This window comes from Amia ocellicauda, chromosome 5 (assembly GCF_036373705.1).
Source record: "Amia ocellicauda isolate fAmiCal2 chromosome 5, fAmiCal2.hap1, whole genome shotgun sequence".
NCBI lineage: Eukaryota > Metazoa > Chordata > Actinopteri > Amiiformes > Amiidae > Amia > Amia ocellicauda.
Genome location: NC_089854.1, coordinates 34,305,171 through 34,428,592, shown reverse-complemented (window position 1 = coordinate 34,428,592; position 123,422 = coordinate 34,305,171). Strand labels below are relative to the sequence as shown.

General features: G+C 39.8%; 3 protein-coding genes across 5 annotated transcripts; 2 read left to right on the top strand and 1 right to left on the bottom strand.

Annotated features, from left to right (window-relative positions):
• The first annotated feature begins 10,756 nt into the window (after positions 1 to 10,756).
• Positions 10,757 to 18,135, top strand: cybc1 (cytochrome b-245 chaperone 1). The gene is made up of 7 exons (XM_066704880.1): positions 10,757 to 10,905; positions 12,018 to 12,105; positions 13,085 to 13,126; positions 14,844 to 14,917; positions 15,249 to 15,345; positions 16,127 to 16,271; positions 16,502 to 18,135. Exons 2-7 carry the CDS (start codon positions 12,018 to 12,020, stop codon positions 16,632 to 16,634), a joined length of 579 nt encoding a protein of 192 aa, XP_066560977.1. The 5' UTR covers positions 10,757 to 10,905; the 3' UTR covers positions 16,635 to 18,135.
• Positions 18,136 to 18,683: 548 nt separating this feature from the next.
• hexd (hexosaminidase d) lies at positions 18,684 to 28,317 on the bottom strand. Of its 2 annotated transcripts, none has more exons than XM_066704875.1 (13): positions 28,242 to 28,317; positions 27,510 to 27,631; positions 26,561 to 26,670; positions 25,855 to 25,942; positions 25,548 to 25,712; positions 25,229 to 25,412; positions 24,478 to 24,549; positions 23,458 to 23,659; positions 22,969 to 23,051; positions 22,639 to 22,717; positions 21,978 to 22,079; positions 20,072 to 20,161; positions 18,684 to 19,195 (listed from the first exon to the last, which is right to left on the bottom strand). In XM_066704875.1, the coding sequence occupies exons 2-13, from the start codon at positions 27,588 to 27,590 to the stop codon at positions 19,027 to 19,029; spliced, it is 1,425 nt and encodes a 474-aa protein (XP_066560972.1). In that variant the 5' UTR covers positions 27,591 to 27,631; positions 28,242 to 28,317; the 3' UTR covers positions 18,684 to 19,026. The 2 variants fall into 2 exon arrangements, with proteins under 2 accessions (XP_066560972.1, XP_066560973.1); XM_066704876.1 differs by lacking the exon at positions 28,242 to 28,317 and adding an exon at positions 27,035 to 27,123.
• Positions 28,318 to 28,337: 20 nt separating this feature from the next.
• ogfod3 (2-oxoglutarate and iron dependent oxygenase domain containing 3) lies at positions 28,338 to 89,242 on the top strand. 2 transcript variants are annotated; one of them, XM_066704879.1, is made up of 10 exons: positions 28,338 to 28,522; positions 29,931 to 30,148; positions 35,743 to 35,818; positions 36,076 to 36,118; positions 40,443 to 40,507; positions 43,062 to 43,118; positions 53,648 to 53,801; positions 57,503 to 57,626; positions 87,281 to 87,333; positions 87,801 to 89,242. In XM_066704879.1, the coding sequence occupies exons 1-10, from the start codon at positions 28,455 to 28,457 to the stop codon at positions 87,879 to 87,881; spliced, it is 939 nt and encodes a 312-aa protein (XP_066560976.1). In that variant the 5' UTR covers positions 28,338 to 28,454; the 3' UTR covers positions 87,882 to 89,242. The 2 variants fall into 2 exon arrangements, with proteins under 2 accessions (XP_066560976.1, XP_066560975.1); XM_066704878.1 differs by having other exon boundaries at positions 28,339 to 28,522; positions 87,281 to 89,242.
• Positions 89,243 to 123,422: the final 34,180 nt, after the last annotated feature.

The window sequence follows — 123,422 nt, the reverse complement described above, 5'->3', positions numbered from 1 at the left end:
TGTCCTGTCACTGTGTTCTCAAAACATGTAACTATCTCTAGTCTGACACTAGTGGGAGAGGGTTATGAATCAGACTACACAAACAAGATTCCTGTTGTATCTATCAGTTGCCTACAAGGTTATAGCAGTTTTACCAAACAGGCACAGTGACAAATCTGTTTTATATTTTGTGGAAACTCACGTTGTCCCAGATGACAACATACCTGGGCTGCTCTGGTCCACCCCTCTGCTCGGCTGGAATGAGGATGCCATGTAGTGTGTCCAGGACAGTGATGAGAAGGCGGTGTTGTAGGGACCAAGGCTGGCATGGTGATGGAGGTTGCCTGTGCACATGGTGATATTCCCTCCACACTGTCCAGGGACATTCACAGTGGCACGGTGGCCAATATTGGTCCATCCCTGTCCCCTTCTTTTGACTAGGTTGAAGCCAGCCTCATCAATGTAAATATAAACATGCTGAACTGCAGCGGCATCCAGCTCCAAAACTCTCTGAAACAGACAAGACAATATGTGAAGAAGACCTAGAGCAGTCAATATGGTGAGACACAATACACTGGATTACAGTACTGTAATGTGTCTATACAGTGCTCATATGATAGTAAATTCATAGTATAGTACTTACTTGCACATATTCATAGCAGTGATCTTTAACCCTCTCTTAGTTTCGCTCAAATGGCACCCTGTAGACCTGTTTCATACGGATTCAGTTGCTCCGTAATACACAGTCCAATGTAGACAAGCCCACCTGGTGAATGTTATTGAATACTGTGTTGTCTGCAATTATGTGGTTCTGGATTTCTCATAGTCTAATGGTATTGTTTGCCACCACCATGTTCACAATAGCGGTCTCCTGTTCTGCTGTGAATAGCCTGTGTCTTCCACCATGGCCTGGCCATCTCTCAGTTCTGCAGAAGATCCACAAATGTGATATGATTGGTTACAGTAAGCTAAAATAATCTACTTTCTTTCAGTATGAAATTACATTACTGTAACATTGGCCAACGATCACTGAGTAACATAGGCCTACTGATATGATGGACTGCAGTATACTACAGCATACATTCATAAAGAGCATAGTGTAGATGGTAGGCAACCTACCCGTTCTCATTTCTGAATGTACGGATGATAGATGCAACTGTGTAGCGGCTGAGGTTGGGCTGAACTCTCTGCCCAGCCTCCCTCATACTCAATCCATGGTTGAGCACATGGTCAACCAATGTGGCCCTGATCTCATCTGAGACAACTGTCCTTCCTTGTCCTCCTCTTCCTCCTCTTACTCTCACTCCTTGACCTCTTGCTCTTGCTTCACCATTGACTTCCATTTTCCTCCAAAACAGGAGAGCTCATCTGAGGCCTTTTCTAGTGCTAAAGCTCTGATTTCTAAGTGAACAATTCAGCAACTAGTGTTTACACCTGTGAGGAGTGGGTGTTGCCAATTGGTGTATAGAGCTTGGCATTGTGATTGGCGTTGCTTTCCAAAGGGACTACAGACATTTTAATTTTGAATGTTGTGCCTAATGTAGAGAACTGTGTGTAGTGTTTTCAAAAAGTGTGATATATAATTGGAAACTGAGTGTAAAGTAGGAATTGTGCTTGCAATTTTGCAGACTTGGTTTAGGGAGTTGGTACATGAGTTTCAGGTTTTGATGATTGCGCTTGGAGGATAATATCTTCACATCTGTCTTCCATGCTGAGTAGTATCGATTTATTTCTTTATTTGTGTAACTTCTGATTCAGATGTATCGGGTCATTTAACGACTGGTGCATTTGATAATCTGGACAATGTTGTCAAATTCTGTTTCATTTAAACACACCTAGAAAGCAATGTGACTTTGGGATAAGAAACCCAAAGGGAAGGGAGAATTAATCTGACAGTCATCTCCCAGCTCATAAATTACCTAGTATATGCACATAGAAATATTAAACCCGTTATGGCCGTGTCAAAAATAAATACTGGAGGCTACAATGCCTAATAGTGACTTTTCTCTTGTGTGTCAACAGTGTCCAACGTGAGTCCAGGCAAATGGATCAATCATGTGTCTGAATGGGGCTCCTATAAAGGCACTTGTGAAGCCCACAGCAGTGGTATATCTGTGGAGGCTTCATGTCAAACAGTCTTTTAATACATTTTCTTTTTTTCATATTTTCCCCCGGCACACATTATACAAATGTGCATGTAGGGTTGTGTGGATGTTTGCATGGTGAATTGCAGCCGTCTTTCTTCTGTGATTGTTGTGTCTCCACCCTCTTGTACAATGAAAATGTACTCGACTAGGCTGGGAGGACAGTTTAGACTGATATTGCCATGCAAGTGGATTTCATTTTCATTTGTGTGTAAAGGCAGTTATTGTTTGTTATGGCGTCTATATGTAAAACTGTGACATAAAAGTGCCAGAGCCTGTGAACCACGGCTGCAGCACGCATGCTTCTCCTTTACACGAGTATTGGCAATATCCGCTTAGGCTGTCATTGGCGGAGGTTGCATGTGTAGGAATATGATAGGAATATAGGTTTAATAGTGTAATTTGTACTAGCTAGGGCTTGATGCAACCCTGGCGTTACTATTAGCAGGAGGCATTTAAAATGTGTTTTTACACACTTTATGAAATTCCAAATATAAAATCAACTTGATTGAAGAAAACATGTACATATTTATTTACATTTCATTTAACATTTATAATTTGTTATTCATTATATTAATGAGTATATCACCTTGATTTGCATGGGTTAACGACTTCACCAATTAGTTGACTGGTTTAATTGGTAACATAACCTGTTTGTGTTTGCTTTACTTACCTGTCTTTTTCTATTGTATTCTGCAGAAGAATTGTAAAGAATTAGATGATGACAGGAATGAACCCTACTGGACAAGGTACTGTGGACCCGATATTCAAAGTGTTTGCACGCCACGCAGAGGGGTCTACAGCGCATTGCATATGGCTATCACGCATTAATGCCATTATTTCCCATATGTTAAACCCTGCCGTTCACCCATTAATTGTATGCAAGGGAGTGCTCCTAATCTCAGCTCGTTACCTGTATAAAAGACACCTGGGAGCCAGAAATCTTGCTGATTGATAGGGGATCAAATACTTATTTCCCTCATTAACATGCAAATCAATTTATAACTTTTTTGAAATGCGTTTTTCTGGATTTTTTTGTTGTTATTCTGTGTCTCACTGTTAAAATACACCTACCATTAAAATGATAGACTGATCATTTCTTTGTCAGTGGGCAAACGTACAAAATCAGCAGGGGATCAAATACTTTTTTCCCTCACTGTATATACAGACACACACTCAGTATACATACAAACAAGATGAATGGCTCCTACACTGATAACAAAGAAGAAAGTAATTGAAAAGGAACACAAGTTGCATAGAAAGAATGCCGGCCATTAAAAGTTACTGTTAGAGAATTTCAGGGTCATAGAGGCAGAAAAGGATTTATTTTTCCTCCACACTCTTACACTTGATTTGGGCCGCAGCTCACTACTAATATATCTTTTCCTACTGTATTGATGTGTAGACCACATATACAAACACTTCCATATTGTGTACAATGTTCTAAATATAGAGATTGCATTATAATTGCTGTAAACACAAAAGTTGCCTTATTACTTCCCACACATGACTAAATCTTGTGTTTTGACAAGTAAGGGTTTTGCGATCCGGGGTTAAGGTGGATGAATAAAAGCAGTTCAGAAGCTCAGCATATTAAGTGCACTGAAAGTTTTTATTATAAACAGTGCACAGTCCACACAGGGAAATGAGCAATCACAGCAAAACAAAATGTCAACAAAATGCAGTTCCTCTGAACAGAGATTTAAAAATTTTAATATCCAAATACAGCTCTGGAAAAAAATTAATAGACCACTTAACATTGATTTCTGAACTTGGAGTGGTCTTTTAATTTTTTATAAAGTGTCCCTGGGCTTATTTCTGCTGTCCAAGATTAAATCTTTAGGGAGAGATTTCAGCAGAAATAGAAATAAAACCAACATCTCAGGAACAGACAGAAACTAGACTGACACGACTGATATACGACTGACTTCGCATATGGCTTTATAAAACATTCTGCACTGTGAAATCTTCACTTTAAAATAGGCAGCAAGTGAACATCTTGTCCTCAAAGTTGATGTGTTAGAAGCAGGAAAAATTGGCCAGCGTAATGCTCATTGATGCACGTGGGGAGCGAAGGCTGGCCCGTGTGGTCTGATCCAACAGACGAGCTACTATAGCTCAAATTGCTAAAAAAGTGAATGCTGGTTCAGATAGAAAGGTGTCAGAACACACAGTGCATCGCAGTTTGTTGCGTATGGGGCTGCATAGCCGCAGATCAGTCAGGGTGCCCATGCTGACCCCTGTCCACTGCCGAAAGCACCTACAATGGGCACGTGAGCATCAGAACTGGACCAAGGAGCAATGGAGGAAGGTGGCCTGGTCTGATGAATCACGAGTTCAGGGTGGTGACTTGGCCTCCAAATTCCCCAGATCTCAATCCAATTGAGCATCTGTGGGATGTGCTGGACAAACAAGTCCGATCCATGGAGGCTCCACCTCGCAACTTACAGGACTTAAAGGATCTGCTGCTAAGGTCTTGGTGCCAGATACCACAGCACACCTTCAGAGGTCTAGTGGAGTCCATGCCTCGACGGGTCAGGGCTGTTTTGGCACCAAAAGGCGGACCTACACAATATTAGGCTGATCAGTGTATATTATAGTGTCTGTAATACTCCATTAACAATCCGAATCATGTCCATTATGAACACAATCCCCTCATATAAGCACCGCAGTAGAATAACCCCAACGGAGCCAGTCTCAATAATGGGCCTGTGTGTACCTTTTGATAACATGTTCAGTAGGAGGATATTGGCCATATATATGCCTGTTTGATGACATTATGAAGCGGGATGAGCTGACGTTGGACCAGGTTATATTTAAATGTGTTTTCAAACTATACCATTACACTGATAAAAATGTGGACAGTATTGTGTAGGAGGGGCTGTTTAGGACATCATTTAAACTTTTTGTGCACACACACATGAAACACACACATATGAAATTGAATACTCACTCACAGTCACACACACACACACACACACACACACATAGGGTCCCCAAACTGACCTGCACCCTCCATACACACTTTTACAACCCCCCCACTGCCCTACTGGCACACACACACAGAGCCTACCCACAGACACCCACCAGGATCGCTACAATAAATAAATAAATAATCCTGCAAGAGGACAGGACTGTGTGTGTCGTCAGATGCAGATTAAAGTGTTGAGAGCTGAGAGGATGAGGGAAATATACACACATACAAACTACACTGCGTCTGTCATCGCGTGCTGACTAAAGAGTTTTGAGAGAGGAGATGGAGAGGGAGATATATACACTGATACATACACTGATACACACACTGACAATAATACACACACATTAACACTGACATTAACACTGACACACACACACTAACAATGATAGACAAACACACTAACATTGAAATACACACACACTAACACGCCCACTAACAATGATACACACTAACATTGACACACACACACACACACACACACACACACACACACATTGATTTACAAGCAGGTCTCACAAATGAAATTCTTTGGACATTGTATGGTTTGTTGAAAGGCATCTCCATGATACCACTTCCTGCATTGACAACAAAGAACCATGCCCTTTCTCATATGATTGGTTCATTTACTTTCAAAACTAAACAAACCATATCTACAACAAACAAATGCACAATACTTGTACATATTTGATTTCATAAAACCTTTAATATTAAAATTGAATAAAATAGAAATTACGTATTGAATGTCAATTACTGTGAAGAAAAGGATTAACAAAATTATTTTCTGAAGTATGCAAAGCAAATAAAAAGAGAGTTAATCAGTTAATTATCATAATGCTGATGTCTTTATTGCTGTTAATTGCTTATTAATATTATTTATTATTAATATTTCTATGCAGACACTTTACTTTAGATTTACAATTGTTTCAAGATATCACATTATTTTACATACAGTTGCCCATTTACACAGTTTATTTTTTCAGATAAGGTTGATCTTGCAGTGTACAAGAATGTAGATGACAGACTGATATATATGCAGTCAAACCTATTTGTGCTATGTTTTCAGTGTATTTTTGATATTCCAGGGCTGTCATTCCACTTTTATGTTTAATATGAGGTTATTTTAAAGAAATTCAGTTGTCAGGATTCCTGTGTGGGATTTGGAGATGTAGACCATCTTTCTGTTTTCCCCATTGTAGTCAGTGGGTATTCCGTTTTGTCATTAGTTTTAGTCTTTCCCCAAATGCGGCCCCCTGTCCTGACTAGTGATGTCCCCCACAATAAACTAACAATAAAGTTATATCAACATTTATTTGTGTTCTAGGTAAATTGGTATTGTGATTTTATTTGTATTTATGTATTTAAATATCAGCTACAGTCATTTAGAAATAATAATAATAATAATAATAATAATAATAATAATAATAATAATAATAATAATAATAATAACACAAACTTTTAAATCAATAGAACCGTTACACATCTCTGCAAAAAAACAAACAAAAAAAACAAAACAAAAAAAAAATTCTGTTCAATTTCTCATTAATGCAATTATCTAACCAACCGATCACATGGCAGTTGCTTCAATGCATTTAGGGGTGTGGTCCTGGTCAAGACAATCTCCTGAACTCCAAACTGAATGTCTGAATGGGAAAGAAAGGTGATTTAAGTAATTTTGAGCGTGGCATGGTTGTTGGTGCCAGACGGGCCGGTCTGAGTATTTCACAATCTGCTCAGTTACTGGGATTTTCACGCACAACCATTTCTAGGGTTTACAAAGAATGGTGTGAAAAGGGAAAAACATCCAGTATGCGGCAGTCCTGTGGGCGAAAATGCCTTGTTGATGCTAGAGGTCAGAGGAGAATGGGCCGACTGATTCAAGCTGATAGAAGAGCAACTTTGACTGAAATAACCACTCATTACAACCGAGGTATGTAGCAAAGCATTTGTGAAGCCACAACACGTACAACCTTGAGGCGGATGGGCTACAACAGCAGAAGACCCCACCGGGTACCACTCATCTCCACTACAAATAGGAAAAAGAGGCTACAATTTGCACAAGCTCACCAAAATTGGACAGTTGAAGACTGGAAAAATGTTGCCTGGTCTGATGAGTCTCGATTTCTGTTGAGACATTCAGATGGTAGAGTCAGAATTTGGCGTAAACAGAATGAGAACATGGATCCATCATGCCTTGTTACCACTGTGCAGGCTGGTGGTGGTGGTGTAATGGTGTGGGGGATGTTTTCTTGGCACACTTTAGGCCCCTTAGTGCCAATTGGGCATCGTTTAAATGCCACGGCCTACCTGAGCATTGTTTCTGACCATGTCCATCCCTTTATGACCACCATGTACCCATCCTCTGATGGCTACTTCCAGCAGGATAATGCACCATGTCCCAAAGGTCGAATCATTTCAAATTGGTTTCTTGAACATGACAATGAGTTCACTGTACTAAACAGTGGCCCCCACAGTCACCAGATCTCAACCCAATAGAGCATCTTTGGGATGTGGTGGAACGGGAGCTTCGTGCCCTGGATGTGCATCCCACAAATCTCCATCAACTGCAAGATGCTATCCTATCAATATGGGCCAACATTTCTAAAGCATATAGCATATATGTAGTGCTAGTGTTTGCTTGGAGATCATACCAGTACTTTTACTTCTACTTGAGTAAAATTTCATCAAAGTAACAGTACTTCTACTTGAGTAGGATTTTTCAGTACTCTTTCCACCTCTGGCAGCGGGTGGTCCCCCTAGATCTCCAGCACTCCGGGCAGTGCATGGCTGGCTGGGAGTAGGGCACTTTGACCCCTCTAAGACCCTCTAGTGACTCTGAGTCTACTTTTACTGGGGATGTGTCGCACTGCCGCACTCGTGGGATCCCCCGCCGTTCTACAGGGCGCTCCGAGCCTTTGCGCTCGAAGTAGGCCTCCATAAAGTCGTGCTGGCCTCCTGGGATTATAAGACCATCTGTAGTCAGATGAGATCTACCCAGGAGACCAGCCGGATAGAAGATTTCCCTCCCGAAACCTGCCGGTTTATCTGGGCTAACGCTACGCACGTTTGCCTCACGAATACACAGAAAGATGTTTCCTGGATGTCTGTGAGTCGGTGTCTCCCCACCCGAGTGTTCATGCACAGAAGGGGGATAGCTCCTTATGACACCTGCCCCTATAAAGGTTGCCTGGGGAAGGAGACGGAGGCTCACATCTTTAGGGATTGCCCCTCCGCCTGCAGGGTCTGGCTCCTGTTTTTCCCGTTCCTCCGCAGGTTTGCCGTTCCTGTGCGGACGACCGCCCAGCGGATCCTTTATGGCCCTGCCAAAGGAATAACATCTCCCTCCCTGAGGTGCTGGTGGCGTGTCATCTGCACAGTGAAACAGGCCCTGTGGGAGGGACGGAACATCTGCCTTTTTAATAAGCAGGAGCTGGACCCGATTGTCACCGCGCGGAGGGGCATGGTACTCAGTCGTGAGTATGTCAATCTGGAGGTCCATCAGAGGGGCAAGGAGGAAGCCTACAAGATCTGGCACATAAAAGATCTGGGGGAGCTTAGGATCCCTTGATGGGACCCACCTCCGGGGACGACCATCTCCCCCTGCTGGAGCCCGAGCCAAGATCTTTTAATTCTTTTATGAAAGATTATATTTTAAAATGAATTTTAAAGATGAATTTTAATTGTTTTTAAGGATTTAGTTGTTTTTAAAAACACTAGTTTGATTGTTTTTTTGGGTTGTTTTTGTTATATTTCTTTGTCAAATGCATTGGCCGTTTAATTTTAAATGAATTGGACTGTTTTGGTTTGTTTTTTATTTTTCTTGTTTTATTTTTTTTTTTTATTTGTCCGATTCATTTTCAGTTATTTTCAATGTATTTGACATTTTTTGTTGGTTAGCAGGTTTGCTTTTAGCACATTTGTTTTTCTTTTTATGCACATGTTCAGTTATTTTGAATTTAATCACTTTGAGATTTTAAAACATTTTAAGTGATTTTAGTAATTGATTTAATTTTTTTTTATCACAAGTATTAAAATTTTGAATGTTTTTGTTTGTAAAATGTAAAATACTTTCACTTAATAAACAGTATTTTACTGGGGATGTGTTGCATTTTTGCTGAACCTGTGATGTATAAATGGCACAGAAGGGCCCCTTGGATCAGTCCTGGGCTCACCTACATCCCCAGAATGACGGGTTAGTAAAGAGGATTAACAGGACTCTCTCCAACCAGGTATGCACTCTGGTGCTATCCCACCAGTGGGACTGGGTTCACCACCCGCTTCTGGGACTTTGGACCTACTGGACTGTGGTCCAGGTCCAGTTGGGGTGGTCTGCTACCGGGGGGCACGTGGTGTTGCTGCACCAGGACTGGTTAGCTCCCTACCGACCTGGAATGGCACATCCCCAGGCCTGGCGAGCCAGCAGAGCCACAGGAGTCAGGCAGTGAAGAGGAGGGGACAGCAGGCCAGGTGTCCTCCCGAGATGGGACGTCTGTCTCCTGGGGTGGGGGAAGTGTAGCACTGTCTCCTGGCCAAACAGTGTTGCACTGAGAAGGTGGCTGTTGCTACCATTAACTTAGTGGGACAGAGGCATGCTGGGAGTAGCCTTCTGCAGGGAAATGGACCTTGGTGGACAGAACTGGGGTTGGATTGGTCAACTTGTAAATGGTTATGTGATGTTATTACATATTGTGAGTTGTTCTGTGAGTCCCTTACCCCTCTTGTGTGCACCTTTCTGTCTCACCCTGGCTGTGTCAGAAGGAGTCTTTCCCCTCTGTCTGTGTCTCTCTCAGTATACAGTTCACTGTGTTGTTGTAAGAACATTTCAGCAGTCACTGCAATAAGAGGGCTGTTTGAGTCCTAAGTCAGAGTGTTCTTTTGCTTGGAACTTGTGCACAGTAAGTTCTAGAACATTTTAATGATTTGCTGAACACTAATTCAGGATAGAGAAATGCTTGAAGTTTCTGGTTTAGTTGAGCGTCTTTCATTTGATTTGTATGGAGATTGAGTCAAAAGTTAACACTCCCTGTCTTTATATATATGATTCCAAAAATAAGTATTTCCCTACAGAGCTCTATTAACTCTTCTGTCATCCCATTTCTATCTCACTTCGAAGAGCATTATCCAGAAAGTGGAGATATGCATTAGACAGGGTAAAGTAATATGCATACTAATTACACATGTTTTCTTACAATTATATTGCATTGAATGAAAAACTGGTCCCCCTAGATCTCCGGCGCTCCAGGCAGTCTTAAACAAATTACAATTTCGTAATTGAAGATAATAATAATAATAATTGTTATTATGATTAATTATTATAATAAATAAGAAAACAAATAAAAAGAAGATTTTTGTGCGGTCTGCTTTTAGCAGATAGGTGAATCTTCTCTGGACCTGGACATTATAATTTTGAGAGGTTGACGTATCAGCTACAATTAATTAAATACATATTTAGATCAGAAGGTTCAAATCCAAACGTGTTTCATGATTCACGGTGGAAACGAAGAAAAACAACTTCCCACATGCAAATACAGAGAAAAACGAAAAATTAAAGAGGATTTTTACCCATTATTTCATTGGGTTAGAGAACCACGGGGGAGGGAGCTCTTGGCGTGCAGTGATTTCATTGGATCAGACCAATGCGTCCAATGAAAGTCGTAGCTGATGTTCCAGGAAGGAAGCAGAAGCGGCCTCGTTTACACAGCTCCGTCTCCAACTTCCCCATTCATAAAAAAACTACTATCATTGGTATACAGGACGGCGTAATCTCTAACGTGTTGGTGCAAGTTACAATCCTCATCCCGCGAAAAGGTAAATCTAGATTCATTAGTGCTTGTTACGGTGTAGCCGATACTGTCTGATTCGTTGCCTTCTGACACTTTGGCAGTTACTTTTCTTTGAAGCATTGTAGCTACAATATGTTACTTTGTATACAAGGGCGCTTTTAATGTTTGCTTGTCAGGAAATAGTATGTATAATGTTAACCGGATAACAATACTGCTTTAAACTTAATATAACTTAGTTCTTTTACGACACAGAGCGTTACAGATGAGTTGTTTCTCGGTTTATGTAGCTACAGATCGAAGTGGAAAAGAAATAAACAAGGAAGGAAGTTTGCTAAAAATGTCAGTCTTTCTACATCGGTGAATTTCTAAAAGCATGACGTCGCAGTCTGTATCACTTAATTCCTTAACTGTCAATTGTACAGATATTAAAGATTAAATATCTCCGTCAGATCAGGACTGAAGCGAGTTATAGATTTTAAAAATATAGATTATTATTTATGATTTATTATTATTAATAATTATTATAATAACTGTTAGACTACCAGCATCATACTTAATTTCAACATTTCTATAACACGCCTTCTTGAAGTAGTTATATTTTAAGAACCATTGTGTTTAAGAAGAACTGCGTTATCAAAAGGAATTTAAGAATATAAAAAGCGAAAGCAATTGAGTGAAATTAGACGAATAATTTCCCATAGTTTATGACAGTAGGTGATCCAGTACGTCATGATCCATGATAATGATTTCGAAATAATTTAGAAAGACATTATCAAATGATTTCTGGCAGGGCATTACATATCTCCTGAAAAGCCTTTTGGTAAACAAAGCTACATTTTAAGTCCCACATCTGTGTGACAAAGAGGTCTCTGTGTGAACTTTCTTTTCAGGAATTTAAATACCACAATCAAATGTCATGAGCCAATGAAATCTTAACTTTAAAATGCTGTAAATCAGTATACTTAAAATCTTCCTTTATAGTGGGAATTTCTCAATACAGACATTGACAGCTGTTCTTCAAGTTTGGCACTCGCCTCACTCCAAAATCCGAGTAGCTGAATAATTGTTCTTATTTTCGTGGAGTGGATGTTAAAGTGGTACATATGTGTTGCATTAATTGCCATGTTTCTTTGACAGATGGGGTATATGACAGTGGAGCTGCACACACCGAGTCTTCTCCACCTGAAGAGGCTGCCTGGCATTCGCTCTTGGTCTTTACTTGTTGGTAAGTCATGCCTTCCCTGGATCTTGCCACTAATGCAGATGCTCGATTTATTTTATTAGTAGGGTTTTGCATTTTTTTTAAATATTTCAGTACTCCAGCTCCATTTACACTCATCCCACTGTAGTACCTTAATCTTATCAGTTAGTCATTGTATTAGCACAAATTATGCACATTAGCACATAGATATATTGCTACCGCCACTTATTTAATCATGCATCCATTTTCATGAATATTATTATAGATGTCAATACCTTACAATGTGCAACAGTTTTGCATTTTTATTTTTTAAGATGAAAAATACTGAAATTAGATAATGAATGAAGTAATGCATATAAATACAGTGTATAAATAGGAAATGTTCACAACATGACAGTGTACTGTATTTTGCTATTGAATTTAAACTATGTCATTTGGTTGACCTAGTCTTCTTTCAGGAAGTGTGTGAAAACTTGATTTGAAAATATCTTTCATGTTAAATAAGCACTGTGCAGTAGTGGTTAGGGCTCTGGACTCATGACTGGAAAGTTGTGGGTTCAAATCCTGGGTGGGGCAGTGCTGTTGTACCCTTGAGCAAGGTGCTTCACTTAGATTGCTCCAGTAAAAATGGCTGTATTAATGGGTACAAATGTAAGTCTCCCTGGATAAGAGCGTCAGCTAAATGATAAAAATAATAACAATAAAAAGTGTTGGAAGAGAAATATTATTTTCTGGAATGTAGTTTTAGTAGAGGAAAATGTATTCAGTTGGCAGGAGAAACATTTGGAGTACAATCTGTATTGGGCTACAGTTGCTTTAAGTGCCTATCATATTCTTGATGAGGGGGGTGGTTGTTACTGCCGGTAAGTGCTGTGATTGCTGTCCCATCAATACATCTCTTAGCTCATAATCAAATCCCCCTCAATTTAAACTGTCTTGAGTGGTTCTAATCAATATAAATGTGTAATTTGTTTTCTTTCTCCTTTCTTCTCTCTTACTTCAGGAATAGCCTCAGTAGGGCTGGCAGCAGCTTACTACAGCTCGGGTAAATACACTTTTTTTTTTTTTTTTTTTATTCTGTGCCTTGCTCCACAGAAGCAAGACTGTTTGGGCTGTTAAGTCTCTTAAACACAAATGGCCTATACATTCTCAAGAACAACTCACTTAACATAAATGAATAATAGTTAAGTGAATAATTAGATCAGTTAACTAATTAAGAGCTCAGGTAGCGTGAAAACAAGAAATGCTCTGGGGGTCATTTCCCAATAATGATAGTACTGGAGGTTTCAAGATCATTCTCACAATTAACTGCAGCCAACTTCAATCGATCCACCCGCGTGTTTCCCAAACCCCCTCGTGTCTGCAGCTGAAGAATGATCTTGAAAATCGCAGAAAGTGATGTTCAAGTAAAGGTGCTGAAAAGGATGGGGAGTCAATGGCAAAATTATCAATTTGTACAATAAATTCCCTGTGATTTTAATACATAAGTTTTAAAATGAGTGGCAGCGAAAGTTCATAGTGTTCCACTGAGTAAAGCAATAGATAATTTAATCTAATCATGCTATAAAAAAGAAAAAAAGATTTTGTCCCCATAAAATAATCATCCAAACAGCTGTCAATATCAAACAAGAACAATATATTTAACTGTCATTCATCACTGTATATTAATTACAATGACACAATCATCAGAGATGAACCTGTCAAAAGTAGTTATTTATTTGTTGTGGGATAGATGAGGGGTCTGACTGTTTAAAGAAATTGAAAATGGAAGGGGATGTTTGTGTTGTTTTATTGTGCTGTTTTCTGTCTCTTCAAATAAAAACACTTAAAGTGACCCACACTGGCTATTCTACCTGCTGTTCTTTGCATAGCTAGTAGCCTACAATGTGATATGTAGTCCCATTCAGAGCACTAGTAATCTTGAAAAGTTTTTATCTGGATCGGTGTGATCCAATCCAATGTTGCTTTGAAAAACCGGGACAAAAGTAAGATAGATCACCTGATCCTGGGTAGCAAAACATGGGATTTCCAAATCCGGATCTTTCTGATCCAGATTAACTTTTGAACAACTGGGCCCAGAAGATCATGTATTTTTAATCAGCAAAACACTTATTTATTTATTTTTATTCTGGATCAATTTTGTGGAAGGGAAGTGGCTACTGAATGCTTCTACTCCTTTAACCGTGTGATAATTGATCAATTCATGCATTAGCAATCATCATTTTACAGAACAGTGCCTGTGTGCCTGGGAGAGTTTATTATGGGTTAATGGACCCATCCAGTCATCTGTATATTTATTAGTTTTTAACAAATTCAACTTACAGGAATTAATACGATTGCATTTTACATATTTATGAACTCGCAAGTGACGTTAAAAAATATAGCATAGTACAATCTTGCGTAGTGACAACAGGAAATCCACTGCAACAGGAAATCGAACGTGCAAATCCATTGGAAGTATTTTTAACCACAGCAGGTGGCTAGGTGCAAAACAAAGCAAGTGTGATGCAGTGCAAAACCAGACGAGCATAGAATCCAATCTTCAGAAGTGGGTGATGTGAGAGAGTGTACTGCCAGTGATAATGATTTTAGGCTGCAAGGCAGAGAGATGGAGATGCAGGAGTCTACAATATAAAAGAGAATAGAAAAGGAGTGTAGAGGAAGAGAGAGGATGGGTAGTGGAGAAGGCATTTGATTTCTAGACCTAAAAAGACCTAAATCACCTGTAGGCAGGTGATAATGCTGTGCTTTGTGAATTACAGATAGCTGGCTGTGGAAGCTGTTCTATGTGACTGGTTGCTGCTTCGTGGCTATACAGAACCTGGAGGATTGGGAGGTGAGATAACGGAGATTACATTACTCCATTTGGGTATTGACCCCTTGAAATAAACTCTCTTACTACACTGTCATGTTTATTTGTTTGTAGAAATGTACATTGAACATATTAGACTACTAAATGTCAGTTTATATAAGGTAGCTAATCTTACCCTATTCATTATTTTCAACCTCAAAGGAGGCCTTCACTGGTTGAGTGCATAGTCCTTGCTTTTGAAACACTACACCATGAGCTATGATTTTTCTTTCTAGATGGGTTTTCTCAGGATCAGTGAGCATATTGCAACCAAACAACCTCTTCTTGTTGGTAACCTGTCTTCATGTTCTTATAGGAAGCCATTTTTGACAAGTCCAAGGGTCAGGTCTTGCTGAAGTCCTTTAACCTCTACACCAAGATCCTGACTCTGTGGAGGAAGGGCCACGAACAAGGTAAGAATACAAGGTCCCTACATTGTACAGTTCAGTATCTTCTAATCAGATCTGTGGCAAGACCTATAAGACTGGTTCTCTTTGAAGCTACAGAGACATCATCTTAGGAACAGATCATCCTTGGTTGGCTTGTGAGGTATACATTTTTCTTCTAGAATTGTAAAGGACCAGAGGATATATCCCAATGATCTTCCACAATGTTCCTTGAGTGTTTTCTGGTTTAAAATGCAAACAAACTCAAATTATTGCCTAAATATGTCATGATTTGTGTGATTTTTTTTGTCACTGGTTGAAGACACCTAGAAATATTCAAGGATTGGGGCTTTAATTAATATGTTTGGAGACTCCTTACATCATTCATTGTTGTTTTCAATCCATAGTAGATTCAGATGTTAATTATATAGAATGGTATTTTAACTTTCGTATCCTGTGCAAGAGCTTTGGATGTGATGATAATGAATCAGGTCGATTACTTATAAGTGAAGTGGAACACAAAGCCCTTGTTTTGATGAAGTAGCTTTTGTAGAATTTATTGCACTCAATTAATTGCAGGGCCAGTTCCCCTAATCTTCAGTGAAGACTTTTCTTTCATCATTTATAAGCATTACAATATTACAATATTTGTTTTTACTTTTATCTCCTCCTCTGTCATTCCAATTTCTTTCATATGTAATTGTATCCTTGCTTAAGGACATTTCAACAAAACAATTGTGAAAGATTTAAACATTAAAATGTTTTAAAGAACTTTTCAATATGTCTCTCTCCTGTGGTTGGGTTGCAGTGGTGGCCGAACTCAGACACATTCAAGATGTCAGTGTGGAAGAGGAGAAGGTGCGCTACCTGGGGAAGGGGTACCTGGTGGTATTGCGTTTTGCGACAGGCTTCTCCCACCCCCTGACCCAGAGTGCCACTTTAGGTGGGCGCAGGTAAAGAACTTGTTTTCTTCAGCCCTTTTGTTACACACCACAATATACTATTGCATTTTTTTTTCCAATTTGAAAGGGGAAACATTCTTAAAACGCCAAAAAAAAAAACAAATGTCACTAAACAAATAAGGCCACAATGTAATGTTCCCTAAAAAGGAAATGAAAAGCCTGGAATTGACCATCTTCAAGCAGCACTTGCTAACGAGCCCTCTATGTGCCTTGTCCCTCAGCGATGCTGATGTTGTGGCCGGGCTCCTGAAGCGCTTCCTGGGTCTGGACAAGCAGCGGCCATGGGAGGAAGAGGTGGAAAGCAGTGACAGTGAGAGGGATGAACCAGAAGAAGAGGAGGAGGAGGAACACTGATCGACAGGCGTCTGAGCCCTCCAGCTCAGCTCTGAACATGGTACCCTACCCTTGGCCCACACTACTAGTGGGCACCTGCTCAAGAAGCGCCACCATTTGGTACGTCAAACTGAACAAAAACTGACGCTGTGGCCTCTATTTTCTCAACACTGCCAGGGATCGATTCCTACAGAAGGCTGTAGTGTATGGGACTAAATGAAGTATACTGCCGATTTGTATTTTTCTCCCTATTGTTTTTAATTGCTTATGCTCAAATCTAGGAAAATAAGGGATTGTTTTGTTTTTTATATTTAAATGCTTTTAAAACTCTACAAAATGATGTTTTGTAAATATCTCTGAATGTGGAAGGAAGCTACACTATCCCTAAGGTTCAGTACAGTGTAAATCTGTTTTATTTTTCAGAACACCATTAATGTTGTTTATATGATTTCAGCTTGTGCAAGACCTCCCAAGTATGATCCTTCCCTGTAATTTTCCAAGTGAAGTGTACAGAATGCAGGGGGCTTAGGACTGCTGAGTCTTGTCTTCCACTTTAAGTGGGAGTGAATGAAGCACTGTCATTGTCAGGGAATGCGTCTCTGTTCTGTGTAACAGGCACACAGTGCGTTTGTTTGTGTTTCTGGACTTTAGTCTACCAAGTGTGAAAGCCACTACATTTTATACGCTTTAGTCAGAACTCTTTCAATTGAAACTGTAAGGTCAAGGAACATCTTAAAAATTGTACACAATCTATGAATAAAAAAATTGATGATTTCAGAAATGTTTAACCTGCTTTGAAGAACAGGACCTAAATCTAAATGGCAGGAAGTCGTGCTAGATGATTTCTGTGCATTTGGTTTCAAACTGGCTCCAGCCCGAGACAGACCTAAGTGTTTGAAGACGCCACTAAATCGTTAACACTCTGACAGTAATAATATGCAAGCAATATCTACACCATTGCTCAACTGACACAATTTAGAGAAGTGCTGCTTTTTGTGGTTGCTTGTACCATAAGCAGTGGTTATTAAAGAATTAAAGTGATTGCTCTCCCTTACTATTATTATCCTTTTGTTATTGATTTAGCAGCAGTTTCAAACACAAGGTCTGTTCCAGGGTGGAGCTGTGTTACAAACTACAGATTTCCAGCAGGAGTATAGGTTTGGTTTGATAATCCTTTTGGATGGCAGAGAGATGCAAATAACTGAAACTGTAGGAAAGATAATGCTTGATATTTGTGCTTAACATAGGAGAAATTATGAGATGGCAGGTCTTGTGTCCAAAGACTCAATTCTATATTCCATTGAATAATATAAAAGCATGATTCTGTTAAGAGTCAAGATTCACATTAAGAAACAATGTTTGGTTAGTAAATTCCTGAATGAAACTGAATGCTTTAAATTCTGATCAGTGTAATCATTTCATACATTCAGAACCAGTGTTATCAATTTTTTAAATCTTTAAATGTGTATGTATTCCTTCATTCTCCCTTGAAACTGTTAATGAATTAAAGGAGTAAAGAGGTCTCATTTGAATTTTACTTTATTAGTGCAATTCCTAATAATACTGATATGACTGTATGCTTATAGTGTACAAATGGATGGTTCACTGTGAGTTGCTTAATATCTATTTGACAGTGTCTCAGTGAAGAACTGATTAGTTGCTATGTGATCACACATAGGGGTCAGGAACATTTGTAGCAGACGTGGTGGAGTTTTAACTGAACAGTTTTCCTCAGTCTTAACAGGACTGGGGCAGCACTGTATCAGCAAAAGCAAAATAATCGTTAGAGCATCTTTGGGTTCCATTAGAAGGACAATAGAAGGACAATTTTTATGAATTTTGTTTTAAAATGTAAAGCGAGTCAAACCTTCTACAATGTGATTTTGTGGAGTCAATACATAAGCAGACATATAGGCAAATTGGGACCAGTATTGAGAACAACTCTTTGTAAAGTGTCCTGGCACAGTATAGATCTAATATAATCAAACCTCCATTCAACCACAGCAGATGCTCAATAGAGAAACTGTTCACCCTCAAGACTTACAGAGACATAAAAGATATAAGGACAACCCCTTTCAAACTTCCTTTATTTTTTCTGGTAATCAATAATATTGCTGTCTGGTGAGATTTGGAAGCTGAGTCCATGGCATTTTGAGCAACTAAACTGAAAGACTTTTGTTGGCAGTGCAGGTTAGACCCTGTAGTCCAGAGATCGCTGTTGCCAGTCTTGCCAGCCAACCATGTGTCAGGAATTCCCCAAAGGGGAAAACACAGTTGGCTGCAGGCTTTGGTTTGGTTGGAAGTCAGTAAGGGTTTCTTCGGTGTGCTGTGAATCGGCGAAAAAAAGGCAATCGCAAACAACATCCTCCTCTGAGAGTTCCGTCTAATTTGCAGAAGTCCTAGTGTGAGAGTCCTAGGACAGCTGCTCCGTTGCCTCTTGCAAATCTTGGAGAAAGCCCCTGAGCGGGTCCAGGGCTGGATTGACGTGCTCATCCAGCCACTCCTCCACAGTGTCAGGGTAGTACAGGAGATCCATGGCTGCCTGCAGGTTCTGTGCCACCAACTCCCACTTCAGCAACAACCTGGAGAACAAACAAGCCTGGATGATGGCTAAACAGAGATTACTCTTTGAAGCTATCAGACTAGAAACATTAGGAAAAGTGATTTACATCTCTCTGTCAAATAAACCACCCACCCTTTACTGCATAATGGGTTTAACTACTGTACAGTGAATCTTAAGACAGGATTCATGTTGGACTCTTTCTTTTTTAAAGGGCAACACTCACAGTTCCTAATGTTTTTATGCATATTTAAATGTTGCTACCGTGTGGAATTTCCAAGACTAATTTGTCCAAGGAACACTTTTGAACACTCCGCTATAGCGAATGTCTTTTACAGAGAACAAAAAATAATAAAGAAGAATGAAGGAAAATCATCTGAATGAACTGATGATGGTTAACAACCTGATAATTTTGTATACAAATTAAGTACTAACCCCCCAAAAAACATAACAGTCAAAAGAAGTATGGTTTGTGTCCTTCTTGTGTGCAAAAACTATTTTGTTTAAAAAAAGGACTGTTCTTTCTTTTACTATTTAACTATTTTATGAAAAATAAACGCAAATAAATTAGGTATGGAAAAATATTTAAGAAGGAAACATTAGAATCAAAATCGTTCAATGGAACACCTATTCACATTATCTTGAGTCTTTGAGAAAGACTAGCAAAGTCAGCAAATAGTTTGTGACAAGCTTTTGTTGTCTTATGTTTATTTTAGGTAGGTGTGTTTGTGTGATACCATATTATTGCTCTTTACTTTTTCTCAATGTAATACTTTTATATTTGGAGATTGCAAAGCAGGCATCATAGAGAGATACATTTGACAATTCCCACTTGAAATATAAAAAGTAAATTACAAAACAGAAAATGCTATAAATGTATGGCTGGCTATTTACTTACCCTTTGGCTTCTGGCTCAAACTGCTGTAGCATTATGGGATGGACAATCCTTTTCTTTCTATGATATGGACTGAACCAACCAATTGCATACCTGCATAGAAACCAGAGGCATGGAGATCAGAGCACTGTGCTTTAAACATGGAGAATCTTCAATCTGTGGGTTCACCACTCACTATTACCTCAGTAATACCCCTGAGTAATATCAGCCTTAATGTAGCGATTTCTTCAGCAAATACACAGCCATAACATAACATAACATTATGACCACCATAAGGTCCCCCTTTTGCCGCCAAAACAGCCCTGACCCATCGAGGCATGGACTCCACTAGACCTCTGAAGGTGTGCTGTGGTATCTGGCACCAAGACGTTAGCAGCAGATCCTTTAAGTCCTGTAAGTTGTGAGGTGGGTCCTCCATGGATCGGACTTGTTTGTCCAGCACATCCCACAGATGCTCGATTTGATTGAGATCTGGGGAATTTGGAGGCCAAGTCAACACCTTGAACTCGTGATTCATCAGACCAGGCCACCTTCCTCCATTGCTCCGTGGTCCAGTTCTGATGCTCACGTGCCCATTGTAGGTGCTTTTGGCAGTGGACAGGGGTCAGCATGGGCACCCTGACTGGTCTGCTGCTACGCAGCCCCATACGCAACAAACTGCGATGCACTGTGTGTTCTGACACCTTTCTATCAGAACCAACATTAACTTTCTCAGCAATTTGAGCTACAGTAGATCGTCTGTTGGATCGAACCACACGGGCCAGCCTTCGCTCCCCACGTGCATCAGTGAGCCTTGGCCGCCCATGACCCTGTCGCCGGTTCACCGCTTTTCCTTCCTTGGACCACTTTTGATAGGTACTGCCCACTGCAGACCGGGAACACCCCACAAGAGCTGCAGTTTTGGAGATGCTCTGACCCAGTCGTCTAGCCATCACAATTTGGCACTAGTCAAAGTCGCTCAGATCCTTACGCTTGCCCATTTTTCCTGCTTTCCTCAACTTTGAGGACAAAATGTTCACTGGGTGCCTAATATATCCCACCCACTGACAGGTGCCATGATAACGAGATTATCAGTGTTATTCACTTCACCTGTCAGTAGTCATAATGTTATGGCTAATCAGTGTATTTTGATATCATTTGAGAATCCCCTGGGACAGAGAGTATAACTATAAAGGACTCCATTTAATGCAAATCCATTCCACTTGATATACAGTTGGGATGAGTAGTTTTCATGTACTTTGCAAATAGTGGAATCATAACTGCTGAAAATGATATGAACCTCACAATAATCTCAACCAATGCAGTCGAAATGGAATGAAAACCGTGAAGTACAAACATTAATTGCAAGTGCAAGTCACAGAATATGTATTGTCTGTAATCTTAGGTCTACCACTTTCAAAATGTTTGTTATTTCTTTGTAAATTCTCTGTGATGTCTTCCACCCTGTATTCACCTGAAAGCCTATTAAGGAAAATACAGATTTCATTGTTCATGACTAGTACATAATTGTATACAGAGCTCAGGGTTTCAAGCAGCTTTATTCATGAATCAGTGTCACCATACCTATGGAATTTTGTGGGGGAAACCCTACAGAGCTCATTGTAGAAAACAAAAAAGCAATCTTGATGTGAGAAGTAATACACTTATGAGAAATACATAGGGACAAACTCTTCTGTATCTGTTTGCTGCCCTTTTTAAATTACACTGATATTTATACCATGGAAGCTTATGTACATAACAGCGCTCTTTGTCCACAATTCACACTTAAAATGAAAGTGACATCCATGACTTGATTCTTGTTTTAAAAGGCTGATGAAGACTGTTTAAATATAACCCCAAATCATCTGGCCTAGTCTGGACTAGACTGCAGAACCATTCACTCCCATATGGGTGTGGATGACAGACTCACCTATTCCCCTCCAAGAAGCCATCCACAGTTGACTTCAGGTAGGCATTGATGTGGTTAATCAGCCTGGCTACCTCACTGCCTGGGAAACTGCCGAAGTCCTCCCTGGGACATAAATCACCCACATAATTCACTCAACAGTGCTGCACAATCTGTGGCCCCAACCATTGAGCAAATGCTTTCCAAAAAAGGTACCCTGTCCATGATATCAACAGTAGAAGAACACTGTTTCAATGCTAGCAACACATTTCACAAGATTTCAAATATATTCAAACAAATGTATCTGTTTTGTGTGATTTGCTGGTCATTAACTGGATTGGTATATCTCCACTTTTAAATCAATGTTGCCCATTTAAAAGTGACCAACAGTGACTTTAAGCTTCATCACACAAGGATCCCAGTATTTAAAAATGCAGCATTATTCTTCTTAAAATTATGTAATATTAAGGACGTTGGTTTCAAATTTATTTTTCCAATTTAAAATCAGAATTTTCGGTTTAACTCAATGACTCAATTCCTTTTATCCACCAATACTAACCTATTAAGTTTGCCAAGTTATTAGGCTGGATTAAACTGCCTTACAGTGATATTAGTAGAACCATTACTATAGTTTCTCTTCTGGAAATAAGGGTCATAGCTTTTAGAGGTTTTAGAGGCAACCCACCGAACAAACGTGTCTGCTTCCACATTAACAACTCCCAGAGCTTGCTGGAAGGTCCTCTGTGCTTCTTCATTGAATTCGCCTGCAGCAGAATAGGTAAGAAGAGAAGATGTTTAACACTGCTAATCTCATTAATTTCCCCCTTAGTAATAGTGTTCCACTTTTTGATCATCTAATCTAATCTGTATGGGATTTTCTGAGCCACTGTGATTTCTTAACTAACCTTAAAAAGATAAAACTATTGAAGGTCAACTGAACAATATTTCTTGACTGTCTGCCAGTACAGTGTATTAGTACTGTGTGCCAGTCTACATACCCATGCTGTGAACTCACCATGCTGCAACGTCTGCAGACAGGCTGCCAGTGAGGGCAGCCCTACAGGAAGCAGCTCACACAGCACAGAGAAATGATCATACCTGTAATACAAGAACACACTGTAAGCATTTCACCCCATCCCTGCCTGGACATATTCTGAAATGTAACTAATAATTTGTATCCAATATTTTATCGTAAACCCACCATAACTGGGTTTGCCCAAAAAAGGAATATGGATTTCACCCCAGAAAATGATCAGAAGGAAATCAGGTGAGGGAATGCTGTGTAGTGTCTATAGTCAAATATCAAGGCAGAAAAGTGAACATGATTCCACAGAACTATTCCATTCTTTAACCTCACAAAATTCAGATTCTACATTTCTTTGTTGTGTTTCAGGAAGATTTCCAGGAGCCACCCCACACATCATCTATAGTCTAGGTAGCATTTATATATTGTTGATATATCCTAGGATCTGACTGTAATCTGTCCCCACTGGGTGTCTCTCACCTTTGCCAGCCTGTGATTGCGATGCCTTGCAGCTCTGTCGTGTCTTTGGGTAGAGCCGTGACCACCTTCAGCCACTGAGTGTGATTGGCCAGGTGATTGCCAATACAGGTCAGTGATTGGTTGACCTCCGTTGACCCTTTAAAGGAACTCGCCAGCCAAAGCTTAGAAAGCCCACTCTGCTGGTACTTCTCAATCAGAAGGACTGAGACAGAAATGTAGAAAAAGAAAATACTTTTCGGTTTCTGACATGTTCTAGCTACTGGGCTCAAATTATTAATTGACAATGTATAATTTGTTTCACACTGCAAACTGCAGAGTTGCCGTAAGTTGAGGCTCCTGCAAATTATGTTACAGTTATGTTCTTTGGCAGGTAAGATAAAGTCATTGTTTAAGTAACTGATTAAATAATTGTTTCCATGCTAATGCAATACAGCGAATAACAGAAAGAGTGCATCTCTCTCCTAAAAAAGATTGTCTATCCCATGGTACATGGCAGATTTAGAATCGACACCATTTAATTAATTAGAATATAGATAATGATATCGAGATTTAGGAGATATACTTCCCTGTCCCTAGTCAGACTAACCACCCAGTTAACAGGTGTCAAAGTTGGCTACTGCAAAACAATTACATTTAGAGTGGTGTTTTATTACATGTTAAGTCAATGTAAACAGCTAGCAAGCTTAGCTATAAGCACCCAAAACAATTACACAAACCACAAAGTAACAATCCTTTGAATAAATGAATAAAAAAGGGTTTGGCATTCTAGTTCTATCCTCCAGAATTTAGAATTAAGATATAAAATAAGGTGTGGAAGGGATTTTTATAGCTGGTTGGTTGGTATTCATTTATAATCTCAGAACATTAAATCACTGTCTAATTAGTGTGGATGTCAACTCAATATCTTTAGGGCTCATCCTACATTCTGGACAACTACTCCAGATTCTACTCCACATCATGACTATGTGAAAGCTTAAACACAAATATTGCAAACCCCAATGTTTCAGCAATGGTTAGTACCTGTTCTCTCCACATCAAGTGTAGGATTATAGTCCCAGATCATCGGCTGGATTACGTCTGCAATCCCACTATCTACCACAGAGAAGAAGAATTAAAGGAGATCATTTCCATTGTTTCAGGAATTTAATCAACTAAACCTTCTCAACTAATAATTCCTTTAAGCCACTGATACCCACCCACAGTTCTGGAGAGCCACAACCATGTTTTTTCTTTTTATTATTATTATTATTATTTATTTTTTTAGAGAACTCTAGGCAAGCCTCTGCAAGGCTAAAGACATAGAAACAAGTGTTAATAAAGACCAATTATTGCAATAACTGTGTCAGTAGTGATTAAGTGCTGGGGTGGAGTGAAAATTAGAAGATCTGGTGGTTATGAACATCCAAGTTTAAATAAAATAACCAGTTAAGATTCTTTTAATACCCTCCTCAATTTGAAATTCATGAATTAGGCCATGACCCTCACACTTGTATTGGTAGAAATCAAAACATGCACAGGTCTTCAGAAACAATCAATTTCAGACCATTTGCAACTTTCACACTGTATGTCCAGGGAATAAACCACAGAGTCTGGGCTATGTGGGCAGGACTTATGCAGCTTTCACTGATGACATTACATGCCCACACTGAACTAATATAAATCTGAAGTAAACATTTCTCTCCATCTATCCAACTATGCATGGGAGTGTTGTTGTCCTCTGCATAAGCACTGTGAGCCTTCCCACAGCTCTCTCTCTCTCTCTCTCTCTCACCCTTCAGGAGATCCTGGCTCATCCCCCTCAGCATGTCGTCCCAAATGATCAGGGTGAGGTGCGGGTGTGCTGATAGCACCCTCTCTGCCACCTTCTTCACGTGACTCACAAAAAGCTTGTCCAAGTTGTTGCCTTGGACTTTGAGCCACTCTTGCGACTCCTCCCCACTCCCCAATAGATGGACCTCGAGAGAAGAAGTGTCTCGTTATGATCATTATCTTATGTATCAACAGTTATGTACAGAATGAAATTACAAAAACATGGTTCTTACACTTAGTAATATATGACCTTATGTTAAAAATCTGAAAACTCTGCATACCTCATCAGCCCCGATGTGCAGGCATTGTGCCTCAGGGTGCAGCGCCATCACCTGGTCAGTGAGGCACTGCAGCAGCTCCAGACTCTGCTCCTTGTGGGGGTTGATTGCATTGGGGGTGCAGCTCACCTCCCTGAGGCTGGAGAACTGCTGGTGCTTCAGAACAAACTGAGGGGCAGGGAGAGGTAGTCATTCTGACAGACACCCATGGGTTTTTACAGTACAGTAAACAAGCACAAGCCCCCAAGAACATGTAGAAGTTGACAGTCCCCAATCCAATAATCTCAGAAACCTTTTTTTTCACACTCACCTCCATGTGACCAAAGGTCTGGACCAGGGGGATCACTTCCAAACCATTTGACTTGGCCAGATCCAGGATCTGCTTGATCTCATCGGGGCTGGAGAGGAAAGACCAAGGCAGATAAGTGCAGGACACAGTAATCTGCCCAGGAATAACTGGAACTAAAATTCTTAATTCTGCACTGTGCTACATTGTACACAATCTGAAACGGTGTCTTTTTTTCTCAGATTACAAACTCTAACAGAATGTGCTTGTTTTTACTGAATGATCATTTTTGACTATATTATCCAGGCTGCAGTTGCAGTAAAAGTGTTTTGTCAGCTGGTTTAACAGCAGCAACAACAACAACAAAACATCTACAGAAATAGAGAAGTCCTGATTCCTTAATGAGATGTCGTTGACCAGCCATCTTTAGTGATTGTTAGAAAGAACTACAGACAAGTTCAATGGAGATTGTTGTAGAAAACCTAAAGCTCAAACATCTTCTGCACATTTCTGGCTTTCACCTAAGAACCTATAATTACAAAATAAGCCTTTCAGTTTCTTCAATTTATATTTGAATTGTGTTTAGTGTGTGCCCTTGTAAATAGCTAACACACTGCAGGTGCTATAGATTGTACAGCTGAAAATGAAATTAAAATGTTGAAAAACAAACAAATAACAATAATAATTTACCACAGAAAACCTATGAGAGAGAAGGGAGGTGTAACCTCACCTGTATGCATTAGTAGCCCGTAGGACCTCCAGCCTCCCTTCATAAGGAAACATGTCCTCATACTCCATGAGTAATCCATCAGCACCAAGTTGAGAAAACAACGGGAAGAGCTACAGATAATGAGAGTGGCAGGTCAGATGTAAATTCTCAACTCCAAAACCAGGAAATCATAGAAGCAACAAATTCTTATGAAAAAAAAACGATTTTCTCCTCTAATGGTCTATTTGTATTGAAGCACCAGATAAACAAAAAACCTTGACAAGTAATAATCATGTCTTGTATCTGGAGAGACACTGCATATTCTGGTAATCATTTTATCTGATCTCGTGATCAAATCAATAATGGAAGAACAAATATCTAAATTCCTACTTTTCCGAAACCTGCATGACGGTGACTCTCCAGGACCAGGAGTGAATATTACTGATTTATGTCCTAATTCTGGTTTCTCTGATAATATTCTACTCATTGTCTAACCTTGCTTCATTTTTGGAAGGTAAAAGCCATCTTGAGTGTGTTTTTTTATTCCTTAGTCTTCTACTTCAGAATGACTAGGCATCTTCACACTGTAAACAACAGATGTTTAAGCAATTTGAGTTTATTCACATTTGTCAGCGAGTTCCTGTCATCCAGATTACAAGGTCAATACACATAAGACTATCTGTTCAATCCAAAAGCTCAGAAATAGGGAATATTAAAACAACAACAATTTGATATTGTTTTTTTCCTATAAATAATGGCAATTCAAATGAAGCTTTAAAAAGTTGATGACAAATTCAGTTTTCCAAGTTACATTTAATTTCTTTTTGACACGTTCCAGATATTGATAGTAAGGGTTTCTTGGGATCTGGAATATTATAATCCTCTTCTGTACAGAGATACCCAATGCTGGATTTAACATTATTTTGGTTCACACCATTTCAAATCAAGCCCCTACAGACGCTGAAATTACCTGAGCCAGGTACGCTATTCTGGGAGGGGCCCCTTTCAGATCCAGATGGACTAACTTCTTTCCCACACATGGAGAGGCCATTGCTGCCGGGCAAGCGAGAAGCTCAGCAGTAGAGGAGGAACCTGTCAAACAGAACACATTTCAATGATGGAAAAACCCAACCCTTTGAACTAAGCAAGGCCAATACTCAGGCCAAGAGGTTTGGACCAACAGTTTATTAGAATAAACACCATACTTCATCGTCTGAAGAAACAAACCAATAATAACATAAGTAAAATTATATTAAACATGTAATTATTATATATTATAAGCACTTATTTAAAGCAGAAGACTAGACTACAGTGTATCCTATGTTGCTAAAGAGATTTAGATATTAAGGGTTTCCAGCTGACAAATCGTAGCGGTTGTAATTATAACCAAACTATAAAACAAATACCATTTCCGAAATAAGGTTACTTCTCTTCTGCTCCCCCGTTTTATGACAGGTGCGTACTGTACTATACAAGGTGGATTATTGACAAACTGGCCTGTTGACAGGCGTAACATAAACATCAATAAATAAATAAATAAATAACAATACGTATGACACAATATGGAAGATCCCCTATCTAAAAAAGGACGTTTAGATGGATAGATCGTATTTGACGACATTGTAAAATTGAAATGCGATAGATATAGTAGAATCACACGCAGGGAACTGTATACAAAACATCAATGTACACAGTGGCTTACCTGCAACCTGCGTAAACTGATGTCCAGGGTGGATCGACACTCTGTTGCTTTGGTCTCCCTGGAACGTCTCCAACTCCACGTGTTCTGCGCGCCGGGCTCGACTGGGATGACTGGGGTCAGAGAAGCGCGTCTGTAGCAGCAGACGAGCCCAAGCCGCGGTGTAGTGCTGGAAGATTTAAAAATAGTGTCGGCAGAAAACTGACAAGGACAGCAATGCCCACCCAACGACGCAGCAATGTGAAATTCGTGGACAGCAACGGTATTGAGAAAAAAATTAAAAGGTAAGCGCGGTTAGGAGCAAACTGAAGCTCATTCCTGTTCACTGCCATTCTTCTGACACAACAAAATGTATGCAAATGAGAAGTCAATTTCTGATGTAGTCAAATCTTCAAACAAACAAACAAACAACATGCACGTTATAAAACACATTACACATGCCCTCCTTCTTAACAGTGACCTGTTGCAGCTAAAAAGTATGAAACCTAGTTCAGAGTAATTATTACTAATATAAGTGTCCTCATCATACTGTAGTTGAATGCACGTAGAATTCAGTATTGGAGTCCTTTTTGCACACAAAATAAGTTTATTCATGCACTATGTGAGTTGTGTATTGAACGTGATCGCTGCAGTTACTTTCGATCTTGTTAGCATCCCCATCTTTGTGCATTTCACTTCCGATTACTCCGTGGATGTGAAACAAACTAACGTTATATGGCTGAACTGTTGGTCTGTCCTCCAAAATATGAACTAGGTTTATTCAACTTGATCAGGCTCTAAGATAAATATATTATACGTAACGCTCTTAAAATATCGAATTACAAATCAGATATCATATGATCACCCATAATATTAATCGGGTATATATACACAATGGTATAAGAGTTAAAGAACTTGTAAATTTGCCAGTTCCAGGTACACCATATTTTAATCAAGGAATTTAAATAGGAATAGGAGGAATATTTTGCAGGGGAAAGCTCACACAAACTATCTGGACAAGTCCCATGTTACATAATGTACATGAAGAAAACCCCACAAGAAAACCAAAGTTGACATAGTCTCTCAATAGGTATACAGTGCCCTACTGTCTTGCATGTTCACAAACCATTAAAACCGCATCTTTTATTACCAAGTATACCCTTGCTTGTGTTATCCCTCACTACAGGTAGCACCTACTGAACCAACAGTAGGCCAACAGGTTTGTTCTAAGATTTCAGTCCCTGTAATGAACAAAGCTGCTTTCTTGGTTTGTATGAACTCTCAGAGTAGGACAAAAACGAACAACAACAAGCTCGTGCAAGACATTTCCTCCTCTCATCTCAGTTCAGCTGAAGTAATTAGAGAAAGAACCCTCATTATTTCACATAGTGTGTTATTAAAGGGATTAAATGTGTCTGCTTATCAGTGTAATGCTCTCAGCAGCTTTCTCAGCTTCAAACTGAATGTTTTTTTGTTTTGTTTTCGTGCTCATCCCCTTTTCATTAAAAGTTCAGATTTAAAAGCAAAACCAATTATCTAAGCTACATAGCATTACAAAACACACCAATGGAAAACTAATGGGATGCTATGTGCAACTACACAGTGTGCCTCTGGTGCAAGACTCTACAGATTTTGCAGCTGCTACTGCTCTCTCACTCCTCTGTCTTTTCTTTGTGTAATCAGCCACTCTTGTTCTCCCCCCCACTTACCCAGGGGCACTGCTCAGAGGCAGGCTGTGTGGTGGTGGAGACCCCAGGCTGGCCTACTCCTCCTGTCTCTGTTGTCTTGTGTGGGGGGCTTGGCCTGGTTATACCTGACCCCAGATGATGGCATCACCGAGACCCTTGTTAGGCAGGGGGAGACGGTGCCGGAGCAGAGAGTGTACCAGGTGTCCTGCTCGGAAGATTACGACAACTACAAACGCTACCCTGGTATGCCTGCCTTCACTCTCATTACTGCACATAATTCTGGATCTACCTGCAAGCCCTGTCACACTATTATTAGGGTCCTTTTCAATTTATTTTTGGTAGATTTATCCATATTGCAACATCCAGAAAATTAACTGTTTCTGTTAAGTTAACTATCTGGCATATCTCATTACTTGAGTTATTCTTATCAGACCCTGTTTGTCTAGGTATTGAACTACAGCACAGTACCGTAGCACAGTGAGACAGTGACCTTGTTTACACAGACACACAGGGAAAGACGTGCAGTTCTTCAGCATGCTCAAAGCTTATCCTGAACCAGAGCATTTGCATCTGCAGTTTCCAAATGAAATGTATGTTTAACATCTAGTCCAGCCTTAACTATTTAAAGAACAGCTGTCACAGTTTCTAAACTATTTGGTTTATATGTCCTCATCTGTTTATTAGGCATGGAAAATCTGTCATTTTCTGTTCAATTCCATCAAAAGTGTAACCTGAACTATGGCTGCTGTCTACACCCCACGTAAGATCTTGGTGTTTCAATATATGATGTTTCATCACTTACATGATAGCGAAACAGACATAGCAGAGGAAATGCCTTTTCCATGGCAGCTTGGGTAATATAAATAATTTCTCTATGTAAAATGGACAGCAGTGGTGGCCCTCAAATTTTTTACAGCACTGAGCAAAGCTATTGTCAACTTATTAATAATTATTTTATACATTATAATGATATGCTTGAGGAATTATTAAATTTGTTATTACTGTAAACAGTAAAAATATTGTCCAAGTCTTAACACATTGTAGCCTACCTTAAAACATCTCCCGTCTGTCCTTGTCCCCTTTCCAGTGGTTGTAGACCTTGTCCAGATTTATAGGGCCCTCTGCTTTTGTAGACTGGATTCTCACTAGCTGATCCAAGTGGGTGGTCTCAAGTCGGTTCCGTGATTTTGTCTTGATCTGATTCATGAGACTGAAACCGTGTTCACAGTCTGCACTAGACGCTTGGAAAGTTCCACAAATGTCAATCAGCTGTACAAGCTCAGTGAACTCCTCACTTTTTAGCGTCCAGGTTACCATCTCAGCAAATGTCCGCAGCGCTCCCATCTTTCGTTTTTCTTTAATAGTGAACTTGATATCCTTGTACTGTTGACAGATGTGCTCTGTGGCAGTCTCGCCTGTTTGTTTTAGAATAGCTTGGAACTTCTCAGTCAGTCTGGTTACATCATCTGTACCATGATCAAAATCAAGTGTTGAATCCAGTGTTTCTAGGTTAAAAGCAGACCATTCTTTAAGCTCACCTTCAGGAAATCGAGCATCAAGATTTTTCCATTTTAGCTCTGGCAAGGCAATGGGCATCAATGATGGTAAGATTGCTTCACTGCAAGGAGACACAGAGCTGAGCTAGTTCTTCCAACACATCTCCAAGCACAGTGAGAGCAACTCTGTACTTCGGATCGGTCAGTTTTTTGTGACAATATTTTGCAATCGGGTCGTTGTCGGTTTCTTTCGTGCAGTACTCTTTTAATACACTGTAATTGCGCAAAAACACATTTACAGCTAGGCAACGTGACAGCCAACGTACCTCATTCAAAGGTCTGAAAGACAGTGAGTCCGCCTCTAAAACATTTGCCAACTCTTCGAATTTGCTTTTCTGCACAGAAGACCTACTAAATAGTGAATATACTGCAGCGTTTCCACTTCCTTCATCAAAGACACACCTGTCCAAGCATCATCAATTCCCAAATCCTCTCTATGAGCAACACAATGTTGATCCGTAAGGTGCGGTATCTGTCGTCTCAGTATTGCAGTGACTCCATTATGTTTACCTAACATGACAGAGGCGCCGTCGGAGGTTAACATGAAACTTTTCTGTAAATCAAGTCGGTGATCCGTGTAGAACTTTATTATTGCATCTACAATATGCTGAGCGCTGCATCCTGCCAGCTGAATGATCCCAGCAAACACAGTTTTGTAAATGATGTCATTTTGCTTCCTAAACTTAATGTAAAGAACCAGCATTTTATGCACTGTAATGTCTGTGCTTTCGTCGACTATCAGAGTGTGAACATGGGCATTTCTCACACTTTCCATAGTCTCAGCTTGTACAACTGCATTAATTGACTCCACAAATTCAAATGCATAGTTTTTACTTCTCCAGCTGTCGGGAAGGCTAACATATTTTGCCAGATGATCATGAATTTCTTGAACAGACAGCATTGACGCGTTCATTTTGATGGCAAGAAGCACGTTATCGATCAATATTTGGATTTGTTCAGGGTAGGGCTGTGCGATATGACGATATATATCGTATGATGATCTATGTGTAGATAGAAATGTTTCACCATAGGATAAAGGTGATCACTCAGAATAACTTTAATGATTTGCAGTTACCCTTCCCTTTAAGGGGACAAGTGGACCAAAACCATGCCAGGAAAATGCCCCCCACAGCATAAAAGAGATTCCGGACCCCCTCACTGTAGGAGTCATGCCTGTACCGTTCCCACTTGTCGAGAATATGGTGAAGAATGACTCATCTGACCATATCACTTTTTTCCACATCTCTGTAGATCAGTGCATATGGTTGTTGCACCACTGAACTCTTAAATGTGCATTTGACTTTGTAATGAGGGGTTTATGCACTGCAACCCTACTGTAATGTCCCTCTCTGTGTATGTCTAGTTCTCGATGGACTGTTCTTGCTGACAGTCTGATCATGTCCTGCACTGACATTCTCAGTCATTTGGGATTAAGAGTTGCTCTTCTGTTTTTCCTTCCATGTCTCAGTAATGCTCGAGCATCACGGTCATCGAATGTGCACTTTCAACCACAATTTCCAACCCTATTTACTGGTGTCTTTCCCATAGATCTAAATGCTGATGTAACTTTAGTCAATGTTCCTATTGAAACACCAGTTGAGCGTCTTTGTGATTGAAGCTCCTGCCATTCATGCCCCAATAATGACCCCTCTTTCAAAATCACTTAGATCCTTTCCTCTTGCCATCTTGATTCAAAATCGAGGTCAACCGGGCCTGCTCAGCATTTTTATACATGCCACAGAGCGTGATAGGATGTTAATTACTTAATTGTATCATGCAGGCATCGGCATTCGCTATGTTCCTCCACTCATTTATTCAGGTTTTTCCTTTAATTTTTCTCCCGTCTCTATGTATATGAAGATAGGCTGACAAGTTCAGTTTGCAAGGTAATAATTTAATGATTTTCTTTTGTTTTAAGGGAACCAAACTGAGAGTTTACAGCACGAAGGGTCTCTGCTTAGATTGCAAACTGGGGTGTATAGTCCAGAGGACATGGGTTTGAATGCTGTCGGAGCATTGCCTGACTTTGACTGGCAGCTAATAAGAAATGGGACAAAATATTGGGCAAAGTGCTAGTTGGCCAAGCTTAAAGGCATTTCCTTTGCTCACCATACAACAGCAACTGCTATAATTTGTCAGATTTGTTTGCTGTAATCTCAGTTACAGATGCTTCAATGAGATGCCTTTGCTCTGCTGGTTTGCGGGGGCTTAATAAAGAAGCAGTTTGCCCATTTGTATGTAAACATTATATTTGTATCCCAAATTGACTAACAACCTGCCAATTCCAAAATGAGTTTAAAAAGCGAAATATATATATAAACTACTGATTAAGTGAAAAACAAAGAACAAGGTAATGAAATCGGGATGTTTGGCACTTTCTCAAAGGATTTTAGCTCACCAGGCTGTGATGCACTGAAGCGGTCTCTTATCTCCATCACCTTCAATTGGCCAACATCTGGGTTCATTTAGACCAGGCCAGTTTCAATACCCTGAGCTCCTAAACAAGCTGTGCTTCTGAATTAGCGGGCTCCCTCTCCAGCCCTCACTTTTTCAATGATCCATAAATCAACAGAAAGTGGAATTGTTCTACAAGCCCCTAAAGCCATAAAACAGGTTTTATTAAATATATATTTTTAAACCATAGTGCCTTTAAAAGGAGACTTTAAGTACAAGTATATATTCCATAATTATTTTTTCAGAGGATACATTCATGTTTGAGGAGCGTATTACTGTGCTGTTTAAAAGGAAGATATCAGTTACCTGCCCATTTTTTCTTGATTTATAGCTCAGTTTATGAATAATGGATTGTCAACTTTTGTTCTTTAAAACAAAACAAGAAAAGAATTAACTTTTTTATGAACTAAGGAACTAGCATTTTTCAGTGATTTATCTCCTAATAAATCAACCATATCTACCCATATATAGTTTGAGCTTGGTTAATGAGGTGGGTCGCACAGAGTACATTGATAGTATACTGTAACAAATTTGACAAACCTATAGTAGACGACACTGTATTTTTTCTATTTCAAATAGTTGAAAGTTGAACAGTATTGATAGTTCAGTTGCCAAGATTTTAAATGCAGCTGAGGTGAATCAAATTTAAAACTTGCTTTAAAAGCTTTTGATAAGACTGAAAAAACTTTTGAAGTGTTTGGATTCGGCTATAATAGCCGGGTGATGGTTGGCAAGTACTTTTATTCCTATCAGCAACAGATTGTCATGATTTTCTGTATCTCATTATTTGATCGATATACAGAAGGCAAAAGAAAACATACAAATCTATGAGCATGGTGGGTAGACGTCCTGTGCATTTAAAAATAAATCAACCCTTGTCAATCGATACAGTAAATACCCACCTTTTTATAACTTTATAACTGAGCTGGCTCTGCTTAGATTTTGACTTAGAAGTGTAATAAAAAACTCTACTTTAAAACTTTTTGTTGGTGGTTGTTGAAGCCAGCTCTGACACCTGTTAACTGCATTCATAGGTCCAGATTATTTTAAATTTAGATGCTGCTTTCTTGTACTTTGGCATTAGTGGGAGGGTTAAAGTTCCAACTATTTCTTATTCTGCCTGGGGATGGGATGGTTTACCTACTAAATATGGTAATTGTCATATATTTAGCTTTGTATCTATTCGTTTTAAAAAGTTTGTCCTAAAACTACCACATAGGCCTACCTCTGTGTCATTTTGCATAGTGGAATCAGGAGAGAGAGGTCTTTCTGCAACACTTTGTCACATTAGTAGAAAGTTGGAACAATTAGAACATAAGAACAACATAAGAAAGTTTACAACCAAGAGGCAATTCGACCCATCGTGCTCGTTTGGTGTCCATTAATAAGTGATCCAAGTATCACGTCCAGTCTATTTTTGTATCTTCCCAAATTGTCGGCTTCAACCACATCGCTGGGGATTTTGTTCCAGATTGTGACAACTCAGTGTGAAGAAGTGTCTCCTGTTTTCTGTCTTGATGGTTACGTTATATCTGTAACTTGCAAGAGTCTCAACCCAGTTTGTAGTGTTACTGTCAGTGTTAAGCAGGTGAAAAATTATTAGTAAATTGTCAAGAGGTGAGATGTGTTGGATATTGGCCAGGATTTTAATTAGGTTAAACCTTGTTCTTCCCTTAGGTTAAGCCTATGTGATTTAAAAAGATAAAAAGGATTAAAACCATTTGTAATACACAAACAACTGGACTTCGAGTGTGATGGACAAATGTGAAGAATTGTGTAGCAGGAGTTGGTAGACTCATCTTCTCAACTCTGTTGTTCTTTTCTCAGGTTGTACCCCTCAGAAGTGTGGCAGGGCCATCACAGACTCGGTGGTGAGCAGAGAGGAGGCAGCCATTTTGAGGAGGTATGTGTGGACAGAATCTAGACTTTGTTTGGTGTGTATATACAATCTCTTTCTTGGAGTTATTTTGTGACTTGACCGTTTTCCCATATCTCAGTGTAGACAGCGATAATTTAATATACCCCCCAAAATCATTCTTATGGGTTAGTTTGTTCAGTTTCAAGGCTCTCTAGGACCAGGGTTCAAGAAACCTCACTCTGTAAATGCAACATAGTGTCCTTGATGTTGCCACTTTGTGACAAAGACATGTCCTTATCTAGGTTGGCGGAGCGAGGGCTGTCATTAGGAGGATCTGATGGAGGTGTAAGTATTCAAACAAACATCTTAAAGTGTGTACATACATTGGTACATACAATGTTTGGTGTGCAATGTGTACAGACCAATGTTTTATACCCTTTTCCATGGTTATGGTCACATATTTTATTTGTATGAACACATTTATATTAGATTTGTCTTTAAACATCCTCTTATGTTAAACAGAATAACAATACTATTTTGAGATGCTTTTATTATTAGTTGAGTCATTTATAAAAGTTGTCTGAAGCAATTATTTACAAAAATTGAAGGCAGCCAACTTAATGCAGTCAAGATGATGTTTTTATTATATACATACATTTACCCAGCACCACATTTGCAATTGCAGAGATAAAATACTCGATCAGTGCTAATCACAGATACCTTGAGGCAGAGAGAAGGAATTACTTTAATAAAGTTACAGTAGAGGGCAGTGTGGTTCTGCTGCCAGCAATAGTAAAAGGAGCTCAGACATCCCCATCTATCACCCGGGTATTAAATGAAGGAGGCAGTTCATAACCAAACTAAATTCTCTTTGCTCTTTGCTGTTGCAGTGCTCCTCTTTGTAGGACAGGTCTAATAATTGGTTTTATGGAGCATTAGCATTTAATTATGTCACTTTGATGGTAATAATACTTGATATGCAATATATTTCCTGAATAAATGTACAATGAACACCATATGTTGTAGAAGAAAAATATAAATTGCTTTTCAAGAGATTGTTGTTTTCTGGTTCATCATTGAACTCTTTATATATAAAACTTGTACGGATGCATAGCTTCATAACAATGATAAATATAATATCAACTTCTGGTGCTATTACTAATTATGATTATAATGATTATTATTGTAAATTAAGAGCTTCATAAGAATGATAATACTTCTGCTATATTTAATTATATAATCATTAAAATTATGTCAATCCTTGATATTTCCCATATGATTACTGTTTTAACTGCATATATTCTATACGTACTATATACTTTACATACTTTAGATCATTGTTTGTACCAAATTATATTTTTGTGCCCAACCCCTTTTTGATCATGTATTTTTGAGATAACGTGGAGTTTTCATGATCCAAGAAAAACTGCTTTACGCTTTTTATGTACTATACTATAACACTGTCCTTTATAGGCCTTATTGTGATTTATAAATAAGCTAAAAATCTATTACTATCAAAATGTTGTGGGGTAGCCCTAAGACCTTTACATCACTATATTTATTTAATGTTATTCCTTGTTTCTTATCCTATGTCCTGTGATTTTCGGACTCTTCTTTTTAAGTTCAACCATATTTCAAATATTTCAGTCTTGCACCACAATACTGTACCCATTGACATAAAGTTCAGGTGCAGTCAACCTCTCAGAGCATTGCTCAGTCAATTGTGCTCTGCTCTTGTTTGAAGTCCTGGTCACAGTCCATTATTAAAAATCTCCGACTGGAACCAGCTTTAATGTAGGTCTCATCTGGCATTGACTTTTTCCAGATGACACCAAAGTATCTGAAAGTTCTGTTGCAGTAGTGGCCACACAGTGACACCAAATATAGTATTTGTATGGGTTGTTGAGTAGATTTTTTCAGTAGTTTATAGGAATTTTTTGGACACAGACGCCATTTCAAAGAAATACAAAACAATACATTTTATTAAAGTAACTAAACTATTAATACAAGGGAAAAGGTAATTATAAAGAAATTGTAGTGGCATAAATGCCTTTTGTAGTGTAGTGACTACAGTATTTTGTGCTGGGGTCACACTACACGATTTCTACAATCTGACCTGATTTTGAGAATGGTGGCAGCTCAAACTTAACGACTATTTTGCACCGAATGTGTCTTTTGCGTCGTGAAGGAGGAGTGCACACTGCATGATCGCAGGGTGTCACACACTTCACGACTGATCTGAAATCCTATGTCGTGGGAAGCTCCGATACAGCCTTGAAACCCCCCACATCTTGTGGAAACACACGTGATCCATCCAGAGAAAAGGTAAACAAACATGGAAATGGACATTTACAGGTCATGTTCGTTTAGCGGAGATGTCTGCAGTTCTGCGCAGATTTGCGCTGCTCAAGCTTTGGGATCAGTACATTTCTGCAGATCTGTGCAAAACTGAGGAAATGTGCACAATAAGAATGCGATCACAAGCCACTGTTGCTGTTTGTGTTAATAAAATCATAGGGCCTCCAACTAGCTTACGATTGGATCATAGAGCAAGTGATTGCATCGTGGACCGTCTAACACTACAAGACTATCAGTAGCGGGGATGCGCCCCGACCAAGCTGGATGTCGGCTAAGACTAAGGACAACCTGAATATTAATATATAGTCTGACACAATTATAATGCTTAGTATTTTGTATCAAATATATATATATATTTTTATTATTTAATTCCGCTAAGGTAAGGATGTCTTTAGTGATGCCACTAGTCATGCTTGGATTGAGACAAGGGGCTATACCAAGTCAAGACTCTTGTTGCTCTCTTGAAAGTGAAACGCCACAGGCTTACCACAGGCTCCTGATTTGCAAACTGCCAATTTGTGCTACCAAAACAAGACTTCTAAGTTCAGTATCCAGCATATTGCTACAAGTGGACAGGAAAGTGGGAGGTCCAAGGGTGGTTAGGGAGTTTTCTTAGGCTCAGGCTTTCTTCCTTGGGCCTAATTGCTGTGATGAGATGTCCTAGGATCCTTTGTGTTCAAAACAAGTTCTCGCCTTGTTTATATAAACTGGTTCTTTATGATAACCAGTGGATCCCTGATGGTTTTATCACCAAGCCTGGCAGACAGGCTGACTTCATTGAGAGGAGCAAGGCAGAGATATACAAAATCTGTCTCTTATTTCATAACAGAAATGGTATGGGACCAACAGCATGATGTTGCAGTTCCTCTAATATTGTGTACATAATTTAAGTTAATTATGTTATGAACATAACTAATATGTTGATTGCATTATTTATTAGAATGTGCTTCTTGCCTGAAGGGTTCATATTAACCACTATCAGGATTATATTCTGTGTGTATGTCTCACTGGATGAACAAATTATGGCATTTTGATAGGTCCAGATACATGTAAAAACTCAAGTACAGCAGAGTCTCAAAAGACACAAGTGAAAATGTAATAACAATTCAATATAAAGTATGGCTTTAAACAGATTTGTATTGCTTAATAGGATTTTGCATGACTTTCTTTTTCTTTATACACTTCCATGCAAATCCAATTGAAGTATATATTTATTGTATTGGAGGACATTTAATCAGGCTAGGACTGAGGAGATGGGACATCTAATACAGAAGGTATTATTTACTTAATTGTAAAACGACAGAATTTCTTCCAATCCAAAATACTACTTTCTCTTTGATTAATCCATGATACCAGAGAGAGGCATGTCAATATATTGTCAACATGTATTAGAGATTACTTAAAAGTGATAACATTCAACAGAATTATTGCCAGCAAGCGCTTTGATAAAAGCGGTCAATAATTATTATCAGGCATTATGTTATGTCAGGCATAATAAGTGCTTCCCCATGTAATTTGTTTTATTTGTACTGGAAAGCTGTCTGTCAGTTTACAGTATTAGAAAACTACCCATTTTAATGCAATCCTCCATGGAAATCCTCCATTACAGTGGCCCCATGTTTGCACATGTTTCAAGCTTCTTTGATGTTTTATGGTGGTTTTGTGTTCTACCCATTACTGACCTTTGGGAGTGGTTTGTGCATTATAAAAGGGGATCATTTATATAGAGACAACTATACATTTGTACAAATCTGTTAAAGAGTGAAAAGCTGGCAATGCTTGTGTGTTGGAGGAGGGGTGTTATATTGATTCATAAGAGTTTGATCCTTGAATTTGCTGCCACATGTGCTTATTATATGAATTAGTGCAGCATCCCAGCTTGTATATCATGTGTTTGATGGATAATCCCCGTTTCCAAGTTACTTACATGCTCGGCATATGGGCTCCATTCTAAATCTACTCAACAATTTGACTAAATAATAACTTATCTTTTAAGATGATATTCATTTTCATACATTAAGACAGGGTTTTATAAAAAAATGTGCACTGTCTTCTTAACGTATTAAACCTAATGTGACATTAAATATTTAAGTATGAGGTTTTTTACCGTTTCCCTACATTTACACCAGTTTTTGTATAGGAAACCAAATGCTCTAGTTTTAAAGTGGCATGTTGTTGATGATATTTTATTAGTTATTTCACAAGATTTGTATGATTCTTTCTGAATATAACCTTTAGTTTATTTTGTGTTTTATAAAAGCCCTGGTTGTGTTTCTACATTTATTCTGTATTCTTTGTTTGTTTTTTATAGGCATCAATTCTTGATCTGCATTCAGGGGCCTTATCTATGGGGAAACAGTTTGTCAACATCTACAGGTATGAATTACCTTAAAACAATGAGTGTAGTATTAGAGCGTTCACTCAGAATTTAGAGGACAACTGTTACAGTTTCCAAAATCATTGATTGGTTTATATGTCCTCATGTTTTAGTAGTGTATAAGTAAAGGATCTGTGTTTGTCCTGTTCATTTCTATCATATTATAAACTTTTAACACTTTTGTCACATCTGAATGTCTTGGAAGTGCTATTTCAGGAGCTCTGACATACAGTTATCAGAACACTTATCATGGGATTTGTCTTCCTTCAGCAATTTGAGTCATATTTCATAAGAGTAATAATATTAATAATAGTAATAGTAGTAATAATAGGAATTAATAGCTGGGCAATAGCAGTTTTTCTCATTGTTTACCTGTACAAACACCCATGCTCAGCATTTTTTAAAAGAATAAATAAAATTGTCTAACTTTAACTTTTATTCTATAGTAATATGTCAGCTATGGATTATGGTAAAAATGTCTGTTATGGTTCAGATATACACTCACCTAAAGGATTATTAGGAACACCTGTTCAATTTCTCATTAATACAATTATCTAACCAACCGATCACATGGCAGTTGCTTCAATGCATTTAGGGGTGTGGTCCTGGTCAAGACAATCTCCTGAACTCCAAACTGAATGTCTGAATGGGAAAGAAAGGTGATTTAAGCAATTTTGAGCGTGGCATGGTTGTTGGTGCCAGACGGGCCGGTCTGAATATTTCACAATCTGCTCAGTTACTGGGATTTTCACGCACAACCATTTCTAGGGTTTACAAAGAATGGTGTGAAAAGGGAAAAACATCCAGTATGCGGCAGTCCTGTGGGCGAAAATGCCTTGTTGATGCTAGAGGTCAGAGGAGAATGGGCCGACTGATTCAAGCTGATAGAAGAGCAACTTTGACTGAAATAAGCACTCGTTACAACCGAGGTATGCAGCAAAGCATTTGTGAAGCCACAACACGTACAACCTTGAGGCGGATGGGCTACAACAGCAGAAGACCCCACCGGGTACCACTCATCTCCACTACAAATAGGAAAAAGAGGCTACAATTTGCACAAGCTCACCAAAATTGGACAGTTGAAGACTGGAAAAATGTTGCCTGGTCTGATGAGTCTCGATTTCTGTTGAGACATTCAGATGGTAGAGTCAGAATTTGGCGTAAACAGAATGAGAACATGGATCCATCATGCCTTGTTACCACTGTGCAGGCTGGTGGTGGTGGTGTAATGGTGTGGGGGATGTTTTCTTGGCACACTTTAGGCCCCTTAGTGCCACTTGGGCATCGTTGAAATGCCACGGCCTACCTGAAAATTGTTTCTGACCATGTCCATCCCTTTATGACCACCATGTACCCATCCTCTGATGGCTACTTCCAGCAGGATAATGCACCATGTCACAAAGGTCGAATCATTTCAAATTGGTTTCTTGAACATGACAATGAGTTCACTGTACTAAACTGGCCCCCACAGTCACCAGATCTCAACCCAATAGAGCATCTTTGGGATGTGGTGGAACGGGAGCTTCGTGCCCTGGATGTGCATCCCACAAATCTCCATCAACTGCAAGATGCTTTCCTATCAATATGGGCCAACATTTCTAAAGAATGCTTTCAGCACCTTGTTGAATCAATGCCACGTAGAATTAAGGCAGTTCTGAAGGCGAAAGGGGGTCAAACACAGTATTAGTATGGTGTTCCTAATAATTCTTTAGGTGAGTGTACATGTATATGCAATTAATCAGATTTTGTGCTCAGATGGGAATTTCAGCAGTCCAGCTGTTCTCATTCATTTTCCTTTCTCTTCACTGACATGTCAATTGAATGCATTTCAGATCATAATTTAGTTTCTGCTGCATCTCGTGCTTCCTATTCCAAAGGAATTGTTTATTTACTGCTTAATAATTGTCACCCCATAAATCTCACCCTCCTTAATTTGAAACATTTATTTCCCAACAAAAATATATTGGTTGTTTATTTGCTTTATGTGAACACATTACAACATATTGTTTTATATAAAAAAAAAATAGAACTGTGTAATCTACAAAAATCAATACATAAAAAGTACCATATTTGGCACTTTGCATTTCTTTTAATGTGATCCAATGCAAAAATGCTATTTCCTACAAGCTGAAATTAATTGTATGCTACTGAAAAATGTTACATTCCTATGTGTCCATTAGAAAGAGACAAAAAAGAGAAAAAATATCAGAATGGCTGGACTCCCATATTTGCTACAGTCTTGACTGACAAGTAAAACAGTGGGCAGGGACAGGGACATGGCAATAAAGAATCTGATTAATGTGACAATTCTGGAGAATGCTCTGAATAAGAAATAAATATATATACAATCTCCATCAAAAATGTCATTTATGGAATATTTAAAATTATTACTGTAGAATGAAGCATTTTAAAGTTAAATTGATTGAATTGAATCTTTTAGATCGAGGTGAGGTTTCCATGTTTTGCTCTTTTCACTTTCCCTTCCTTGTTCACAGATATAAAGTATATTGTTTTTACTAATGTAACCACTTCATAATATCTCTGTTGTTTCAGGTATTTTGGAGAGCAGATCAAAGATGTCTTTTCTAAGGAGGATTTTGAGCTCTACCGGTAGGAAGATCAATCTTTATTTTAGTTTTTTTTTATACAATATTCAAGTTTTCTTCCTGCTGGACTTTATCTTCTGTTTCCACCCATCAGTTCTTCCCTGTAGCGTTTAATGTGAAGTCAAGGCTGTTGGCAATTGAAGGGTAAGAAAATTATATTTCTATTTTTGTGATGAGCTATTACAGTAATTAGTTTAATTACCATGTCTGGAATGGAGCCCAGACCTGCGGAACACCTGCTTCGCTGCAGTCAGTCTGAGGTTTGACATTGGTACAGAAGCCAGTCTTTGATGTCATTACCGTGCGACACGCTGTTTGAATTGGTTCCTCATCTGGCCGCGCTCCAGGACCCTTTGAGACAGGAGAGATTTTCAGTCCATCTCCTAAATTTAAGATTCAGTGTAGCGTTTCCAGAACCGGGAGAAAATTCCAATTTGATGACAAATTATTTCATAGGCATATAAATAGGAAAAATAAGCAATATGGAAACAAAAATCAGTAAATAAAAAACACTAAGCTCACTCTAAACCCTTCCGATGGTGCTTCTCTCTCTCTCTCTCTCTCTCTCTCTCTCTCAAATGTGATTATACAATGCTTTCAGCACAGCGTACACACCACGGTACCTTGCAGGCGCACGCCTCACCCTGTCACACACAAAACATATTAGTTGACTGAACTCCTAAAATCTTATTTGTTTCCCCTTATTTTATTCATTAAACTAGAACCCCTGGCCATATCAAGGTAATACTAAATAAGTAAAATAATAATCTTTATTTTATGTGGAACTGAATAAAACACAAACTCTGTTATACTGCATTATTATTATTATTATTTATTAATTCACAGAGTTATTATGTATTGATCATTTGTATAAGCTGAAGTGACCTTGTAGAGCCCCCAGCTGTTTGCAATACCTTGCTTGGATACTTTTTGCATTTGGCTGATTGGCCATTTACTTCTTATAGGAAGAAGAACCAAACCGAGCTTGGATCGGAACATTTTTCTTGTACTCCTCGTATTTTCCAACAGCGCTCAATTATATTGTAGGTTTTACTGACAGGTTACTGAATGAACATTCACGCTTCAATCTTCTCACCAAATGAAAAAATATGCAAAAGAATCCATTTGCTGTTGCACTGTGCACGCACGTATAACATTTGTAACATTTATGTAACATTTGCACTTTCAAGGTTCCCCCCATTTTATATATATAAAGAAGGATGAGAGATCGCAGCAAATTACTAAACTGTCTTCTTTTCCAAGTTCCTTCTGTGACTAATATGCTTTTTGCCTGAACTTTTTAAATGATTTGCTGTGATGCCTTATCCTTCTTTTTTTGTTAATATATTTTGCCTATGGGGGACACAACAAAATATGGTGCTGATTTATTATTGATTTTCAAAAAGAAACGGTCAGCTAAGCTTTAAAACTTTAAACCTCATATTATGTTTGATAACGCTATGCACTGTTTGTTCTGTTAAATTGACCCAGTGCTTTATAAGTCAACTCAAAATATTCAGTACCCCCCCAGTTTTTTTTAATCATAATGTCACCATCAACCACTATTTATTTCATTTTTTAATTCCATGTATAGCATTTGTCTTATAATTTATCAACTCGTTTTCATCATAAATCACACAATTTGCAACCATTTTATGCTATAATGGACATTTTACTTTTATTTGCTGAATATATGGAGATATAGAAGGTCTCCAGTGTCAGGGTTGCAGGAAAGATTGCCCTGCCAGTCTCTGCATCCCATAGGTTTGCAACAGATTCATTTTTTGGCCTATAGATCCCAGCCAGTATGAGAAGTATGTGTTTCGTCAAGCTTCTTCCAATTATCTGCAAACACACATCTCCCTTCCATGTTTGACGTATACAATATTATTTTCGCTATTGCTCTTGGTTTGAACAATGCAAATGCTGACTTTGTATGATATGTATGATAGCATATTGTGTGGGACCTGCGACCATTCTTATGTTTTCTGCAGGCACTCTTCCCCAACTTTCATTGGGACCATTCAATATTTCCATTAATTGACATGAAGACCTCACTTTCAGGTTGTGAGGAAGTTTCCTCTTCATCAGAGTTCACTTCTGCAATTTCCTCATCCTCAAACAACTCTTCCTCAATCTGTTATCATTGTCAAAGAGGCTTTCTAGCACCTCACTGACTGAAAGTTCATGTTTCAAGAGAGAACATACACTTCTGTAGAGAGGGAGTGAAGGTTGAGTTGGACCTTGTGTGGGACCCTTTTATCAGTATTGCTCCTCCAGCCACAGGGAAGACATTGAGATGAAGGAGGATGAAGAGTGAGAGAGAGAGCAACAGACAAGATTATTTTTTGCAAGAACACAACAAGTCGTATTCATTTTAACTACTGGGTCAAATTGACCCAAAACATCATCTATGTAACCTAAGTGTTTTAAGAAAAAATTATAAAAGGGAAAAATCTAAATCTGTAAAGTTCGTTACCACTACCTAGAGGATAAGATGAAGGCTCATGCTGAAAAAATAAAGTAAAATATCATTTCAGTGATGTTAAACTCTAAAATGGGTCAATCTGACCTGCAACATAACAGGAGGGTTAAAAGTGCACTGAGTAGGTTCATTATAGCACAGACACTAGTTTTGATATGTCTCTTCCACCAGTTTGGATCTTGTGAATAGTTATCACTAAAGCAGGGGTGGACTTGGACCAAAAAATGGCCCTGGACTTTTACCCAGGGGGGTGACGGCTAGTACAGTATGGGTCCCGATAAAGTGCGGACCGGGGGAGGGGGTTGCCAAAGTGTGGTGCTGGATGTCCTCTGAGAATAATTTCTTTGTGACAGTACATCCAGTTGACTTGCAATTCAAAAGGGACAAAAATAGGCTGACTAGGAGGCATCGTACTCATTGGTGTGTGGTTTTCAGCCTGGCTGCACTCTGAGACCAACCTGCTAATTGAAGTCACTGCCAGTTCGGTAACACACTGCCCTTTATCAAAAGGGAAAAAGACCATTATCATTTAATTTGCCACAGCATAGGACAATTGCCACTTTTCCAAAAATAGTGTTAGCCTATACAATAATAACTATGTTAACGAATCCTCTGGGAACAAAGCTCAGTTGAAGTCAGACTTTTTTTTTTTTTTTTTTTCAGATAAAAACTATAGAAAACAAGCCTGAATAGTCCTTTTGAACCTGTTCAAAAGAGTACAATTTGCACTTGCTTGCATTTGTAGTGGGGTTAGTTCAGATTACCAGAAGCCAATAATTGAAGAGGTATGAATCAGCAGTATGCTGATTTAATATGTTAAGATACATTTTACATTATTTTGTGTTAATATTTTCCTACTGTAACCCCCTCCCACTTCTCTGAAGTCCTGTAACACATTGCTATGCCTTCTGTATTATTTCTACCTCTGGTAACATAGTTTCTGATTCTGATATTTCTGATTACGTAGTGACATCATGGCATCTACTTATTTAACTGAAGTATTTAATGGTAGCAATGAGCTAGCTAACGTTAGGAGGTTTAGCAATGGTAACGCAGCGAACATTTTGTCAGGGTTCGCATCACAAAAAGCGAGTCAATTCACCTCCATTTGCGATGCATTTTCTTGAGTGATTCACCGATTGCGCGAGGCATTAAAATACGTTTTTCCGACCTATAACAAGTATCTAAAATATGTTTTTTGTTACCCAAAACAAGCATCGAAACAAGCACCTACTCGTACATGTAATGGCCACCTTTTTCGTGTCAGAATGCATGGAGGTGATGGCAGGTTGTTACAACTTGAGATTTGCTTCGTGCTTGCGTCAGTTAAATGTACCTGTTTTGGGGAGCTATTGAGTTAATTATTTTTATCTACGTAAAATTTCAGTTCACAAGTTCATAGTTTACAAGAAATGCTGCTACGAGCTTATAATTTTTCAAATTATAATGTTTAAATGTTCTGTTTTCTAGTATTTAATTAAACATATTTTTAAACGCATTTAATGGAAGTTTTGTGTTGATGTTTAAAAATATTTTTTTTACTGCAAATGTGTATGTGTGTGTGTGTATATACACTCACCTAAAGGATTATTAGGAACACCATACTAATACTGTGTTTGACCCCCTTTCGCCTTCAGAACTGCCTTAAATCTATGTGGCATTGATTCAACAAGGTGCTGAAAGCATTCTTTTGAAATGTTGGCCCATATTGATAGGATAGCATCTTGCAGTTGATGGAGATTTGTGGGATGCACATCCAGGGCACGAAGCTCCCGTTCCACCACATCCCAAAGATGCTCTATTGGGTTGAGATCTGGTGACTGTGGGGGCCAGTCTAGTACAGTGAACTCATTGTCATGTTCAAGAAACCAATTTGAAATGATTCCACCTTTGTGACATGGTGCATTATCCTGCTGGAAGTAGCCATCAGAGGATGGGTACATGGTGGTCATAAAGGGATGGACATGGTCAGAAACAATGCTCAGGTAGGCCGTGGCATTTAAACGATGCCCAATTGGCACTAAGGGGCCTAAAGTGTGTCAAGAAAACATCCCCCACACCATTACACCACCACCACCAGCCTGCACAGTGGTAACAAGGCATGATGGATCCATGTTCTCATTCTGTTTACGCCAAATTCTGACTCTACCATCTGAATGTCTCAACAGAAATGGAGACTCATCAGACCAGGCAACATTTTTCTAGTCTTCAACTGTCCAATTTTGGTGAGCTTGTGCAAATTGTAGCCTCTTTTTCCTATTTGTAGTGGAGATGAGTGGTACTCGGTGGGGTCTTCTGCTGTTGTAGCCCATCCGCCTCAAGGTTGTACGTGTTGTGGCTTCACAAATGCTTTGCTGTATACCTCGGTTGTAACGAGTGGTTATTTCAGTCAAAGTTGCTCTTCTATCAGCTTGAATCAGTCGGCCCATTCTCCTCTGACCTCTAGCATCAACAAGGCATTTTCGCCCACAGGACTGCCGCATACTGGATGTTTTTCCCTTTTCACACCATTCTTTGTAAACCCTAGAAATGGTTGAGCGTGAAAATCCCAGTAACTGAGCAGATTGTGAAATACTCAGACCGGCCCGTCTGGCACCAACAACCATGCCACGCTCAAAATTGCTTAAATCACCTTTCTTTCCCATTCAGACATTCAGTTTGGAGTTCAGGAGATTGTCTTGACCAGGACCACACCCCTAAATGCATTGAAGCAACTGCCATGTGATTGGTTGGTTAGATAATTGCATTCATGAGAAATTGAACAGGTGTTCCTAATAATCCTTTAGGTGAGTGTATATATATATATATATATATATATATATATATATGTGTATATATATATATATATATATATATATATATATATCACTCACCTAAAGGATTATTAGGAACACCATACTAATACTGTGTTTGACCCCCTTTCGCCTTCAGAACTGCCTTAATTCTACGTGGCATTGATTCAACAAGGTGCTGAAAGCATTCTTTAGAAATGTTGGCCCATATTGATAGGATAGCATCTTGCAGTTGATGGAGATTTGTGGGATGCACATCTAGGGCACGAAGCTCCCGTTCCACCACATCCCAAAGATGCTCTATTGGGTTGAGATCTGGTGACTGTGGGGGCCAGTTTAGTACAGTGAACTCATTGTCATGTTCAAGAAACCAATTTGAAATGATTCGACCTTTGGGACATGGTGCATTATCCTGCTGGAAGTAGCCATCAGAGGATGGGTACATGGTGGTCATAAAGGGATGGACATGGTCAGAAACAATGCTCAGGTAGGCCGTGGTATTTAAACGATGCCCAATTGGTACTAAGGGGCCTAAAGTGTGCCAAGAAAACATCCCCCACACCATTACACCACCACCACCAGCCTGCACAGTGGTAACAAGGCATGATGGATCCATGTTCTCATTCTGTTTACGCCAAATTCTGACTCTACCATCTGAATGTCTCAACAGAAATCGAGACTCATCAGACCAGGCAGCATTTTTCCAGTCTTCAACTATAGCCTCTTTTTCCTATTTGTAGTGGAGATGAGTGGTACCCGGTGGGGTCTTCTGCTGTTGTAGCCCATCCGCCTCAAGGTTGTACGTGTTGTGGCTTCACAAATGCTTTGCTGCATACCTCGGTTGTAACGAGTGGTTATTTCAGTCAAAGTTGCTCTTCTATCAGATTGAATCAGTCGGCCCATTCTCCTCTGACCTCTAGCATCAACAAGGCATTTTCGCCCACAGGACTGCCGCATACTGGATGTTTTTCCCTTTTCACACCATTCTTTGTAAACCCTATACTCAGACCGGCCCGTCTGGCACCAACAACCATGCCACGCTCAAAATTGCATTCATGAGAAATTGAACAGGTGTTCCTAATAATCCTTTAGGTGAGTGTATATGTGTATATATATATATATATGTGTGTATATATATATATATATATATATATATATATATATATACACTCACCTAAAGGATTATTAGGAACACCTGTTCAATTTCTCATTAATGCAATTATCTAACCAACCAATCACATGGCAGTTGCTTCAATGCATTTAGGGGGGTGGTCCTGGTCAAGACAATCTCCTGAACTCCAAACTGAATGTCTGAATGGGAAAGAAAGGTGATTTAAGCAATTTTGAGCGTGGCATGGTTGTTGGTGCCAGACGGGCCGGTCTGAGTATTTCACAATCTGCTCAGTTACTGGGATTTTCACGCACAACCATTTCTAGGGTTTACAAAGTATGGTGTGAAAAGGGAAAAACATCCAGTATGCGGCAGTCCTGTGGGCGAAAATGCCTTGTTGATGCTAGAGGTCAGAGGAGAATGGGCCGACTGATTCAAGCTGATAGAAGAGCAACTTTGACTGAAATAACCACTCGTTACAACCGAGGTATGCAGCAAAGCATTTGTGAAGCCACAACATGTACAACCTTGAGGCGGATGGGCTACAACAGCAGAAGACCCCACCGGGTACCACTCATCTCCATTACACATAGGAAAAAGAGGCTACAATTTGCACAAGCTCACCAAAATTGGACAGTTGAAGACTGGAAAAATGTTGCCTGGTCTGATGAGTCTCGATTTCTGTTGAGACATTCAGATGCTAGAGTCAGAATTTGGCGTAAACAGAATGAGAACATGGATCCATCATGCCTTGTTACCACTGTGCAGGCTGGTGGTGGTGGTGTAATGGTGTGGGGGATGTTTTCTTGGCACACTTTAGGCCCCTTAGTGCCAATTGGGCATCGTTTAAATGCCACGGCCTACCTGAGCATTGTTTCTGACCATGTCCATCCCTTTATGACCACCATGTACCCATCCTCTGATGGCTACTTCCAGCAGGATAATGCACCATGTCACAAAGGTCGAATCATTTCAAATTGGTTTCTTGAACATGACAATGAGTTCACTGTACTAAACTGGCCCCCACAGTCACCAGATCTCAACCCAATAGAGCATCTTTGGGATGTGGTGGAACGGGAGCTTCGTGCCCTGGATGTGCATCCCACAAACCTCCATCAACTGCAAGATGCGATCCTATCAATATGGGCCAACATTTCTAAAGAATGCTTTCAGCACCTTGTTGAATCAATGCCACGTAGAATTAAGGCAGTTCTGAAGGCGAAAGGGGGTCAAACACAGTATTAGTATGGTGTTCCTAATAATCCTTTAGGTGAGTGTGTGTATATATATATATATATAATCAAACCCAATTATCTTGTTTTATTGGTCTCCTTAATTGGTTTCGGTATCGGCCCTGAAACAAACATAACCATTGATCCCTTAGTATTACTTGCATACAGGAGAATAACACTCATGAGTATCTGAAAACAAAGGCCCTTTAATTATTATTTTTTTCATTAAACAAAGTTATTTTCTTCAAGGTTTCTCTTTTGTGTAGTTATTATAAACTATGGCAATTTAGCAATTAAACACTCCCTCAAACACTTTTACAGAGTTAGTAGTGATTTCTACACCAGACCTTGTGGAGTCAGGTTGAAAGTAAGTGCAGAATTATAATACAGGTCCACAATCCCTTATCCGCAATTCCATGTCAGTTACGCTCAGCACTCCTCGTCACACATGCATCAGGTGCTCTCCGATATTGCTTTTGTTTGAAGTTGTATGTTTTATTTTATGTTATGTTGGAAGTTTTATTGAACATTTTCTGCAAAAAATATGAATGTGTTTGCATACGGGGTTCTGCCACAGACTGCTGTGATGTAAAATATACAGTACATTATATTGTACTACCTTTTTGAAATCTGAAAAATTCAGAATTCCAAAACACATTTGGACCCAAGGGTTTCGGATAAGTGACTGTCGACCTGTTGTAGGAGTATAATATAATGAAGACAACTGCGTATTGTCATATTGGTATGCTCACAGTCATGACAGGATGAAGCTCTTCTCATAAATCTCTACTGTCCCACCAGGCAGATAATACTCACCCCTCTGGCTGTCTGGTCATGGCAATATAGGTTCAGGGGTATTGCAATTCTATGACATTTATGCCCGTCCTTTAAAGATACCATTCCATTAGGGATATGATATGATTGCATGCTTACATGCATCACAACACATGTTGCTTGTGAAATGTCACCACACATTTTGACGCATGTGCCTTGTTATAGTAATGAATCGCCACCTAGTGGTATCATTACATTGATGTCTATTGTTTCATATGAATCAATTTGTGAGCTGTGTGCGTGTGTGTGTATACACACGATCAGCCATAACATTATGACCACTGACTGGTGAAGTGAATAACACTGATAATCTTGTTATCATGGCACCTGTCGGTGGGTGAGACATATTAGGCAGCAAGTGAACATTTTGTCCTCAAAGTTGATGTGTTTGAAGCAGGAAAAATGGGCAAGCATAAGGATCTGAGCAACTTTGACAAGGGCCAATTTGTGATGGCTAGACGACTGGGTCAGAGCATCTCCAAAACTGCAGCTCTTGTGGGGTGTTCCCGGTCTGCAGTGGTCAGTACCTATCAAAAGTGGTGAGCCGGTGACAAGGTCATGGGTGGCCAAGGCTCATTGATGCTCGTGGGGAGCGAAGGCTGGCCCGTGTGGTCTGATCCAACAGACGAGCTACTGTAGCTCAAATTGCTGAAAAAGTGAATGCTGGTTCTGATAGAAAGGTGTCAGAACACACAGTGCATCGCAGTTTGTTGCGTATGGGGCTGTGTAGCCGCAGACCAGTGGCCAGCGCCTACAATGGGCACGTGAGCATCAGAACTGGACCACGGAGCAATGGAAGAAGGTGGCCTGGTCTGATGAATCACGAGTTCAAGGTGTTGACTTGGCCTCCAAATTCCCCAGATCTCAATCCAATCGAGCATCTGTGGGATGTGCTGGACAAACAAGTCCGATCCATGGAGGCCCCACCTCGCAACTTACAGGACTTAAAGGATCTGCTGCTAACGTCTTGGTGCCAGATACCACAGCACAACTTCAGAGGTCTAGTGGAGTCCATGCCTCGACGGGTCAGGGCTGTTTTGGGACCTACACAATATTAGGCAGGTGGTCATAATGTTATGGCTGATCAGTGTGTATATATGTGTTTTTATTTTTTAAGGTATTTCTTCTTGGCCCTGATATTCTCTTCTCTTTTGCACACTGCAGTTTCATACTTCTTTCTTACTTTTGTGTCTTATCAACAGTGTGATATTCTAATGGGATGATACCAACAGTATTCACTCTTTCAAAGTAAACCCATATCTGCTAAAGTTATTCCCAGTCTGTACACAGAATGACTTGCAGAGATTGAGGACATGGCTTTTAGGAGGAAAACAAACTTGTATTACATTTATCTCTGTGTCTGTGTATGTACTTATGTATGTGCATGTATGTATCCTCACCATTAGCAGCCTTTATCAGTGTACTGCAGTCCACTGCTAGATGAAAGCCTCCCCAAAGAGGTTTCTACGTGTTTCGATGCACAGAACCTCTTTTCCAAATCTTGAGTGTAAATAATACCCACACACACGCTGATGTACTCCAAAAGGAATTTATCCAAGCAAATTAAGATCAATGTTTTGATCTCAAGAAGCTCTTCATCAGGATAAGAGACTTCTCATACAAATCACATTTCAATATCAGCTCATACATATATGATCAGTTAACACAACCAGGACTCTGATGTAGATAATCCATTAATTCAGTCTCTAATTAATAATTTAGCATAATATATACTCTGTCCATTTAAATTTAACTCATAAAATCCTTTTCAATACACGTATATTTAGACAAAGCACGATCAGATCCATTTATACAAAACATGCCCAGTAAATGTTTAGTGACTGTTTAGTTTGTTATATTTAGTGACTGTTAATAAGCAGCACATCTTACTAAACAGAGAGGTCTAACAGACGGCATAACCTAGGACAATCCTAATGAAAAAAAACGTGCAGTTTAGCAAGAATTGGTTGTTTGATATTCTCATCTGAAACTGGAATTGGAACAGGGTGGTTATCTGAGTGCTGATCCAAGGAGCAGGTGTTACTCCTGCACACTTAAAAAGTCTTTCTTGCCTCCTAGATCAGTAAGACAGAGGATACAAGAGACGATAGCCCAGACGTTCGGCCTAGATTCTTCCCGGCTCTACCTTACCAACCCCACGTTCTTCTCACGAATCAATAGCACCCTGGCTAAAACCACCCACGATGAGTACTGGCACCCCCACATCGACAAGGTACTGAAGACTCCCGTTTTCTAATAACTAGTGTATGATTACATGATCTCTGTACAACAACTGGGAGCGAAATAGCCCAGTAAAGTTTTTATTTTTTGGTAATATACAGCAAAACTTACATTGACATAATGAACACAAAGAAAAGTTTTATCCTGATATCAAAAAGGCAAAAACACAAGTAGGAATATTTGTTTGTGTATGAACTGAGACAAAATATTGTCCAACTTCTTTTGGCAGTGTTTTTCACTCAAGTATTTAGTTGACTAAATATGAAATATTACTTACTATGCTCTGATCAGTCTTACTCCTAGTGGGTACTGGTAAAGATTAAGTTAGATTGATTGAATTTACACAGTGTGCATATATATATATATATATATATATATATATATATATATATATATATATATACTCACCTAAAGGATTATTAGGAACACCTGTTCAATTTCTCATGAATGCAATTATCTAACCAGCCAATCACATGGCAGTTGCTTCAATGCATTTAGGGGTGTGGTCCTGGTCAAGACAATCTCCTGAACTCCAAACTGAATGACTGAATGGGAAAGAAAGGTGATTTAAGCAATTTTGAGCGTGGCATGGTTGTTGGTGCCAGACGGGCCGGTCTGAGTATTTCACAATCTGCTCAGTTACTGGGATTTTCACGCACAACCATTTCTAGGGTTTACAAAGAATGGTGTGAAAAGGGAAAAACATCCAGTATGCGGCAGTCCTGTGGGCGAAAATGCCTTGTTGATGCTAGAGGTCAGAGGAGAATGGGCCGACTGATTCAAGCTGATAGAAGAGCAACTTTGACTGAAATAACCACTCGTTACAACCGAGGTATGCAGCAAAGCATTTGTGAAGCCACAACACGTACAACCTTGAGGCGGATGGGCTACAACAGCAGAAGACCCCACCGGGTACCACTCATCTCCACTACAAATAGGAAAAAGAGGCTACAATTTGCACAAGCTCACCAAAATTGGACAGTTGAAGACTGGAAAAATGTTGCCTGGTCTGATGAGTCTCGATTTCTGTTGAGACATTCAGATGGTAGAGTCAGAATTTGGCGTAAACAGAATGAGAACATGGATCGATCATGCCTTGTTACCACTGTGCAGGCTGGTGGTGGTGGTGTAATGGTGTGGGGGATGTTTTCTTGGCACACTTTAGGCCCCTTAGTGCCAATTGGGCATCGTTTAAATGCCACGGCCTACCTGAGCATTGTTTCTGACCATGTCCATCCCTTTATGACCACCATGTACCCATCCTCTGATGGCTACTTCCAGCAGGATAATGCACCATGTCACAAAGGTCGAATAATTTCAAATTGGTTTCTTGAACATGACAATGAGTTCACTGTACTAAACTGGCCCCCACAGTCACCAGATCTGAACCCAATAGAGCATCTTTGGGATGTGGTGGAACGGGAGCTTCGTGCCCTGGATGTGCATCCCACAAATCTCCATCAACTGCAAGATGCTATCCTATCAATATGGGCCAACATTTCTAAAGAATGCTTTCAGCACCTTGTTGAATCAATGCCACGTAGAATTAAGGCAGTTCTGAAGGCGAAAGGGGGTCAAACACAGTATTAGTATGGTGTTCCTAATAATCCTTTAGGTGAGTGTATGTGTGTATATGTGTATATATATATATATATATATATATATATATATATATATATATATATATAATACTCTGCATTTATACATCAGCATCTGTGCTAATGTTCAATAGAATGAATACGAATTCTGGAAACATTGAAAATGCATGATTATAGATAAGCTGTATGCACATTTTATGTAATAACGTTCCATGGATCAAAGGGCTGGGTATTTTTTAAATAATTCATTTCAATTTAAGGTAGTTTATAGCAATGTTATTATTATTATTTTTTTTTCAATACATTTATAGGATTTACAGCATACATTTTATGTGCCTGAACAGAGATTATTCTATGAGATCATTTTTACGGATTAATTATTAACAGAAAAATAGATGCAAGTAAAACATACTTGAAAGCTTTTCACGCATTACAAATGATTTTGAAACCTTAGTTTCCATTAATAAAAAATATATATAATAGTGTGTGGGTGATTTGAGGCAGAGAGAACAACAGATGAGCAGCAGAGTTCTGGATTGCCGAATGGGTGGCGGATGCATGCAGGCTGTTCAGGTGTGAGGTTATTGTGGGTCTGGACGAGGAGCTGAGTTGGAGCAGGAGTTGAGTAGCTGGCGAGGAAGGGTTTAATTCTGCATGTGTTTCTTGGTTAGAATTAGCAAGTGCATGTATGAGTGGAGTAGGATAGAATGTAAAATATATATAAAAATAATGTGATATATACTGTATCAATTATGTCAAAATAGAATAATAATCTTAGATAAATGCTATAGGCAGGTGTAAAATAATAGTACATAACAAATATGAAGCTAATAGTTTAATGTTTTCATTAACTCTATTGCAGGTTTTTCCAAAAGGGCGAAATTAAGAACTGTTTAGATTTTTACAGCTTTCAGTAATGAAGCCTAATCAATATATTTCAATATTTAAAAGTTATAAAAGATACACAATGAGATGTATATAAAACATTTGAAAGGTAATCCTTCGGGAAGACTTACCTTTGATCATACATGACCCTTCAGCATCTAAATGGCCTTGCAAGTCAGCAGTGAGTCTGTGTGGCACATTGAAGTGACTGTAGAGTATTTGAACTGAGACAATTTCCTGTGCTGTTAGGGGCTCTTGGAAAGGCAAATGATTTTCAAAAGAAAATGGCTTATTAATGCTTATATTTTGCGGTCTGTAATCCAGGCAATGGATATGCAAATTAATAATAAAGGGACATTTCAGGGGATTCTTTTTTGGATGAATAGGGTGTTATATTCTTACACTAATGCCTGCTGTGTTGTATTCTCTGGAAAAAAAAACAGCAGCTTCTAAGCTTCTAAGCTTCTAATTTCTAAGAACCTTATAGTTACATATTGCTCATTCAATTGTTTATAGATAATCAAACCCTGAATCTTTCTTGAAAGATCCTAGAGAATAAGCTTCAACTACATGGCTGGCAAGAGCCTGAATGCAGACTATAGTTGTTCTTTTGATTATAAGCTTTAAATATCATCATGCGAGTTTCCAGCTTGTCGTAAGAACTGTAATGTGTGTTACCAACAATGTGGATTTTAAAAATGTCAACAGATATTCTATGGACACAGATGTTGCTGTTATTAGCAATGGACAATGTTAAAAATAAATGGTTTGGGTGAAAAAATAAATGGAATGCTCTCATTAACACCTCAACTTTGAGTGAGAACTAAGTGGTTGCAGCTGTTTTGTTATCAGTACAACCCTTTCAATTCCTGATGCTAAAATATGATTATAGAATAAAGTGCCAAAAATCCACTATTTATTTAAAATATGTACGTTTTATATTTACACGTAAATGCATTTTGTTATATTTTAAATCACATATGAAAGTGATATCCATGTTTACATTATCTGCAGTTATTTTAATATTTTCACCAAGATACCCAATTGTTAGGCCATATAAATGTGGAAGTTTACAAACCTCTTCTATTGAAAGTTATGCAAAAAGTTGTACCATTGTCTTCGGTGGCATGGGACCATTTGACACTAACCTGAGACTAGAAATGTTATAAATTAGGCTTTAGTGAGTTGACTGGCCATGCCCTCTTTTCAGGTGACCTACGGCTCCTTTGACTACACATCTCTGCTCTACCTCTCAGACTATGGGGTAGATTTCGGGGGCGGTCGCTTTATCTTCATGGACACGTCAGCCAATAGGACTGTGGAGCCCAGAGCAGGTGAGCGGTCAAATGTCACGCCTGTTGCGTTCCATGTGTCTGTTGTGGTTCACCAAGTTAGGGACTTTCTCTGAAATATGCAAGTCCACTGTGCAAACATTAATAATGTCAGAGATCTGATGCAGCATTGCTTTAATAGATCAAAATATTGATACTAGGGCCCGGCCGATATATCGGAGCACTGGTATTATCGGCCCATATTGACCTTTTACAGAAATATCTCTACCTGCACATATTCCTCCGATAATGCACCGATACATTCTCAAACTATTGACTAAATATTTTTTTCAAATTACCATTTGTTTCAAATTCATCAGACTTTAGCCTTCATAATAAACATGTTTATTTGGTTTTACAGTCGTTATTATAATTATTTACCATTGTTTTTGAACATAGTTATGGTGTTTCAGTTTTCCAGTGGAAGCTTCCGACGCCACTGAGAAACATACAGCTTATAAACCAATAAACATGTGTTTTACTAAAAAACACATAATCAATAGAAAGTGTTTTTGAAAGCTGTGCTGCATTTGAATATCCATGGTTTTGGTTAATGTTTATTCTCTTTATGATGGAAGATCTAAATCTAAAGAAAATGAGAGTGGGGAAGAAGAACACACCTCTCAGATAATGTTGGATAAAAATGAAACTATACAGGGTATTTATGGAACTATTTCAAATCCTACATCTTGTTTTGGCTATGATTCTAATTCAATATTTTTAACAGATGCGGTAAATAAGTTACACTTTTGATAGCTTTTTTAAATGAATTAAAAAAAGAAAAAATGGAGATTCCTTTTGAGAGAGAATGCAGAGAAGCTATGCGTCCTGCACTGACCTGCCCCTGTTGCATCTCCAATATTGAACACTGAGCAGGACAGAACCCAAGAGAACCTGTCACGTGTAAAATGCTAATATTAGCTAGACCAGCACTTAACACTAGATAGCACTTAACACTATCTTATTATATGTTATAATGTATAGAACATGCACATTTTTCTATTTGTATGAAATTGTTCATATACCTTGTTCTTTGTTCTAATGCATTGAACATGCATATTTTCATATCGTTGCTTCATTCTCCCTTATTCTAATTTATTTATTTTTATCAATATTTGGTTTGTGGTTATTTGTGATGAAAATTCATGTTATCTTAAAGTTTATTATTCAGATCTTATTATCCTGCCTTCAGTGCTTATTTGTCACAACTTCATTCTGAGAGCCAAATTTGAGGGATCCATGCTAGAAAATGTCTGTTTTGCATGCAAAAAAAGGAAATATTGGCAGATATACAGATACCAATTATCTGTATCGGACCCAAAAAAACTGTATCGGTTGGGCTCTAATTGATGCATTTCTCAGTTAAATACAACTTGTTTGGATCATATATTTAAGCATGCAAGCACTTTTCTATTTTTACATGTATTTGTTTTTACCCAGCACCTTATAATTTCTGGATGTGTGTGTGTTTCTCTCTCCAAGCTCCTGCAAATAACACCTTTTATGGGAATACTTATTAAGATAATATACTAGCTTGTGGACTAGTCTGGAAAGTAACTGACAATTTGCAGCTTTAAGTAGAGCATATTTACCACTACCACATCAAGTAACCTGCCTCACCATGCCGACTGGGATCAGTTCAACTTCTATTCGATTTATACGAGCTGTGCTGCTCTTACAGTAACATGGGAGATCATGAATCAATCATTGTTGGACTCTAATAACTGCTTTTATAACCATATTCAAGACCTGATATATTTTATGTATTACTGTTTTTGAATTATTTATTTTTCTTCACTGTGTTTAGACTTTGTTTGAATTTCAAAATAGCCATCTCGAATGAATGTATTTGCAAACGAAAGGCCGAAACACAGCCCAGGCCCACTTCTCAAGGGTACAGATGTGCTCCAGTGGGGTTTGCTCACCTCTAGTGGCAGGGAGGGTATGACAGTGGACTGCAAATATCCCAATTTTGAAAAGACAACTGCTATCTAATCTCCCTGAAAAGTGACAATGATCCATTACTGACCATTCAAAATCGCACTGAATAAGCACCTTGAGGTGTGTTGTGACAGTCGGATTATTCAATTTCCAGCTGATGGTCTTATTTTACAACTCCCAATAAGTGCATTGCAATTGCTGTGAAAACCCCTCCAGCAATGCCATCTCATTTGTTAGCGTAATTGCAGAGTAGTTCTTGGAACTGTAAATTAAATGTCATTATTGGTTTGATGGCTGCAATTTTGAACAATTCCCCTGAAAGAGGGGGAGTCAAGCTTCCCAAGTGCTTTTCTTTCTAAATATTAGATTTTTTTTTCCCTTAATAAATAATGTTGTACCTTTTTGAAGGGGGATGTTGTAGTAATACAGGTGGTGAAAGATGGGAATAAGATGACAGGGGGAATGAGGGGATGGTTAGGAGTGGAAAGACTGAATAATGGAGAAGCAGGTAATGTATGGGAAATAGTCCCTCTTTATTACTGTGTTTTGGTGTTATCTGACATTCAGTTTGCTTTGGCAAAACTACATTTGTCTTGTCAAAATAGTTTTTGTTCCCCTTTGAATTTGAGAGAGAGAGAGAGAGGGTGAATTGTAAGTAAACAGTGGAAATACAACTTGGACATATCTTCTGGGATCTCCATTTTCTAAGCTGGAGATGATTGCTAATGTAACTGACAATGGGACAGTGTGTTCAGAACAGACATGCTAGTAAAGGTCAGGGTGTTTGAGTGCATTAGTCATAGAGCTACCATCATTCACAATTATTATGAATTATCCTAGATTGAATACTTACTTTTTATACATTTGTCTTTGTGCATCTCCTTTTGTTCCATATTTTTAAATATGTATCAAAAGCAGTAAAATATTTTTTATATTACTTTTTAAACTATTTCTATTTTATAAGTTAATGTCTGGCTTCTAATTTCTGACACCTGCATTGTCTCCACATTGCCAGACAAGTGTTTGCAGTGTTCATTTGCTCACCACTTTTGTCTCTCAAAGGCAACACTAAGCAGTAAAATTGAGTTGTAACCCAACATATATAATCATGTGCTCAACACTACCTTTGCACTGCAAAGTTTCTTCTCACATTGATAATCCACAGCACAAACCGCATATAGTGTGACAACCAAACTATCTGAGTACACAAAAGGCATAATAAACCCAGTCAGACATTTATATGACACCTTGAAGTAAACAACATAACCCTTTAGAAGTGCAATGTGAATAAAACTGTACTATAGTTACTAGTATACAGGCAATGTTCTACGTCTTGGTTAAAATAATCATTCCAATCCAATCATTCCTGCTGCTTTGATTACTGTGTTGATGCAGAGCATGTAGCCTGACTCTGATTCTGAAACTGAAAACAATATGGAATATGTGCCAATATGTATAGGCTGTGCACAATGATGTCTGTACAATGAAAAGTAGATAGCTATGGACAGAAACAAATCCCAAAGCTATGTATGATCAGGTCTGATCATCCTGGTCTCTGTGTTGAGCCTGATATAAAAGTTTTTTTTGTTTTTTTTTGTCTAGGGTTTTTAACACATCCATGAATCCATAATCCATATGACGAATCTATTAGCAAAGAGATTTTCTATGTTGTTTGTGCCTGTAATGAGTGATCAATTAGGTCAAACGTAGTAACCACACAAGTCCAGCATTACTGGATAACTTAGTTACGGTGAAGTTGTCTACTGTTAAGGCACAGCAGGACTCAATACCACACTTGTAGCCTGTTGTAATTTCTCACATACACTATTCTACTGAAAGGGTTTGAAATACGAGAGAAAAAAACTTATTAAAATGTGTTATTTTGGGTGCAATTGACAGGCTCCTGCTAGCACCTTTAACACTATATGGAGCTTAATGCTGTAATTATGCTTTTTTTTCCTGCTGTGAGCTAACACCAGCCATTTGACTTGCTCAGCTACAATAAAACGGTAATTTCACATTTTATAGAGCACCTGAGTTATTGCTTTCTGGAAGTGGAGGCCTGGCTGTGCTTACTCCAGCTCAGATGCTCTGTCTGAAAGCTATTATTAACATTCACAGTTCAGCAAAAAAATCCCCCTGTGGACTCTTGAACTAGCAGGTCGTAGGCACTAAATACATACATTTCTGATTTCTCCTGTGACCTTGCTTTAGAAAATCAAGATATCACTGCTGCCAAGCCAAATACAACAACAAAACCAAACAAAAAATCACAACTTGAAACACATTGATTTGCAGCTGCATTGCTGTGTTTCCCTTTTTAGTAAATAACTAATAAAAACATGCATCTCTCCTGATTCCACTACTTAAAAAGTTGTATTCTAGTACATAATTTAATTTGGAAGAAAACCTAACTAGCTTATTATTTTAATGTTATCATATCATTAAGTGGTTACTTCAGGCCTGATATGGATTGGAGTGAGGCAGATGGATGAAACGGGCAGAAGCAATAAACAAGGGACTTTTATTCACTAATGAAATAAACAAAAAAACTGGGGAAAAAAAAGTTTTTCAAAGTGGAAAACGAAGGGTAATGCAGAGACAATAAAACAATATAAATGTAAGATATAATGCCCCTATCGCCTGTAAAAAAAAAAAAATCTAGAATCAAATGAATAGTAGATTTGGGACACAGTAGAGGAAATTGGAACAAAGTTTCACAATCTGCAGACAAGAAAGTATGTTTAAAGTATATAGAATTTTTTGGAGAGTTGGGTAAATGATGCAACGTCTGCATTGTTCTTCTTATTTTTTATTATTATTTATTTCTTAGCGGACGCCCTTGTCCAGGCCGACTTACAAAATATAAGATCAATACAAAGTGCAATAATACAGTGCAGTTCAAGGCATAATACATTTTACAAATTCAGAAGTATATACGAGATATACAGTAAACAATATATAAGGTCTTACATCCTAGATTGTAAGAGCTGATAAGTGCAGACAATATGTTATGTCAAAGTTAAGAGCTAAGGGAGAGGGAGCATAGGGGAATCAAAATAAACAATACAAGTGCTAGTAATTCAAAGGCAAGAGTATATTGCTGAATATACTGAAAAGATGTATCTTGAGTAATATCCAGAAGGAGGTCAGGGACTCTGCTGTTTTGAATTAAAAGGGAAGGTCGTTCCACCACTTAGGGGCCAGGAATGAATCATTTCCTCTGGTGCAAAGGGTTCCCCCAGGTGGACTTTTGATGCTACGTGACGAATAGTTCAGTTAATTCAAGGCCTGGTTCAGGGTCAGCTCAACAAAATTGCCAGTGGGTAACATGCCGCACCGCACCAGCCTGGTTCCGGGTTGGTTCGGATATGCAAGTGGAAAGGGGGTATTATTGAACCATTTGCTTTAGGTTTAAATTTGTCACTTCTTTCACAACAATAGTAGGTTGCATATTTTGGGTATTAGCAATAGATGAGATTTCTGTTTGACTTCACAAGAGTAATAAGAGTGTGTGACCAGCTAGTGTATAGGGAGAGACATACCCCACCTGTAATGTATGTAAATCAGAAATGGAAAATGCACATTTTAAATGACTTGGAATGAATAGAGATTTGTATGTTAATTTGTAGATGGACTATATATTTGAATATTGCATTCAGAATCAGGAGCGTAAACTGATTTCCATATTCCAGTGGAGAACATGTTGAATGTTTGGGAATAGAGTCCCTATGGTTATTTGTCTGTCGTGTCTGTTCACCAAAAGTTGTACTTAGCATCCTTTATTACTGAGCATTTAGGCTTTATATTGACCAGTGTTAATTCTGACATTTAACACTATATAACTTTCTTCAGTCGAATTTGTATCTGATAAAGGCTATACAGCAGGGGATCAAATACCTTTTTCCCAAACTGATTTTGTACGTTTGCCCACTGACAAAGAAATTATCAGTCTATAATTTGAATGGTAGGTGTATTTTAACAGTGAGAGACAGAATAACAACAAAAAAATCCAGAAAACGCAGTTCAAAAAAGTTATAAATTGATTTGCATGTTAATGAGGGAAATAAGTATTTGACCCCTTCGACTTAGTACTTGGTGGCAAAACCCTTGTTGGCAATCACAGAGGTCAGACGTTTCTTGTAGTTGGCCACCAGGTTTGCACACATCTCAGGAGGGATTTTGTCCCACTCCTCTTTGCAGGTCCTCTCCAAGTCATTAAGGTTTCGAGGCTGACGTTTGGCAACTCGAACCTTCAGCTCCCTCCACAGATTTTCTATGGGATTAAGGTCTGGAGACTGGCTAGGCCACTCCAGGACCTTAATGTGCTTCTTCTTGAGCCACTCCTTTGTTGCCTTGGCTGTGTGTTTTGGGTCATTGTCATGCTGGAATACCCATCCACGACCCATTTTCAATGCCCTGGCTGAGGGAAGGAGGTTCTCACCCAAGATTTGACGGTACATGGCCCCGTCCATCGTCCCTTTGATGCGGTGCAGTTGTCCTGTCCCCTTAGCAGAAAAACACCCCCAAAGCATAATGTTTCCAACTCCATGTTTGACGGTGGGGATGGTGTTCTTGGGGTCATTCCTCCTCCTCCAAACACGGCGAGTTGAGTTGATGCCAAAGAGCTCGATTTTGGTCTCATCTGATCACAACACTTTCACCCAGTTCTCCTCTGAATCATTCAGATGTTCATTGGCAAACTTCAGACGGGCCTGTACATGTGCTTTCTTGAGCAGGGGGACCTTGCGGGCGCTGCAGGATTTCAGTCCTTCACGGCATAGTGTGTTACCAATTGTTTTCTTGGTGACTATGGTCCGAGCTGCCTTGTGATCATTAACAAGATCCTCCCGTGTAGTTCTGGGCTGATTCCTCACCGTTCTCATGATCATTGAAACTCCACGAGGTGAGATCTTGCATGGAGCCCCAGACCGAGGGAGACTGACAGTTATTTTGTGTTTCTTCCATTTGCGAATAATCGCACCAACTGTTGTCACCTTCTCACCAAGCTGCTTGGCGATGGTCTTGTAGCCCATTCCAGCCTTGTGTAGGTCTACAATCTTGTCCCTGACATCCTTGGACAGCTCTTTGGTCTTGGCCATGGTGGAGAGTTTGGAATCTGATTGATTGATTGCTTCTGTGGACAGGTGTCTTTTATACAGGTAACGAGCTGAGATTAGGAGCACTCTCTTAAAGGGAGTGCTCCTAATCTCAGCTCGTTACCTGTATAAAAGACACCTGGGAGCCAGAAATCTTGCTGATTGATAGGGGATCAAATACTTATTTCCCTCATTAACATGCAAATCAATTTATAACTTTTTTGAAATGCGTTTTTCTGGATTTTTGTTGTTGTTATTCTGTCTCTCACTGTTAAAATACACCTACCATTAAAATTATAGACTGATCATTTCTTTGTCAGTGGGCAAACATACAAAATCAGCAGGGGATCAAATACTTTTTTCCCTCACTGTATATGTTGGCTCTTGCCATCAAGTTACATAAACCTGCAGTAACAAATGAAAAACACAGCACTTGCTGTCAGCTCTGCATCAGGTTGAATTAAAAATCCTGTCAAACAAAGAAGACACCATTGATTTTTGGAATTGTCTGGGCCTATGTCTTTGTTGGTTTAACATCGCCCAATTAAGAATGTTTTTTTCTGTTCACTTGCACATGCATTATTGCAATGGCCTGTGTGCTGGCACTTCTGCAAATTGAAATTATACACTTTAGTCTGTTCTGAATGCTCAAGCATCCAATAAAGGCCCCTGCATTCTATAGGCTGGATCCAGCTGGTCTCTAAGAAGCGTTGTCAAAGAAGCGCAGTTATCTTTAAAAATAAGATATAAATAAAATTGTCTAATTCTACTCATGTAACCCCTCTCTTTGTTTCACTGCAGTGGTTCCCTGTTCTTGGAAAACAAGCTGATTTGAATTTGCAATTCACATCCAGAATCTCGAAAACCTAAATAGTCACTGTCTCCAAATTGTCTCCTCCTGATGAAAGGCAAGAACCCTTTTACAATAATATTTTTTTATGACAGTGGGAATATAAATACATGATTCGTATCATTTTCGATACGTAGCATCATGCCAGTAGTGTCATCCATTTCCGTAATGACATAATCTCTCTCTCTCTGAATTTCTTCCTTGAATGGAGTCACTCTGTCTGCCAGGCTTGGTGATAAAACCCTCAGGCTAATCCTTTTGTTATCATGAAGTACCAACTTATGTAAACAAGGTGAGAGCCTGTACTGAACACAAAGCAGACCATAACACTTTATCTTGGCAAGGGTACCTCCAGAACTCACTCAGAAAGTTAACAGAGAGGTGGGTTGAGAAGTAATAAATCTGCAGATCAACCATCACCATTGGATGGACATCTGACCAATCAACAGTGGTCCTCTGACTAGAAAGGCCAATGAGGAACCAATAATCACATCACAGAGCTTTTGGGTTGACTTGACAGAAGGGAAAACTTCTTCACAAATGTTTCACAAGGCTCCAAAGGTTTACTGATTCAAGAGTTAAGAGGTCCAACAGGTTTGGAATAGGATTTGAAGAGGTAAGAAGTTTGCTGAATTTACCCTTGATCCAAGCTCAGCTTCTAGTTTCCTCTTCCTCTGTGCCCTGCACTCTGTACCTCCAAGAAAGGCCCCAACAAAGTCAAATCACCTTGCAAGCTGCTAGACTCACACTCATCCTGATCGAAAAACAAAGACAAACCAGCGGCTACCCTCAAGTTACAGAACATATTGTGATGCTGTTAGTTTTTATGAGCAATAACGAAGTGCACATACGTTTATGAGTGATAAAATATATTAAGATATGATCCCCATTCATTCCATGTTCGATTTTAATGAGAATGAATGTAAATGTTCATCGTGTGTTACTTTAATTCATTACCAGTGTGCACTTAAATATGTGCACTCTTCTGCAGTCCACTATCTTGAATTTAAATTACATGCTAATTAATAGTAGATTGATTTGCATATAGAACCTGTCTATATCTAAAGTGGTCTCGCAAATTCTAATAAAAAAAAACACGGACATCCCAACCTAAACAGAATATTTTTTGGGTAGTAGATAATTTGACTAATTTTGTTTTTAATCACAATATACTAGATATATTAGATATTTGTGTCAGACTAAAAATATTAATATTAAGATCAGCCATCAGCCAGTATTGGACAGTAGTGTGGAGTAGTAGTTAGGGCTCTGAACTCTGGAGCACAGGATTGTGGGTTCAATCCCAGGTGGAGGGCAATGCTGTTGTACCCTTGAGCAAGGTCCTTTACCTAGATTGCTCCAGTAAATGCCCAGCTGTATAAATGGGTAAATGCAAAAAATAATTTTACATCTTATAACAATTGTAAGTCACCCTGGATAAGTGTGTCTGCTAAGAAATCAAGTAATAATAATATATCTGACTAATTACTTAACCTCCTTTTGTATTGCCAGTTTAGTTGTTGATTTAATAATACATTAATTTAAAATTGATTTGATCATGCTTCTGTTCATTAATTCTATTTGGGATTTACTGACTAAGGAACTCCATATTTGCAAATATAATTAGTTTTTTGTCATTTTGTGGAAAAATACAATATGTGAATCCACAGAAGATAAGAGCTTTCACCCAACACATCCAGTAACAAAGTAGTTTTCAATTATTTAAGCATCAGTCTTCTTTTTCTTTTATATTTCTTATTTTTTTCATATCTGTGCACTGCAGGTCCTGTTTAATGTTATATATCTGTACAGTGGTATAGAGAGAGACGCACAAACAAAAAACTTAAAATTAGAGTGGGAAGATTAATTAAAATTGAACATTTTAAGTAGGTCATCATTTTCAATAATTGCTGCGACTACATTATTTTCAACCTCTGCCATTTATAACAACCCAGTGCATTTTTTGATACGGTCCCAGTAAGAAGTTCATAGTCAAAGGTGGCTGGTTGTTTTGTGGTCAGATCGCTAAAATATTCTGCCCCTATTCTGATCAGTTAGGAAAATTGCTAGCGTTTAGACTAGGTCCCGAGGTGGAAAATTCCTGGTGTCGATATGCTGGCATAAATCCATTCACATGGACCTTGGGGGGCAAGAAAAGACTCATCACCCACATTTATTTCATTGCTTCTTGCTTTATCATTTTCAGATCCGTGAGTTTACTTAGAGATAATTACTTGTCACTGAGATGATGTGTAATTGTGTATAATTATAACCCTGTACCAGGAGAGCACTTGTAGAACTGCAGCTGACAATAAAGAGGCCGAGATTGAGATGTGAGGTAGTACAGGGAGTTGGAAGAAGCAGGAGAAAAGCGAATCTGTCAATCTCATATCATTAAAGCACATATCAATCATAGTAGACAGGGCATTTTCCTTAATTGTTTTAAAGCAAAACAGAAATGTTACCTTTGGGAGATTCTGCATACACAAAGCACAAGGCCTTCATCTTTTCTTGGTATTTTTTCTTTCTTAGTTAGTGGGGATGGTCCTGGGGTCAAAGATTAAACATGATTAAGGTCCAATTTCCATTTACTATATTAAAAAAAATATATATATATCAGTTTTGTATTCGCCTTACAATGTCCAATAAAACTCTTACTCCAGCAACTCTTTACCAGTTCTGAGTAAAAACTGATTCATGCTCCTGGCCCCTGGTCTGATCAGTTAAAAAAAATATATATACATTTTTGTTTTGTGCCAGAAACAACTCCTTAAGTACCAGGTTTGGTAATTTATCAAGGCATGACACATTCATAACATCAGAATATAATCAATCTTTTTTTTTTTTGTTATACTTATTTATTTTGTTGATATTGTTGCTATTCTTTTCTGGATGCCAGGGGGAATTTGATGTGGGGCCAAAAGTGGCACTGACCTGAGACTAATAAGCACTATTATTGTAGACACTGTGATGTCTGAAAATGATTGCTTGTCACCACTGTACTGTGAAAGTAGTTGAAACATTGTTCTCTGTTTTTTTTCAGTCTAACAAAAGCAAGAAGTGTATGTCTAAACTTGACAACATGATCAACTGGATTTGGTATTATTTCTTATATTAGATGCATAATAAAATGTGGTCTTTGCTTCACAGGAAAATGACAGCACTGCTGTGTCAGTAGAGGGAGCTGTAGACTTTTAACAGTTTTTTTTTTTTTTTTTAGCATATTTGCACTTAATTTAGCATTTGTGTGTGTGTGAGGGGTGGGGGGGGAGAGGGTGGGAAGCTAACATGATATGCAAATGTTGTTCTAAACATTTATTTTAGTAACTTATTTATGAGCAATACAGTTGCCTGTAGAATTATAGTTGCTGGTTATTATAAACTGAATTTATATTCAACTGTGTTACAAATGGAATAGGTTTTCACAAGTGTAATTATTTCATCTTCAAATCCTGTTCCATTTTTTTATTACAGTCTGTCAGTTTTCATTTTGAGACAACCATGAGGTCTTAACAGTTATCTCTCATCTGCCTCTCTATAGAGTTTTGCATTTGTGGTGGAACTTTATTATTTTTTATTTTGTTTCTCAACACTACTAAGCAGCACTTAATAATGTTACACCTCTTTATGATAGTTTGTCATTTTCCTTTGAATTGTTTGGCAAAATAATTCTCTACTGCTTTGTAACAGTTTCATGTTGAGCCATTTGGTGTGTAACAGAATTGAGGTGGAGTCTGAAAGTATACCAAATGTAGCCTGTTCCAGACAGTTTCTGCCAATGTGATACATGGATCTTATTAGACAGCATTTCCACTTTGATTTGTTTGGTGACTTTCACATTGTATCAATTTTATAAGTAGGGCCGTACATAAATTCCTAACCTGCTTGTTTTAAATTCTTTTGTTTAGACCGAAATTTAAACTTGTTACTAGGTACTTACTTATAATATCTCCCAATAATGAGGTGCCATTAATGCCACATTGTGTACATGTACATTTAAGTAGAAGTTAAGTAGAAGTGAAGATTAGGTTACTTGCATAGTTTAACAAACAATAACACAATGCTCTACATATACCCACGAAATGTAAGAGGATCAGAAGAAAAATAATTTACATTTGTGTGAATTGCATTAGAATGAGGATTACAGTGCTCTACACAGGTTACCTAATCAGCTGTGGTTTATGGAGGTGCTGAGAGGTGGGAAGAGGGTGTGCCATCCTAATGTTCAAGGGCAGCTTATTTAAGCACTGTGGGGCAAGACATGAGTGAGCCCAGATAGTCAGACACCCGAGGGAAGGCATGACTAATCAACCTGTAGAAGAGGAACAGAGGGCTAGAGGGGCTATAGGAAGAGACCAGAGACTCCAGATCAGATTGGAAGGAGGAGTTTGGAAATTATACTTTACACTGTTTGAATGAGGTGAGTGTCTGGCAGTGTGGAGGTGAAACTATGATTGTATTGCTGTTCCTCTCCTAGTTTGGTCTAGGGCCACTGTTTTTCCTGAAGGGCTTCATGATTGCCAGTTGATACAGTGACACTTGTCTCCTGCCCAGTCGTTTCTGTTCGGTGGCCTATATGCATTTTTCTTATGAAGCCAGAGGGTCATAAACTTCAGTACTATTACTTAATGTACTTTTTGCTACATTTGCAGTTTAAAGGAATATATTTACAGTATGCTACTAATGTTATGTTTAATTAAAACAAATATACTCCATTCCAATATGCATTTTTCCTATATTTTCTTTAAGGCATTTTCACAATATTTTCTGCTATCAATGCAAAACTTAACTTCCATATTGACACTTTCTAAATCTTGAAGGACATGTGATTTAAGACTAAATACCTTGAACTCTCCTAACTCCTCCTAACTAACACAATATACTCATTTGTTTAAGCAAATTTCCCAAGTATTAATTGGAATGAAAAATAATACCTGCCTAACAATGCAGTGTTTCATTAAAGTAAAAGACATGAAATGTAATTTGGGCTGTAGTGCAAATATTTATAGAATAATTTCTGGATAGCGAAGTGTTGCTTTTAACTCAGTCACATGTTTTTTTTAATATATGCATTTTCCATAGCAAGAGTGCAGCCTGTATAGGTTTATTTATTGGCTTCAGTATGACTGATTTTGTTCATGTACTCTAATTTGATCTAGTAGTTGACAAGTAGTGCTGGTATGCTATAAAATTCAATTTTCTTCTGCTTCTGTTTCTGGAAAGCTTTTAACATTTGTGAGAAAATTGGTATATAGTCCCAAAGCTTGCACTGTCATTTTGTAGACTGTGACAGATATTGAATATCTGCGGTTTCTAGCCACTTTCCTTGCAGATTGAACAAAACTTCTCAAGGGAATTATATTGAGACTTCCACCTTATTTGCTGTGTTTTTGATTCACTATTCAACTTAGGCCTACTGCAAAAACATTTCAGAATGTCTGTAATACCAATTAGTTGCAGTTAAAATACAATAAAAGCTGAATTGCAAATGAGTAAACTGCTTGATTGTAATCATCAAAAACTCAATCAAATGCAAATATTAATAGACGACCTCTGCAGAATTTACAAACATCAAATTACCAAACCAATCAAAAATCACTTGGATCCATCTCTTAATAGCTTATTGTTTGTATGTTGTCAGATAAGCCTTTATAGATTAATTGTTAGAGAATTGTCAAGAAGGCACAGTTTGGACGACATTCTGAAGTGGAGAGCAGTAAATGGATGGAAGATGGACAAAATCAGACTCAGGTTTCAGGAAAGCCGAATGATTCATGAAACATGGTATTCTGGCTCTGGAGACAATATGAGGACACTGAGGACACCTCACAACAATTATCTACAGTCACAGGAAGATCTGCAGCCAGAGGGTTTCAAGGGAGGTTACAGTAGCCCCTACATTCATTAATTTGAGTTTGTTTCACTGGTACTACCAAACATCATGCCTAATGATTGATTTGATACCCTGGATGAAAGCACTGTGGGCTAAATATATTGAGATTTGCAAATTAATGGAAGATGTGTAGTATTCTGACTCTTCAAATGGCTACTAGCTTATAATTCAGGGTCAACCTCATGCCATAGTGCCTTGCATCGGTATCTCCAGCATAGCTTTGTGGTTTGAGCCAAATTTCTATGAGAAAAAATCCTTCAACTTTGAGAGTTTGTTCTCTGATCCTGCAATCTGTGTTCAGTTAGAGGTCATTATTCTCCAGATTTTTTAAGGCTTTACAGGGTTTGCTGTTGGTTAATATACCCTGCAGGGAATGAGCAAATCTGATTCTAGTGAGAGAGGAGAGGAATTCATCACCTCATCGCTTTTTAAAGCATTATTGGTCTCTCTCGCCAGGTCAATCAATTACATCCCAGTGTAATTCTCTATCCCTCCCAGAACAAAGGCATCCAAATAATTATTTTGTGCTGTCCTTGCAATTTTGCATTTAATATAATGAAATCAAATCTAACTTGGTAGAAAGATTAGTCTTTATTGTTTAAGTATTTTACATTTCAAAAGAATAAAAACACATTCAAAATTTTAATACTTATGATTAAAATTTTTAAAATCAATTCCTAAAATCACTTAAAAATTTTAAAATCTTAATGTAATACCTAAACTCAACTAAACGTGCATAAAACAATAAAACAAACTTGTGATAAAAGCAAACTGCAAACCAACAAAAAGGTCAAATACATTGAAAGTAACTGAAAATGCATCAGACAAAACAAAAAACAAATAAAACAATAAAATAAAAACAAAACCAAAATGGTCTGATGCATTTAAAATTAAAATCCAAACGGCCAATGTATTTGACAAATACAAAACAACCAAAAAACCCAAACAAAAAAGTGCCTTTAAAAACAACTCAATCTTTAATAACAATTAACATTTCGTTTTTTAAAATCATTTAAAAAAAAAAAAAACATTCATTAAAAGTGGTTAAAAGATCTTGAACTCGGGCTCCAGCAGGGGGAGATGGCCGTCCCCGGAGGTGGGTCCCATCATGGGATCCTGAGCTCCCCCAGATCTTTTATTTGCCAGTTCTTAAAGGCTTCCTCCTTGCCCCTCTGATGGACCTCCAGATTGACGTAGTCCCTCACTAGTACCATGCCTTTCCGCGCGATGATGACTGGGTCCAGCGCCTGCTTATTGAATAGACAGATGTTCCGTCCCTCCCACAGGGCCTGTTTCACTGTGCAGACGACACGCCACCAGCACCTCAGGGTTGGAAATGTGATTCCCCTGGCTGGACCATAAAGGATCTGCTGGGCGGTCGCCCGCACAGGAACGGCAAACCTGTGGAGGAACGGAGAAAACAGGAGCCAGACCCTGCAGGCGGAGGGGCAATCCCTAAAGATGTGAGCCTCCGTCTCCTTTCCCAGGCAACCCTTGTAGGGACAGGTGTCAAAAGGGGCCAGGCCCCTTCTGTGCATGAATACTCGGGTGGGGAGACACCGACTCACAGCCATCCAGGAGACATCTTTCTGCGTGTTTGTGAGGCAAACGTGCGTAGCGTTAGCCCAGATAAATCGGCAGGTTTCAGGAGGGAAATCTTCTATCCGGCTGGTCTCCTGGGTAGATCTCATCTGGTTACAGATGGTCTTATAATCCCAGGAGGCCAGCACGACTTTATAGAGGCCTACTTTGAGTGCAAAGGCTCAGAGCGCCCTGTAGAACGGCGGGGGATCCCAAGAGTGCGGCCTGGTGTTATCCATGGCGAAGAGGCCGAATGGTCTCAGGCTGCTGACTCATAAAACTCACTTTCTTGCCAGCAGCCTGGATGTTCTTGACCACATATGCCAGCCCCTGCGCCTTTATCAGCTGCACAACGTCCGGGACCCCCCTGCCTCCATCCAGGGTACCCTTCACCATCTGCACTCTTTTCAGCCTCTCCATTTTGCTCCCCCAGACAAACCAAAATATAATTCTGGTCACTAGTTTTGCGATGACCTTGTCCGGGGGGAAGATCATAACCTACGTAGAGGAGTATCGGGAAGAGGATGGCCTTTACGACCAGCACCTTACCAGCCATCGTCAAGGTCCTTGTGCTCCAGCCGTGGATCTTCCTTTGGACCTTGGATAAGGCTTCCTCCCAGCTCCGGGTGCCCGTGTTGGTCCCGTCGATCGAACCTTGATGAACGGCTTCACAGGGAACACAGTCGGCGGGCCCCGGCCTACAGGCCATGCCCTGGAGAGGTAGACCTCGCTCTTGGCCTTATTGACAGCGGCCCCCGTCGCCCTGCAGAAGCCGTCCAGCAGTTCCTCAACCCTGGCCACGGACGGCACGTCCGTGCAGACCACGGCTACGTCGTCCATATAGGCCAGGGCTTTTAGTTGCTCTCCGCTGGAACCCGGGAGATGGAAACCTGTCACCCGGACGTCCCGGCGGATCGCCTGCATGAACGGCTCCAAACAGAGGACGTACAGCACAGGGGACAACCCTGTCGGACCCCCGACCTGACCGGAAATGGTTTGGTCAGGTGGCGGTTCACGAGGACCCTGCTGCTTAGGCCGCTGTAGATGATCTTCACCCAATTCCTCAGGCCAAGAGCAAGACCCATCCTCTCCATGACGAGCTGCAGGTATTCGTGGCCCACTCTGTCGAAGGCTTTCTCCTGGTCCAGACTGATTAGGACCAGGGGAAGCCCTCTCTCGTTCGAGTAGGCCACGACATCCCTGAGCAGCATGGCGTTGTCGGCCGCCGATCTCCCCCGGGCACCGCAGGCCTGGTCGGGACCCACGACTTGAGGGAGTGGCCGCTGCAGCCGGAGCGTCAGTGCTTTGGCCAGTATCTTGTAGTCGGTGCACAGGAGGCTGACCGGCCGCCAGTTCCTCAGATCCTTTGGATCTCCCTTCTTATGAAGAAGAGAGAGGATACTCCTCTTCATAGAAGGGGCCAGTCTATTCTCTCTGTACATCGACCCCAAGACCTGAGCCAGATCTTCCTTAAGCACCTCCCAAAAGATCTTATAGAATTCAGCAGGGATCCCATCGGGACCCGGTGTCCTTCCAGAGTTAAGACTCTATCACCTGGGAGAGTTCAGTGGTGGTGATCTCTGGATCCTCCTCCGCCTCCTTGTCCCCTTCGTTGCGGGACTCCAACAGGGACAGAAAGTCCACCTCCTGGCCCGAGGAGTCGATCATGGAGGACATTGCAGGCCGCCTCTCCTTCGTTTTCTTGAAGAAGAAGTGGCTGCACTTCTCATCGTCCTCCATGATGCGGACCCTGGAAAGGACCTTGATCTTTTCTTGCTCCTCCCGATAGAGGGCGGAGAGACTCAGTTTGACCCGGGCCACCTCCTCAACTAGGTCGAAGCCTCTGAGCTGTAAAAGACTCAGGCGCTGGAGGTGGGCGTTTAGATGGGAATATCTCGCCCGCCTCTAGCGAGCTTTCCATTTCCCCAGCTGAATGAAGTAGCCCTTGGTCCTTTTCTTCACCATCTCCCACCACTCTATGGGAGAATCAGAAAGGTCCCTCAGGGTCCTCCACTCCTCGAGGCGTCTGCTAAAGGTCTTAATAACACGAGGGTCATCGAGCAGAGAGGTGTTGAGCTTCCAGACCCCAGGCCCCGACTCCTGTGTGCTCGGGATGAGCACCTCTGTCGTCAGGAGCCTGTGGTCTGAAAAGAAGACCACCTCCGAAGACATGGTGGTCCTCTCCAGTGGCTTACTAAGGAGGATGAGATCTATCCTGGAGAAGGAGGAGCCAGAAGATCTCACCGAGGTGAACAAGTGGACCAGGTCTCGACCTGCGTCGCAGAGTTCAAAGTCCTCCACGAACGCAGCGAGGTCCCTGCTGGATGTATCGTTGCGGGGCTTACTCCGGTCTACATCCCTCAGAGCACAGTTGAAATCACCTGAAATGATAACTGGTAAGGTGCCGATCAGGAGCAGGCGTAGCTGAGGGAGAAAGAGGACTCTCTCTCTCTGGCTGGTGGGGGCATAGGGGCCAACCTGCCCGCCTCTATCACCCTACATTTTTTAACAGCTATAAATGGGTTCTTCAGGAGTACGGCAATCCCGTCCGCTCGGGACACATTGGACCCCAACCAGAAGGATTCGCCTAGGGTCCAAGTGTCCCGGAGATCTTTGTATTCTTTTTGGAACGGGATGCTGCACTCCTGCAAACAGATAATATCTGCTTTCATACCAGCCAGAGAGTTTAAAACATCGGCCCTCTTTTTCACCTCAGCAATGCTCCTCACATTTATAGATATAATAACTAAAGCCATAATGGCGGTGAGGGCAATTACCCGCTCCGTAATAATCATGTAAAGAAACCCTCCTCTTCCCCACTTCTCTCTTCTCCCTCACCTAGCTTAGCGCTCACACCCATCATTTCAACCATTTGCCTCACCGCTTGATCCTCTAGGTAGACTATTGGGGGGGCTCGACTCCCGCCACCCGGTAAGGCTGGCGAAACTCCACTGGGCTCAGGGCCCGTGGTGCTGGAGGTTCTCCCTGGTTCCCTTGCAGCTGAGGCCCGACGAGCAGATGGCAGAGCAGAGGCCTTGTGTGCAACTGAGGAGAGGACTGGATAGACCCCGCTAGTTGTTCTTTTAACTAATGGTGGGGGAGGGGGTGGTCTCCCCCTTCCCGGCTGTCTGCTGCCACAGGCCTCCTCCCCCAGCGCCAGTGACTCCGCCATTGTGGCCCTGAGGTCTTCTTGGCAGAAGACACTGGCGCTGACTCTCCTCTCCTGAGGACCTGCGGCTCTCCCACTACTGCCGGGAGGGCATACCTGTCCCCTCCCCTGAGAGAGTCTAGGGCGTGGGGCAGGAGGGATGTTACTATTATGGGGCCTGTCCTCCACCAGGCTGCCCACTGGGGGGAGTGGAGAAGGCCCACAGCTCTCCACTCCGGACTCGGAATGGGGCATATAAAACTGAGAGGGAGAGGTCTCTGCAGCGGTGGGGGAGCTGCCGCTTGCTCTTCGCACCCCCCCTACCCAGGCTTCTCTTCTCTGCCCTTCGCCTCTTCCCTGCCACAAGTGTCCACTCCCCCTCTGCCTCCACTTCCGACCCAGAGTCGGAGAGGGAGCCTATGAGAGGTCCTGAGGACTGTTTCCTCTCTACCCCCATCTCCTTTGGAGGACCTCCACTTTTCTGTCTTGGTCTCCACTACTCCCGAGGGCCCGCACCCTGTTTGCATAGGAGGAGGGGCAATTCCTAAAAAGGTGCACTCCCCCACCGCACAGGTTGCAGGCCCTCTCCTGCTTGCAGGCCCTGGTCAGGTGTTCTCCGCCACAAACCTTGCACTTAACAACAGTGCAGGCTGCGGCTAAATGACCCAGGGCCCCGCAGTTCCTACACAATTTGGGCATGCCATGGTAGAAGACAAGCCCCCTGTTTGCACCCAAAACTACGGTGCTCGGCAGGTGGCGTACTCTGCCGATGGCGGCCACTTCCACCTGCAGGCGCACCTGCCACCGCCAAGCACCGGTCCAAACCCCATCCTCATCATTGACCCTCTTACTTTCAGACAGGATCTCACAGTGTCTCCTCAGCCATACCTCTACATCATACTCTGCCACTGCTTCATTATAGATCTGAATTGTTACAATTTTGATTTCTCTATCTGTCAGGGCGTGGAATACAAAGTCACTCAGGGGCATGCAATCTTTCTTTTCTCTGTAAATATTCCAGAAACTCTCCAGCACTCTCACCTCACCTAGGTCCAGGCAGTTTCACCACGCAGTTCAGCTCAGAAGGGACGAAGCTCAGGCCCCTCTGCAGCACTGACCTGCTAAACTCCAGCCGGGTGAGGGCCGCGGTCTCGACTCCAGCCTCTTGGCTGAAGCGCACCGCATTGTGGCGCCTCACACCAGCGGTTCGCTGGGCCATCCTGCACTCTCCTACCTGGGAAAGGGTCCAGAGGCTCTCAATCCGGAGGTCGGGGCAAGTCCACCTGGCAGGGAAGCAGCTTCCACCTCCGGGGCTCTTGCAGGGAGCTGGCCTTGCGGGGAGAAGTCCGGGCCCTGGCTACAGGAGGCCTCCCTCAGGGACGTTCGCCTGGTCGGTCCCTGGGATCCGAGGCCTCTCCTGGATCCTGGCTGGTGACGTCAGCAGGGTAGATGGTCGGCCGGGCTTCTGGTAGGGACCCACTCCGTGAGGAGTCCACCGACTCCTCTGGCTAGGTCCCTTGTCGCTCCTGGTCCGTCCCAATCTCTTGGCAGAAAATACTGTTTATTGGGTTGAAGTATTTTACATTTCTTAAAATAACACAATTCCAATTTTAATACTTGTGATTAAAATCATTTAAAATATCAGTTCTTAAAATCACTTAAAATTTTTTTAAATCTTGTGATTTTTAACAAAACTAAAACAATTAACTTTTAAAATAAACGTGCTCAAATCAAATAAACAAAACGTGATAAAAGCAAAAACTGCACACCAACAAAAGAGTCAAATACATTGAAAATAACTGAAAATGCATTAGACAAAATAAAGAAACAATTAAAAAAGAAAAAAGAAAAAACAAACAAAAAAAGTCTAATGCATTTTAAATTAAACCCAAAAACGGTCAATGTATTTGACAACAAAATATAACAAAACTCTACCAAAAACCCTAAACAATTGTGATTTAAAAACAACTAAATCTTTAAAAACAATTAAGATTCGTTTTTTTTTTTTTTTTTTTTTAATCTTTTTAAAACAGTCATCCATAAAATCTTTAAAAGATCTTGGACTCGGGCTCCAGCAGGGGGAACTAACCGTCCCCGGAGGTGGGTCCCATCATGGGATCCTGAGCTCCCCCAGATCTTGTATGCGCCAGTTCTTAAAGGCTTCCTCCTTGCCCCTCTGATGGACCTCCAGATTGACGTAGTCTTTTACAAACACCATGCCCCTCCGCGCGATGACAATCGGGTCCAGCTCCTGCTTATTGAACAAGCAGATGTTCCGTCCCTCCCACAGTGCCTGCTTCACTGCGCAGACGACACGCCACCAGCACCTCAAGGTAGATGTAGAGATTCCCTTGGCTGGACCGTATAGGATCTGCTGGGCGGTCGCCCGCGCAGAAACGGCGAACCTGTGGAGGAACGGAGAAAACAGGAGCCAGACCCTGTGGGCGGAGGGGCACTCACTAAAGATATGAGCCTCCGTCTCCTTCCCCAGGCAACCCTTATAGGGGCAGGTGTCATAAGGAGCTATGCCCCTTCTGTGCATAAACACTCGGGTGGGGAGACACCGACTCACAGCCATCCAGGAGACATCTTTCTGTGTGTTCGTGAGGCAAACGTGCGTAGCGTTAGCCCAGATAAACCGGCAGGTTTCGGGAGGGAAATCTTCTATCCGGCTGGTCTCCTGGGCAGATCTCATCTGACTACAGATGGTCTTGTAATCCCAGGAGGCCAGCACGACTTTATGGAGGCCTACTTCGAGCGCAAAGGCTCGGAGCGCCCTGTAGAACGGCGGGGGATCCCACGAGTGCGGCCTGGTGTTGTCCATGGCGCAGAGGCCAAATGGTCTCAGGCTGCTGGCAAAATAAAAGCGGTTCATGAGACTCACTTTCTTGCCAGCAGCCTGGATGTTCTTGACCACATAGGCCAGCCCCTGCGCCTTTATCAGCCGCACAACGTCCGGGACCCCCCTACCTCCATCCAGGGTACCCTTCACCATCTGCACTCTTTTCAGCCTCTCCATTTTGCTCCCCCAGACAAACCGAAATATAATTCGGGTCACTAGTTTTGCGATAACCTTGTCTGGGGGGAAGATCATTCCTACGTAGAGGAGTATCGGGAAGAGGATGGCCTTTACGACCAGCACCTTACCAGCCATCGTCAAGGTCCTTGTGCTCCAGCCGTGGATCTTCCTTTGGACCTTTGCTATGGCCTCCTCCCAGCTCCGGGTGCCCGTGTTGGTCCCGTCGATCGTGATCCCCAGAACCTTGATAAACGGCTTCACAGGGAACACGGTCGGCGGGCCCCGGCCGACAGGCCATGCCCTGGAGAGGTAGACCTCGCTCTTGGCCTTATTCACAGCGGCCCCCGTCGCCCTGCAGAAGCCGTCCAGCAGTTCCTCGACCCTGGCCACGGACGGAGCGTCCGTGCAGACCACGGCCACGTCATCCATATAGGCCAGGGCCTTCAGTTGCTCTCCGCCGGAACCCTGGAGATGGAAACCTGTCACCCGGACGTCCCGGCGGATCGCCTGCATGAACGGCTCCAAGCAGAGGACGTACAGCAGGGCCGACAGGGGACAACCCTGCCGGACCCCCGACCTGACCGGAAATGGTTCGGTCAGGTGGCGGTTCACAAGGACCCTGCTGCTTAGGCCGCTGTAGATGATCTTGACCCACTTCCTCAGGCCAAGAGCGAGACCCATCCTCTCCATAACAAGCTGCAGGTATTCGTGGCCCACTCTGTCGAAGGCTTTCTCCTGGTCCAAGCTGATTAGGACCAGGGGAAGCCCTCTCTCGTTCGAGTAGGCCACGACATCCCTGAGCAGCATGGCGTTGTCGGCCGCCGATCTCCCCCGGGCACCACAGACCTGGTCGGGACCCACGACTTGAGGGAGTGGCCGCTGCAGCCGGAGCGTCAGTGCTTTGGCCAGTATCTTGTAGTCGGTGCACAGGAGGCTGACTGGCCGCCAGTTCCTCAGATCTTTCGGGTCTCCCTTCTTGTGAAGAAGGGAGAGGATACTTTTCTTCATCGAAGGGGCCAATCTGCCCTCTCTGTACATCGACCCCAGGACCTGGCCCAGATCTTCCTTAAGCACCTCCCAAAAGATCTTATAGAACTCAGCAGGGATCCCGTCGGGACCCGGTGTCCTTCCAGAGTTAAGACTCTTTATCACCTGGGAGAGTTCAGTGGTGGTGATCTCTGGATCCTCCTCCTCCTCCTCATCCCCCTCATTGCGGGACTCCAACAGGGACAGAAAGTGATGGATCAGATTTTGATCCACCACCTTCTGGTCGTACAATTCCCTGTAGAAATCCCGCACCACTGTCTCAACAGCCTCTCTGCCCTCCACCTCTTGCCCCGAGGAGTCGATCATGGAGGACATTGCAGGCCGCCTCTCCTTCGTTTTCTTGAAGAAGAAGCGGCTGCATTTCTCATCGTCCTCCATGATGCGGACCCTGGAAAGGACCTTGATCTTCTCTTGCTCCTCCCGATAGAGGGCGGAGAGACTCAGTTTGACCCGGGCCACCTCCTCAGCTAGGTCGAAGCCTCTGAGCTGTAAAAGACTCAGGCGCTGGAGGCGGGCGTTTAGATGGGAATATCTCGCCCGCCTCTCGCGAGCTTTCCGTTTCCCCAGCTGAATGAAGTAGCCCTTGGTTCTTTTCTTCATCATCTCCCACCACTCTATGGGAGAATCAAAAAGGTCCTTCAGGGTCCTCCACTCCTCGAGGCGTCTGCTAAAGGTCTTAATCACACGAGGGTCATCGAGCAGAGAGGTGTTGAGCTTCCAGACCCCAGGCCCCGACTCCCGTGTGCTCGGAATGAGCACCTCTGTCGTCAGGAGCCTGTGGTCTGAAAAGAAGACCGCCTCCGAAGACATGGCGGTCCTCTCCAGTGGCTTGCTGAGGAGGACGAGATCTATCCTGGAGAAGGAGGAGCCAGAAGAACTCACCCAGGTGAACAAGGGGACCAGGTCCCGACCGAGTTCAAAGTCCTCCACGAACGCAGCGAGGTCCCTGCTGGATCTATCGTTGCGGGGCTTACTCCGGTCTACATCCCTCAGAGCACAGTTGAAATCACCTGAAATGATAACTGGCAAGGTGCCGATCAGGAGCGGGCGTAGCTGAGGGAGAAAGAGGACTCTCTCTCTCTGGCTGGTGGGGGCATAGACATTGACCAGCCTCAATACAGCCCCCTTGTATTTAAAATCGAGGCTGGCCAGTCTGCCCGCCTCTATAACCTTGAATGTTTTAACTGTTAAGAAGGGGTTTTTCAGGAGTACGGCAATCCCGTCCGCTCGGGACACATTGGACCCCGACCAGAAGGATTCTCCTAGGGTCCAAGTGTCCCGGAGATCTTTGTATTCTTTTTGGAACGGGATGCCGCACTCCTGCAAACAGATAATATCCGCCTTCATTCCAGCCAGAGAGTTTAAAACATCGGTCCTCTTTTTCACCTCAGCAATGCTCCTCACATTAATTGAAATAATGGTTAATGCCATAATGGCTGTGAGGGCAATTACCCGCTCCGTAACAATCATGTAAAGAAACCTTTCTCTTCCCCACTCCTCTCTTCTCCCTCACCTAGCTTAGCGCTAGCACCCATCATTTCAATCATTTGCCTCACCGCTTGATCCTCTAGGAAGACTATGGGGGGGGCTCGGCTCCCGCCACCCGGTAAGGCGGGCAAAACTCCACTGGGCTCAGGGCCCGTGGTGCTGGAGGTTCTCCCTGGTTCCTTTGAGGCCGAGGCCCGACGAACAGATGGCAGGGCAGAGGCTTTATGTACAACTGGGGAGAAAACTGTATAGACCCCGCTAGTCGTTCTTTTAACTAATGGTGGGGGAGGGGGTGGTCTCTCCCTTCCCGGCTGTCTGCCGCCGCAGGCCTCCTCCCCCAGCGCCAGTGACCTTGCCATCACGTCCCTGATGTCTTTCTGGGAAAGGACACTGGCGCCGACTCTCATCTCCTGAGGTCCTGCGGCTCTCCCACTACTGCCGGGAGGGCATACCATTTCTCTTGGCAGAAAGATAGGATCTGCATTCACCCGTAGCATTTATTTTTCATGTATTTAGCCACATTTTGCAATTATCTTACCAGACCAACACCGTCCACTCTCCTATGGTGTAACTAATAAGGAATACTACACAGTTGTTAGGTAAACTCTTACATTATTCTTTGACAGTCTGATTGGAGCAGTAGTAAGAGAAGATATGCAAGAGAATAATTAATACTGAGAGTAATCCTTAAGAGTCATTGCTCCCTTTTTCAGCTACTCACTCAAGTAACATTTTAGGAAATAAGATGCAGAATAAGTGTGAATTGGTGTGCCTTCCCCTAGCTAGTGAATTGAGTTACACCATGGTCTGATCCTTTCCCTTGGAGAAGTCTATCTATTCCCAGGCAGTTGTTCTCATGAATTAAACTCCCCATTTCTTGATGTTATCCTATTATCTCTGACAACTGGAAAGTCATTATCTTGATTATGCTAGGCCTGTAGGCTCTGAAACCACTTCTGCTGTAGAGAATTGATTCTATTGAAGGGCTAAAATCCCTTCCCATGCAAGTGTGTGGGCAATTTAGCTTGCAAGGAGGTTTTGGAGTTGAGAAGAAAATAATTTATTTCAGAGCAGTTGTCGATTATTATTTTATTTTTAATCCCCTATTTATTTTATTATGCCGGACTGTTGTGTAGTTTATTGCGCTGGTGGATCCCGGACATTCTGTTTCTTAATAAAAAGTCGCAAGCACTTTTACACATGAAGGCAATTTTTCAATTACAGTTAACACACTGTAACTGTTCTGGTTCATATTGCCATGGGGACAGTAACATGTTACTTGGAAATTAATAGGAGGGTGACTTGGCCCATCATTTAATAACATGTTTGGTCCACTTCCTCTTGTGTGCAGTGTTGGTTACCGTGGTACAAGCAGGACTGCTGCCCTGGGGTTAATTGAGAAATCAGCTGGATACGTCCCTGGTTTTCAAGGACAGTTTCACACAAGCAGGTTAAAGACATTGAATCCCTGTTGTCTTAAACAAAGTTATCATCGATGGAATTTGATTCAGTTATTTAAAATTCTCAAGGTAATCAAATTTATATCCAGGAACTACATAAAATGAGGACCAGAGGTGACCATTAGAAATGTTGTTTAAGTACTTATAGGAATTAAAATGGGAGACACAAAACAGTGTGGGGGGGTTGGACCACATTGGCAAAGGGGAGACCATAGCACAGGCATAAAGAGAAGGACAAAAGCAAAGGCACGGAAGCGTTTCAGGCATCATTTAACAGTAACACAAAGACGATATGAAATATGCTTAGACTTGCCTGTACAATAAAAAATAAGACTCCTGGATTATGCTTTTGTGTTCTGCATAAGAGAAGAAACTAAATTGAATCCTGTAGACAAAAGCCTTACAGCTCAACTATTTCCACGCTATTCCAGAGAGAATTATTTTCTGTTCTGCTGTTCCCCGCTCACGTCAATGTGTTTTTCAGCCAGGCCACTGCTGCCTATAGAAATGAGAGTTGATTTCAATCTGCACAACCACAGAATAGAGATGTTTGACAATGGTGGTCTATAGATACCTCTTTGCTGTAGAATAATGGAAAACTTTTCACCATTCTTGGTTCGATTGCAAAGATTCTCAAAAAGACTGATGCATTCTGCGGAAGACATGTCCAGTATATCGTGAGGGGGCAGTTGACAATGGAATGAATCACCTATGTATTAAATATTAAATGCAAGGGTCACAGTGCTCATTTAACCTAGTCTCCACTGGGCTCTGTTCTCAGAGCATAAATGATACTCCAATACAGAAGGATGTAGTGCTGCACACAATTATTAGTAATTTATTCAGGTGTTTTTTTTCTTGGTGTAGAATGACACAGACTGTAGTGATTTTATGATAATATTTGAACAGCTGCAATAAGTTATTTCAATTAAACCTGCACAATGAGAAGTGAGGGAAATTAATTCCCCTAGCTAGAGAGAATTATTCTTGTCATCTAATTTTCCCATCTTTCTCACCTGAGGAATTGTTTTTCCCAATTTCTTCCCCCGCTTGCAGTAATTCTTCAGTTTCACATGTCCATCACTTCAGTCAGAGTGTCTCGAGTGTCTGCCAGCAAAACTAAACTAAAGTGGCTTTTGAGAATGAATTCCTGCTGGTAACTGGTTGATCAAGCAGCTAGTAAGTTTCTCTTAATCTCTTAATTCTCTTTTAGTCATGTTTGCATGACACATATGTACATTATTTATGTATGCATATAGCTTATCCCATGTTACTCTGAATAAAAGACAGTCTCGAATAAGTGCCAAATTTAGATATCAGTAATTTATTAAACTTTGCTCCCAATTATATGGAATTATTTTCTGACACCAGCACATTTAATTAAAAAAGCTACAAAAGTAAAAAAAACACCATATGGCCAAACATGACAAATGGAAGAATAATGCACTATATAGACTTAAATAAATTTTATTTAAAATACAGTCACACTCCCATATGTCTTAACTACCAAGTTGTTAAACAGCTGGTCAGTCGCCCTTGTGGACTTTTGGCTTTCAGTTGAAAAGCCTGGTTATGGGAGCTCTTCCTCATTGTGATCAAGCTGGAAGTGCACATATGGCTGTGCAATCCACATAAATAACCTTAGAATCGATGTCTAAGCAATTCATCTGCTTTTAATAACCTTAATCTTTTAACCTGAAGATTAAGCATTTATTCAAGGTAATACGGTATGTATACAGAAATTAGCATTTATTCAAGGTTATATGGTGTATATATAGATATTAGAACATTAAACATGAAAGTGAGCTTTTATCTCACGTCTAAAATGCAGTTGGGTATAGTATAAAAGCACAAACTAGAAAACTAGACAGGCAATTTAAAGGTAATGGAGATGATGGTGAGATTAGCCTCGGTACCTGTATTGATCTTTCGGCAAACTCCCATATCTGAGACAAAATCATAAACACTATTGTATTGTTTTGTGTGCTTGTAACAAAACAGCAGAGCCCAAAGTCTAGTGGGCATGCTGTGTGTAGCACCACTCAACAGCTTCTTTTCTAATCATAGACATTTCTTGGCGTTTGGAGCTTTGGGGACAGTTGACAAATTGGTATTCATGTTGCCAAGGGTCAGGGCAGGTTAACTGGCTTCGGGCAGGCAGGCAGAGTGTGCCAGGGGTTGAGTGTTGTGCTCAGATCTTCAATACTACCTGTTGATCAGGGTTGCTGGGTTAATGAGGATTCCAGCCAGGCAATGAAACTGGAGGACGCCCACACCTGCTGCAGGTCACCTGTCACAAAATGTAGGTGAAGTACATTTTTTTTTTAATATAAGGCAGCATTAATAAAGCACAAACTTTCGATTTCCATAGGTTTATACTCGGCTTTTACAGAATGTTTCATATACAGCTGCCTTGTTTGTAGGTAAGCACAGGCATCTTTTTATGTATCTTTTCTGGGCTCCTCAGTGGCTCAACCAATAAAAGCCTCCTCTCCAAACAGGCTTCCCAATGGGTAGGTGTGTAATTGGCAGAGTGCTGCTGGGGTTGGATGGTCTCCAGTCAGCTTGGGATTCTTGGGCTAGTCACATTATTGCGACTCCTGTAGCGTACTGGACACCTGAGCTGTGCAGTGTTATTTATCAGTGAAACCTAGATTAGTCAGTCAACACAATGGTGTAGCTTTACGGTTTGTGCTGTCCACTCACAGTGGGAAACGAAGTGGGTTGCTTGACACCATGCATTTCAGATGACAAGTATGTGTTTACTGGCTTCATTCCTCTCACGTCAAGCACAGGGGTTGCAGCAGTGACCCGAGTTGATTAACACTTGGGAAGGTGTGAAAGAACGCAGTAATGGCCCAAGCTAAATGTAAAATGAAAGATGGAGAAAAGGCAGTGCACACACTTTTGGGTCTTATAAAATAAGTTATTTATTTATGTATTTTGATTTAATTTCACAAGCAAGAAGCGAAACAGTCAAACACGACACAGCGACCAGTATCAGGAGATCCACATGAAGGTTTTCAGTCAAGTCAGTTAGCACCAGCGCACAAAGGTAGGAGCCGAGAGAAATTATTAATGACATAACCTTTTTGGTTGCTCTTTTAGTGCAGCAAAACCTCTTTCTACCCTTGAGCAATCTGAAATGTGCCTGTAGGTGTGCAGGGTAGCTATCAAATAATTAGGTCATCATCAGAAGGCACTTTACAAAGAAAACTTTTTGTAAATTGGGAGATACAGAATATATATATTTTTTAATGAACATCCACTGTACACTCTATAATTCTGTAACTTCTCAGCAAAAGGCATCTCCACTAATATTATGTTCTGTGTTATCTAAATTCTTTGAACTAGTTCAACTAGCTACTTTAAGTTGGATCAGGTGAGTTACACCTGAAACAATGGCCACGATTAGTAACAACAATGTGTTGTTCAATTGAGGTATCTAATCATGAAAGACAGGTTTTATGTAATGTTTACGGTTTGTATTGTTATATCAAATTAGCATCTGTACTTAGAGTTTAGTGATTGTTCAGACCAAATGGCACAGGTTGTCAGTAATTACATATTGTGCTGTGTGTTTTGTCATATTTTGATTGTATTCAGACTATTTGCAAAACCTGCAGATATTAGTTAGTTAGTTCTGGTAGAAGAAGCTTGTGGATATATTCTTATTGTCACAATCTGCTGAATCATGATTCAGCAGGAAAACCTCTCCCCAGTTCAACTGCTTTGAATTTTTAGAATCTGGTAAAATTGGTGTTGCGGTACAATTACAGTTCAGCTATAAACCTACTATCAAAAAGGTACTAATTCACTTGTTTATGTATCATTATTTATCTTCAACTGACATTTCTCCTGTTGTTTTTGCATTTATGGAGCAATTCCTAAAAATGTATTTTTATATTTTTTTACATGCCTTTTTACTGTCACTATTGTGCAAATTTGTTTTATTTTAATGGATTACAATGCAACAAAATGCTCAAATGGAATGATTGAACCTATATCACTGTAACACATCTCTCTCTCTCTCTCTCTCTCTCTCTCTATCTATCTCTCTCTCTCTCTCATATATATATATATATATATCTCCAACCCTTTCCAATCTGTCCATCCTCCTCTCCGCTCCAGGTCGAGTCTCATTCTTCACCTCGGGCACAGAGAATCTGCACCGCGTAGAGAAGGTTAGCTGGGGGACCCGTTTCGCCATCACGGTGTCGTTCACCTGTGACCCAGCCCACTCCATCAGTGACCCTGCCCTTCCTTAGAGCAGGTCACTCTGCAGAGAAACGCTGTCCCCTGCAGGCTGGAGGACTCCTGGAAACGTAAAAAACAGGAGAACAGGGAGGGTGGGAAGAAGAGAGAGAGAGAGGGGTGGGGTTACCATAAATGGCAGCTTTGATAAGAATTAAGGTGCCTTTAATTTCTGAGGGGGTGATACCTTTAAGTATACTTGGAGCAGTCAATTTTTACATTGAGAGAAAGCTGCCATTGAACTGTGAGTGGAGTTCTACTTGCCTTCCTCAAGGGTGTAGAACAGCAGTGGTTTGAAGTGTACTATTGTTGGAGCTTCTTCATTCTGTGTGTAGTTTTTTCTTTGTGTGTAACCACATGCAGGCCCCGTCAGGAGTTTTTCTCTTTAATCAAACAGACCCTGCAGTGCCGGCCCAGGAGCAAAGCAATAAATCCTCCTGCTCAGAAGCTGCTGCAGAAACGCTTAACACTGTTTTAATAAAGGATGACATTTGACCAGGAGTAATACAAGGTCCTACTAAACCCCAAACCAGACCAAAAGGAAGGGGATAGTAACCATGTTAATATTATGATAGGGTTATTAATATACTCTACTCCTATCTGTATCCTCTCATCCGCATTGATATCTATTTGTGTTTGAAATTAAACCAAATATTCTCATTTCATATATGTTTAGCCTTGGAATGAATATTTGTTAATTATATTTTGTCCTTTTTTGAAAACAGCAATGTGGAGTAATTTAATTTGTCTTCCCTTATACTTGTTTTAGTTCGAGCTTTTCAATGTTATGTGAATCAAGCATTTACCAAAATCCTTTTGTTGTTCCATTGTTTGGGCATGCCAGAGTTTATCCCAGACTGTATTTATTGTCTTCTGGTTAATCAAGACATATTCTGCATCATCTCATCATTAAAGATTTATCTCACTCCAGTACCTGGTCTTACCAGCAGGATAGAAATATGCCTTATCACTCTGATCCACTTTAGGGAAACCCAGGGTCACATAGCATTGAGACCTCACATCCAAGTAGACAATCTAAGGTGTATCATGAATGTAAATCTAAAAGCCATCAATTCATTTGACAATTGAAAGGCTTTAAGATCTCCTGCAATGGAGGGGTCTCCTCAAAGTCAAACAGCTTATTAATTATTATGGGATCAACAGAAGTATATAAGTAGGACCAAGCATCTTTCTCTGTGGGTGAAACTGAACAAGATAAAGTACTTCCATGAAATCTAGCTCTGCAAGGCTTTTATTTTAATGTCTTAATTTTTTTAGGATAAAATGTTCATTGTTTGCAATATACATGTTTGCTTCTCGATTTGATGTTTTATGCATCCAGTATATTTGTCACTGCTTAATGACTGTTGTGCAGATGGGGTGTAAATATTTGTAGATATGTGTGCTACATATGTCATCAACCTACAGGATCTGGAATAAAATGTGACATAGACCTTTGTGTAGGTGTGGGTGTTGTTGTGGTCTGGGCAACATTGTGATATTCTTGTCCAGGTACATTCAACATTATCCCATAAATCCATAAAGGAGAGGGGAACATTTCAGCGATGTTATTAGTATGGTTAACACAGTAAATTACTGCCATATAAAATTGAAAAACTTTTGGAGAATACGCATTGTAGAATTATGTTCTTACCCCATTTAATGTTGAAGCAGTTTTCTCATCATTTCAAATGAAAATAAACTTATTTCTTGCAAAATCTTATTGCAATCGCAGGATTTATAGCAACTGTCTAGTAAAAGACTAAAGGTCCTTGGATTCCATATAAATAACTTTGTTAAATTTTCTGTACATTTCAATAAAGTTGTGTGTATGAGGTATTACTGTTTTTTTTACTTCTGTAATGGCAATTATATATTACAGTACATTTAAAATGAATTGATTAATAATTATCCAGGTGGTCTCATTAAATGATCAAAATAAAATGCTATGATTGAAACCCCAAATATATATATATATATATATATATATATATATATGTATATATATATATATATATGTATATATATATATATATATATATGTGTGTGTGTTTGTGTGTATGAATTGCATTGCAGACAGGAGCTCCTTACAGTGACGTAACCCCTCCGTGAAATCACAAGAGTGTATAAACCTGCGTCTGGAGACCAGTGCCCTACTGGGTGAAGCTGTGTGGTGCGGTTCGAATCCCAAGCCAGGGGCACATGCTACACATGTATGTATATATATATATATATATATATATATATATATATATATCTGGGGAAAGGTTTTAATCCAGTCGATCAACAAAGGAAGATGATGATATATATAGAATACTGTACATATTTAAGTATCTTTTCATCTACTTCAATCTTCTTGATTTTCACAAAGCTTTTGAACATGATTTTGGTTTTAGTTATTTTGTATTACTTTCATCTGAGAGTTTCTGACTTTGAACTAGGACTTATTTTGGCAAAAGTGTCATAAGCAAATTGTAAGTTATTCAAATAATCTGTTTATCTTAATTCCTTTTTCTTCCCAGTCCAAACTCATAAACACTTCAAGTGTTGTAAAGAAAATCCACGTACTCCTTTGAAGATCTTGATCTTGTCAGGGTCTTGATGGAGTCTTATCCTTAATAAGATTTATGTATGTTTTGATTTCTTAAAGTACTGATGTCTGAACCTGTAGACTGAATCAAATGCTTTCTCATAGTCAATAAAAGCCAGACACAACTGAAGCTCATAGACTCTGCATCCTCCTTATATACGATCCATCTTGTTATATCCAATTCCACTATTACATCCACTGCATGTCTTTGAATTATATGTTGGCAATGCTACACATTCATAACATTGAAGTTGTTTGATGAACTGCTCACATTTATACTGGAAAGTAATACTTTATGGTACTTGGTAATATACTTTTGTTAAAGGCCAATGTTTGATTTAAATTGCTTGCTCTTACTTGTGAATTTCTAGGACTGGAATGCAGTTCAAAAACCTTTTCAAACATATTGTGGATGATATATATGCTCCTCTAAAACAATGCTTACAGTTTAGTCTTTCTAAAATAGTGTTTTTTTCTTTTTTTTATATTGCTCATATCTGTTCTGTTCGAAAGACAAAATGTGCCTATGTCTCAGGCGTCAATACCCAGGTTCGCAGCTTTGTAGATTTGCCGTGTAATGAAACTGCCACAGCTGGCATTACTGATAATATATATATATAGAATACAAAGAAACCAAACTGCTAAGACACATAAAGGAGAATATATTGTTGTGTATCTTCGTTTACATTCAAAAACACTACTGTAGAATAGACATGTTGTCAAATTGTGGTTCTGCCCTCTGCTTATGATTGGGATCAGAAAAAACAGCTTCTCTCTTCATCATTTGAACTATTCAATGGCTCTGCTTTTTTCCTGTGTGTTCGATATGATTTTCTTTTGTGATGTCTACCTTTATTTTCTGTACTAATGGCTTATTTGGCCCCCAAAACAGATATCAAAGCAGATCTGAAGGAAGCACTCATTTGGTCTACTTGAAATCCACTTGAAAAGTCTTCTCAGGAGTAATTTGATTGTAGTATCATGACTTGCACAACAATATCACGGTTAGGAAGACTAGATCAAAGAAACCTCTTGTTCATTAAGCCACTTTTTTTTAAATCTCTTTTGCAGTTTAATTTCCCATTTTATAAGTTTTAGGCTAATTGGCAAGCGCTTGTATAAAGGTCTTCAATGTTGTTTTGCTGCAGTACAATAGATTCTGTGGATTACGTTAGGTCAACTAGCAAGTGTGACAGACCCCATCTGTAGTTGGGCCACTGGGGTGCATCTTCTTCCCCATCAAGGCAGCAGTCACTCGCTTCACAAGCGGCTCTGCTTACAGCAGGGAGTACAAGATGTAGTGCCCCTGCTGGTGAGTGTGGACTAAGCAGGGGAATGCAGGATGTAGTGCCCCTGCTGGAGTACGAGTCTAGAGCAGGGGAGTGCAGGACTTGGCCTCCCTGCTTGTCTCTCACAGTCACACACACTTTAACACCAGAAAAGTAAATAAAAACTAAACTACAAACAGTCCACAAAACAGTTAATAAACTAAACACAAATCTAAGTGCTCACCCCATCTGTTCATACACTGAACATCCTCTACAGCCACCACCCTGACTGCTCTGCACTGCTTCCTTATATACTGGCTGACTCCACCTTCCCCACTAATGGCAGAGCAGTGTATTCTGGACAGTGCAGTGTCCTGTCCCAGCTGCCATGTTTTTAAAAGGACCCAGTCACTTTTAAGCAAAAGTGTTTTCAACAGAAGTTGCGGTGATATTAGCCAATAGTGCAAACAAATACAAATTAAATTGCATGGGTCAAATTTTTATTTGCATGAGAATTTGATCAATGTTAACCAACAAGAAAATCTGAGGAAGGGAGTCCAGTTTACAGTGTGTGAGGCGACCTTCTGGTAACTTTGCTACACAAGTTTCAGCTTAGGTCAAACGGAACCATTATACTTATATTTCGTAATGGAAGATCTCTATTTCAGAGAACCAGGGTTATGTTCATAATATTAAATTAAGTTTGTTAACCCATTCAACAAAATGTGAAAAAGTCCAGTGGGGGTGAATACTTCCTGCAGGCAGTGTATCTAGTGCTTTAATGTATTTGGCAATTGATAAACGTTTGCATTAGACAAAAGCTTATGCAGTTTCCCATGTTCAGATGGATTTCAGTAACTTTTCCAGGTCAACTCAGTTTTGGCCACAAGTGCTTATTAGAAAGAAGTTTTAGATGAAAGTTTGCCATATAAGGACAAACATTCTCCCTTCTAAGCATTTGTGAATGTTTTTTATATACTAGTATTAAACTTAAATTAGCAGTAAAAACAATGAGGTAATAACCCATTTTGGCATTCTTTATGTATCCATACAAAAAAGAAAAAAGATCTCGGATTCAGAGACTCTGTGTTAACAATTAATTTTAGCTAACATCCACTCAAGTGATGGCACAAATAACATGATTTTAAAGTATTTAGAATGTATAACAACTGTATAGTAAACTGTAGTAATTGATTTTTAACCTATTTTAACACACACAGAATAAACTACACATTTGGTTTGGTTATCATTTGTAGGATGGATTTGAACAGGCAGAGGGTTTTACCTAGCAGAAACTGGCACTATTAAAATACCTGAAATCAGCAACTGGTACAAGAGTGAGGAAGCAAGCAGCACTTACAGCAGTAATCGATCAATGTCAGTGCTGATATCCTGCATCATAACTTTATGAGTATATTCATCAATTCTTGTCTTCAAAGGGGGTGAACTATGCCACAGGAGATTTGAGATCCTGACCAATGTTTTGTGCTTCCAACCCTCAAAGACAAAGATATGTTTACCCTACTGTTTTCATTGGACAAGCGTATACAATTCTTCAAGGTTGAATGGAGCTTTGGCATATTTTACCAAATAGATCAATACAGAATGTGCCGTATGTTGTTGTTTTTTTTGTTTAGTTTGTTTAACTATGCTAATGATCAGGTAAACCAGTCATGTTTAAGTTGTTTCAATATGATATGCAGAAAGCTCACTTGTAGTTTTTGTAATAATGTATTCAAATATAAGGCTTATGATAAATTCCAACTCATCTACCTCTGCTGACCCTCTTCAAATTCTGATCAGGTTCTGATTGATGCTGTAAATGCTTAAATAGCTGGAATTGAACTATAAGACTGCCAGCCTATACATAGAAGCCTTGTATATTGATTTACACAGTTTTAATATTACATTTCACATTATATTTTCAGGGTTTGAAGGGTAAATTAACTATCTGGAGTACATAATCCTTTTCCTGCATGATTCCATTATTTGACATTGCTAAAGTTTTCAAAGCAGAATGGGATGGTATTAACGTTACTTAGAAAATGTATGAGTGAGTCTTGATTGATGGACTTCAGAGGTTTGGACTGTGCTAATGTTGTTTCTTCCTTACATATCCCAGCAATCTGGTTTTACAAATAGTTTGTTCTAACACTTCCTGTTGTGGAGAGGCGAGATACAATGAATATGGTTTATTGACTTTATTGATGGAGTTCGATCAAGATTTGGATCACGGATTTGACTGGTTCCTGTCTGTTCTGTTTGCTGTTTGTTGTGTAAATAGGGAGCTGTTCAATGTGTAGCCCTAGGGTTTGATTTTGTTTTATGTTGGTCTTTTTGGTTTGTGCACTGGAGCACAGTGTAAATAAATCACTCTCCTTTCACCATACCCCTACCTTGTGTTTCCTAAACCCCACCTTAGAAAGATATAGCTATAGTACATATACAAAAGTTAGTATATAAGAGGTGTTCATATTGTCTAAAGATTATGTGCATCCCCAGTGGAATCAGGAGAGACGTGTTTCCCCACTTTGTGCTAGTACCCTGTTTATTTTATTCTCATTGGAGTGTCTTATCATTTCATGGATTTCTTATTCATCCAAATTATAAATAAATAGAAATCTGTGCAGCAGCAATAAGCTTCTGTACACTATCTAGAAGGATACTCAAATATTTACTATATTAAAAACATTTAGAAGCAAATGGCAGATGAACACAAATATCCATAAAACTTTGAAATGAAAAATCAATGTAGGACAGATGTTGTGTGTGCATACTATTTCCCAAATAGTCTGTTTACTGTGTGGGAGTCAACACAATTCTGTCTCCTTGGCTTCATTGTGAAAAGCTTGCATGAGTGCCAATCATCATACTCTGATTAATGCAAGATCTGCATGACTCAGCTGAATGGAACAGGAAAAAAAACAAAAACAAATCAATCTTCCATATTAAATATAGAAGATATTTACACATTGTTTTCTGTTTTGAGAGTTTCTCCCCACTCCCCTTTTTTAAGTATTCTAAAAGTAATCAGATTAAATTAGTGATCTGGTGTATTGGATTGGTTACAGATTATTTTATAAACAAGGTTATTAGTATTAGTAAGGAAGTAGCCCTCCCAACACTGTATATATAAACACACACACAAACACATGGTTTTGCCATAATAACACCATCTACTTTTATTTATTTCCTTTCAACCTACCTGACACATTTTACCACAGTTGACAGTTTGTTTGTTTTTCACCTTCTGAAAGCTAACACTCTGCAGAAATGGGCTGGGAATTGTGCAGGTTATATACAATTCCCCTTTGCCGTATTATAACACAATGTGAGACAAAATCTCCAGATCCTACTATGTAAAGTACATGCAAGTACATGTTTGTTTTTAAGATTTAAACCATTTAAATCACAAGACAACATAAACAGTTTGTGACTGTCAAGAATTCCCCTGTCACTGAAAGTTATTATATTGAATGAATATATTACCTGTCACAGGCCAGATTAACAACTGAGACAACAGCTGCCAGATTCACAAAATAAGAAACATTACTTTTTGAGTGTGAGTGAGTTTTGTTGTGATAATATCTAATCTCTGCCTGTAGGCTTGCTAAAGTTAATCTGTTTATGTTTTAGAAGGACAGAAATTATCACAACAAAGTAATACCATAGGAATCACATCAAGTTGGAAATCAATACAACATCAAAACTCAGCCAAGCTCTACTTAATCACCAGAAGTGAACCCCTGCATTTCCTCAATCAATCCCTCAAGATTCTAAGACATTTATAAAATAAAGAAGGCTGTTTTATTAATTTCTGTCTTTACTCATATTCATTTGAGGATCTCATCCAGATGTTTCTTGAAGGACCTCAGGGAATGTGCTTCAACAATGTGACTGGGTACAAAAGTAGTCACCTACTGGATTTCTAATACTTTTATGAAGTCCCTTAAATCCACTAAACCCACTTCATGTGGATTCCCATTTTCTGGTGCCTTCTAAAGCTTGTCTGGCATTTTCTTTTAAGGTACTGTAACACTGTATGGGGAGTTTTCACAATGCTGGGCTGTTTAAAAGGCAGGGTTTAGGAAGCAAGGAAGCACGTTAATTATTTAAAGTGCTACTCTGTGTTCTAATGAAATGGACAAAATCCACAAAATCCACAAATCCAACTGGTTCGTGCCTAACTAAATGTGCCAGTTTCCACTCTAAACATATATGAATAAAAGACCAGACACAGCAAATAATCCAAATTGCAATGACATTCTCAAGTCGAAGTTCATAAATCAAAAGTTTGTTACCAGTTTTCTTACATATTGCCTTCTTGTTCTGCTCTCCACTCATCGTTTTGCCACACCTCCCATGGGGGGTGCATCCATGTGCTCCACAAGCAGTGGGTACACTCTACTACAGGGGAATTGCGGACAAACGACAGATTTTGTTATAGGCGAGAGGTGTACACTAAATCTTCCAAAGTTACGAGGGCATAGGCAAAGTTCCCTTCAAATTACGTGGGCATATGTATGCCCTTGAACTTCGATGGCAACACAGAACAACAGCCAGGAAACTGTTCTGCTATTCATGACTTTGTCTTCATCCCTGTTAGTTCCTGTTGATTTTGTTCAAATTCAGTTTTTCTATACTACTTTCTCCATAGACTGGATCAAAGCTTGTTTTCACTTCAAATGTAAAAATACACTCTCTGTCTGATACAATGGTATAGGCTGCATATGAAGTCAAAATATGTGCCTAAAGGTTAGAATGGAATACAACATGCTCTCAAAAGACTGGAGCATTTGGTTCAGAGGAGAATTTCACTTTCACCTATATTCTAGCATCTTATTTGCATTGATCTGAAATGGACAATTGAGTTCAGTGCCCAAAGAAACTTGATTTGCATTTTCTTTTCCCTTCACAATATGATTTGACTGACATTATAATAGCTTTTATAGTTGATGAGCATGCAGCTACACTAGCTACATTCTATACGAGTTGCCTGTTAATACAGACTGATAAAGACAATAGCACATTTTCCAATTGAGTAACCAGTTGTCAAGGTTTAAATGTAGCACCTAGGGTAGGCAGCCTCCTCTCTTGCAGTTCCCACTACTGTAGTAGTAATGAACTGTCTTAATTTCTGGTCCTGTGGCTTAATTAACTTAATTCTTTAATTCACTTAATTCTTTAACGATTAGCTCGAACCAACACTTGCAGTAGAATGAATGGGAAGAGAGAAAGTTTTGTAGCCCTTGTCTAATACTCCTAATAATCACAGTCCATAATTGACTACTGGCCAGTAAGCAGCAGATCCATTTTTAAAATGAAGTGTCTTTATGGCATCCTCATATGACATGCACTGCACCATTAAAAGGTTAACCCCAGATCCTTCAGCATACATTTCTACTGTATTCAACAGTTTTTTTGCTCAAGGGGAGACTAAGTGGGATTTTAAAGAAAATGTTGGTTTTCAAGGTTATTCTAACAAAGATCTTCCTATTTCTGTTTGAAATTCCAAAATCACACTCTAATAGACACCTCAAATGCTTAAAATACATACTAATATGACCTTTGTGAATTCCCAACTGTGGGAAATTGCAAATCTTACTCCTAATTTGTGTGTTAAATGTGTTCACTTGGTCAGGAAATGTTAAATCCCTTATTCTGATTTATAGAATACATTCTGAAAGTAGCTGTTATTTAATCCATGTATTACTTTCTTTTTTTGGAACTACCTTTTTTCTTATCGACAGCATGGTTTTAATTTGCAGATTTCCCTAGGTTTAAGGGGGTGTTTTAGGTATTGACAATACCTGTGGTTTCCAGACCTCTGTTTGATTTGTGAGTGTCTTTCAGTAAATTTATAGGGAGACATTCCAATCACCTGTAGGAATGCATTTAAAACAGGTCTAGCCAATGTTCAATTTGCATTAATTTGAATGTATTAACTTGCTACCAATTTATTTTTCCTCTGGAGAACTGATTCCCCTATAAATGAGAGACTTAAGGAATAAACACCATAAACACCTTCACTACCCTACTTCTGATGAAATGACTAATATAAGGTCGAAACATTTTTTTTCTGTGTCACAATGCAGAATGCAACTTTATTTTAAGTTTAAGATAACACATTAGTCATTTATTATAATTTTCTCACCCAAGATGCTTTAAATTCTTGGAAGCAATACACACAACTATTTTCCTTGAAAAATACATAAATTCAGGCAGATGCCAACAACTGAGCCATTTTGACTTTAACACAGATTATAGAATTCTTATGATTTTACTGGAAGAAACCCATTCATCTGTCCAAGACTAACTTTTTTTTAATGATTGATGCCTTTTTTTGCACTTATGTTGTAAGTCGCCCTGGATAAGGGCGTCTGCCAATAAATAAAAATAATAATAATAATAATAATAATAATAATAATAATAATAACTGTGGCAGGACAAGAGAGAGGTGGCAGGTGTGTGCTGCCCAAATTAATTGTCGTCAGAGCTTATAACCCAGATAAACGGTTCCTTCACCATATTGCCTCACAGGTTTTAATTTGTTCAACACACACATCCCTGCTACCATTGTGAAACATAGCGGATGGTAGATTTTGCATTACTGAAAATTACAACCATCAGATCCGGGAAACGTTTTTTTTTATTTTTTATTTTTTTATTACAGGGCACTCCAGGTTTCCCAAATCAAAATAATATCTTCTATACACATTGGAGTGAGACCGGGATGCTGATTTCCATATACATTCCATATATTTTATCTCTCTGAAAGCACTTCAGACTGCATAGCAGAGATGACAGCTGGTGTAATGCCTGTTGCTCCTGTATTTGACTGACACTCAAACTCTCCTATCTAAACCTGAAAGACATTTTATTTATTTTTCCCTCCACTCAGAACATGATTTATTTGAATAGCAGTAACACTGTCATGTGATCTGCTCCACAGCAGAATCTGCTATCTTCTTTACTGGTTTAAAAAGTGCCTGTTAATACATACTCATAAAGAAAATAGCTATTATTCTAAGTGAGAAACCAATTGTCAGAGTTTAAATGTAGCAAGTAGAGCAGGCAGTCTCTCTTGCAGATTCAACCTCTGTGGAATGAACACAAAGGCAATTGTCTACAGAAGTGTCAAAAAAAAAGGATACAACTTCCTTGGATTCACATCACTCACCCATCCCGTTCCACTTGGGATATGCATGCTGGCAACTATCTAGTCTCTGAAGACATAGATTAATAATGGAACAGGGTTTACAAAGTTGTGTCCTTTGTTTTATTCATGCCCCCAGTTTGAAAATGAGTCTCTCGATGCAGAGAGAAATACAAAAATATTGTCCACTCTGGACAAAGCCATTCTCTTTTTCTACAAATCTGTAAGCTCATAACACAACAATTTTAGTCAGATCATTTGACTGCATTAATTAGAAAGGGTACTTTAAAGCCCCACTAGGGAATAGGCGGTTTCATTAGACCTAAACTGAGTTTTAAATACTTCCCCTTGAGTGTGGGTGGTCGACCTCATGGGTCTGTTAAAATTGCATCAAACGTTATTACACAGGAAAAAGCCTTAATTTGTCCATGTATATAATGTGATTTTAAAAAATGTATCTTTGTTTTATTTGATAGATTTCTGGGTACACTGTCATAACAATAAACTGTCTGACAATTCATGATTTCCTGCCACTGTTGCATATATACAGTACTGTGCAAAAGTTTTAGGCAGGTGTGAAAAAATGCTGTAAAGTAAGAATGCTTTCAAAAATAGACATTTTAATAGATTATATTTATCAATTAACTAAATGCAAAGTGAGTGAACAGAAGAAAAATGTAAATCAAATCCATATTTGGTGTGACCACCCTTTGCCTTCAAAACAGCATCAATTCTTCTAGGTGCACTTAGAACATAAGAACATAAGAAAGTTTACAAACGAGAGGAGGCCATTCGACCAATCGTGCCCATTTGGTGTCCATTAATATCTAAGTGATCCAAGGATCCTATCCAGTCTATTTTTAAATATTCCCAAAGTTTCAGCTTCAACCACATCGCTGCGGAGTTTGTTCCAGATTGTGACGACTCTCTGTGTGAAGAAGTGTCTCCTGTTTTCTGTCTTGAATGCCTTGAAGCCCAATTTCCATTTGTGTCCCCGGGTGCGTGTGTCCCTGCTGATCTGGAAAAGCTCCTCTGATTTGATGTGGTCGATGCCTTTCATGATTTTGAAGACTTGGATCAAGTCCCCACGTAGTCTCCTCTGTTCCAGGGTGAAAAGGTTCAGTTCCCTCAGTTTCTCCGAGTAGGACATTGCTCTCCTCTGAACTGCCTCTAGAGCACAAAATCAGGGATTTTGTAGGTATATTGTCAGGTGTATGATTAAACAATTAGACCATAGACGCAGTGGTCGGCCAAGGAAACTTACTGCAGCAGATGAAAGACACATCATGCTTACTTCCCTTCGCAATCGGAAGATGTGCAGCAGTGCCATCAGCTCAGAATTGGCAGAAAACAGTGGGACCCTGGTACACCCATCTACTGTCCGGAGAACAGTCTCCTCAATGCTGAGAAGTACAGGCAGATACTTATCCATCATGCAATACCATCAGGGAGGCATCTGATTGGCCCCAAATTATTCTGCAGCATGACAACGACCCCAAACATACAGCGACAGTCATTAAGAACTATCTTCAGCGTAAAGAAGAACAAGGAGTCCTGGAAGTGATGGTATGGCCCCCACAGAGCCCTGATCTCAACATCATCGAGTCTGTCTGGGATTACATGAAGAGAGAGAAGCAACTGTGGTTAGTTCTCCAAGATGTTTGGGCCAACCTACCTGCCGAGTTCCTTCAAAAACTGTGCAAGTGTACCTAGAAGAACTGATGCTGTTTTGAAGGCAAAGGGTGGTCACACTAAATATGGATTTGATGTAGATTTTTCTTCTGTTCACTCACTTTGCATTTAGTTAATTGATAAATATAATCTATTAACATGTCTATTTTTGAAAGCATTCTTACTTAACAGCATTTTTTCACACCTGCCTACAACTTTTGCACAGTACTGTGTATGTATGTGTGTGTATATATATATAGTAATTGTACATTTTTGTATCCTTTCATATATCACTTAAATCATTATCTGTAAAGGTGACTATAATGCATGATGTTTCAATGTAAATTATAGAATAACTGTGTGGGTGCTTTGGGAATTTGTTTGTATAATTTCTCACAAAAGAATGGCTGTTTTTGTAACCAGAACATTGTGTAAATACATGGCAAGTTTGTTTCTAAAATAGGGACTTCACTTACAAAAAGCAGAGATGAGAGCTGGTGTAAGGCCTGTTGCTCTTGTATTCATCTGACTGAGAAATGCTCCCATCAAAGACCATGAAACATAAATGCTGCTACTTCGACTCCTATAATTAGAGGTATAAGTTAGTGCTGCACCAAAAATATTATTCGACTATATGAATGGTGGTTTCGTTGAGAAAGAGGTTTGAAATGACACTGACTGAGGTGATTGACACTTCAAATTGAGCAGCTACAAATAGGTTTTTATTGACTCAGAACTTTGAGAAGAAATTTGGGAAACTGGTTCACTTGACAAGACAGGAGAGTTCATTAGTCTGACAGTAATACAGATGTTGTCATAATATACACTGTTAATATAAGCAGAGGTTATAAGCACATGAAAAATGGACCCTGGGGACTGCAGAGTGGCATATACAGTTATGTCCTCGAGCTCAGAGTGCAGAAAGTGTATTATAACCCTGAGCTAGGATCCAATACCAACAGTGCTATTTGCCAGTTGTGTCTGTGGGATAGAGCACAATTAGCTAAACAATACAAGGTTTGATTGGGCAGAAGTTGCTTGGGGACTCTGTGGATCACTGGGCACCAGCGACTCTCTATGCTTCTTGGGTGCCTGCAGGCTCAGACTGCCAACAAACTTTCTGACAACACCACATACTCTGGTTGTGTTAAAAATAGTGGATGGCTTTGACAGAGTGAGTTTCAGAAGATTTTGGGGTTTGTCTTTTCCCTCTTGAAGAATGTATATTTGTAGTGGTGATTGGTAGTAGAGTGACAAAAGGGGAAATAATTGGAGAATACTAATATATAAGAAAAATAAAATACTGAAGTGGAGTAAAGGACAGAATGCCAGTTCTTCTCACCACTGCATTCATGATGCCAGCTATTTTTCTTTTCCTTTTAGTTTTTTCCAGGTAACCAATTAGGGATTGTCAGTCTTTAGGGATCAGTTTCCCATTAACCTTAAATTTGGCTGATTTTGGTTTCTTTATTTAGTAAGGAGCTCTGATTAAAGGAAAACACTGCACAGAAAAAATAAAAATGACAATCTGCTCAGGAAGTGAAGTTCAAAAGCTCAGTCAATAATAAAATCATAAATATCTCTGCAACCCATGGCTTCCTATTTTTAGTCTTGCACAGCTCTTGTGTGTGAAACATGAATGTTTTTTTTTTTTAATTATCTCAAAATATGAATGACTGCTTTGAATTATAGTCTTTGAAAGAAAACTGAAAGCAAAGAAGTCAGGAGAATGACTACATATACTAAACCTCCCAAGGCAAAAGATTGTACAGAGCAGAACTGAGATCTTTGTTTGAATATTTATGTAGGTTACGGATTTGCAAAGCAGAACGGTTGACAGGTAGATAGTTGACAGAACCCGCTCTGAATTTGGTGGTAAATGCAAGACTTTCTGTGCAAATTCACAAACTCAAATTGTATAGAGTAAAAATCAAAATAAGCTAGTGTGTGAAATCAATCAACAAAAACAAACAAAAATATATTGAAAGTTGTTTTAATCTGTTTTTAGTTTACAGAAGTAAAGCAGACATCTGCAGGAAATAAATTCAGAGTAAGTGCATTTAAAATGGAAAACAGGCGGCACATCTTTACATTAAAGATGGTGGGTGTCTGGAACAAGCTACCCACTAACCGTCTTGAAGTTTAATTAATATTTATTTTGATTCGATTCATGTGAAATATCATTATTTCAAATGAAGATATCACAGACTGAGTTGTAGAGAACGTTTAAGTCGAATGCTGACAGGATGTTCTCATTTTGGGGATTATGTGCATCTGCTCTATGAAACGCAGCAGTGTACTACAGATCCCATACTTTTTACGTCCATGGTCCATTGCTTCAAGTTACCCTAATGTTTGAAATGAGAACACTATGCATGACCAATATCAAGTTACTTTTGTTTTCATTCAAAATCGTGTTAGCATTTAAATTATTTTAGCACTCTAAACTAGATGTATTTCTGTACTGTGATTGCCAGGCATTGGTGATGGAGCATAGGGAATCTGTGTGCCCCATGTACATATGCTATTTTCTGTTTATTCTCTTAGGTCAAAGATTGCAATAAACCTATGATAGAGATTTGGGTCTAATTTATTTTCATTTTGGTCAAGGACAACATAATTATATTAATTTTTTTCACTCCAGGGGCCTAATTGGGTACACCATCTGTTTTACAATTTGGTTCCATATGCATAAGCAGATAAAAATGCTCATACATAATTTCAGAGAAGGTAGAAAAGTAAACCTCCAAACATAATTGTCTGCAATTTGTATGAATAATAGCCTATCGGCAGTTCTAATTAATACATTATAATTAATGAACATATGCCCTGTGCATGCCCAATGAAAATACAAGTTGGCAACATGGTCCCATCATTTGATCTGTCCTTGTCTTTCACTAAATGCCATTCACTTACTCCTGTTTGCTAATAGATTAATCCTAATACCAACTCATAGCTTCAGTCTACCAAGACAACAGACTTTATTAGTTTGGCTTTTGTGATTTTTAACTGATTTAATTTGTCGTAGGCTGTTTCTATATAGAGCCATTCACATAGCCTTGAAGTGCTGATGTCTTTCGTTCTTTCTTTATTTTTACTACATAACCTACATCCAAGAGGTACAAATGTTTTAAAGTTGCAGCAAAATTAGTTATGAAGTGAAATTAAATTAAATTCACTGTAGTAATTGAGTCTCTAGTCCCTCCCTCCTGTAAATCATCCTAAGGTCATTGTGGGAGTTCAGTTCCGGTTCAAATACGGCGATCTACATATAAGCAGCACAGCATGTACAATAAATAAAAATGGATATTAGTTCTGCAATTTAAATGCATGTATCAAGTTATTACATTCAGTATAAGGCTTTATGGCCTCTTTTACCCAAGGGTAGGATGAAAGAACTTTTTCAAGTTTAATTTGCTACCATGCCTCTTTTGTCTCAAGAGCTTCTTCAATATAAATGGCATGGGAGAGGGTACTGACCTTAACCTTGACAAAGTGGAAAACAAAGTTGGCTTTTTCTTTCTGGCTTGTGGTAGGTATACATTTCATGCATTTGTGACTTTTTTTCAATGATAAACAATGTGCACTAATAGTCAGAGAAAACATGTCTCAGTGCAGATTCACTGCAGGCAATTTCATTATAAGTTTTCCCCTTACTTCACTACATCACTGCTAGTATAATTTGTAAAACCCCAGATCCCTCTATCCCAGTAGTGATACAGAAAACATATATTTAACTACTCTACAAGGGGAGTACAGCAATACTGACTGAAGTGAATGACACTTGCAATTGAACAACAGCTACAAGACCCTGTATTGATACATACACCTTGGAGCTTTCTCGAACAAAGAAAAAGCAGTTCAGTCAGAACAACTAATGAAATAACATAATAATTTATTGCTAGTGTTACAATCATTGAACGTAGTAATTTTGCATTGGCCTCACATTCAAGGGGTCATCTTCCTGAAGTTAATTTGCTAACGTTTACATTCTTGACTGGTGTCAAGTTTCAAACAGGGGGCAGCGCAGCATCTAAACGAAGAAGCCAAGATTATGGGTAATGAAATTACATTGTATTTCAGTGTAATATATGTATGTATGTTTGAAAGAGATGAGCCTACCTCACTTGGATGTACAACACTGCCAATTGTTGACCCCGAGTGAGCTGTGGCTTGATATGATCCCTGTCAGTTTCTAGAGCATTAGAGGGCAGAGTACCACGAGTACCAAGACTCGCAGTTTGAGGACCATGGGGTCCCTGCCTCCCTACCTGCAGCTCGTATGTGACCACCAAAGTGAGGCCTGATTTGATCAGACCACCTAGACCTGACATAAACTATGTGTGATATAGTTCTTAGAGCCTGAAAATAGTGCATTAATAAAGAGTTAGTGTACATACATGTCACAGCTTCATTCACCCTACTTCAGTTCACCACCAGAGGTCCTTCTCACCTGAATACTAAACCCTGTCTCTCACATTCCCCAGCACCAGGATCAATCATCCAATTAACATTCCTCTCAACCGTGTGCACTTGTTCCATCCTCCTCCTCTTCCCATTGCTCCAGCACTCACAACCCTGTTACCTGCCTCCCTCTACAAAGTATATATTCCCCTCTGTTCCTCTGGCACTTCGATACATCTTGCATTCTCTTGAGAGTAATTTTAGAGCACTTTTCCTATCTTTGTAACTAACTGTGTTTTGACCTTTGCCTTCTCATTCCTGACTACCTCTCTTGGATCTCCCTGTTTGCCCAATTGACTGACCCCTGGACTGTCCTTGTTTTTTGCCTTTTGCATTTCCCCTTGTTGGATTGTTTGCCTTTCTTCCATCTAATTATTGAGCCTGCAATTGGATCCACCATCCTTGTCCCTGAGGCCATTACAATACAAATATGAAGGAGAAGGGAATATGATTGGCAGCAAATTGTTTTGAATATGTTCTATGGGAAAGGAAGGTATGGGGAAATGAATCTGGGGAAAGCAACACCTGCTATATGCAATACAATGTTTTTTATTTAAAAGCCTGTAGGCATGGAGGAGAGAAAAACAAAGGAAAATGTAAAAAGCCAGCAGGCATACAGCTTCCAATAAGTTGAATAAGCTCAATTAAATCAAACCCATGGCAGGGGATGCTGTTTTTGGTGAGTTTAAATACTCTAGCTTTTAATATTTAGAAAACAGATGTACCTCTACACATACTGATGCTTCATATTCTCCTAAACTTTATCAAATTGATGGGTAACCCTGGTTCTGGATGAATTCAGTTTATTTTGGTCTCTGTTCCAAGTGAACTTTCAATTACTTGATTTAATTGTATTTGTTAAACTAAATGAACCAAGCATTGTATACAGATCAAATAGTAGGGGGAGATGTGAAGAAACATATCTGTGGGACTAGAGCCCTCCAAGACCAGAGGGGTGTACTATGAAGCGAGGTAACTTCAGAAGTAACTTTGTGTGGTCGGGTGTAACTTCCCGATTAACCCGTACTACGAAAGGTGGATAGTTTTTACCCGAGGTATGCTGTCATGACAATTTATGCTGCATCTCTAAACTGCTCCGAGCAGGTTATCTTCATGGTTAACTCGATGTTACCCTATATAAGCACCGCCTCTCCGCCCCCAATCTTGCTGGGAAAAATGCTGGCACATTTGGAAGACCCAATCGACATTGGTGCACGGATTGTGAGAGGCTAATTCTGCAGGGCGAGGGTGTTTAGAGACTGCAAATCCTCTAGCTTACCCCGATGATGTTCTCTAAGAAAGATATCGATTCTCATCTGAGGGAATTCAGTATCTTTGCCAGCTTCTAGGGCCAGACGTCTCCAATGCCACTCGCTAGAGTGATCACTGTTGAACAGACAGTGTGCCTTGCTTTGCGTTATTTTGCCAGCAGACACTTCATGTATTCCATCGGTGATTCTGAACATCTGAGCAACACTGTTCTTACAAATTTACTCTGTTGGCAATGCGCTGCCAAACAAGCCTCCTTGGATTTGTTGGCCGCCACGGTGTTAGATTTAGCCGTTAACCTTTCTTTAAACTCCTCATATCCTGACATTATCACCATGCATTATTCCGGAGAAAATATGGTGCACAGCCATTATGCACAAACTCAGCCTGTGCTGCCAAACGTTCCCCTTTTACACGAACGTGCACAAACTCCAGTTAAGATAACACTGAATCACAATCACAAATCAAATATTACAGAATACACATCAGTTTAAATAGAGCTGCTACCCATTTGGTGTTATCAAATACCCTCCTTAAGAGATAGTTCTTATACATTGTATTCTTATACATTCAGTTTGGATACAGTAGAGGAATTAACTGTCAAAGTCTAGTTCCATTTTGTTTATAGCTTGCCTGCCAAAAGAGCTTTCCCTGGCAATTTAACTGGAATTTCTATTATTATTGTCATTTTTATAAATCTGAGTAATTTCTAACTCCGTGTCCAGGGAAAGAAAAGTTATTTGATCTCAATATAAAATATACACACCCAATGCACAATACTACAAAACTGGCTTTTAGTCTACAAAACTGGAATGTTCCAGCTGTATTTCTTTCTTTTTTAACAATGGACAAAATCATTAAATCAGAATTGCTTGACTTTCCCTATTAGCATGTTTGCTGAAGTTTTGACGTAATAGATATGTTTGGATTTTTTTTTTTTAAATAGAACTTTATTTCTGTAAGTATGTTTTCATTATTGGATGCAAACTTATTTCCAAGATGGGTGTTTATTTCAACTCTATTCCAAATTTTTCTATGCTATCTTGTGTGAGTCATAATATTTACCAAAACTTAATCTACAGTATGTACTATCTCTACTTACTTGTGCACAGGGGAAATTGACTGATTCACATGCATTGGATATGCCTCTGTTCTGGTCCGCTAAGCTGAATGGAGTTGAGAATCGCCTTACAGTATAATCTACATTTGCCAGGCCTTTAGCTCACAAACTATTAGAACTAGAGTTTATTTCCACAAATAACAGCATCAGCGGGGTTGAGAATTAATCTCAGTTAAGCTAAAGGGCAGTCCCTCTTAGCATTTGCACAAATACTGGCAGAAAATACATTTCCTTTAGCATATTTATTGGATCTTGCATACCTCTGCATTTAATCAAGAAAAGAGTGATATTTTCATTGTCATTGTTCATAGTTACCAAAGCAGGCTTGGTAACAATGGTTTGATTTAATAGGACCTTAATAATAATAATAATAATAATAATAATAATAATAATAATAATCAGCAGGATTCCAATAAACAGGACAGGACTTAAAATGTTCCTTTAAAAAATGATTTGTATTAATTAGATTTTTTTTTTTGTGGTTAATTATACATTAAAGTTACCATTGATCTTCTTTTAATAATAATAGGCATATAGAACACTAATTACAATTACTGTACAATTACTCTTCTGGTGTAAAGCTGACAGCCCCATGTATCAAAGCCTGACCCCCAATCCCTAGCTATGCATGCTACCACTGGGCCAAAAAGTCAATACTCTTTTTAAAACAAGTTATTTTTTCATCTGTGGTTTCCCAATGAACCCTGCCCTGCTAGAAGGATAAAATGTAGATTAAATAATATGAAAAGTAATATATATACATTCAAGTTGATGTTTTAGGGACCAACCGTAACCCAACTGTTACCCAACCATGTCTAGTCAGCTTCACTGCCATGGTTGCGCAGCTTGCTGCTGATCTCCACAACTCTTTGTGGTGAGGTGATGAATAATAAAAGCATTTCAGACATTTACTGACAAATATTGTGATACCTGAAAATATGTGTGTGTGTCATTTATTGATTTAGCAAAGCCTCATTAAACAACTCTGTATTCTTTGATAAGGACAAGTTAACAATCGGTGAATCACTGCAAAATCTGTTGCTTACAAGGGATTGACTTGATTTCGGCCTAGAAAGCATGTGTACTTCTCAATGTGAGCGTCTCAGAGCCAGGAAATGTGACACATTGATTCCCTGGGCTGCTGTAAATGCATCAACCCTGGCTCTGCAAAGTGGAACTATAAATGGCATGATACTAGAGCGATTTAACGCTAGGCTAGCTGTATAAAATCCACTTAATCTGTTTTGGCTATTCTTTGAATTTCTAGCTTAATCTCTGTCCATATTTTACCTTACTAACTTATTTTTCTTTCAAGGATAGTGTCAAACTATATATATATACACTCACCTAAAGGATTATTAGGAACACCATACTAATACTGTGTTTGACCCCCTTTCGCCTTCAGAACTGCCTTAATTCTACGTGGCATTGATTCAACAAGGTGCTGAAAGCATTCTTTAGAAATGTTGGCCCATATTGATAGGATAGCATCTTGCAGTTGATGGAGATTTGTGGGATGCACATCCAGGGCACGAAGCTCCCGTTCCACCACATCCCAAAGATGCTCTATTGGGTTGAGATCTGGTGACTGTGGGGGCCAGTTTAGTACAGTGAACTCATTGTCATGTTCAAGAAACCAATTTGAAATGATTCGACCTTTGGGACATGGTGCATTATCCTGCTGGAAGTAGCCATCAGAGGATGGGTACATGGTGGTCATAAAGGGATGGACATGGTCAGAAACAATGCTCAGGTAGGCCGTGTCATTTAAACGATGCCCAATTGGCACTAAGGTGCCTAAAGTGTGCCAAGAAAACATCCCCCACACCATTACACCACCACCACCAGCCTGCACAGTGGTAACAAGGCATGATGGATCCATGTTCTCATTCTGTTTACGCCAAATTCTGACTCTACCATCTGAATGTCTCAACAGAAATCGAGACTCATCAGACCAGGCAACATTTTTCCAGTCTTCAACTGTCCAATTTTGGTGAGCTTGTGCAAATTGTAGCCTCTTTTTCCTATTTGTAGTGGAGATGAGTGGTACCCGGTGGGGTCTTCTGCTGTTGTAGCCCATCCACCTCAAGGTTGTACGTGTTGTGGCTTCACAAATGCTTTGCTGCATACCTCGGTTGTAACGAGTGGTTATTTCAGTCAAAGTTGCTCTTCTATCAGCTTGAATCAGTCGGCCCATTCTCCTCTGACCTCTAGCATCAACAAGGCATTTTCGCCCACAGGACTGCCGCATACTGGATGTTTTTCCCTTTTCACACCATTCGTGAAAATCCCAGTAACTGAGCAGATTGTGAAATACTCAGACCGGCCCGTCTGGCACCAACAACCATGCCACGCTCAAAATTGCTTAAATCACCTTTCTTTCCCATTCAGACATTCAGTTTGGAGTTCAGGAGATTGTCTTGACCAGGACCACACCCCTAAATGCATTGAAGCAACTGCCATGTGATTGGTTGGTTAGATAATTGCATTAATGAGAAATTGAACAGGTGTTCCTAATAATCCTTTAGGTGAGTGTATATATATATTTGGCACAATTAAAATGCAGTTTGTGAGTAAGGATTTCACAGGTTTAATGCTTTTAGAAAGCTTAAAGTCAGTTGCCCAATTTGTCAAGTATTTGACTTTTTTTTGAAGGGTTGTGGAGTAGTTTTGTAAACAAGTAGAGTTCCAATTTTCTGGTAGGTAATTTAATGGATCCAGTCTTGTCCAGTTGTAAGATTATATTTCAACTGAATTTGCCTTCCTCCCAGTTAGGATATGTAAAATATATATTTAAAATTATCACCAGATGTTAATTGTTCATTTCTCTGGCTGACACTTTTATCCAATGTGACGTACATGGAAGTTTGTACAGGTGTTTTTTTACTGACGTTATCTGGGTAAAGTGCCATGCTCAAGAGTACAGTCACAGTGTCTTCTGGTTTAACATTCCAGTGCTATATGCATAAAACAGAAAAGTATTGCAGTATTGCAAGTGGTTGGTTTATATGTACTCATGTGATAGTAGGAGTGTATAAAAAAAATATGTGATTTGTTTGTTCAACTCTTGACTCTTGCAACTTGTAACACTTAAAAGTGTAACCCTCACCACAATCATGGCTGATGTACATAAGATGCTATCCAGTAAATTATTAAATGTCACATCATCAAATACAGAAGAGCTCTGCTTTGAGGGTATTTACAGAAGCCATGATTTATAGAATTGAACACAGATACTTTAATTATACACTCCTACTAACACAAACACTAAACTAAACAAGAGCACATATACACGAATACATTTAAGAAATGTGATGGTTTCCCTTTAAGTGTAAAATACAGCAACTTGCCCCTTAATTAGCATGTTGACTGTGTTTTGTGCTTTGTGGAACACCCTTAAGCACTACTCCAAACTGCTGCCTGCTGTGGCCCATGATTATAACTGACATAGCATTGACTCCAAAAGTCATTATCTGTAATTCATTAGCTATCACCCATGGGTCCAATTGCTTTAAGAGGTTTTCAATATTGCACTGTTGTAAACACTTGCTTAATACATGGAAAGGCTTGAAACAAGAGTTAACACATGAAACACTTTCAAGAGAAACTGAAAGTGAACTGAAACGCAAATTATTTTGAATCCCAAACTGATGTTATCAGTAGGAAACTGTATTTCAAATATTGATTACTAATGGTGCAAAATTGCTGCTCTCCACTTCTTGTCACCTTGCCATATCAGACTTGCGATGAGAGCTCTGTCTCTGAATTAAATCATAGAAAACAGACTCTGTAACACCCCCCACGCTAGGGAGTTGCAAAAATTACATGCTAACCATTTATTGTAGTCAAGGTACACCAATTAAAAGTGTTATGTGCTGAAAATAAATAGAATGGAAAATATATCCAGGATTCTTCATATCAGAGAGCAAATCAGTGATGCAAAAGAGTTACTAGGATGAATATGTAGGCAAATGCAAATGTTGTATGATTGCACGATATTTAGTTATCCCATAGCAGCAACAAATGTTTAAAATATAGCATCACATTTCTTTACTTATTTATTGTTATATAACCTTCTACATTGCAGTGATCAGTACAGTAACTTTGAAAATGTGTTTTGTGTATATAAAGTATTGATTGAAACCACAAGTGACAAACACTCAAACAAACACGACATACAAGCTTGTACAGAGGAAGACACGGTAAAAATAAAATGTGGAGCCACATTTTCCAAAAGTGGGGGGGTAGTCATAAATTATCAAATAATAGTTCAATCGTGCACAAACATCAACACATAAAATAACTGATAAAACGATAGGTTGCATATGCAACCCCGGTTATCTGAAAAAGGAAGTACTGCCCAAGGGGGAGAGGTGTCTGCGCACTGCCGTAGGAACCCGATCGAAACGTCACTCTATTAAAGCTGCCATTGGCCCCTGTGCTCGTCACTCAGAACAGGTCCCTTCCCACTTCCTGTTCCATAAAATGTGACATCAGCGCAGGTTCGTCCTCTTTTGCCAGGAGCCAGGACTCCCGCGTGACCTTGCAACCTTGCCTCCCAGGAGCGAGGACCGTAGTCACGCTCTTACCGGGAACTGTCTAGAATCAGCATATACAAAGCGGGGCTACAACTCTTACATCCTCCGCTCATAATAGCAAGGCCGGCTGCTCTACTAGTGCAGCTAGGAGCGAGGCCGTAATCTACTTGCACAATATCTGGCACAGGCAATCAAGCAACTTGTGCAGCCTCCGTGCATATCATGGCAGTGGACCCCTGATCCAATAGGAGTGGGGCCACAGACCCAATGAAAAAACAACAGAATACATAGCTAGCTAGTCAACAGAGTAGCCGAGCTGAACAAGAATATACAATATGTACATATCACGTGACAGCAAGCCTTCATGCTTGTCAGCGCGCAGTACAGGAGCATCCAACTCAACTGAATAGTACAGAGTGGAAGAGCTCTACTGTGCTGACAATTAGATTTTGTACAAACGAACTATATACACCACGGGGTGCAGGAGCCTGCTCTTGCGCCACACGTGGGACATCATAGCGGTGACCGCTTGCTCCACTAGCACAGCTAGAAGCAAGGCCACACCAGCTTGACCATGTCGTGACAAACAAACTATATACATCACAGGGTGCAGGAGCCGGCTCATGTGCCACACGTGAAACACAGGAGCAGTTGACACCTGACCAAGGAACTATATACACAGCGAGGCAGTGAAACACTTGTAGTGAGCTCCATGCTGCACAGGTCAGCCGGAGCCACAGTCCTGCTGTTTAACACATTTATATATATACAATGAGGGAAAAAAGTATTTGATCCCCTGCTGATTTTGTACATTTGCCCACTGACAAAGAAATGATCAGTCTATAATTTTAATGGTAGGTGTATTTTAACAGTGAAAGTTATAAATTGATTTGCATGTTAATGAGGGAAATAAGTATTTGACCCCTTCGACTTAGTACTTGGTGGCAAAACCCTTGTTGGCAATCACAGAGGTCAGACGTTTCTTGTGGATGGCCACCAGGTTTGCACACATCTCAGGAGGGATTTTGTCCCACTCCTCTTTGCAGATCCTCTCCAAGTCATTAAGGTTTCGAGGCTGACATTTGGCAACTCAAACCTTCAGCTCCTTCCACAGATTTTCTATGGGATTAAGGTCTGGAGACTGGCTAGGCCACTCCAGGACCTTAATGTGCTTCTTCTTGAGCCACTCCTTTGTTGCCTTGGCTGTGTGTTTTGGGTCATTGTCATGCTGGAATAGCCATCCACGACCCATTTTCAATGCCCTGGCTGAGGGAAGGAGGTTCTCACCCAAGATTTGACGGTACATGGCCCCGTCCATCGTCCCTTTGATGCGGTGCAGTTGTCCAGTCCCCTTAGCAGAAAAACACCCCCAAAGCATAATGTTTCCACCTCCATGTTTGACGGTGGGGATGGTGTTCTTGGGGTCATTCCTCCTCCTCCAAACACGGCGAGTTGAGTCGATGCCAAAGAGCTCGATTTTGGTCTCATCTGACCACAACACTTTCACCCAGTTCTCCTCTGAATCATTCAGATGTTCATTGACAAACTTCAGACGGGCCTGTACATGTGCTTTCTTGTGCAGGGGGACCTTGCGGGCGCTACAGGATTTCAGTCCTTCACGGCATAGTGTGTTACCAATTGTTTTCTTGGTGACTATGGTCCCAGCTGCCTTGAGATAATTAACAAGATCCTCCCGTGTAGTTCTGGGCTGATTCCTCACCGTTCTCATGATCATTGAAACTCCACGAGGTGAGATCTTGCATGGAGCCCCAGACCGAGGGAGACTGACAGTTATTTTGTGTTTCTTCCATTTGCGAATAATCGCACCAACTGTTGTCACCTTCTCACCAAGCTGCTTGGCGATGGTCTTGTAGCCCATTCCAGCCTTGTGTAGGTCTACAATCTTGTCCCTGACATCCTTGGACAGCTCTTTGGTCTTGGCCATGGTGGAGAGTCTGGAATCTGATTGATTGATTGCTTCTGTGGACAGGTGTCTTTTATACAGGTAACGAGCTGAGATTAGGAGCACTCCCTTTAAGAGAGTGCTCCTAATCTCAGCTCGTTACCTGTATAAAAGACACCTGGGAGCCAGAAATCTTGCTGATTGATAGGGGATCAAATACTTATTTCCCTCATTAACATGCAAATCAATTTTTTGAAATGTGCTTTTCTGGATTTTTTTGTTGTTATTCTGTCTCTCACTGTTAAAATACACCTACCATTAAAATTATAGACTGATCATTTCTTTGTCAGTGGGCAAACATACAGAATCAGCAGGGGATCAAATACTTTATTCCCTTACTGTATATACAGAGCGGGGTACAGGCCAGACGCATGCACCACCGCAACACAATGTATAAGGAACAAACTATATACAGGGCGGCCTCATAAGGCAATGTGCCTGTAGGCCGCATGACAGACCCTGGGAACACATCGACGGGCTGTCAGTAAATCCAGCAGCAGCTCACGTGGGTGCTCGATTGGAAGGCATAGTCTGGTGGAAGGGAAAAACACGGTTCACTAGCTCCCTCAGGATGCACTTAACAGGGGCAGACTGGGAGACGAAAAGGCAGGAGCCAGAGCCTGTAGGCTACTGGGGCTCGACTGCAGCCAACACCGGGTTCCCAATGGAAGGGACCGGTCTCGTCAAGTTGGTCTGAATGCCGAATTATCCTTAGTGCGTTCCAAATAGCACCTGAGGGCCCGCACAGGGCAGAGCAGGTTAGGCCGACTCTCTTGCTCTAAAGCGAAGGGAGGAGGATGAAAAACCATCAACTCATAGCCCTGTTGACATGAAATGGAGACAGCACTTTTGGGAGGAATGCAGGGTTAGGCCGTAGCGTGACCCTGGAGCCATCTCCCGCAAAATGGACACACGATGGGTGTACGGACAGGCCGTGTAACACGTTTTGCAGAGGTGATTGCCAGCAAAAACGCAGTCTTAAGTGACACCAGCTTCAGCTCAGCTGAGTTCAATGGCTCAAATGGGGCTTGGGAAAGTGCGTCCAGCATTACATCAAGACGCCATGCAGGCAGTGAAGGGGTGCGAGGAGGCTGCAGATGTCGAGCTCCCTTTAAAAACTGCATAGCCAGGAAATGAGACCCAGGGGGCTCGCCATCAATCCGGACATGACATGCGGAGATGGCCGCCAGATACACTTTGAGCGTGGACGGGGACTTGCCCTGGTCCAACAGCTCTTGTAGAAATTGCAATATGACCCCGATGGGGCAATGAATTGGGTCTTGACCGCCGTCTTGGCACCAGGTGCTAAACGTCCAGGAATACTGCGACCTTGTAGAGGGAGCTCTCGCCGACTGAATAGTGGCTACTACTGCATCTGACAGACCCCAGGTAATCAGTCGCTCCAGGCCCAGAGCTGGAGGAGGCCCGGATTGGGGTGCCAAAGCATGCCCTGCACCTGGGACAACAAGTCCGCTCTCACTGGGAGCTGCCAAGGCTCTCCGTGGAGGAGGGCGATCAGGTCTGCGAACCAGAATCTGTGAGGCCACCGAGAGGCTATCAGCAGAACTGTTGCTCGTTCTCTCCTGACCTTCTCCAGGACCACCGGGAGAAGGGGGGATGGTGGGAACTCGTAAAGGAAACAGCAAGGCCACATCCAGCTAACGCCTGAGCGGTCTTGGATCGAGAACCATAGTGGGCAGTGTGTGGACTCTGCTGAGGCAAAGAGATCCACGTCCGCTCTGCTGAACCAGCTCCGCAGTTGCTGTATCACAGACGGGTGGAGGCGTCATTCCGAGACATGGGGGCCTCCCCGAGAGAGGAGGTCCGCCGCCGTGTTGGCCAGGCCTGGGAGGTGAACTGCTGTGGAGGAAAAAGCCCTGTGGACAAAAAACCAACACAGCAAGCAGTCGGAATATATAAGGCAATATATAAACACGACTATTATTTTTAAAGTGTGCTATTTGTGTCAGAAACTGAAACCGAAACACACCGGAGCCCCGAAGCGCAGACGGAACAGAGTTGGGTTGGGCTGAGGTTTTCTTGTATAACTTGTCTGGAAGATTAATAACCTCATGCAGACTGTTTCTTTTCGGGGTAGAAGACCATTATCTCTGTTTCGAAGAAGATCAAATTGAAATGGCTAAAGTCTGGCAAATGACAAAGTTAATGGTGGTACTTCTTTGGAATACATTTCCCATTCACTGACTTTGATAGTTTAAGATTATCTGAAGGCTAAAAATATCTGAAACAAGTTTTTTGGCGGGAATTTAAGTGGTAAGCAGAGCAAAGCATATAATCCCAGGTGAAGTCGGTGTTAAAATAAAAATAGGATGTGATTGAACGGTGAGATATAGATATTACGTACGATATTACGAAGTGATTCAAAGGGAAATAATATCTGGTGTTAATAAATAAGTGTTGTAGTAGACCCATCACTTTCAGCAGAGGGGCAATGCACAGAAGCACTGAAGTGTGATTGGGCTGCTCTCATACATAGCAATGAGCAAACACACATTGGGAGAATTTGTCCATATAGGGAATACATTAATTGGTAGATTGGTGGGGATGTTAAAAAGAGTTGATGTTCCCCATAAGAGAAGTTATATTAATTTCTGTGCATTCCATATCTTACCATCTTAGCTTTCAGTGCATGTCCAGTTGGGTTTGATAGTTTCTTCCAGCTCATATTTGCATATCTGTGGAATGCTATCCCAGCTTACATAATACAATAATAGAATGTGACTAATATCGCTTTGAAATGAAATCTCGAGACCTATTTTTATGCACTTGCCCTTCCTTCTGTTTGATCTGTTTTGAAATGTATTGCTGCATAATTGAAAGCTTATATGTTGTATTGCTCTTGCTCTCTTTTTCATTATAAGTGCTTTGCGCTGGCTTAACATAAAAGGTATAAAGTGAAGACGATAATTATTATGATTTGTTCCTGATTTATTTTTAATCAGCTTTGAAACAGCATTCTCAGAAACTGCAGCAGTCAGTAATTGTGACTAATAAGAAAGTCTTACACAATAAGGCTGACAATACTTAACACAACAGGCAACAAAAAGGACATGAAATGACAGCGAAAATGCTGGTGACATTAGCTAATCATTCGTAAACTAATTGCACGACTCTTCTCATATCAATCCATCAATTGCTTTTTAAGAAGATGATTCACTAATTCGACTTTTTAAATGCTTCTCCTTTGGATGAAGCAATCAGAAATACAGATTTAATATAAGACCAACTGGGAAGGCATAATTACCTATTATTTTTTATGTTAAAGTATAAAGGCAGTGGAAAACAGATTTAATCTTGACGAAATGCACAACATACTGCTCATTCTTTCTGTCTGATTCCTAAATGATTATTATTTATTTATTAGCAGATGTCGTTCCCCAGAGCAGCTTACAGTTTTAACAAGAAACATAGTACTGTCTTGGCAATTGCAGAAGTTTTATCTTTTGAAAAATATTAAATTCATGTAAGGGGATTTTGTCTCAAACACTTGAAGGCACTCAAAAGTTTTTCTTTGAATAAGGCTGTACAACTTGTCCGATGAACGATGAACCAAACTTGACTCAAATTAAAGATAATGCTTTTGAAGTGAGTACAGGTCAGACCCTCCTCAGAGTGCTGTGCATCACACAGCTCTACAAAATAGAGGATAAAACTGATACGCCAAAACACCAGTCTCCCGGTGAGGGAGATTTTTACACTCTACTGATTTCGCACAGGGGTTGTTTCTCTGTAACAAGCTCATGTACGTAATGAACCCTGTTACACTTTACTGTGCCAGGCACCAGCATATTGAGTACAACATGAGCAGATTTGTGTTTCCAACATACAATATTGATCCCTACTCTTGACATACAGTTAATATGAGGCAATCTTGACTTTGAGTGTGTTTCCTGGGGTAACATCTGCGATTGTGATGGTGGGAATAACGATGTATACTGCTGTGTGTTATATGATTGTAATTTTTCAAGGAGAGTCTTTTTTCAGGGTAACCTCTGCTATACTCAATAACCCAATAAACTCCATTGAAATTGGTCATTGAGGGATATGTATTAATGGACAACAATTCACCTCAGTATTTATTCCCATAATGGCTTGCATGCTGGGATCTATGGGGTAGACAGGCTGCATGAAGCTGTTCAGTGTTCAAGAGGGAAATACGATGTGTCCGAAATTACAATCATCTGTAAGATTTACTTGAGAGACCAAAACCTTTCATTCTGACTACTTTAATGTAATAAACATTTTATGTTAAATAATTTTTGATTGGGTTATATAATACACTGAAGACATTCCTTTGATTTCAATCACTTCATAACTTATAAACACTGAACACATTGATCAGATTTGTTAATTGAATCAATATATTTTCAGTCTATAGAACCCTACCCTACCCAAACACCCCAAAATACAATTATGTAAATAATAACCTCAATCTACACAATGACCCTGACATTCTCTTTTATGTAGGTTAATGCAAAATGAATGGAATATGACAAAGTGTAATTTATAGTAGAGGCAATTTCAGCCACATATTTATGGCCTAAATTTATCGACCATTGGTTAAGTGTAGCAGGGGCAATTTTACCAGCAAATCATATAGTGAAAGCCTAAATTGTATTTTAATCTGCAAACCTGATTTAGTTAGCACCCAATCCCTGCACTATTGAGTAGTGCCAGATCTTTAATTATTAAGACCAGTCTGTGTATTGCTTATTAATAATGCTCCTTTAGAACATTGATTTCAAAATGTCTACTACATAATGCAGAGCTTCACCCATTAACCACCAAAGCAACAACAGCAGCAACCTGATTTGCTGTATACACAATATCCGGTAACATTTATATATCTACAATTATATAATAAAATAACAAGTAAAAGCATTATACATTTTGATATAAACTTGTATAAATGAACCCTCAGAAGTGGGAGTATGGAAAAGGAAACCTATTAAATGTACAGGGTCATTGCATACCAACTCAACCTGCTGTTGCCCAACCCTCTCAGATTTTGCTCAGAAAAATCACCTGGGGGTTTTCAGGTAAGCAGAGTTAAAAATGGCTAGTCATTATTTAATATAAAAAATCCACTTAAACTTGATTTCTCGAAGGTCGACCTAAAGTGCAAAAAGGGACATTTTTCCTAAAAAGTTACTAATTCTGCATTAACATTAGTAGACCAGTCTTCTAAAATTTGTGAAACACTTTTGGTTTCAAGTTTCCCACTGGTCATTAAACCCCTCTGAAATCTGCTATATTTGCAATTTGTACCATGTTTAGACCAAAATAACTCAGTGGGAGGCTACTAAAAATCAGCAACATATGGTGTTGGTTAGATATTAATGAGCTCTACATGAACCAGTCTAAATATTTTGGAATCCATTTAGTATGCATTTTTGCCAGCATTTTGAAGTTGTGATGTATGCTCCAAATGGAGTTAGTGTCTCCTGGTATTTTATTCTTTAAATGATTATTCCTTATGAATTGAACGACATGTTACAAATGATAGTAGCATCTAAGTTGAGCCCAGGGTGACATTTTCTTGTCAAGATCAGTTTTGCACTTTAGGTTAACCATTGAGAGGTCACAGGTTGAAGGAAAATTAAAAAAGAAAAAAACAATCTACCATTTTTGAATTCAGCATAACTGAAAAGCCCCAGGTGAATTTTCTAGCACAATCTGAGAGGCTCTGGCAGAAATGCCCCTTTTCTGGTTGAGCTGGCATGGAATGATCCTACTACAATCTGAGATTAGATTTTATTAGTAAATTAAGCTGAGGTTTTGATGTTCATCTTCTTCAGAGCATAATTTGCATAATGTCCACATTTTGCGTAATAAATACAGCATTGCTTAAAGATTAACTATGATTAAATGATTGTATGAATTGTGATTTTTTGATAAATAGATAAAAATAAATCAGAGATTTGCATCAGATACTAGATGTTTTCACTGCAGAAGTGAGAAGTAAATAAAACAGTACATTAAGTATAAACATTTAAAATTTAACTAGCCCCATGATACTTGGCAAAAGCAAAATGCACAAATTCAATTTAAAATGTATGCTTCATAAATAAACAAACACACAAACAAACAAAAACTGTCCATAAATATATAGCTATATATTTTTACAGATGAGCCAAAGAATTTAACACAATCAACATGTATTACAATTATGGATGCATTAAGAAAGGCATAAAGAAGACAAATACATTAAGATACATGCAGTGCCTTGTATGCTTATGAATGCCATACAGGTAGTGTAGCATGTGCAGTCAGACCACAGCTCGGATACAAACCAGTCTCAGGGAGAAGTACCTGATCCGTATAGACTCAACTGAGTGATGAAGCAAATCCCTTGATACCAGGGGTTTGAGCACTCGTTTTAAATTGAAAGGCAGTGAAATCACTGTAACAGGACATTGTACATAGTCTGCCAAGCTTATAAGTCTTGGAGGATTGAGGATTGTGGCAAATAATGATCCAATTGAAAGAAAATTATAGGGTAATAATAATAATAATAATAATAATAATAATAATAATAATAATAATAATAATAAAGCTAAATGTCTAGGTAGCCCATATTTACTGTAACTGTAATTTCAAGTTATTATTGTTATTATTATTATTATTATTAATAATAATAATAATAATAACAGGCTTCTGTATTAAAATTAATTATTTGTATTATTATTATTATTATTATTATTATAATAATAATACAAATAATTAATTTTAATACAGAAGCCTGTTATATCCAAAATAAATGTCTTACTAATAAATGCATACTAATTAGTATCCGGTTCTATTTTTGATATCAAAAATGCATACTAATTAACATCCATTGACGTGTAACTTAACCCTTTACACTCCGCCCCATTATTTTCAGATCATTATAAATACATGTATCAAATATGTTTATCAAAATATAAATAATAAAATAAAATAAAATATAGAAACTAGAGACCTGGAACTTTCAAATGATGTCTGACTCGCGTATGCAGGGTCTTCCTGGCCTGAGCTACAGGCCATTTCTCATAGTGTACAGGACTGATGTGCAGCTGCTCGAGTCTTTGTTCGTACTCTGTCAGCCGATTAGCCCTTAAGGCCACAACTTGTTCTTTCATTTGATATAAGATAAATGCACATGGTACAAACTATCAAGGAAAAGAAAAAAATACCTGCACACTTACTTATAGCTCAAAAAATCATAAAAAGTATTTATTTAGCCCATGCGTATCAGGTTTTTAACACATTGTTAAATTGTATTTTTGATATCAAGAATTGTATTTTTGATATCAAGAATTGTATTCTTGATATCAACAATTGTACTCTTGATATCAAACATACATACTAATTAACATCCGTTTAAGGATTAGATGTCACAACGGCTTGCCATACAAATCTCTTTCATGGAGTTACCTTAGTAACTGTAACCTAGTACATCAAACACACAATAATGTTAATGCTCACTTTCTGCTTATTTCATTCACAATTCTCAGCTCTCAGACAGAAAGTATGAATTAATCATTCACTTCCTATTTTATATACTGTGTACAGTAGCACAGACCTTTGCTTTATTACTGTTCCTTACCAAAACATAACCATCACATTTCAGTTGGGACATTTCAAAGATAAGCATTATGCATTAAATGCAATGTCTTAGGTCTGTTGTGATATATAGGCTTCATATGATCTTTACATATATACAGCTCTGGAAAAAATTAAGAGACCACTCCAAGTTCAGAAAACAATGTTAAGTGTTTTTTTCCAGAGCTGTATACAGTGAGGGAAAAAAGTATTTGTTCCCCTGCTGATTTTGTACTTTTGACCACTGACAAAGAAATGATCAGTCTATAATTTTAATGGTAGGTGTATTTTAACAGTGAGAGACAGAATAACAAAAAAAAAATCCAGAAAAATGCATTTCAAAAAAGTTATACATTGATTTGTATGTTAATGAGGGAAATAAGTATTTGATCCCCTATCAATCAGCAAGATTTCTGGCTCCCAGGTGTCTTTTATACAGGTAACGAGCTGAGATTAGGAGCACTCTCTTAAAGGGAGTGCTCCTAATCTCAGCTCGTTACCTGTATAAAAGACACCTGTCCACAGAAGCAATCAATCAATCAGATTCCAGACTCTCCACCATGGCCAAGACCAAAGAGCTGTCCAAGGATGTCAGGGACAAGATTGTAGACCTACACAAGGCTGGAATGGGCTACAAGACCATCGCCAAGCAGCTTGGTGAGAAGGTGACAACAGTTGGTGCGATTATTCGCAAATGGAAGAAACACAAAATAACTGTCAGTCTCCCTCGGTCTGGGGCTCCATGCAAGATCTCACCTCGTGGAGTTTCAATGATCATGAGAACGGTGAGGAATCAGCCCAGAACTACACGGGAGGATCTTGTTAATTATCTCAAGGCAGCTGGGACCATAGTCACCAAGAAAACAATTGGTAACACACTATGCCGTGAAGGACTGAAATCCTGTAGCGCCCGCAAGGTCCCCCTGCACAAGAAAGCACATGTACAGGCCCGTCTGAAGTTTGTCAATGAACATCTGAATGATTCAGAGGAGAACTGGGTGAAAGTGTTGTGGTCAGATGAGACCAAAATCGAGCTCTTTGGCATCAACTCAACTCGCCGTGTTTGGAGGAGGAGGAATGACCCCAAGAACACCATCCCCACCGTCAAACATGGAGGTGGAAACATTATGCTTTGGGGGTGTTTTTCTGCTAAGGGGACAGGACAACTGCACCGCATCAAAGGGATGATGGACGGGGCCATGTACCATCAAATCTTGGGTGAGAACCTCCTTCCCTCAGCCAGGGCATTGAAAATGGGTCGTGGATGGCTATTCCAGCATGACAATGACCCAAAACACACAGCCAAGGCAACAAAGGAGTGGCTCAAGAAGAAGCACATTAAGAGGATTTGGAGAGGATCTGCAAAGAGGAGTGGGACAAAATCCCTCCTGAGATGTGTGCAAAACCTGGTGGCCAACTACAAGAAACGTCTGACCTCTGTGATTGCCAACAAGGGTTTTGCCACCAAGTACTAAGTCGAAGGGGTAAAATACTTATTTCACTCATTAACATGCAAATCAATTCATAACTTTTTTGAAATGCGTTTTTCTGGATTTTTTTGTTGTTATTCTGTCTCTCACTGTTAAAATACACCTACCTACTGATCATTTCTTTGTCAGTGGGCAAATGTACAAAATCAGCAGGGGATCAAATACTTTTTTCCCTCACTGTATATACAGACGTGCACAAATTTGTTGGTACCCCTCCACAAAAAACAAAAAAATGCACAATTTCCTCTGAAATAACTTGAAACTGACAGAAGTAATTGAACTCCACCATTGTTTATTCCATATTAAATAGAAATCAGACTTTGCTTTTCATTTTGTTTTTCAACATAACATTGTAAATAAAACAAATGAAAATGGCATGGACAAAAATGATGGGACCCTCAACCTAATATTTTGTTGTACAACCTTTAGAGGCAATAACTGCAATCAAACGTTTTCTGTAGCTGATTGATTTGGGCCAGACTTTGGCACCTGTTAACAGGTAGTCTGGTCCACTCTTCCTGAGCAAACTGCTCCAACTGTCTCAGGTTTTATGGGTGTCTTCTCCAGACTGCAAGTTTCAGCTCTTTCCATAGATGTTTGATAGGATTCAGATCATTACTCATAGAAAGCCACTTCAGAACAGTCCAATGTTTTGTTCTTATCCATTCTTGGGTGCTTTTAGCTGTGTGTTTTGGGTCATTATCCTGTTGGAGGACCCTTGTCCTGCGACTGAGACAGAGCTTTCTGACACTGGGCAGTACGTTTTGCTCCAGAATGCCTTGATAGTCTTGAGATTTCATTGTGCCCTGCACAGATTCAAGGTACCCTGTGCCAGGCGCAGCAAAGCAGCCCCAAAACATAACCGAGCCTCCTCCATGTTTCACT

Bases quoted from the DNA above. Each gene is read 5' to 3' on its own strand.
- cybc1 (XM_066704880.1), top strand. From the start codon at position 12,018: ATGGGGTATATGACAGTGGAGCTGCACACACCGAGTCTTCTCCACCTG. The intron at 14,918-15,248 runs GTGAGATAACGG...ATGTTCTTATAG, and splicing joins AGAACCTGGAGGATTGGGAG to GAAGCCATTTTTGACAAGTC. The intron at 15,346-16,126 runs GTAAGAATACAA...GTTGGGTTGCAG, and splicing joins GAGGAAGGGCCACGAACAAG to TGGTGGCCGAACTCAGACAC.
- hexd (XM_066704875.1), bottom strand. From the start codon at position 27,590: ATGGCCTCTCCATGTGTGGGAAAGAAGTTAGTCCATCTGGATCTGAAA. The intron at 22,080-22,638 runs GTGGGTTGCCTC...TTTATGTCCCAG, and splicing joins GAAGCAGACACGTTTGTTCG to GGAGGACTTCGGCAGTTTCC. The intron at 19,196-20,071 runs GTAAGTAAATAG...TTTGTTCTCCAG, and splicing joins TTTGAGCCAGAAGCCAAAGG to GTTGTTGCTGAAGTGGGAGT.
- ogfod3 (XM_066704878.1), top strand. From the start codon at position 28,455: ATGCCCACCCAACGACGCAGCAATGTGAAATTCGTGGACAGCAACGGT. The intron at 36,119-40,442 runs GTAAGTATTCAA...TGTTTTTTATAG, and splicing joins TAGGAGGATCTGATGGAGGT to GCATCAATTCTTGATCTGCA. The intron at 53,802-57,502 runs GTACTGAAGACT...CCCTCTTTTCAG, and splicing joins GGCACCCCCACATCGACAAG to GTGACCTACGGCTCCTTTGA.